The sequence below is a fragment of the Poecilia mexicana genome, unplaced genomic scaffold (assembly GCF_051168715.1).
Source record: "Poecilia mexicana isolate PSO_F unplaced genomic scaffold, ASM5116871v1 scaffold_20, whole genome shotgun sequence".
Lineage (NCBI taxonomy): Eukaryota > Metazoa > Chordata > Actinopteri > Cyprinodontiformes > Poeciliidae > Poecilia > Poecilia mexicana.
In genome coordinates, this window is record NW_028263389.1 from 16,630,461 (window position 1) to 16,766,177 (window position 135,717).

Below are 135,717 nucleotides of genomic sequence, written 5' to 3' on the forward strand. Positions count from 1 at the left end.
CTTTATCAGGTGGATAGATCCTCCTTCTTGCTTTGACTTTAAATTTTACTTCTCTAGTAAAGTCATTCTGTTCTCGTGAACTCGCCCCGTCGTTTGTTTTTGTCTTTTTGTTAGCTTCTTCTCTTGCCCTTTCTTGTCTCTTCGTAAGTGCTCTTTTCATTCTTGCTGATCCTAATATCATCCATTCCATCTCATTTCCACCATTTCCTCCTGATCTAGAAGCCATGTTGCTACAGTCAATGTAGTTTATGCAATCCGCCAAAATCAATCCTTCCTTCGTTTGTTACGTTCTCTCGCTTCTCCTTCCACCTCTCCTTCTCGTGCCGAGACCGAAACGAGCAGCTGCAAAGGCAGATCCACAGTCTTTCAGACTGTTTGCTTCTCAGAGGAAGTGATGTCACTGAACGGCTCAGAGGATTTTAAAAACTGTTGAACTGAGATTTATTTAATATTTCTGGATGAAAATGAATCAGAAAATAGATCAACTTTAAATTCATCTATTTAAAGTTTTGTCAATGAAGACAAAAAATGGACCAGAGTTTGAATTTGATCTTTATTGATACAGACAATATCAGACACTAAAAATAAAAAGGATGGAAATCTTTCAGGTCAAAGGTCATCATCATGATCCAATCAATCAATCAAATTTTATTTATATAGCACATTTCAGCAGCGAGGCATTTCAAGGTGCTTTACATAATTAAAGAAGAAATAAAAACAGTATGTGACATTAATAAATAGATGAAAAGTAAAGATAAAAACATTAAAAACATCAAAGACATCAAAACCCACACTCTAACCCTAATTTAGCCATAAGAAAAAAAAAAAAAAAAGATAAAAACATACTTTTGTTACGGAATTTAAGCGCCTATCCTGTCGTTGCCGGACTCTGCCGTCCGTTTAACACGGGTATTATCCAGGCCCCGTTGCCTAACAGGACGGAATTTAAAGATTTTTAGTCAAAACGCCATTTGACAAGGTTTCTCACACCTCAGAGTTTTAGTCAAAACACCATTAAAAGAAATTCAAGGCATTTCAAGGTGCTTTACATAATTAAAGAAGAAATAAAAACAGTATGTAACATTAATAAACAGATGAAAAGTAAAGATAAAAACATTAAAAACATCAAAACGCACACTCTAATCATAATTTAGCCATAAGCAACTCTAAACAGGTGGGTTTTAAGTTGAGATTTAAAGGCACCCAGTGTTTCAGCTGTTTTACAGTTTTCTGGAAGTTTTTTTTTTATATATATATATATATTTATTGAGTTTTCAAAATACAACATACATAAATCATACACAAGAGTATGAAGCATATACATATTTAACAAATTAATGTATAAGAAAAATATACTCTTACCAACACAACAGTACAAATAAAAACATACAATAACTAAAAGTAAAATAAGATAAAATTATCTAAATAACTGGATACAGTGCACTGGTTACCATTTACACTTTAGGATGGTACAACCTGTCCATAAAGGCACAGGTGGCATACTAAGAGACAGGACGAGCGTGGGGGTCACTCTTAGACTGAGGAAAAATGGTCCAAAAACGGCTGCCAGATACTACAGAACTTATTAGTGGAGCCCAAAACATCATACCGCAGTTTCTCCAAATGAAGAATCTCAGTGAAATCACTTAACCGCATTTTAAACTGCGGAATCTTGTCAGTTTTCCACAATCTTAATATTACTTTCTTAGTCGTTACCATTCCATACATCACAGTCGTTTGCATAGAAATGCTGCGGCTCCTAAGTGAAGGAGAATATCCAAACAATGCAATCTGGGCATCTGGAACCAACGTGCATCCATACACTTCGGAAAACAAGTTAAAAATGTCACACCAATATTGGAAGAGTTTGGGGCATGACCAGAAGAGATGCGCCAGGGAGCCATCAGCGGACTTACATTTATCACATTTTGAAGATATTGAGGGGAATATTCTGTGCAATTTCATTTTAGAATAGTGGAGTCTATGAAACACCTTGAACTGAATTAACTGATGTCTTACATTGATAGAACATGACCGGATCCTCCCAAGACCCTTTTCCCAGACTTCACTCCCAATCTGCAAACCCAGCTCCTCCTCCCACGCAGCCCTCAAGGAGTTTGTGGTGAAATTGATTTGCTCTGCAAAGATGTCAACAAAGCTTGAAATTATTTTTTTTGATTCTGGAGAGCCCAACAGCATTTTACATATCTTATTTTCTTCCGGAAGAGATACAAAATTTGGGATGTTAATTCAAACAAAATTTCTAATTTGCAGATATCTAAAAAAAATCCGCATCCGGAAGAGAGAAACAGCTCTTCAACATTGCCAATGAAGCAAACTTTATGTTAATATACAAATTTTTCAGCGTAATTAGGCCTTTTAGTCTCCAATTTCTAAATGATATATCTGATAGCGATGGGGGAAAAGCATGGTTACGGTAAATTGGGGCATGAACTGAGGTCTCTGGTAGGTTACAGTATACCTTAATTTGTTTCCATATTTTCAAACAATTTAAAACAATCAAATTATTTATTCCACTATTTGTAGGAGATATTGGTGCCAAGAAAAGAAGTGCCGGAAGAAAACTGTTTATAACACTAGTTCTTTCTATAGCCACCCAAGGGGGAGAGTTTGCAGGAAGTTCCTGAGCATCACCTTCCTGCCAGTATACCAAGGCCCTTGCATTCACTGCCCAATAATAGTGCTGGAAGCAGGGTAGTCCTAACCCCCCCATCTCTCTTGGTTTATGTAAATGAGTTTTTGATATTCTATGAGCTTTAAAGCCCCAGACAAAAGGCAAGATTATTGAGTCCAATGATTTAAAAAAGGCCGTTGATAAAAAAAAATAGGCAGACCCTGGAAAAGATATAAAAATTTAGGCAAGGACACCATCTTAATAGCATTAATGTGGCCCATCATTGAGAGTGGGAGTGTTCTCCATTTATCAACATCTTTCCTAAGATTACCCACTTTTTCTAAAAAGTTCAATTTGAAAATTTGTTTGGGGTCTTTAGGCAGAATAACTCTAAGATATTTCAGTTTGTCAGTTATCTTAAATAAAAGGTTATCTAAGAATTCATACGCAAGTCTTGCACCTAATGACATAAATTCACTCTTCTGCCAGTTAATAACATAACCTGAAATCTCGCCAAATGACTGAATAAGGTCTAGGAGAATTGGCACTGACTGCTCAGGATGTGATACAAAAACAACATCATCAGCATACAATGAAATGTGATGGTCAATGTTTCCCAATTGAATTGGTTTGATTAGGGAGTGTTTTCTAATACTAATGGCAAGGGGCTCCATAGCAACCACAAAAAGCAGAGGGCTAAAGGGACAACCCTGACGGGTTCCCCAATGCAGTAGAAAGGGTTCTGACTTGTCCTGGTTTGTGAGGACAGAGGCAGAAGGTTGAGCATACATTGTTTTAATTTTAATTTTATGTATTGCCCTGTTGGCCTGCAAGCCCCGCAGCTGACGAGCCAACAGTTTATGGGGCTTATCACTCAGCTCAAAGTGCTTCTGCTTAATTTTAAACATCTGATCAAGCACCTGCCTGGACAGAATAGTGTTATATTCATACTTTAAAACAATAATGTTTTGTAAAATCGAAGGATTGGAAGAGGGCTTGTAGTTAGATTCTAAGCATGCTAATTCAGTCTCAATTTCTGAGAGGCGTTTCCGTCTTTGGTTTTTCAGGAACTTTTCAAAAGAAATAATATGACCCCTGATCACATAAATTCACTCTTCTGCCAGTTAATAACATAACCTGAAATCTTTATGGGAAACTTTAAAAGTTTCCCATAAAGTAGAATCTGTAACATCTTTTGTATCGTTGGTGTCTAGAAATTCAGAAATGTTGTCATCTAGGAATTTACAGAATGTCTCCTCTGATAGCAGGGATTGGTGAAAAGGCCAGAAATATTGTTGTTTCTTATGGTTAAGATCGAGAGTCAGTGAAACTGGAGAGTGGTCAGAGATTAAAAGCGTATGATATTTGGAGGATATCACATTAGGTATTAATTTAGAATCCAATAGAAAATAATCTATTCTTGAATAGGACTTATGCACATTTGAAAAAAAGGAATAGTCCCTCTCCACTGGATGCTGCAGTCTCCAAACATTAACCAGATTTGTTGTGGTCATGAGGGTGTTCAAAACCACAGAAGAGGAGGAGGGTGGCTGTCTCGTTCGAGCCGACCTATCCAGGTGGGTGTCAAGCACGCAGTTAAAATCCCCTCCCAAAATTAGATGTGTATCAGCCAGGTCTGGAACCAAATTAAATATTTTTCTGAAGAAGCCTGGGTCATCAAAATTAGGACCATATACATTAAGAAGTGTGACATGAAAGGAATATAAATAGCCGTTACCAATATAAATCTGCCATTTGGGTCAGTCACAGTAGAAATGTGTCTAAATGGAACTGTTCTACGAATCAGAATTGCCACCCCACGAGCTTTACCTGAAAAGGTGGACTGAAAAACTTGGTTTGTCCAGCTGCATCTCAGTAACCCCTCCCTGCCTGGTCTTATGTGTGTTTCTTGAAGGTATTTAATGTCCGCTGATAAGCTCTTTAAATGAGAAAATACTTTTTCCCTTTTTAAGACATGCCCCAGACCCTTAACATTCCAGCTGGTAAAAGTTATGCCACCGCCTTGCAATGATGTGTTATGATACACAGAGACTTTTTAACAGAATGGCTTCAGTGCACTCATGTGTTAGCCTGACCGAGTATTGAAACACAGAGAATATTTTTTTTAAACAAAAGAGACCAACAAAAAATTACCCCCCACCCCCATCCCCCTTTCCCAAACAAAGCGAGAGTAAAAGCCCCACATAACCAGATAGAGGAAGCCGGGCCGCATGGGCCATACAAATACAGAACCAACTCCACAAAAAGGCTCCCTCACCCACTCAAATTTTACAAACTTAGATTATGGTACAAACATCAAACTGTTATAAAAGTAATTCCGGTCCCCAGAGACCCTAAGCAAGAAGCACATACCACAGTGTCTCTAACTTCCAGATGCTTAGTGACTCTGTAAAGTTTCTGCAAAGACCTCTGCATTCCGCGGAGAGGAGAACGTCTTATCCGTAGAGCCGATGGTGACACGTAAACGTGCTGGATACAGGACGCCGCACCTCGCTCCAGCATCCCGCAGCCGCTTCTTTACACCGTCGAAAGCCTGCCTCATCACCTCCGCCGGGTAGTCAGGGAAGATGTAGATCGGCTTATCCTTGTGATGGAGGGGGAATTGCTGACGGGCCAGTCGTAGAATCGTCTCCTTCACATGGAAGTAGTGAATTCGTGCTATCATTGCTCGCGGCCGCGCGTTGTCACCAGGCAGCCTGGTTCCCAGCCGATGCGCCCGGTCCACCTGTGTGTGTGAAAATGATCCGCACCAAGCAGTCACGGAATGAACTTCGTCAGAAACTCTCTTGGAGATCCACCCTCGATTTTTTCCGGCAACCCGATGATTTTAATATTCTGCCGCCTGGAACGGGCCTCAAAATCGATCATTTTCACACGTAGAGCTTCGTTCTCCGCCTGCATCCTGGCACAGGTCTCCTCCAGTTTGGAAAGGCGGCCCTCGTGATTGGATGTAGCTTCTTCCACCTCTTTAATCCGGTCGACGAGGTTTAATAAAGATGCCTGGGTTGAAGCTAGTGCTGCTTCAAGATCGTTAACTCTATCATTCATTGTCTTGCTCATATTATTTATTGCAGCAAGGATGGTAGAGGATCCCGTATCATGCTCACATGCTAGTTCAGCTTCTGTTGCGGTTGTCGCTTGCGTAGCTAGCTCCAGCACGTGCTGCCCAGTCGTCTCTTCCGAAGCCTTATCTTTGCTTCTTTCCTTTATCCGCCTTGGGTTTAGTCATCCTCAATGTCAAAGCAGTCAGTCAGAGCATGGGGAAACCGAAATATGAGTGAAATATCAATGTAAATATGAAATTATTTTTAAGTGGTGAGGAGCCAGAAAAAACACGTCTACTCCATATGGTGCTCACTAGCGCCCCCAGTTTTCTGGAAGTTTATTCCAAATCTGTGGTGCATAGAAACTGAATGCTGCTTCTCCTCGTTTGGTTCTGGTTCTGGGGATGCAGAGCAGACCAGAACCAGAAGATCTGAGGGGTCTAGACGGTTGGTACAGCAATAACAGATCTTTAATGTATTGTGGTGCTAAACCGTTCAGTGATTTATAAACTAGCAACAGTATTTTAAAGTCTATTCTTTGAGCTACAGGGAGCCAGTGTAGGGACTTTAAAACTGGTGTTATGTGCTCTATCTTCCTGGTTCTAGTGAGAACACGAGCAGCAGCTTCTGGATCAGCTGCAGCTGTTTGATTTATTAGTCAGACCTGTGAAGACGCTGTTGCAGTAATCAATGCGGCCAAAGATAAACGCATGGATGAGTTTCTCTAGATCACGCTGAGACATTAGTCCTCTAATCCTGGAGATGTTCTTCAGGTGATAAAAGGCCAACTTTGATCGTCTCAGCCACAAAGTCAGAGTCAGAGTCTCTTTAGACTCAAGCTGCTACAGGTTCTGAGGATCAGCAGGAAACGGAAACGATTCTTTACTTTGCAGAGATCATGATCATGTCAACCTGCAGAGAGAAGAAAGAGGCAGAGATCAGATCAGTGAGTGTTTCCAGCTTCTCTCCAGCAGCAGTCAGTGACGCAACACATCCAGTAAAAAGAGCAGCAGGGCCTTCAGTCCTCTTCAGAGAACTTTACTGGGAACACTGGATCTTTCCTTTGATGCTAACTGGTTTAGTTCAAGCATTTACTTACTTTACATTCTTTACAAAACGCTTCAGCTGCTGAACATCTGAATCTTTCAGGTCGTCGTTCCAGGTCAGGTCCAGTTCAGTCAGATGTGAGGGGTTAAAGGTCAGAGCTGAGGCCAGAGAAGAACAGCTGATCTCTGACAAACTGCAGTTCTCCAACCTGAATAAAGAATAAAAGATGTGAGCTGAAGCCAACAGGATGCAGGTTAACCAGTCCAACAGAACCAGTTAAAGAGTCTCATGACTATTAATGCCAACAAGCTGCTGCTTCAATAAAGACCTGCTGACTTCAGCTCTTAAACTCTGTCAGCTCCACCAGCAGCTCCATCACTACAAACTCAGCTTCTGCAGCAAATCAGTCAAGTTTCACACAAACTAACAATCAGGAGGAAAAACCAGCTGATGGAGATTAATGCAGAGAAATTCAACTATTTTAATTATTCATCAGCCATAAAGACATGAAGTCATGGAGAAGATTTAATGTCAAACTGACTGTAGGAGCTGAACCAGAACCAGAACCAGAACCTGGTACTGGGTCATGATGAGTTGGAGGATTTTAGTGTTGAAGCATCAATCATTGATTATAGATTTGTTCCTGTCAGATTCCAGAAGCTGAAATTAACTTTTCTAGACTGGGTTGAATGACCTTTGACCTGCTTCACATGAGGGGATTTATAGTCCGAACGCCGTCTGGTTCTGACCTCAGATCAGCCGGTCCAACTCAGAGACTAAATTAATCTCTGGCTCCAAGTCCAGGAACAAACTCAGCAAAATGTTTATTACAACAGAAGATATGAACTTTGACTTTCAGCTGAATTATATCAGATTATTATCAGATTATAAACTGAACTGTTACAAAGTCAATCTGTAGAAAATGTAGGAAAAACTGATTTCATAAAGGTGTTAAAGTCGAGGTGAACTGGTTGCAGTTTTCTGGTGGATCATCCATCTTTAAAAATCCTGACCTGCTGATTCTGATTGGTTTGTCTGAAATGTTGCAAAACCATAAAATCATATAGTTGCTAACAGCAGGGAAACTATTGTTAACTATAAACATGGAGGCCTGACCTGGTGGGTCTGTCAGTCAAACTCACTGCAGAGCAGAAGAGGACAGAGGAAGATTTTTAGAGCTTTGCTGAGGAGGAAAAGATCAGCTTCATGTGGAAACATCAGCCGATCACCGATCTCACAAAATGAAGGAATCAGGGCTGATTTATCATTATAAAGATTAAAAACATTAAATGACATCAGAGTTTTAATTTCTTCTGTCTTCCTGTTCATCAGCAGGTTTTTATATCATCATTAATAAAAACCAAAGAAGCTTTAATGTGACCAAAGCAGAGGAATAAAAGTCTTTACCATGAAGATCCTCAGAGTGGATCAGTAGAATATCAGCCAGACGTCTGCAGTTTAGTGGCAATAAAACTTTCACATCACAAACATCAGCAACAAACTAAAACATGGTAACTTACCATAATCGTTGTAGTTTACATTCTGGATTCTGGAGGAAACCACAGAGCTCCTTCACTCCAGAATCTTTCAGGTCTTTGTTCCAGCTCAGGTCCAGTTCAGTCAGATGTGAGGGGTTAAAGTTCAGAGCTGAGGCCAGAGAAGAACAGCTGATCTCTGACAAACTGCAGCCCCTCAACCTGAATAAAGAATAAAAGATGTGAGCTGAAGCGAACAGGATGCAGGTTAACCAGTCCAACAGAACCAGTTAAAGAGTCTCATGACTATTAATGCCAACAAGCTGCTGCTTCAATAAAGACCTGCTGACTTCAGCTCTTAAACTCTGTCAGCTCCACCAGCAGCTCCATCACTACAAACTCAGCTTCTGCAGCAAATCAGTCAAGTTTCACACAAACTAACAATCAGGAGGAAAAACCAGCTGATGGAGATTAATGCAGAGAAATTCAACTATTTTAATTATTCATCAGCCATAAAGACATGAAGTCATGGAGAAGATTTAATGTCAAAGTGACTGTAGGAGCTGTACCAGAACCAGAACCAGAACCTGGTACTGGGTCATGATGAGTTGGAGGATTTTAGTGTTGAAGCATCAATCATAGATCATAGATTTGTTCCTGTCAGATTCCAGAAGCTGAGATTCACTTTTCTAGACTGGGTTGAATGACCTTTGACCTGCTTCACATGAGGAGGATTTATAGTCCGAACGCCGTCTGGTTCTGACCTCAGATAAGCCGGTCCAACTCAGGGACTAAATTAATCTCTGGCTCCAAGTCCAGGAACAAACTCAGCAAAATATTTATTACAACAGAAGATATGAACTTTGACTTTCAGCTGAATTATATCAGATTATTAACAGATTATAAACTGAACTGTTACAAAGTCAATCTGTAGAAAATGAAGGAAAAACTGATTTCATAAAGGTGTTAAAGTCGAGGTGAACTGGTTGCAGTTTTCTGGTGGATCATCCATCTTTAAAAATCCTGACCTGCTGATTCTGATTGGTTTGTCTGAAATGTTGCAAAACCATAAAATCATAGAGTTGCTAACAGCAGGGAAGCTATTGTTAACTATAAACATGGAGGCCTGACCTGGTGGGTCTGTCAGTCAAACTCACTGCAGAGCAGAAGAGGACAGAGGAAGATTTTTAGAGCTTTGCTGAGGAGGAAAAGATCAGCTTCATGTGGAAACATCAGCCGATCACCGATCTCACAAAATGAAGGAATCAGGGCTGATTTATCATTATACAGATTAAAAACATTAAATGACATCAATGTTTTAATTTATTCTGTCTTCCTCTTTATCAGCAGGTTTTCATATCATCATTAATAAAAACCAAAGAAGCTTTAATGTGACCAGAGGAATAAAAGTCTTTACCATGAAGATCCTCAGAGTGGATCAGTAGAATATCAGCCTGACGTCTGCAGTTTAGTGGCAATAAAACGTTCACATCACAAACATCAGCAATAAACTAAAACATGGTAACTTACTGTAATCGTTGTAGTTTACATTCTGGATTCTGGAGGAAACCACAGAGCTCCTTCACTCCAGAATCTTTCAGGTCTTTGTTCCCGCTCAGGTCAAGTCCAGTAAGATGTGAGGGGTTAAAGGTCAGAGCTGAGGCCAGAGAAGAACAGCTGATCTCTGACAAACTGCAGTTCTCCAACCTGAATAAAGAATAAAAGATGTGAGCTGAAGCCAACAGGATGCAGGTTAACCAGTCCAACAGAACCAGTTAAAGAGTCTCATGACTATTAATGCCAACAAGCTGCTGCTTCAATAAAGACCTGCTGACTTCAGCTCTTAAACTCTGTCAGCTCCACCAGCAGCTCCATCACTACAAACTCAGCTTCTGCAGCAAATCAGTCAAGTTTCACACAAACTAACAATCAGGAGGAAAAACCAGCTGATGGAGATTAATGCAGAGAAATTCAACTATTTTAATTATTCATCAGCCATAAAGACATGAAGTCATGGAGAATATTTAATGTCAAAGTGACTGTAGGAGCTGCACCAGAACCAGAACCAGAACCTGGTACTGGGTCATGATGAGTTGGAGGATTTTAGTGTTGAAGCATCAATCATTGATTATAGATTTGTTCCTGTCAGATTCCAGAAGCTGAAATTAACTTTTCTAGACTGGGTTGAATGACCTTTGACCTGCTCCACATGAGGGGATTTATAGTCCGAACGCCGTCTGGTTCTGACCTCAGATCAGCCGGTCCAACTCAGAGACTAAATTAATCTCTGGCTCCAAGTCCAGGAACAAACTCAGCAAAATATTTATTACAACAGAAGATATGAACTTTGACTTTCAGCTGAATTATATCAGATTATTAACAGATTATAAACTGAACTGTTACAAAGTCAATCTGTAGAAAATGTAGGAAAAACTGATTTCATAAAGGTGTTAAAGTCGAGGTGAACTGGTTGCAGTTTTCTGGTGGATCATCCATCTTTAAAAAGCCTGACCTGCTGATTCTGATTTGTTTGTCTGAAATGTTGCAGAACCATAAAATCATAGAGTTGCTAACAGCAGGGAAGCTATTGTTAACTATAAACATGGAGGCCTGACCTGGTGGGTCTGTCAGTCAAACTCACTGCAGAGCAGAAGAGGACAGAGGAAGATTTTTAGAGCTTTGCTGAGGAGGAAAAGATCAGCTTCATGTGGAAACATCAGCTGATCACCGATCTCACAAAATGAAGGAATCAGGTAGGGCTGTTGTAAACAAATATTTTAGTAATCGAGTAATCTATCGATTATTCTTACGATTAATTGAGTAATCGGATAAAAAAACATTATAAAATGAAATATTGGTAAATCTGGCATAATACCGGTGTTACTATCAGATATCAATATCAATCCAATTTTTCATATGTGAGCATCCCTAACAGTTGCTTTTTTGTAGTTTAGAAAACTAACCAGTAACAATAATAGCTCACTTTCTAAGTTAACCAGAAGAAAAGTTATAGAAAAATCTAAAATTATATTGAATTTAATAACAAAGAGGCAGACTCACAAATATGCTTATAAAAAATGTCTACAATCCAGCTTTTAGTTTATGTATTCATCTTCAGTGAGTTTAATAGATTAATTAAACTCACCTTGCCACCTAACCTGTCACGCTTTGGGTTTGAAAATACGGGAAATGCCGCCTGGAGTGGGAGGAGAGGGCGAATGAACGAACGTAAGATGGGGTGGAGGGGAGGAAATAGACCAGCGGACTGACGAACCGTTAGACCGGGGGACGAACACGGGGGGAAGCAATACGGGATATTTACGACACCTTCACTGGTCACACTCAGAAACTCATCTATCAGCCATGTACGATGCGCTCCGCCACCCGTTTCTTCAGACCGGGATATGAAATTTATTGTGCGGTTCTTCGGTAAAGCTACATTTACACGGTAAGCATCAGCTACTCAGCCGCCCGCCCTGTTCAGTCTATCCGCTCACCTCAGCGCTCTTCCCGCCGTTCGCTTTCAACCAGCAGCCCCGGAGGAGAAATGCTGCCGTACTCCAGGCATTCCCCCAGTCATGTTAAGGATGCTTATTGGTTCCCCAAAAACGATAAAAAGTCGGGCATTATCATCAATCAATAAAATCCCCACGGGCCAATCTTGAAGATTGGACTTTATGCCGCTGAGACTTAGCTGTTGTCAACAACTCAGAGGCGGAAGTGAGAGCTCCGCGCAACGCAAATTAAGTCCCGGCCGGAACACGGTGCGCTAACTAATAAAACATAAATTAACGAAGCTTCGAGGCAGGTAAATTTTCCTCGAGGAATTTTAGTAATCGAGGTACTCGAATCATTCGAGGAATCGTTACAGCCCTAGAATCAGGGCTGATTTATCATTATAAAGATTAAAAACATTAAATGACATCAATGTTTTAATTTTTTCCGTCTTCCTCTTTATCAGCAGGTTTTCATATTATTAATAAAAACCAAAGAAGCTTTAATGTGACCAAAGCAGAGGAATAAAAGTCTTTACCATGAAGATCCTCAGAGTGGATCAGTAGAATATCAGCCAGACGTCTGCAGTTTAGTGGCAATAAAACTTTCACATCACAAACATCAGCAATAAACTAAAACATGGTAACTTACTGTAATCGTTGTAGTTTACATTCTGGATTCTGGAGGAAACCACAGAGCTCCTTCACTCCAGAATCTTTCAGGTCTTTGTTCCAGCTCAGGTCCAGTTCAGTCAGATGTGAGGGGTTAAAGTTCAGAGCTGAGGCCAGAGAAGAACAGCTGATCTCTGACAAACTGCAGCCCCTCAACCTGAATAAAGAATAAAAGATGTGAGCTGAAGCCAACAGGATGCAGGTTAACCAGTCCAACAGAACCAGTTAAAGAGTCTCATGACTATTAATGCCAACAAGCTGCTGCTTCAATAAAGACCTGCTGACTTCAGCTCTTAAACTCTGTCAGCTCCACCAGCAGCTCCATCACTACAAACTCAGCTTCTGCAGCAAATCAGTCAAGTTTCACACAAACTAACAATCAGGAGGAAAAACCAGCTGATGGAGATTAATGCAGAGAAATTCAACTATTTTAATTATTCATCAGCCATAAAGACATGAAGTCATGGAGAAGATTTAATGTCAAACTGACTGTAGGAGCTGAACCAGAACCAGAACCAGAGCCTGGTACTGGGTCATGATGAGTTGGAGGATTTTAGTGTTGAAGCATCAATCATTGATTATAGATTTGTTCCTGTCAGATTCCAGAAGCTGAAATTAACTTTTCTAGACTGGGTTGAATGACCTTTGACCTGCTTCACATGAGGAGGATTTATAGTCCGAATGCCGTCTGGTTCTGACCTCAGATCAGCCGGTCCAACTCAGAGACTAAATTAATCTCTGGCTCCAAGTCCAGGAACAAACTCAGCAAAATGTTTATTACAACAGAAGATATGAACTTTGACTTTCAGCTGAATTATATCAAATTATTAACAGATTATAAACTGAACTGTTACAAAGTCAATCTGTAGAAAATGCAGGAAAAACTGATTTCATAAAGGTGTTAAAGTCGAGGTGAACTGGTTGCAGTTTTCTGGTGGATCATCCATCTTTAAAAAGCCTGACCTGCTGATTCTGATTTGTTTGTCTGAAATGTTGCAAAACCATAAAATCATAGAGTTGCTAACAGCAGGGAAGCTATTGTTAACTATAAACATGGAGGCCTGACCTGGTGGGTCTGTCAGTCAAACTCACTGCAGAGCAGAAGAGGACAGAGGAAGATTTTTAGAGCTTTGCTGAGGAGGAAAAGATCAGCTTCATGTGGAAACATCAGCCGATCACCGATCTCACAAAATGAAGGAATCAGGGCTGATTTATCATTATAAAGATTAAAAACATTAAATGACATCAGAGTTTTAATTTCTTCTGTCTTCCTGTTCATCAGCAGGTTTTTATATCATCATTAATAAAAACCAAAGAAGCTTTAATTTGACCAAAGCAGAGAGGAATAAAAGTCTTTACCATGAAGATCCTCAGAGTGGATCAGTAGAATATCAGCCAGACGTCTGCAGTTTAGTGGCAATAAAACTTTCACATCACAAACATCAGCAACAAACTAAAACATGGTAACTTACTGTAATTGTTGTAGTTTACATTCTGGATTCTGTAGGAAACCACAGAGCTCCTTCACTCCAGAATCTTTCAGGTCGTTGTTCACACTCAGGTCCAGTAAAGTCAGATGTGAGGGGTTAAAGGTCAGAGCTGAGGCCAGAGAAGAACAGCTGATCTCTGACAAACTGCATTCCCTCAAACTGAATAAAGAATAAAAGATGTGAGCTGAAGCCAACAGGATGCAGGTTAACCAGTCCAACAGAACCAGTTAAAGAGTCTCATGACTATTAATGCCAACAAGCTGCTGCTTCAATAAAGACCTGCTGACTTCAGCTCTTAAACTCTGTCAGCTCCACCAGCAGCTCCATCACTACAAACTCAGCTTCTGCAGCAAATCAGTCAAGTTTCACACAAACTAACAATCAGGAGGAAAAACCAGCTGATGGAGATTAATGCAGAGAAATTCAACTATTTTAATTATTCATCAGCCATAAAGACATGAAGTCATGGAGAAGATTTAATGTCAAACTGACTGTAGGAGCTGTACCAGAACCAGAACCAGAACCAGAACCTGGTACTGGGTCATGATGAGTTGGAGGATTTTAGTGTTGAAGCATCAATCATTGATTATAGATTTGTTCCTGTCAGATTCCAGAAGCTGAGATTCACTTTTCTAGACTGGGTTGAATGACCTTTGACCTGCTTCACATGAGGAGGATTTATAGTCCGAATGCCGTCTGGTTCTGACCTCAGATCAGCCGGTCCAACTCAGACTAAATAAATCTCTGGCTCCAGGAACAAACTCAGCAAAATGTTTATTACAACAGAAGATATGAACTTTGACTTTCATCTGAATTATATCAGATTATTATCAGATTATAAACTGAACTGTTACAAAGTCAATCTGTAGAAAATGTAGGAAAAACTGATTTCATAAAGGTGTTAAAGTCGAGGTGAACTGGTTGCAGTTTTCTGGTGGATCATCCATCTTTAAAAATCCTGACCTGCTGATTCTGATTTGTTTGTCTGAAATGTTGCAAAACCATAAAATCATATAGTTGCTAACAGCAGGGAAGCTATTGTTAACTATAAACATGGAGGCCTGACCTGGTGGGTCTGTCAGTCAAACTCACTGCAGAGCAGAAGAGGACAGAGGAAGATTTTTAGAGCTTTGCTGAGGAGGAAAAGATCAGCTTCATGTGGAAACATCAGCCGATCACCGATCTCACAAAATGAAGGAATCAGGGCTGATTTATCATTATAAAGATTAAAAACATTAAATGACATCAGTGTTTTAATTTCTTCAATCTTCCCCTTTTTCAGCAGGTTTTCATATCATTATTAATAAAAACCAAAGAAGCTTTAATGTGACCAGAGGAATAAAAGTCTTTACCATGAAGATCCTCAGAGTGGATCAGTAGAATATCAGCCAGACGTCTGCAGTTTAGTGGCAATAAAACTTTCACATCACAAACATCAGCAATAAACTAAAACATGGTAACTTACTGTAATCGTTGTAGTTTACATTCTGGATTCTGGAGGAAACCACAGAGCTCCTTCACTCCAGAATCTTTCAGGTCTTCGTTCCTGCTCAGGTCCAGTTCAGTCAGATGTGAGGGGTTAAAGGTCAGAGCTGAGACCAGAGAAGAACAGCTGATCTCTGACAAACTGCAGCCCCTCAACCTGAATAAAGAATAAAAGATGTGAGCTGAAGCCAACAGGATGCAGGTTAACCAGTCCAACAGAACCAGTTAAAGAGTCTCATGACTATTAATGCCAACAAGCTGCTGCTTCAATAAAGACCTGCTGACTTCAGCTCTTAAACTCTGTCAGCTCCACCAGCAGCTCCATCACTACAAACTCAGCTTCTGCAGCAAATCAGTCAAGTTTCACACAAACTAACAATCAGGAGGAAATATGAATCATCAATCAGTGATTATTGATTATACTGTCAGATTCCAGGACCTGAAATTAAACATTAAAAACATTCTAGTCAGGAATTTTTATTTTTTTCTAAAAACAAAACAAAAACAATCAGTGAATTTCTAGATAGCGCTGCAGATGCAGCCTCGACTCTTATGTGTTTTCCTGTTTTCTCCCTGCAGCCTCTTCTCCATGACAGCAGCTCCGAACCATCAGGACTGATCTCTGGTCAGTTTCTCTGATCCAAACAACAAAACAACAACAAAAATGAAAACAAATTTATTTTCCAATACAAGATCAAAATGGTCCCACACTGCAGAAAGCTTTCGTTTGAGGCTGTTCCATAGTTGACTCTGTACCGTAAAAGATCAAGAATTCGTTTGGCAAATGCTTTTGACAGATTGACAGATTTGCTTCCTTATGAACACAGTTTGGCACGTTAATGTCATTTCGAAACGGTTCCTGTATCGGTCATGTGACTTGCTGAAACCAATACGCGCACCGACAAGTTTTTGTCTATGGGCTTGACACATGTGCCAAAGCATCAGTGATCTAGCATTTCCATCAGCAAGTTACAGTCCTATCTTTACTATCCAACCATCTATCTATCTATCCATCAATCTTTATCCTGTTAACATCCTTGGTGACAAACATATTGGGATATTTCAGCCTGACCTTCAGCTTCTCTGCTGGGATTAAAATCTCTAGAACTGCTGCTGATCAGCTGAGAAAAGAATCAAGAACTTTATTATCTCTGCTGCTTCATCAAAGTTACTCTCAGGACACAAACAACCACTGTAGAGGTCAGAAATCCGAGTCTTGAAAAACGGATTTTACTCTGATCTGTGTTGCTGCTTTTTAACCAATTGAGTTCATTTGAAACAATATATGATCTCTGTTGCTCTAATACTTAGTATTTCAGTGATTCTTGAGAATAGGGACAAACTAGGTTTTAATTTATTATTTCTCAACCTTATGTATGCAAATATGACAAATAATGTTTAGGAAATATAAAGATGCCAAGGTGCAGGCTCCCAGTTGCAATTATTTTTTTAATTACATTTTTAATCGACCTGACCCAGAATTTTGTCATCACCATCTGACAAAAATAAATATTAAATGATTTTTTAAAATACCCCGTTAGTGATATTTTTACTAATTTTACAGACAAATGCTTCTCAAGAAACAAAAGAAATATAAAAAAAAAAAAAAACAACAAAAAGTGCATCTGACGGAGTTGACACAGAACTGAAGGTGGTGACAAACTAGTGAGTAAAATGAAAAACTTGATACATGTGAAGTAATGCAATTTATTTAAAATGTATTAAAATGAATTAATTGCACAATTAAGTGAGATTTGATAATTTCACTGAAAGAGTCAGAAAAACTCTGATGGAGTTGACATCTGATGGAGTTGACTAAATGCCAAACTACCTCAATTTATATGATGTTATTCTGAAGGAGGCCATGTTGTAGCTCGTCAGGTCCATGAAATCTTTACATTATACCAAAATTAAGCTTTTATTTCACAAAATTTCATCAAAGTTTTGAAAATTGTCAGTTATGGAGTTGAGACATCATGGTTGTGACAAGCAACTTAGGAATAAAACAGAAGAAAAAACTAAAGAATAACATAAGCTAACCAGAGCTAACTAGCCCTCTGAGCAAAGGAAGAGAAAAGAGGACGTGATGGGGTCCTCAGAAGTTCAGGTGCCCCCCAATAATGCCTGATTATTTTTTTTTTACATTCTTTTCATGTCTGATGGTGTTGACAAAATAGGGACAAATTTCAACGGAGTTGGAAAATATCTAAAAATTATTTTTAATTCAATTTATTGATACTTTTATAATTATTTATACGACTACTTATACTTAATTGTCACAATATATTTAGTATTTCTTTAATTGTTTTAAACTGTTATAATGCATTGAGTTCTGCTCCTGGACAAGGGATTTTACAGGCATCATCCACCGACTACAATGTTTCAAATAAAATAAAAAAAATTCAGCAAACAACAAAAATATACATTGTTGTGCTCACATGACCCAGATTAGTTTAGTCAGATATTTGAAAAAAATATATTTTGTGTATATTTTATTCAAGTTTGGTGCTTTATCCATAGGACCTGTTTTGTCCCTATTCTCAAGAATCACTGATTTAACAAAGTTCCCATTGCTCAGTGTTTATTTCAGCCTAAAAGTTAATCTTTCTGTAACTAATCAATGTGTGAATGTTGTACTCATCCATACACAGGATATAATTTAGCACAAATTTATAATTAATGAGTGTAATTATTTCCAGAACTGTTTCTAAATCAACACTGATCAGTGATCAATTATGCAGCGACAACAAGTTGATATTCTTTAATTTTCCAGTATCTGCAGTTCAGTCACAAAACTCTCCTGTAAATCTATAATTTAATCTTCATCAATCGATACAGATCCAGTCTGAGACAGAGCACTCCCTCAGGTCTCATCACTCTGTGGCCAAGAGGCTCAACATGTCCTCCATCTCTACCCCTGAACATGTCAACAGGAAGTAATGAGAGGTCTGTGACCTCTGACCCCAGTAGGGAGGTGGAGTGTCTGGACAGAAACCATCAGGATTTTCTTGATCTATTCAGCAGAGAGAGAAAGATCAGGACTGAAGCAGCAGGAGCTCTCGTTAACTGACTCACAGCGTCGACTAATTTATTGCTGACATTAACTTCCTGTTCTCTCCTTTCCTGTCTTCATAGGAGGTTCACCTGACCAGGTGTTGAGCTGTAGCTCCGTCCTGGTTGAGGCCATCAGCTGAACTATTGCTGCTAGTAACTTCCTGTTCTTTCTGCAGATGATCCATTGGACCAGCCCCGGCTCCAGACGAGTTTAACAGGTGGGGCAAAATGAATCTATGTAGCTGAACATAAACAACATCAGTAGCCTACAGGCTACTTGTTAACAAGCTTAATGTGCTGTATTGTTATTAGCTAGTCATCTTTTAGCTAACATTACCTGCATCCAGCAGCTTTACTCAACTCAGTCGGTTAGTTTGAGAGAAAAACTGTGAAAAGTTCTTTGCGTTTTGCTGCCATGATTCTAACACACCTGAGTAGCTCTGCACAGCAGCAGCAGGTCTCCTTCGCTGCAGCACAGGTGTGAACCCAGCATGAGCATCTTAGCGTTCATGTTGTGTTTAAAGGCGGCTTGGAAAAACAGGTTACGACGTGTTAACGGATTAAACAGTTTTAATTGCTGAACAAAGTGACAGAGGACACAGATATGGGAAGTGCGGAAGCTCCCACTGTATCAAATTGATATAGGAATAACAGACAGTTGGCCACTCTGAGGTAAAAACAACAAACAGCTTCCAGTCCAGGGGGGGGCACAGCTGTTTCTGTGGGCGGGCAATGACCCCCACACCCACAGGGCCTGCACTGAACTCTGGCTTTCTGTGTTTAACCTGGTTTCTTCTCAGCTGCTGCTGTACTGAGAAGGTCTGCAGCTGCATCAACCTCCCAGATCTGCATCAAAGCTTTTCCATCCACTTCCCTCTCAATCCGTCCCTCAGTCAGTTTCCTCTCTGGATGTTCCTCTGACTTCCTGCTGCTTCTATTCACTGCAGGCTGAGCCGTCATCACTGCTGCTGTTTCCAGACTCTGAACGTCTGATGACAGAAAAACTACAAAGTCTGGACTCTGGTCTGTCCCAAAACCAGACTGCAGTCTGTCCAATGAGGAACCCAGAAAAACATAATTCAAGCCTCAATATTTAGAGCTGAAAGTGTGAAATGTTCCTCTGACCTGAGTCCTAAACTAACAGCAGCCATTGTAATCTAGAAATTTAATGAAAATTCATCAGAAACTGATCAGATTATTGGGATCCAACCATGTGGACAGACTGATGACTGAGTGAAACTTAACATGTTTGGCTGATGGGCCTGAGAACAATGGAACTAAATATCCTCCGTATCTCAGAAATTATTATTCATAGAAAGTTGAATGGAAGGAAAAACTCTGGTAGGAAGATGTGCAACAGGGACAACTGATAGGATTATCCAGCAGAACCCATTCCAGAACAGGGAGGAGCTTCAGGTCAGAACATCTGGATCCACTACAGACAGATCCAGAACCTGAGCTACAGGAATCAGACTGGGTCTGACCAGAACCAGAACCAGGCTGATGCTCAGTTTATCTTTAGATGACAGTAAAGTTTTTATTTAATTTGAAAATCAAAGTCCAAGTTGTTAAAGTGAAAAAAACTGAGAAACAAAGTTCAATAATCTGAAAGTCTGAAATAAAAAGTAATTCATTTACAGGGTAAAAAAGTTTTAGAAAGTACATTCTGATATCTTGATAAGTTGTTTTTGAATACCAGAATAATTTTATTAGCTAAAAAGTATTAAGATTTTAGTGAATGATTTTATTGTACAAAAAGAGAAAACAAACCTCAAAATCTTCACTTTGCAGACTGGATTCTCCAGAATCTCACAAATGTTCTTCAGTCTAGAGACTCCAAGGGTTCTGCTATTATTTATGTTTATCTCACTTATTTCCGGTTCAATCAGATGAGGGTTGGACTTCAGAGCTGAAGCCACAATTTCACATTCAGCCTCTGAGAGTTTACAGCCACCAAGTCTGTGATGACAGAAGAAATAAAGTCAGTTCTAATTAAATCAAATAAACAGATTAAAATAAAACAGTGATGTCATCATTTGATGAATTTACTGAGTTTGACGAGACACAGAATCTCTGCAGTTCAGGATTAAACTCAAGGTTAAACTCAGGTTCTGGTTCTGATCATGTCTAACAGTCAACCTGCTTGACAGACATGATAAAAATCTTCAGATTGTTCTGGTCGTCTTTGATGGAACTGATGAAACTTTTTACCATTTATTTACAGATTATATCTGCTGTGTTCTTGTATTTCTGCAAGATGTGTTTATCCAGTTAAAGTGAGAAAAACTAAAACAAAATTAAATAATTTGAAAGTTTGAAATAAAAAACAATTTACTAGGTAAAAAAAAGTTTTAGAAATTATATTCTGATATCTTGATAAGTTATTTTTGAAAACCAGAATATTTTTTTTATCTAAAATGTATTAAGATTTTAGTGAATGATTTTATTGTACAAGAAGAGAAAACAAACCTCAAAATCTTCACTTTGCAAACTGGATTCTCCAGAATCTCACAAATGTTCTTCCGTACGGAGACTCCTAAGGTTGTGAATTTATTTATGTTTATCTCACTTATTTCCAGTTCGGTCAGATGAAGGTTGGACTTCAGAGCTGAAGCCACAACTTCCCATTCAGCCTCTGAGAGTTTACAGCCACCAAGTCTGTGATTAAAGAAATAAAGTCAGTTCTAATTAAATCAAATAAACAGATTAAAATAAAACAGTGATGTCATCATTTGATGAATTTACTGAATTTGACGAGACACAGAATCTCTGCAGTTCAGGATTAAACTCAAGGTTAAACTCAGGTTCTGGTTCTGATCATGTCCAACAGTCAACCTGCTTGACAGACATGATAAAAATCTTCAGATTGTTCTGGTCGTCTTTGATGGAACTGATGACACTTTTTACCATTTATTTACAGATTATATCTGCTGTGTTCTTGTATTTCTGTGTTATCCATTAAAGAAGTTTCCAGATAATGTTTAGACGTTTCGGCAGCTGTGATATTATAAGAGACCTGAAGAAATCTTGAGTAAGATGCTTGATCTGGTAATTGTCTTAAAGGACTGTCATGTGAGCCATGTAGTTTGTTCCCTTGTTTGACCTGCAGCCATGACTAACTGACAAAGAAGAATTAGAAGTTTCTCCTGAAATCCTCATCGGCCCTTTCCTGCCATAAAATCATCCCCTCCAAGAGGTGAGGGACGGTTCATGAGGTGGGAGTAAGGATTGTGTTAAATTAAAATGAGGTTGATTACTTTCATTTATCTTGTGATTAATTGATTTATTGTTTATCGCGACAGGTCGCTCAAAGTACCCAGATGTGTTCTTGCTCTGCCCATTTTATCGAGGACGCATCGATGCATCCTTCTGCAGATTTGAGCCAGCAAGATGTCCCACAATGCAATGCGCCACCAGCAGCGGTAAATAGAGAAGGTGAGTACAGAAATGTATTGGACTTTTACCACCATTAATTGCCACAAAAACTCATTTTAATTTGTTTTTAGGCGAGACCTTATAGTAAATTGTTTTATTCAGGCAGCTCTTCAGGTGAACAGACTACAGCTCCAGGTTTACTTCCAGCTTCCTAAAAGCTCCCGGAGATTCTCTTCATCCCTCTGTCCCATCATTGTCCTCTTCACTGTCTTCACATCTTAAAAATCAATTAGATTATGGTAATATTTGCTCTCGATTAGATAGTCTTAGTATCAATTTCCTGGAGTTATTGGATTATTATCTGCTTGTTTATTGTTATTAAGACATTCCTATAAAACAGTATTTGACTCTTTCTATGCTGGTATTTAAGAAAAGTATAACTTGATTATGATAATAAAGGGAACAAATGTGTTAATCAGTGTTTAGTAGATATTGTAAAATAATCATCCAGTTGTGTGACAGGAACTCTGGCCAGATGCATCCTTGTGAACTCGGCAAGAAAAGACTTTCAACTGTTCTTGCAGATTTGTACTTGCCAAGAACACAAGAACGTGCTTGAGTATTGAGAAATGGTCCTGGACTCACCGAGCCTTTCTGCAGTTCCTCATAGCTGGAATCAGTCTCAGTCGTCCATTCTCTGATGTATTGTACTTTTCCAGGTCCAACTCATCCAGAACTTCCTCTGACATCTGCAGCATGAAGGCCAGAGATGAACACTGGATCACTGTGAGCTTCTCTGATCTGTTCTCTGATTTCAGGAACTGTTGGATCCCCTGAAAAGCTGAGAGATCGTTCATCTCCACCAGACAGTGGAAAATGTTTATGTGTTTATCAGGGGATGAAAGGTTTCTTTCTTTCTTCAGATCATCTATGACTCTCTGAATGGTTTCTGGACTGTTCTCTGTCTGACCCAGCAGGCCTCCTAGCAGTCTCTGGTTGGACTCCAGAATGAGGCCATGAAGGAAGCGGACAAACAGGTCCAGGTGGCCATTTTTACTCATGAGGGATTTCACCATAACTTTCTTCATCAACCCATCTAGAGATGTTTCATTGTATGTTTTTCCCATGAACTTCTTCATCACTTCTGAGTTCTTGGTGGTGAAACAGTGGAGCATGTAGACTGCAGCCAGAAACTCCTGGATGGTCAGATGAACAAAGCAGTAGACTGGTTTCTGGAAGATCAGACTCTCTCTTTTGAAGATCTCTGTACAAACTCCTGAGTACACCGAGGCCTCTGTGACATCCAGACCACACTGCTCCAGGTCTTCTTGGTAGAACATGATGTTTCCTTTCTTCAGATGTTCAAAAGCCAGTTTCCCCAGCATCAGAAGAACTTCCCCGTCTGCCTCCATCAGCTCCTGTGAACTTGTCTCATGTCCTCCATGGTACTTGTTGTTCTTCCTCTTTGTCTGGACCAGCAGGAAGTGTGAGTACATGTCAGTCATGGTCTTGGGCAGCTCTCCTCTCTGCTCTGAGGTCAACATGTTCTCCAGAACCGTAGCAGTGATCCAGCAGAAGACTGGGATTCCACACATGATGTGGAGAGATTTTGATTTCTTCATGTGGGAGATGATTCTGCTGGACAGCTCTTCATCACTGAACCTCCTCCTGAAGTACGCCTCCTTCTGGGCGTCGGTGAAGCCTCGTACTTCTGTTACCCTGGTAACACATGAAGGAGGGATCTGATTGGCTGCTGAAGGTCTGGAAGTTATCCAGATGAGAGCCGAGGGAAGCAGGTTCCCCTGGATGATGTTTGTCAGCAGAACGTTGACTGATGACTTCTGTGTGACGTCAGAAACCAGCTGACTGCTGTTGAAGTCCAGAGAAAGTCTGTTTTCATCCAGGCCATCAAAGATGAAGAGAAGTTTGCATTTAGCCAGCTGCTCTGCTGGGAGCTTCTGGAGTGTTGGATGGAAAACATGGAGCAGCGAGAGAAGACTGTGCTGCTGATCTCTGATCAGGTTCAGCTCCCTGAACGAAAGCAGAACCACCACACTGACATCTTGGTTCTCCAAGCCCTCGGCCCAGTCCAGAGTGAACTTCTGCACTGAGAAGGTTTTTCCAACACCAGCGATGCCGTTGGTCAGAACCACTCTGATGGCTCCATGTTGGTCAGGGAAGGATTTAAAGATGTCATGGCACCTGATTGGAGCGTCATGGAGGTTCTGGATCTGGGAAGCTCTCTCCAGCTGCTTCACCTCATGCTGGGTGTTAACCTCTTCACTCTGTCCCTCTGTGATGTAGAGATCAGTGTAGATTCTGTTGAGGAGGGTTCTACTTCCTGTTTCATCACTTCCTTCAGTCACACATTCACATCTCCTCCTCAGACTGATCTTATGTTCCTCTAGAACCTCCTGCAGAACAACATCTGCTGAAACACAGAAGAAAAGACAACCGAAGTAAACTTTTGTTAACTTTTAAAGTTTTAAATGGGTTAGCCCCCCCTTATCTTCGGAACCTTTTAAATTTCCAGTCTGTGTCCAGAACGCTACGATCAAATAATCAGTTATTACTTACAGTTCCTCGAACTCGACTTAAGAGGAAAGGAGATCGAGCTTTTTCTGTTGCTGCTCCTGTTTTATGGAATAACTTACCTTTCCAGATTAGATCTGCCCACAGCCTGGACCATTTTAAATCGCTTCTTAAAACTCATTTTTACTCTTTGGCATTTAAATGATGTGTGTTCTGTTTTGTCATTTGTGTTGTTGTTTTTGTGTTGTTGTTGTACAGCACTTTGGTGCAGTCTTATACCTGTTGTAAGGTGCTATATAAATAAATTTGACATTGACATTGACATAAAAAACATGATTTATTGTAATTGGACTGGAACAAAACCATCTGGAACATTAGGAGGTGTTATCACTATAAGGTCTCTGATTTCACAGGATGTCATGCTAAACAATCAAATCCCTACACAGAACCAGAACATTGTTCTGTCATCAGACAGCAGATTTCTGTTTTGTGGTCTTTGTCTGTTCACTGTCAGGATCTGATACACAAAGCAGATCAGATAAATAAATGCTGACAGAAACAGTCATTAATGCAGCAGCTTTAAGCAACATCAACTCTTCTGCATCATGTCTTCATTTTGATGTTTCTATCTGACTTTCATCCATGAACAGCAGCTAAACAGGCAGAGAGACAGAAAAATGTTTTCTCCCAGCATTTCCAGCCTTAATAAAGGAAATCTAGAGGAAATGGTTTAATCTGCCAGAAAAACAGATTATATCAGGTAGTATTCACATTTAAAACAGCATTTTGAGTCAAAGACTGAATTGGATGTTTGTAATGAATAACAAACAGGAAATGACATGCGACTGATTTGGCCCTTTAGAAGTAAACATTTTGTTAGAATTATTACATGATGTACGTATAATTATATAAACTGTAATCTGTAATTTATTGTCAGAATAAATCAGGGTTTCTTTCTGTAAGAGCAGCAGGTTGTTTTTTCCATTTTTTTGTTTTGATTAATCAAAATAACCTCCAGTCTAAAGGTGATGTTCAGTTTAAAAGTATTTCGCACAAACAACTGAAACAGATCCATTTTAAATCAAACCCAGCAGGTCGTTTGGTTGAACAAATTCGATCCATTTACAGCTGGAAACAGATTTATCTGAAATAATTGATCACAGAAAGACGTTGAAAACCTTGAATTTCCAAATCCTATCTAAAGACGTTGAATTGGTTCAACAGACAACAGAAGGAAGCTCTGATTGGACGTGGTCAGTCTCACCTGGAGCACAGCTGCTCTGATTGGCTGTCAGAAGTCCAGCTCCTGTTCTGGGTCGTTTCCCACACTGGGGGCAGGAGAAGGGTCCAGATGGAGCAGACAGGTCCCAGTAGAACCTGATGCACTGTCTGCAGAACCAGTGTCCACAGCTGGTAGAGACCAGATCCACCAGAACCTTCTGACACAAAGCACAGCAGGACGGCTGCTCCTCCTCACCAACTCTGCTCCTCTTCCTCCCTCTGTGAAGACATTTCTTCATCAATGAAACTGTTCACTAAACACAGGTGAAATGATGAAGATGTTCATGAAGGTCCAACACAATCAGTAAAATCATATTAATTGGAGATATGATCAGTATTTATGGTTTTGGGAATGAGACTCAGCGCTGTCAATCATCCTCATGTAAAGACCACTGCTGAGCCACCTGCATCATTGGCAATGCCAACTAGCATTAGCATTCATGACAGGTTCTACCGTCAGGAAGCATCTGCAGCATAGCAGAGGATAAGTAAAGGAGTGGAAGAGGGGGGTGAGCAGCGCCACATGAATGGTGACTGACAGCTCTACGACCCGCCTCCCGTCTGATTGGGTGTTTGTCGATAGAACTGGGAGGAGGCAGAGGAGATCTTTACACAGACTATCAGTCTCATGCCGTCACAACATAGTGACAGTTTTAACAAATATGTAAAAAAAAAATGTATAAAAGTTACATACTACAGCTTCAAAGGTCAAGGGTCAAAGTTGAGTAGATTAGTTGACACGTCGGTCGTCCTCTAGGATCCAATGAAGGGAACCTGGAGGACCGTTCCTCTATCCTGGACCCATAAGAAGCACTTGGCCTTCTTATGATTATAAAACATTTATTCATTTTGGTAATTCTAACAATGCACAATTAAAGATTTGACTGGTTAAAAAAAGAAAAAAAAAGCTCTAATCACTGCCAAAATAAAATGAACAAATGATGGTTAAAAATTGTTTCTGCCATAATTAGACCTCCTGCTGTGAGCTTACCAGTGACTACATTCAACTATTCACGATGCCACTCATTGCGATTACAAAAAACAACAAATTATAACAAAGGATTTACATTTGGTCCGGGATTTACCCAACAACCTTTTACCATTACACAGTTTTATGTACACACGGTTTATAGTGTCTCACAAATCCTTGTAACAGACGACTTACCTTTGGAAGGAAGATAATCATCTCCTGGGTTGAACATAATGTAAGTATTGCTTATGTTGCTAGTTAACGTGATGGGCGTTGCTTATGGTTGCTAGCTAACGCGATGGGCATTGCTTATGTTGCTAGTTAACGTGATGGGCATTGCTTACGGTTGCCAGCTAACGTGATGGGCATTGCTTACGGTTGCCAGCTAACGTGATGGGCATTGCTTATGGTTGCTAGCTAACGTGATGGGCATTGCTTACGGTTGCCAGCTAACGTGACGGGCATTGCTTACGGTTGCCAGCTAACGTGATGGGCATTGCTTATGGTTGCCAGCCAATGTGCCCAGCACATATGGATATTTAATCTATCAAGGTGGAAATTTTCTTTAGTCTCTAAAACGATAAATAATTCATAGTATCACATTATCAACAATTTGTGAATAGAGCAAAATGCTTAGATCGCTATAGGTCAATGTTATTTAGGTTGGTTAAGAATAATGATTGCACTGTCAATGAATGGCTTCTAATAGATGTTCTTAGTTGCCAGAGGAACACAGTAACGCCACCATGAGCTCAGACGTTCAAAGTGATGAATAAAGAGGATGGATGCTCTCTACTAAAATATTTTTGTCATCTTTCCTGTTCTGTCAACAAACAGTTGAGACAGAGTTGATTTTGTTTTCACCACTATTTACCTGCTGTTATACCAGTCATTCAAAGTATTCTTAAAGATTGTCTGTTAGTCTGTTAGAAACCCAAATGCAAGTAAATGACTGTGACAAATGTGAATTTTGCATAAAATGTCCCATTTTTAAAGAGGAATCCTCATCAGGAGCAGCCTGACATGATTAAATAAAACATGCAATAATGTTTCACTGATTAATATTTAGTTTGAGAGAATTTTCATTTTACTCGGTATTGTTCATGTTCTATGAAAATGCTCACATTTCTGGCTAACAGACGACTTACCTTTGCTCTGGGAATCCAGGAGAATTACTGAAGCCCACAGGAACATCTATGGATCGGTCACTCCTCATAGAAACGACAATGGGTAATGGAGAGACTGCTCTGTTTTCCTCTGGATTCATCCTCAGGATCCGCCGAGTCTCCTGCAGTGAAGCCCATCTGAGAGGGAAACAGAGACACTCAGTCACCATGGGATTCACTTCCAGTTCACCCAGTTAGCTGCTGTAGAAACTGACCAGTAAAGCAGGAAGATGGTCATCTCCTGGGTTGAACTGAATGCGAGCACAGCTTGTGTTGCTCTCTAACATGATGGGTATTGCTTATGGTTGCTAGCTAACGCGATGGGCATTACTTATGGTTGATAGCTAATGTGCTAGATTTTACTGAAATCTTTAGTGCTTGCCGATTTTTACGCTACATTCTGGAAGGTTTTGAAACACTTCATTTTTCAGACACCACAAAGTTTTTATTATTTCTTAAAAACCGCTGTTATGTTTTTAACTGTTGGGCTGCTCTTAATAGAAGTAGAAACCCAAATGGAAGTAAATGAATGTGATAAATGTGAATTTTGCATAAAATGTCCCATCTAAAGGGGAATGCTCATCAGAAGTAGCCTGACGAGATTAAATGAAACATGCAATGTTTCAATCATTAATATTTAGTTTGAGAGAATTTTCATTTTACTCAGTATTGTTCATGTTCTATGAAAATGCTCACATTTCTGGTTAACAGACGACTTACATTTGGTCTGGGAATCCAGGAGAATTACTGAAGCCCACAGGAACATCTATGGATCGCTCACTCATAGAAACGCCGCTGGGTGATGGAGAGACTGCCCTCTTCTCTGGATTCATCCTCCGGTTCCTCAGAGTCTCCTGCTGTGAAGCCCATCTGAGAGGGAAACAGAGACACTCAGTCACCATGGGATTCACTTCCAGTTCACCCAGTTAGCTACTGTAGAGGCTGGCCAGTAAAGCAGGAAGATGGTCATCTCCTGCGTTGAACTGAACGTGACCACTGCTTGTGTTGCTCGCTAACGTGGTGGGCATTGCTTATGGTTGCTAGCTAACGTGATGGGCATTGCTTATGATTGCTAGCTAACGTGATGGGCATTGCTTACGGTTGCCAGCTAACGTGATGGGCATTGCTTACGGTTGCCAGCTAACGTGATGGGCATTGCTTACGGTTGCCAGCTAACGTGATGGGCATTGCTTACGGTTGCCAGCTAACGTGATGGGCATTGCTTACGGTTGCTAGCTAACGTGATGGGCATTGCTTACGGTTGCTAGCTAACGTGATGGGCATTGCTTACGGTTGCTAGCTAACGTGATGGGCATTGCTTACGGTTGCCAGCTAACGTGATGGGCATTGCTTATGGTTGCCAGCCAATGTGCCCAGCACATATGGATATTTAATCTATCAAGGTGGAAATTTTCTTTAGTCTCTAAAACGATAAATAATTCATAGTATCACATTATCAACAATTTGTGAATAGAGCAAAATGCTTAGATCGCTATAGGTCAATGTTATTTAGGTTGGTTAAGAATAATGATTGCACTGTCAATGAATGGCTTCTAATAGATGTTCTTAGTTGCCAGAGGAACACAGTAACGCCACCATGAGCTCAGATGTTCAAAGTGATGAATAAAGAGGATGGATGCTCTCTACTAAAATATTTTTGTCATCTTTCCTGTTCTGTCAACAAACAGTTGAGACAGAGTTGATTTTGTTTTCACCACTATTTACCTGCTGTTATACCAGTCATTCAAAGTATTCTTAAAGATTGTCTGTTAGTCTGTTAGAAACCCAAATGGAAGTAAATGAATGTGACAAATGTGAATTTTGCATAAAATGTCCCATTTTTAAAGAGGAATCCTCATCAGGAGCAGCCTGACATGATTAAATAAAACATGCAATAATGTTTCACCGATTAATATTTAGTTTGAGAGAATTTTCATTTTACTCAGTATTGTTCATGTTCTATGAAAATGCTCACATTTCTGGCTAACAGACGACTTACCTTTGCTCTGGGAATCCAGGAGAATTACTGAAGCCCACAGGAACATCTATGGATCGCTCACTCCTCATAGAAACGACAATGGGTAATGGAGAGACTGCTCTGTTTTCCTCTGGATTCATCCTCAGGATCCGCCGAGTCTCCTGCAGTGAAGCCCATCTGAGAGGGAAACAGAGACACTCAGTCACCATGGGATTCACTTCCAGTTCACCCAGTTAGCTGCTGTAGAAACTGACCAGTAAAGCAGGAAGATGGTCATCTCCTGGGTTGAACTGAATGCGAGCACAGCTTCTGTTGCTCTCTAACATGATGGGTATTGCTTATGGTTGCTAGCTAACGCGATGGGCATTACTTATGGTTGATAGCTAATGTGCTAGATTTTACTGAAATCTTTAGTGCTTGCCGATTTTTACGCTACATTCTGGAAGGTTTTGAAACACTTCATTTTTCAGACACCACAAAGTTTTTATTATTTCTTAAAAACCGCTGTTATGTTTTTAACTGTTGGGCTGCTCTTAATAGAAGTAGAAACCCAAATGGAAGTAAATGAATGTGATAAATGTGAATTTTGCATAAAATGTCCCATTTTTAAAGAGGAATCCTCATCAGGAGCAGCCTGACATGATTAAATAAAACATGCAATAATGTTTCACCGATTAATATTTAGTTTGAGAGAATTTTCATTTTACTCAGTATTGTTCATGTTCTATGAAAATGCTCACATTTCTGGTTAACAGACGACTTACATTTGGTCTGGGAATCCAGGAGAATTACTGAAGCCCACAGGAACATCTATGGATCGCTCACTCATAGAAACGCCGCTGGGTGATGGAGAGACTGCCCTCTTCTCTGGATTCATCCTCCGGTTCCTCAGAGTCTCCTGCTGTGAAGCCCATCTGAGAGGGAAACAGAGACACTCAGTCACCATGGGATTCACTTCCAGTTCACCCAGTTAGCTACTGTAGAGGCTGGCCAGTAAAGCAGGAAGATGGTCATCTCCTGCGTTGAACTGAACGTGACCACTGCTTGTGTTGCTCGCTAACGTGATGGGCATTGCTTACGATTGCTAGCTAACGTGATGGGCATTGCTTACGGTTGCCAGCTAACGTGATGGGCATTGCTTACGGTTGCCAGCTAACGTGATGGGCATTGCTTACGGTTGCCAGCTAACGTGATGGGCATTGCTTACGGTTGCCAGCTAACGTGATGGGCATTGCTTACGGTTGCCAGCTAACGTGATGGGCATTGCTTACGGTTGCCAGCTAACGTGATGGGCATTGCTTACGGTTGCTAGCTAACGTGATGGGCATTGCTTACGGTTGCCAGCTAACGTGATGGGCATTGCTTATGGTTGCTAGCTAACGTGATGGGCATTGCTTATGGTTGCTAGCTAACGTGATGGGCATTGCTTATGGTTGCTAGCTAACGTGATGGGCATTGCTTATGGTTGCCAGCCAATGTGCCCAGCACATATTGATATTTAATCTATCAAGGTGGAAATTTTCTTTAGTCTCTAAAACGATAAATAATTCATAGTATCACATTATCAACAATTTGTGAATAGAGCAAAATGCTTAGATCGCTATAGGTCAATGTTATTTAGGTTGGTTAAGAATAATGATTGCACTGTCAATGAATGGCTTCTAATAGATGTTCTTAGTTGCCAGAGGAACACAGTAACGCCACCATGAGCTCAGACGTTCAAAGTGATGAATAAAGAGGATGGATGCTCTCTACTAAAATATTTTTGTCATCTTTCCTGTTCTGTCAACAAACAGTTGAGACAGAGTTGATTTTGTTTTCACCACTATTTACCTGCTGTTATACCAGTCATTCAAAGTATTCTTAAAGATTGTCTGTTAGTCTGTTAGAAACCCAAATGGAAGTAAATGACTGTGACAAATGTGAATTTTGCATAAAATGTCCCATTTTTAAAGAGGAATCCTCATCAGGAGCAGCCTGACATGATTAAATAAAACATGCAATAATGTTTCACCGATTAATATTTAGTTTGAGAGAATTTTCATTTTACTCAGTATTGTTCATGTTCTATGAAAATGCTCACATTTCTGGTTAACAGACGACTTACATTTGGTCTGGGAATCCAGGAGAATTACTGAAGCCCACAGGAACATCTATGGATCGCTCACTCATAGAAACGCCGCTGGGTGATGGAGAGACTGCCCTCTTCTCTGGATTCATCCTCCGGTTCCTCAGAGTCTCCTGCTGTGAAGCCCATCTGAGAGGGAAACAGAGACACTCAGTCACCATGGGATTCACTTCCAGTTCACCCAGTTAGCTACTGTAGAGGCTGGCCAGTAAAGCAGGAAGATGGTCATCTCCTGCGTTGAACTGAACGTGACCACTGCTTGTGTTGCTCGCTAACGTGGTGGGCATTGCTTATGGTTGCTAGCTAACGTGATGGGCATTGCTTATGATTGCTAGCTAACGTGATGGGCATTGCTTACGGTTGCCAGCTAACGTGATGGGCATTGCTTACGGTTGCCAGCTAACGTGATGGGCATTGCTTACGGTTGCCAGCTAACGTGATGGGCATTGCTTACGGTTGCCAGCTAACGTGATGGGCATTGCTTACGGTTGCCAGCTAACGTGATGGGCATTGCTTACGGTTGCCAGCTAACGTGATGGGCATTGCTTACGGTTGCTAGCTAACGTGATGGGCATTGCTTACGGTTGCTAGCTAACGTGATGGGCATTGCTTACGGTTGCTAGCTAACGTGATGGGCATTGCTTACGGTTGCCAGCTAACGTGATGGGCATTGCTTATGGTTGCCAGCCAATGTGCCCAGCACATATGGATATTTAATCTATCAAGGTGGAAATTTTCTTTAGTCTCTAAAACGATAAATAATTCATAGTATCACATTATCAACAATTTGTGAATAGAGCAAAATGCTTAGATCGCTATAGGTCAATGTTATTTAGGTTGGTTAAGAATAATGATTGCACTGTCAATGAATGGCTTCTAATAGATGTTCTTAGTTGCCAGAGGAACACAGTAACGCCACCATGAGCTCAGATGTTCAAAGTGATGAATAAAGAGGATGGATGCTCTCTACTAAAATATTTTTGTCATCTTTCCTGTTCTGTCAACAAACAGTTGAGACAGAGTTGATTTTGTTTTCACCACTATTTACCTGCTGTTATACCAGTCATTCAAAGTATTCTTAAAGATTGTCTGTTAGTCTGTTAGAAACCCAAATGGAAGTAAATGAATGTGACAAATGTGAATTTTGCATAAAATGTCCCATTTTTAAAGAGGAATCCTCATCAGGAGCAGCCTGACATGATTAAATAAAACATGCAATAATGTTTCACCGATTAATATTTAGTTTGAGAGAATTTTCATTTTACTCAGTATTGTTCATGTTCTATGAAAATGCTCACATTTCTGGCTAACAGACGACTTACCTTTGCTCTGGGAATCCAGGAGAATTACTGAAGCCCACAGGAACATCTATGGATCGCTCACTCCTCATAGAAACGACAATGGGTAATGGAGAGACTGCTCTGTTTTCCTCTGGATTCATCCTCAGGATCCGCCGAGTCTCCTGCAGTGAAGCCCATCTGAGAGGGAAACAGAGACACTCAGTCACCATGGGATTCACTTCCAGTTCACCCAGTTAGCTGCTGTAGAAACTGACCAGTAAAGCAGGAAGATGGTCATCTCCTGGGTTGAACTGAATGCGAGCACAGCTTGTGTTGCTCTCTAACATGATGGGTATTGCTTATGGTTGCTAGCTAACGCGATGGGCATTACTTATGGTTGATAGCTAATGTGCTAGATTTTACTGAAATCTTTAGTGCTTGCCGATTTTTACGCTACATTCTGGAAGGTTTTGAAACACTTCATTTTTCAGACACCACAAAGTTTTTATTATTTCTTAAAAACCGCTGTTATGTTTTTAACTGTTGGGCTGCTCTTAATAGAAGTAGAAACCCAAATGGAAGTAAATGAATGTGATAAATGTGAATTTTGCATAAAATGTCCCATTTTTAAAGAGGAATCCTCATCAGGAGCAGCCTGACATGATTAAATAAAACATGCAATAATGTTTCACCGATTAATATTTAGTTTGAGAGAATTTTCATTTTACTCAGTATTGTTCATGTTCTATGAAAATGCTCACATTTCTGGTTAACAGACGACTTACATTTGGTCTGGGAATCCAGGAGAATTACTGAAGCCCACAGGAACATCTATGGATCGCTCACTCATAGAAACGCCGCTGGGTGATGGAGAGACTGCCCTCTTCTCTGGATTCATCCTCCGGTTCCTCAGAGTCTCCTGCTGTGAAGCCCATCTGAGAGGGAAACAGAGACACTCAGTCACCATGGGATTCACTTCCAGTTCACCCAGTTAGCTACTGTAGAGGCTGGCCAGTAAAGCAGGAAGATGGTCATCTCCTGCGTTGAACTGAACGTGACCACTGCTTGTGTTGCTCGCTAACGTGATGGGCATTGCTTACGATTGCTAGCTAACGTGATGGGCATTGCTTACGATTGCTAGCTAACGTGATGGGCATTGCTTACGGTTGCCAGCTAACGTGATGGGCATTGCTTACGGTTGCCAGCTAACGTGATGGGCATTGCTTACGGTTGCCAGCTAACGTGATGGGCATTGCTTACGGTTGCCAGCTAACGTGATGGGCATTGCTTACGGTTGCCAGCTAACGTGATGGGCATTGCTTACGGTTGCCAGCTAACGTGATGGGCATTGCTTACGGTTGCTAGCTAACGTGATGGGCATTGCTTACGGTTGCCAGCTAACGTGATGGGCATTGCTTATGGTTGCTAGCTAACGTGATGGGCATTGCTTATGGTTGCTAGCTAACGTGATGGGCATTGCTTATGGTTGCTAGCTAACGTGATGGGCATTGCTTATGGTTGCCAGCCAATGTGCCCAGCACATATTGATATTTAATCTATCAAGGTGGAAATTTTCTTTAGTCTCTAAAACGATAAATAATTCATAGTATCACATTATCAACAATTTGTGAATAGAGCAAAATGCTTAGATCGCTATAGGTCAATGTTATTTAGGTTGGTTAAGAATAATGATTGCACTGTCAATGAATGGCTTCTAATAGATGTTCTTAGTTGCCAGAGGAACACAGTAACGCCACCATGAGCTCAGACGTTCAAAGTGATGAATAAAGAGGATGGATGCTCTCTACTAAAATATTTTTGTCATCTTTCCTGTTCTGTCAACAAACAGTTGAGACAGAGTTGATTTTGTTTTCACCACTATTTACCTGCTGTTATACCAGTCATTCAAAGTATTCTTAAAGATTGTCTGTTAGTCTGTTAGAAACCCAAATGCAAGTAAATGACTGTGACAAATGTGAATTTTGCATAAAATGTCCCATTTTTAAAGAGGAATCCTCATCAGGAGCAGCCTGACATGATTAAATAAAACATGCAATAATGTTTCACTGATTAATATTTAGTTTGAGAGAATTTTCATTTTACTCGGTATTGTTCATGTTCTATGAAAATGCTCACATTTCTGGCTAACAGACGACTTACCTTTGCTCTGGGAATCCAGGAGAATTACTGAAGCCCACAGGAACATCTATGGATCGGTCACTCCTCATAGAAACGACAATGGGTAATGGAGAGACTGCTCTGTTTTCCTCTGGATTCATCCTCAGGATCCGCCGAGTCTCCTGCAGTGAAGCCCATCTGAGAGGGAAACAGAGACACTCAGTCACCATGGGATTCACTTCCAGTTCACCCAGTTAGCTGCTGTAGAAACTGACCAGTAAAGCAGGAAGATGGTCATCTCCTGGGTTGAACTGAATGCGAGCACAGCTTGTGTTGCTCTCTAACATGATGGGTATTGCTTATGGTTGCTAGCTAACGCGATGGGCATTACTTATGGTTGATAGCTAATGTGCTAGATTTTACTGAAATCTTTAGTGCTTGCCGATTTTTACGCTACATTCTGGAAGGTTTTGAAACACTTCATTTTTCAGACACCACAAAGTTTTTATTATTTCTTAAAAACCGCTGTTATGTTTTTAACTGTTGGGCTGCTCTTAATAGAAGTAGAAACCCAAATGGAAGTAAATGAATGTGATAAATGTGAATTTTGCATAAAATGTCCCATCTAAAGGGGAATGCTCATCAGAAGTAGCCTGACGAGATTAAATGAAACATGCAATGTTTCAATCATTAATATTTAGTTTGAGAGAATTTTCATTTTACTCAGTATTGTTCATGTTCTATGAAAATGCTCACATTTCTGGTTAACAGACGACTTACATTTGGTCTGGGAATCCAGGAGAATTACTGAAGCCCACAGGAACATCTATGGATCGCTCACTCATAGAAACGCCGCTGGGTGATGGAGAGACTGCCCTCTTCTCTGGATTCATCCTCCGGTTCCTCAGAGTCTCCTGCTGTGAAGCCCATCTGAGAGGGAAACAGAGACACTCAGTCACCATGGGATTCACTTCCAGTTCACCCAGTTAGCTACTGTAGAGGCTGGCCAGTAAAGCAGGAAGATGGTCATCTCCTGCGTTGAACTGAACGTGACCACTGCTTGTGTTGCTCGCTAACGTGGTGGGCATTGCTTATGGTTGCTAGCTAACGTGATGGGCATTGCTTATGATTGCTAGCTAACGTGATGGGCATTGCTTACGGTTGCCAGCTAACGTGATGGGCATTGCTTACGGTTGCCAGCTAACGTGATGGGCATTGCTTACGGTTGCCAGCTAACGTGATGGGCATTGCTTACGGTTGCCAGCTAACGTGATGGGCATTGCTTACGGTTGCTAGCTAACGTGATGGGCATTGCTTACGGTTGCTAGCTAACGTGATGGGCATTGCTTACGGTTGCTAGCTAACGTGATGGGCATTGCTTACGGTTGCCAGCTAACGTGATGGGCATTGCTTATGGTTGCCAGCCAATGTGCCCAGCACATATGGATATTTAATCTATCAAGGTGGAAATTTTCTTTAGTCTCTAAAACGATAAATAATTCATAGTATCACATTATCAACAATTTGTGAATAGAGCAAAATGCTTAGATCGCTATAGGTCAATGTTATTTAGGTTGGTTAAGAATAATGATTGCACTGTCAATGAATGGCTTCTAATAGATGTTCTTAGTTGCCAGAGGAACACAGTAACGCCACCATGAGCTCAGATGTTCAAAGTGATGAATAAAGAGGATGGATGCTCTCTACTAAAATATTTTTGTCATCTTTCCTGTTCTGTCAACAAACAGTTGAGACAGAGTTGATTTTGTTTTCACCACTATTTACCTGCTGTTATACCAGTCATTCAAAGTATTCTTAAAGATTGTCTGTTAGTCTGTTAGAAACCCAAATGGAAGTAAATGAATGTGACAAATGTGAATTTTGCATAAAATGTCCCATTTTTAAAGAGGAATCATCATCAGGAGCAGCCTGACATGATTAAATAAAACATGCAATAATGTTTCACCGATTAATATTTAGTTTGAGAGAATTTTCATTTTACTCAGTATTGTTCATGTTCTATGAAAATGCTCACATTTCTGGCTAACAGACGACTTACCTTTGCTCTGGGAATCCAGGAGAATTACTGAAGCCCACAGGAACATCTATGGATCGCTCACTCCTCATAGAAACGACAATGGGTAATGGAGAGACTGCTCTGTTTTCCTCTGGATTCATCCTCAGGATCCGCCGAGTCTCCTGCAGTGAAGCCCATCTGAGAGGGAAACAGAGACACTCAGTCACCATGGGATTCACTTCCAGTTCACCCAGTTAGCTGCTGTAGAAACTGACCAGTAAAGCAGGAAGATGGTCATCTCCTGGGTTGAACTGAATGCGAGCACAGCTTGTGTTGCTCTCTAACATGATGGGTATTGCTTATGGTTGCTAGCTAACGCGATGGGCATTACTTATGGTTGATAGCTAATGTGCTAGATTTTACTGAAATCTTTAGTGCTTGCCGATTTTTACGCTACATTCTGGAAGGTTTTGAAACACTTCATTTTTCAGACACCACAAAGTTTTTATTATTTCTTAAAAACCGCTGTTATGTTTTTAACTGTTGGGCTGCTCTTAATAGAAGTAGAAACCCAAATGGAAGTAAATGAATGTGATAAATGTGAATTTTGCATAAAATGTCCCATTTTTAAAGAGGAATCCTCATCAGGAGCAGCCTGACATGATTAAATAAAACATGCAATAATGTTTCACCGATTAATATTTAGTTTGAGAGAATTTTCATTTTACTCAGTATTGTTCATGTTCTATGAAAATGCTCACATTTCTGGTTAACAGACGACTTACATTTGGTCTGGGAATCCAGGAGAATTACTGAAGCCCACAGGAACATCTATGGATCGCTCACTCATAGAAACGCCGCTGGGTGATGGAGAGACTGCCCTCTTCTCTGGATTCATCCTCCGGTTCCTCAGAGTCTCCTGCTGTGAAGCCCATCTGAGAGGGAAACAGAGACACTCAGTCACCATGGGATTCACTTCCAGTTCACCCAGTTAGCTACTGTAGAGGCTGGCCAGTAAAGCAGGAAGATGGTCATCTCCTGCGTTGAACTGAACGTGACCACTGCTTGTGTTGCTCGCTAACGTGATGGGCATTGCTTACGATTGCTAGCTAACGTGATGGGCATTGCTTACGGTTGCCAGCTAACGTGATGGGCATTGCTTACGGTTGCCAGCTAACGTGATGGGCATTGCTTACGGTTGCCAGCTAACGTGATGGGCATTGCTTACGGTTGCCAGCTAACGTGATGGGCATTGCTTACGGTTGCCAGCTAACGTGATGGGCATTGCTTACGGTTGCCAGCTAACGTGATGGGCATTGCTTACGGTTGCTAGCTAACGTGATGGGCATTGCTTACGGTTGCCAGCTAACGTGATGGGCATTGCTTATGGTTGCTAGCTAACGTGATGGGCATTGCTTATGGTTGCTAGCTAACGTGATGGGCATTGCTTATGGTTGCTAGCTAACGTGATGGGCATTGCTTATGGTTGCCAGCCAATGTGCCCAGCACATATTGATATTTAATCTATCAAGGTGGAAATTTTCTTTAGTCTCTAAAACGATAAATAATTCATAGTATCACATTATCAACAATTTGTGAATAGAGCAAAATGCTTAGATCGCTATAGGTCAATGTTATTTAGGTTGGTTAAGAATAATGATTGCACTGTCAATGAATGGCTTCTAATAGATGTTCTTAGTTGCCAGAGGAACACAGTAACGCCACCATGAGCTCAGACGTTCAAAGTGATGAATAAAGAGGATGGATGCTCTCTACTAAAATATTTTTGTCATCTTTCCTGTTCTGTCAACAAACAGTTGAGACAGAGTTGATTTTGTTTTCACCACTATTTACCTGCTGTTATACCAGTCATTCAAAGTATTCTTAAAGATTGTCTGTTAGTCTGTTAGAAACCCAAATGGAAGTAAATGACTGTGACAAATGTGAATTTTGCATAAAATGTCCCATTTTTAAAGAGGAATCCTCATCAGGAGCAGCCTGACATGATTAAATAAAACATGCAATAATGTTTCACCGATTAATATTTAGTTTGAGAGAATTTTCATTTTACTCAGTATTGTTCATGTTCTATGAAAATGCTCACATTTCTGGTTAACAGACGACTTACATTTGGTCTGGGAATCCAGGAGAATTACTGAAGCCCACAGGAACATCTATGGATCGCTCACTCATAGAAACGCCGCTGGGTGATGGAGAGACTGCCCTCTTCTCTGGATTCATCCTCCGGTTCCTCAGAGTCTCCTGCTGTGAAGCCCATCTGAGAGGGAAACAGAGACACTCAGTCACCATGGGATTCACTTCCAGTTCACCCAGTTAGCTACTGTAGAGGCTGGCCAGTAAAGCAGGAAGATGGTCATCTCCTGCGTTGAACTGAACGTGACCACTGCTTGTGTTGCTCGCTAACGTGGTGGGCATTGCTTATGGTTGCTAGCTAACGTGATGGGCATTGCTTATGATTGCTAGCTAACGTGATGGGCATTGCTTACGGTTGCCAGCTAACGTGATGGGCATTGCTTACGGTTGCCAGCTAACGTGATGGGCATTGCTTACGGTTGCCAGCTAACGTGATGGGCATTGCTTACGGTTGCCAGCTAACGTGATGGGCATTGCTTACGGTTGCCAGCTAACGTGATGGGCATTGCTTACGGTTGCCAGCTAACGTGATGGGCATTGCTTACGGTTGCCAGCTAACGTGATGGGCATTGCTTACGGTTGCCAGCTAACGTGATGGGCATTGCTTACGGTTGCTAGCTAACGTGATGGGCATTGCTTACGGTTGCTAGCTAACGTGATGGGCATTGCTTACGGTTGCCAGCTAACGCGATGGGCATTGCTTATGGTTGCCAGCTAACGTGATGGGCATTGCTTACGGTTGCTAGCTAACGTGATGGACATTGCTTACGGTTGCTAGCTAACGTGATGGGCATTGCTTACGGTTGCCAGCTAACGTGATGGGCATTGCTTACGGTTACTAGCTAACGTGATGGGCATTGCTTACGGTTGCCAGCTAACGTGATGGGCATTGCTTATGGTTGCCAGCCAATGTGCCCAGCACATATGGATATTTAATCTATCAAGGTGGAAATTTTCTTTAGTCTCTAAAACGATAAATAATTCATAGTATCACATTATCAACAATTTGTGAATAGAGCAAAATGCTTAGATCGCTATAGGTCAATGTTATTTAGGTTGGTTAAGAATAATGATTGCACTGTCAATGAATGGCTTCTAATAGATGTTCTTAGTTGCCAGAGGAACACAGTAACGCCACCATGAGCTCAGACGTTCAAAGTGATGAATAAAGAGGATGGATGCTCTCTACTAAAATATTTTTGTCATCTTTCCTGTTCTGTCAACAAACAGTTGAGACAGAGTTGATTTTGTTTTCACCACTATTTACCTGCTGTTATACCAGTCATTCAAAGTATTCTTAAAGATTGTCTGTTAGTCTGTTAGAAACCCAAATGCAAGTAAATGACTGTGACAAATGTGAATTTTGCATAAAATGTCCCATTTTTAAAGAGGAATCCTCATCAGGAGCAGCCTGACATGATTAAATAAAACATGCAATAATGTTTCACTGATTAATATTTAGTTTGAGAGAATTTTCATTTTACTCGGTATTGTTCATGTTCTATGAAAATGCTCACATTTCTGGCTAACAGACGACTTACCTTTGCTCTGGGAATCCAGGAGAATTACTGAAGCCCACAGGAACATCTATGGATCGGTCACTCCTCATAGAAACGACAATGGGTAATGGAGAGACTGCTCTGTTTTCCTCTGGATTCATCCTCAGGATCCGCCGAGTCTCCTGCAGTGAAGCCCATCTGAGAGGGAAACAGAGACACTCAGTCACCATGGGATTCACTTCCAGTTCACCCAGTTAGCTGCTGTAGAAACTGACCAGTAAAGCAGGAAGATGGTCATCTCCTGGGTTGAACTGAATGCGAGCACAGCTTGTGTTGCTCTCTAACATGATGGGTATTGCTTATGGTTGCTAGCTAACGCGATGGGCATTACTTATGGTTGATAGCTAATGTGCTAGATTTTACTGAAATCTTTAGTGCTTGCCGATTTTTACGCTACATTCTGGAAGGTTTTGAAACACTTCATTTTTCAGACACCACAAAGTTTTTATTATTTCTTAAAAACCGCTGTTATGTTTTTAACTGTTGGGCTGCTCTTAATAGAAGTAGAAACCCAAATGGAAGTAAATGAATGTGATAAATGTGAATTTTGCATAAAATGTCCCATCTAAAGGGGAATGCTCATCAGAAGTAGCCTGACGAGATTAAATGAAACATGCAATGTTTCAATCATTAATATTTAGTTTGAGAGAATTTTCATTTTACTCAGTATTGTTCATGTTCTATGAAAATGCTCACATTTCTGGTTAACAGACGACTTACATTTGGTCTGGGAATCCAGGAGAATTACTGAAGCCCACAGGAACATCTATGGATCGCTCACTCATAGAAACGCCGCTGGGTGATGGAGAGACTGCCCTCTTCTCTGGATTCATCCTCCGGTTCCTCAGAGTCTCCTGCTGTGAAGCCCATCTGAGAGGGAAACAGAGACACTCAGTCACCATGGGATTCACTTCCAGTTCACCCAGTTAGCTACTGTAGAGGCTGGCCAGTAAAGCAGGAAGATGGTCATCTCCTGCGTTGAACTGAACGTGACCACTGCTTGTGTTGCTCGCTAACGTGGTGGGCATTGCTTATGGTTGCTAGCTAACGTGATGGGCATTGCTTACGGTTGCCAGCTAACGTGATGGGCATTGCTTACGGTTGCCAGCTAACGTGATGGGCATTGCTTACGGTTGCCAGCTAACGTGATGGGCATTGCTTACGGTTGCCAGCTAACGTGATGGGCATTGCTTACGGTTGCCAGCTAACGTGATGGGCATTGCTTACGGTTGCCAGCTAACGTGATGGGCATTGCTTACGGTTGCCAGCTAACGTGATGGGCATTGCTTACGGTTGCCAGCTAACGTGATGGGCATTGCTTACGGTTGCCAGCTAACGTGATGGGCATTGCTTACGGTTGCCAGCTAACGTGATGGGCATTGCTTACGGTTGCTAGCTAACGTGATGGGCATTGCTTACGGTTGCCAGCTAACGTGATGGGCATTGCTTATGGTTGCTAGCTAACGTGATGGGCATTGCTTATGGTTGCTAGCTAACGTGATGGGCATTGCTTATGGTTGCTAGCTAACGTGATGGGCATTGCTTATGGTTGCCAGCCAATGTGCCCAGCACATATTGATATTTAATCTATCAAGGTGGAAATTTTCTTTAGTCTCTAAAACGATAAATAATTCATAGTATCACATTATCAACAATTTGTGAATAGAGCAAAATGCTTAGATCGCTATAGGTCAATGTTATTTAGGTTGGTTAAGAATAATGATTGCACTGTCAATGAATGGCTTCTAATAGATGTTCTTAGTTGCCAGAGGAACACAGTAACGCCACCATGAGCTCAGACGTTCAAAGTGATGAATAAAGAGGATGGATGCTCTCTACTAAAATATTTTTGTCATCTTTCCTGTTCTGTCAACAAACAGTTGAGACAGAGTTGATTTTGTTTTCACCACTATTTACCTGCTGTTATACCAGTCATTCAAAGTATTCTTAAAGATTGTCTGTTAGTCTGTTAGAAACCCAAATGGAAGTAAATGAATGTGACAAATGTGAATTTTGCATAAAATGTCCCATTTTTAAAGAGGAATCCTCATCAGGAGCAGCCTGACATGATTAAATAAAACATGCAATAATGTTTCACCGATTAATATTTAGTTTGAGAGAATTTTCATTTTACTCAGTATTGTTCATGTTCTATGAAAATGCTCACATTTCTGGTTAACAGACGACTTACATTTGGTCTGGGAATCCAGGAGAATTACTGAAGCCCACAGGAACATCTATGGATCGCTCACTCATAGAAACGCCGCTGGGTGATGGAGAGACTGCCCTCTTCTCTGGATTCATCCTCCGGTTCCTCAGAGTCTCCTGCTGTGAAGCCCATCTGAGAGGGAAACAGAGACACTCAGTCACCATGGGATTCACTTCCAGTTCACCCAGTTAGCTACTGTAGAGGCTGGCCAGTAAAGCAGGAAGATGGTCATCTCCTGCGTTGAACTGAACGTGACCACTGCTTGTGTTGCTCGCTAACGTGGTGGGCATTGCTTATGGTTGCTAGCTAACGTGATGGGCATTGCTTATGATTGCTAGCTAACGTGATGGGCATTGCTTACGGTTGCCAGCTAACGTGATGGGCATTGCTTACGGTTGCCAGCTAACGTGATGGGCATTGCTTACGGTTGCCAGCTAACGTGATGGGCATTGCTTACGGTTGCTAGCTAACGTGATGGGCATTGCTTACGGTTGCTAGCTAACGTGATGGGCATTGCTTACGGTTGCTAGCTAACGTGATGGGCATTGCTTACGGTTGCCAGCTAACGTGATGGGCATTGCTTATGGTTGCCAGCCAATGTGCCCAGCACATATGGATATTTAATCTATCAAGGTGGAAATTTTCTTTAGTCTCTAAAACGATAAATAATTCATAGTATCACATTATCAACAATTTGTGAATAGAGCAAAATGCTTAGATCGCTATAGGTCAATGTTATTTAGGTTGGTTAAGAATAATGATTGCACTGTCAATGAATGGCTTCTAATAGATGTTCTTAGTTGCCAGAGGAACACAGTAACGCCACCATGAGCTCAGACGTTCAAAGTGATGAATAAAGAGGATGGATGCTCTCTACTAAAATATTTTTGTCATCTTTCCTGTTCTGTCAACAAACAGTTGAGACAGAGTTGATTTTGTTTTCACCACTATTTACCTGCTGTTATACCAGTCATTCAAAGTATTCTTAAAGATTGTCTGTTAGTCTGTTAGAAACCCAAATGGAAGTAAATGAATGTGACAAATGTGAATTTTGCATAAAATGTCCCATTTTTAAAGAGGAATCCTCATCAGGAGCAGCCTGACATGATTAAATAAAACATGCAATAATGTTTCACTGATTAATATTTAGTTTGAGAGAATTTTCATTTTACTCAGTATTGTTCATGTTCTATGAAAATGCTCACATTTCTGGCTAACAGACGACTTACCTTTGCTCTGGGAATCCAGGAGAATTACTGAAGCCCACAGGAACATCTATGGATCGCTCACTCCTCATAGAAACGACAATGGGTAATGGAGAGACTGCTCTGTTTTCCTCTGGATTCATCCTCAGGATCCGCCGAGTCTCCTGCAGTGAAGCCCATCTGAGAGGGAAACAGAGACACTCAGTCACCATGGGATTCACTTCCAGTTCACCCAGTTAGCTGCTGTAGAAACTGACCAGTAAAGCAGGAAGATGGTCATCTCCTGGGTTGAACTGAATGCGAGCACAGCTTGTGTTGCTCTCTAACATGATGGGTATTGCTTATGGTTGCTAGCTAACGCGATGGGCATTACTTATGGTTGATAGCTAATGTGCTAGATTTTACTGAAATCTTTAGTGCTTGCCGATTTTTACGCTACATTCTGGAAGGTTTTGAAACACTTCATTTTTCAGACACCACAAAGTTTTTATTATTTCTTAAAAACCGCTGTTATGTTTTTAACTGTTGGGCTGCTCTTAATAGAAGTAGAAACCCAAATGGAAGTAAATGAATGTGATAAATGTGAATTTTGCATAAAATGTCCCATCTAAAGGGGAATGCTCATCAGAAGTAGCCTGAGGAGATTAAATGAAACATGCAATGTTTCAATCATTAATATTTAGTTTGAGAGAATTTTCATTTTACTCAGTATTGTTCATGTTCTATGAAAATGCTCACATTTCTGGTTAACAGACGACTTACATTTGGTCTGGGAATCCAGGAGAATTACTGAAGCCCACAGGAACATCTATGGATCGCTCACTCATAGAAACGCCGCTGGGTGATGGAGAGACTGCCCTCTTCTCTGGATTCATCCTCCGGTTCCTCAGAGTCTCCTGCTGTGAAGCCCATCTGAGAGGGAAACAGAGACACTCAGTCACCATGGGATTCACTTCCAGTTCACCCAGTTAGCTACTGTAGAGGCTGGCCAGTAAAGCAGGAAGATGGTCATCTCCTGCGTTGAACTGAACGTGACCACTGCTTGTGTTGCTCGCCAACGTGGTGGGCATTGCTTATGGTTGCTAGCTAACGTGATGGGCATTGCTTACGGTTGCCAGCTAACGTGATGGGCATTGCTTACGGTTGCCAGCTAACGTGATGGGCATTGCTTACGGTTGCCAGCTAACGTGATGGGCATTGCTTACGGTTGCCAGCTAACGTGATGGGCATTGCTTACGGTTGCCAGCTAACGTGATGGGCATTGCTTACGGTTGCTAGCTAACGTGATGGGCATTGCTTACGGTTACTAGCTAACGTGATGGGCATTGCTTACGGTTGCCAGCTAACGTGATGGGCATTGCTTATGGTTGCCAGCCAATGTGCCCAGCACATATGGATATTTAATCTATCAAGGTGGAAATTTTCTTTAGTCTCTAAAACGATAAATAATTCATAGTATCACATTATCAACAATTTGTGAATAGAGCAAAATGCTTAGATCGCTATAGGTCAATGTTATTTAGGTTGGTTAAGAATAATGATTGCACTGTCAATGAATGGCTTCTAATAGATGTTCTTAGTTGCCAGAGGAACACAGTAACGCCACCATGAGCTCAGATGTTCAAAGTGATGAATAAAGAGGATGGATGCTCTCTACTAAAATATTTTTGTCATCTTTCCTGTTCTGTCAACAAACAGTTGAGACAGAGTTGATTTTGTTTTCACCACTATTTACCTGCTGTTATACCAGTCATTCAAAGTATTCTTAAAGATTGTCTGTTAGTCTGTTAGAAACCCAAATGGAAGTAAATGAATGTGATAAATGTGAATTTTGCATAAAATGTCCCAATTAAAGGGGAATGCTCATCAGGAGTAGCCCGACGAGATTAAATGAAACAAGCAATGTTTCACTGATTAATATTTAGTTTGAGAGAATTTTCATTTTACTCAGTATTGTTCATGTTCTATGAAAATGCTCACATTTCTGGTTAACAGACGACTTACATTTGGTCTGGGAATCCAGGAGAATTACTGAAGCCCACAGGAACATCTATGGATCGCTCACTCATAGAAACGCCGCTGGGTGATGGAGAGACTGCCCTCTTCTCTGGATTCATCCTCAGGTTCCTCCGAGTCTCCCGCAGTGAAGCCAATCTGAGAGGGAAACAGAGACACTTAGTCACCATGGGATTCACTTCCAATTCACCCAGTTAGCTGCTTCAGAAACTGGCCAGTAAAGCAGTAAGATGATCATCTCCTGGGTTGAACTGAACGTAAGCATCGCTGACGTTGCTCACTAACATGATGGGCATAGGGTAGGGGTGGCGTTAGAACCACTGATCCTCCAGAACCACTGGTTCCCACCCATCAGACCCACCTCCCAGGACCAGAACCGACCCGAGCAGAGCAGTGGAGTAGAACCTGGTTCCCCTTTAACTAGGAGAACAACAGATCTAGTCTAGATTTTAAATTATCACTACATAGAAAAATCATTTATAGTAAAAACTGAACAATAAATAAACTCTACATTCCTGAATAAACTGCAGTGTGTTTAGTTTTCTGTCCTTAAAGTAGTGGTCCCCAAACTACGGCCCGCTGGCTGGATCCGGCCCGCCTCCACATTTGGTCCGGCCCCTGAACAATACCAGAGAGCATTCAGATTTTTTTTCCCACTGTATTTTCCGGACTATAAGCCCCTTATATGTGGATTTTTCTTCAACCACCAGGGGGCTCTTTAGCAGGAAGTGGATCAAATGGAAGTCAAAATTGGAAATAAAAGAAGAAAGCACCCATTAAAACAGAATTAGGTTTTAATAGGGAATTGAAATTTGAGAATGTTGTTGATCAGTTAAATAGCATTGAGAGAAAAAAAGAAGATTTTTCGTTCTTTTTAAATAATACTGGGATCATTATGAGAATTTGAGGTAAAGATATTAGGATCCAGTAGATGGCAGTAGTGCAACAATAATGGATGCAAGCTGCCATTGAAATCTAAAGACGACGAAGAAAAAGAAAAGGGCAGCCTTATATTATGTCTATGGGGCAGCCCATATTTTCATTTAGCACATGCTAGTAGCAGACATGAAGGATCAGGACTTGTACTGTTACAGTTATCATTTGGAAACTACCGTAATCAGTTCAGTTAAATCTAAACTTGGCAACTTTTTCTTTTTCATCCGTAATAAATGTGATATTCAATTGACCTGTTATTACTCAAATTTTGGGTGTTCGCCCCCCTCTGCTGCTGCTGCATTGTTGTGGAAAACCTGGAGCGACAGAATATTTGCGACTTATATGTGCATGTTTAAAAAAAACAACAACAAAAAAACTTTGAGGTTGTAGTTTATGGTCCGGTGCGGCTCACAGTTCGGAAATTACGGACTATAATCCTTCCTGGATTTATTCTGTAAAGAACCCAGAGAGGGTTATTTGGTTATTTATTTCATTAACAGTGTTATTATTCATTTCCTGACTTTTGTTCTGTGAAGAACCCAGAGAGAGTTATTTAATTGTGCTTTCTGGAAAACAATACATTTTTACATTTAGGCACTCCTGCAATCGTCACACTTTTTCTGTTACAAACTGACTAGGAGAACAACAGATCTCATCTAGATGTTAAATTATTACATAATAAATCATTTATAGTGAAAACTGAACAATAAATAAACTCTACATTCCTGAATAAACTGCAGTTTGTTTAGTTTTCTGTCCTTAAAGAGTCGATCTGGTTCAGACACTTTCTGATCCAGAATCTTTTTCCATTAACCAAGATAGTTTTATAGGATAATTCTCCATCCTCTGCACTAATCAGGATGATAATAAATGAGTAGAGAGTTAAAGGCTCCGCAGGGAGGAACAACTTTGTTATTCACCAGGAACCTCTGGGTGGAGTTTGGAGAGAAACAAGATAAACCAGTTTTATTTTATCACCATGACTCAGTCAGAACAGATTAAAACTGCACAAAGCCCTGATTTACTTTAACTAGACTAGTGGTCGGCAACCCGAAATGTTGAAAGAGCCATATTGGACAAAAACAAACAAAAAAATCTGTCTTTGGCTGAAAAAAATTAAAAGCCTTATATAAGGTTTATAATTAAGGCAACACAGAATTTAAGTGCTTATACTTGCTATATTAGCCTATTATCAAAATGACTAAGTGTATACATATTTAGTATTTAAGATTAAATGTGTATTTTCCCTGGACGGAATGACGCACCACTGACTCTGTTGTACGATGGAGCTTTAAGTTTAATGTATTATGTTTTGTTGCATTGATAAAATTAAAGAAGTGCAATAAAGAAATCAGATTTTTGATGTAATTTTTATTATGAAGATTCAACAGGGTAAGATTTTTCCTTGTGGAACTCAAAAAATCTGCTCCTGAATGCAGTTTGCATAACGATCGCTCTTTGTAAATAATCACCGTAAAGTCTGATTGAAAAAACAAAACGGAACATGCATAACGTGCCTCTTATCTGGGCGACAAACGGAGTGCAATAAAACGCAACCTGCAGTTATAAAAATACAGCAGTAGCCTTTTGAAAAGGTAACGTTTATAAAATTAAATTAATACAGTTTAAGTTTGATTTCTGTGCAAATGCCAAGCAAGTCAGTGAAATAGCAGCATCCTTCTCTTTTGACACGCAACCATCCTCAGACCTGAGCAACAAAACACAATATCTCTAAGTGTCATTCTAAATATATACTGACAAAAATCACTAATCACTTTCTAAAAACAACCACTTAAACAACACTTTGTTTCTAAATATATGTGCCTATGGGAGGATTGTGTTCTTACGCGTTTTGACTTCTGTTTACGGACATTAGTGGACAGCTTCTCAACATCGGGCATGTAACTAATCTTGACGCGGCAGCTAATGTAGCAACTTCCCTGGAAATGTCTTTCCACATGACCGTATTTTTACCGCCACTTTTTCCCCCTACGCTTTGAACGGTGTGGCTTATATATTTACGTTTCCAGTTTTTTTTTTAAACAATTTGTAGGTGCAGCTTGAAAGGTGCACTCCATAGTCCGGAAAGTACGGTACTCCTTTTGTTATTCGACAACTTCTCTCTACAGAGCTAACGTTCAGGTAATCCTTCCGCATTAGCAATGAATCAGTCCAAGAATTGTAGAATCTCTCCTCAGTTATTTGTGTCTTTTCCCCTTTGCTCTCTGTGACCCACCACCACACACCCGTTGGTGTGTTTACAGCCACCTGCCTCGCATCCCGCCCAGCTAGAAGAAACATGTCACAGGTGATGACGCAAATCTTCGTTGAAGGAAATGTTGAAATTTAACATTTTGTCCTACACATTTTTATAGCGTTGGAAAACGTTAAGAATGATTGTGTCATGTTTGTCCTCCTACAGAAACCATATTAAAACAAAAAATATATTTACCACCCCCATCTTTTTCCATTTTCAAACATTTTTGAAAAAGCTCCAGGGAGCCACTAAGGCGGCGGTAAAGAGCCGCATGCGGGTTGCCGACCCCCAAGCTATACCATTTAAAATCCATGATGGCTCCTTACAGCTGTCTGTGGTTAACAGAAAATAAATCTTTCATTTACTGTCATTTCAGGATTTAAAACTGTTTTTTGAAGCAAAAATAAACATTTTAAGATTAAAATAGGAAAATCAGTTCATAAAGTTTATTGTTGTAGCTAACATTTAACATCATTTTTCTCAGGGAAATTTTCACTAGGCATCATTAAAAGTAAAGGCCGAACTTCAAGGCCACACAGAACTATTATAATGGCTACAAATGGCCCCCGCACTGCATGTTGAACACCCCTGGTCTACCTAGGAAGCAGTGCTAGGGTTGGCAAGCCGTTTTAACATAAATTTGGTTTCGTCTGACTATCCATAATTACATTCCAGATATCCAAAAATGCTTTTTGACTAGACAAAACTACATTTTGACTATCCGGAATGGTAATTTAAGATATCTGTATTTACATTCTAACTAGTAAAAATAATAATTCAAGATGTCTTCAATTAGATTTTGACTAGTGAAAATTCCTTTCAAGATATCTTAAATTACGTCACTGGATATGTCAATTGACGGGACACCTATCCATAATTACAATTTAAGATATCTTCACACAGTTATGACTAGTCAAAATTACAATTTTAGGTATCTGAATTAAGAATGACGTGGAAGCCCCTTTGTGCTGTCCAAACAGTTGCCTGCAGAATTTTATGTTTCCTGTACAAAATTATCAGTAAATCCCACAAATTAGAAAAAGCTAGGCAATGTTGGATATGCGGAGAACGAAAAACTTCATAAACTATAAGATTGCTTCTGATATCTGCAAATAATTTCCTGTTTATTCATTTCCGACTAACCGAATGCTATTAGAAACAGCTTTGAAAAGCTAAAATTGCTATTGTCAAACCATTTTCAACAAGAAAGTGATGCATTTTCAAACGTCTTTTTTCACTTTCTCCATTTTTCATTATTTAACTTTCAAATTGCTATGCAAGTCAGGGACGTTTTGACAAGACAGAATACTAATTCAAGATATCAGTAATGTCATTCTGACTAGTTGGAATGTTAATTTAAGGGATCTTAAATAGGAAATCTGCAAGTAATTCAAGATATCTTGAATTCATTTAGTTATCTTAAAAGGAATTTTGACTAGTCAAAATTACAATTCAAGATACCTTTAATTTAATTTTGTCTAGTCATCATTTCCTTTTAAGATATGTATAATTTAGTTTTTACTAGTCAAAACTACATATCTCCTATCCAAAAATAAATTTAAGATATCTTGAATTATGGAATCTTTAGAGATATCTTTAATTAGAATTATGACGAGTCAAAACTAAATCGAGATATCTTGAATTTAATTTATGACTAGTCATAATTCAATTGTAGACATATGAAGTGTATTTCAGATAGTCGGTAATTAATTTTAGATATCTTGAAGTCTCCATACAAGTTAATGGTAAATCTGACGTCATGTCGAATAGTCAGAATGTAATTTCAAATAGTTATTTTGTCCAGTCAAAATATAATTAGAGATATCTTAACGCTAAAATGTCTAGTCATAAAACAATGAGATATCTGGAATGTAAGGGCGGTAAAACCGAATTTATGTTAAAGCGGCTTGCCATAGAACACCACAAAGGGGCTTCCACGTCATTCTTAATTCAGATACCTAAAATTGTAATTTTGACTAGTCACAATTAAGTTCAAGATATCTGAAATTGTAATTACACTGGAAAAAGTGTAGCACAGAGTTGTTCATTCAAGCTAATAACTACCATTGAATACAATGTAAAATAATTGACTTGGTTGTGAAAGTCTATTTTTTTGCATTCTGAGGTGTCAATTTTGATTCAGACTGAATTAATAAGACTTCTGAAGGGAAGAAAGCAAATATTTTGGTTCCTCTCAAAACATGCTGAAAGGAAATGATGTCATATTTTCAATCTGAGTCACGTGAGCAGAAGTTGGGGAGAAGTGCTTGGAGAGCTTCGTCCGTTTCGGCATGGGGAAGAAGGAATGATTAACGTCCGAGCACGTTATCAAAGAATAAACCCGCGGTAAGTACTAAACTAAGCTGATGTAAACGTGTCTTAACAAGCCTACAATTGTATTAATGCAAAAGACCGAGTTAATGTCACCTGGTTAGCAAGCTGAAAGTCCCGCCTAAATGTGGGTATCCCAGTAAACGCTTTCTTTTTCGCTGGGTTAAATGTGGTGTAATTTCTGAACTTACACGTATTTCACGAGAAATATAACTATGTGTACATTGTTCGGTTGTAGCTGGAATTAATCAAGGTAGGCATAATTCGTTACCAATCAATAGCTTCCACCACGGTTAGCTCGGCTACACGGTGAACTTGACTAGCTTAACCCATGTAAAGCCATGTTAGCAATTAGTCTAGTGTGTTTATACCACTATGATTGTAAAGTCCCAGTTTGTTAATGGTAGCGAGGCCCGTTGAAAATTAATGGTGTTTTGTGCATGCATTATACTTGTATGGTATGGGCGGTGATGTTTCCCAGTGTTCGCCATGCTGGTTTGTCCAACTGTTAAAACGGTTTCACAGGATATTCTCTCGGTAAGCGAATCTCCTTGTTAAGCCTTAAACTTTTTGTTCGGCTCTACAACTGGTTTTCATGCATTTTGTTCACGACACTGCCCCATTTACTGTAGGTTAAGAACTTCATTTTCCGAATGCATTGTGTTTTCAGAGATATGTCATGGCATGCTGGCAGGTATCTTATGAAGTGTGATTTCGCACTCGCCCAGCAGAGACAGTCCAGAAAACCTTGAGAAAGAAAGAGCATCTCTTCTGACTGAAATAAAGATAAGAAACAATGAGAGAACCATACGGGAGAAGATGGCCAGGACTTTTCAGTTCAGGAGGCAAGAGATTGTGGATCAGAAGCCAACCATCGAGAACCTCATGAAAAGATGGCCATCTTTATTTCAGATGGAAGAGGTACACTTTTTACAACTTTTTGTATACTTAAGCCCATAGATGAGAAAATGTTTTGTTTTTTTAATTTTCTTTATTTCACATTATTCTTAAATTTTAAGTGTATTTCGCAATGTTTTCTTGTGTGCAGGTTGATGCAGAGTTTCTGCGGGTTACTGCAGTTCCCCTCCTGACCAGATTTATGGCGCACCTGGAAAAGCACTCCCCGCAGCTGCTGAAGATCTTCAGAAAGAAAGGAGGGATCACTAAAGCAAAAACTGCCACGATCCTTGAGTTTCTTGACCAGGTATGATGTGCAGTATATAATTAGCCACTAACGACAGCCCTCAATCCTTCTACATGAAGAGGATGTGCAGATGATGTGCAATTGATGTACATGGCATTGTTATTGTGTGCCAAGTTTTGCACCATATTCACTATCAACCATTTAAAAACAGAAAAACATGTGCCACCTATGAGTACATTAATGTGTAGTAGCGCATAGAAAATAATTTCTGCACCTGTCACTATAGGAACCCAAACAGGAGCCATCCAGTCTGTCTTCATATTTAAAGAGGGACTACTAGTGACCTCTGGCAGATGTACTAGAATGGCTTTACATTTTCACTGCTTTCAATTTGTCTGCCATGGATTCAGTATTGACCAGGCACACACTGTAAAAGCACTGTTTATGGTAGAGCTGGGAATTAAGTTGCTAGACTAGTGTACACATCGCATAATAACCATTTTGATTGTCCCTAAAGGGTGCTGATGCAGATTTCAGAAGGGAGTGTATCCTCAAAGCTCTCATCATCTACCTGGGAGAACGTGCTGAGGACCTTATAAAGGAATACATGGTATGTCCAGATATTTTCTGTCACAATGATGATTCAACTTTATTCATCACGGGAGAACACCTATGCCATTATACAGTATATAGTGATTAATGAGGTGTGCCAGACTGCAGTTGTTCAGTTGCATATTTCGTATATTTTGCCTCAGGTCTCCCAGAAAGATCAAGCCGAGCAGGAGCTGGAGAGGACCATCATGGCAGTCTTCGTCTTCAGAGAGAATTCAAGCCTTCTACAGCAGCCCCAAGACGATGGTGTGGAAGTCCTCAGCTGGAGTGGCAATGCTCTTTGGACTTTGCTATGCTCTTAACATGGAGTATCCACAGGGTTTCAGGTTCACCTTTGAGGCCCTTCAGAAGATCCTGATGGAGCTTGGTTCCAACAAGATGACTTCCAAGATTCGCAAACTCAGTGGTGAACTCAAAACTGCACAGTAGTGTATATTTGTGTGTGCTTAATGTGTGCATGTAGTTGCCACTGGCATTTATTTAAGAGGTAGACCACCTCACAGCACTTTGTTATACAGGCTCACGGGGTCACTTTCATGGAGTGCTTTTGTTGGAATTTTAGTTCTTTGATGATGTTTAGAGATGCAACATTCCTTCAAGTTCAGATGTGTTTGAACAGTACAACAACAGTGAATGCTTTCTGTCCATTTAATTTTGCTTGATAAGCCATATTGTCTTTATTTCATTGCTCTGATGTAGAGCAACATGTTTATATTTGTTTGTCTGAACATGCAACTTTTTTGTCCTTTTTTACTTGAGGAATAAATGGCTTAGAAAAAAACTGTTGCTGGAGTGTGTTAAGTGTGATGTGAGTGATGCAAATTGTTTATGAAACAAAGTTTATGAAATATATAAAAAAAAGACTTTCATGGTGCCAATGAATTAATTAATGCAAGGTATATATATTTGATGGGTTCAAGTCAAATATATTAGTTTGGTTCAAAAACTAAAATGTAAATAATTTAACTTGGATAAAGGTGAAGAATTAATATTGGGTCAAGTAAAGTAATATGGTTTGGTTCAATATTAAATAGTCATGTTGTACCAAACCACTTTATTTAGATTCTGTGAAGTCAAATATATTAGATGCAACAAATGGACATCAATTTTTTTAATTTAAGCTGGGCCACACTTTTTCCAGTGTACGGATAGGTGTCCCGACAAATGACAGATCCAGTGACGTCATTTTAGATATCTTGAAAGGAATTTTAACTAGTCCAAATATCTTGAATTATTATTCTTTCTAGTCAGAATGTGAATGCAGATATCTTAAAATACCATTCGGGATAGTCAAAACGTAGATTTCTCTAGTCAAAATGCATTTTTAGATATCTGGCATGTAATTACGGTCTTGTGAGAAATTCTGTTCCCCTGTGAAAATCTGTTCCCCCTGTGTCGGGAGCGCGCATTGCAGCTAGAGAGGTGGATTCGGCGGATCTGACCATTTTCACGGCGCTTCTGATCGATTTCTCGGTAAAAACTGCTCGTATAATCATGTCAATGTTGTAACTTTCAGTTTAATCGGCAGCTATCAAAATAAAAATACATACATAAATAAACAAGGTCCTGTGTGGAGGTCTTTTTACGCTATTTTGTGTTATTTTAAACGCGAGGAGAATCGATCTTTTTTTTTTCTTCAGCTTTTGCCTCGTAAGCCTCACAAATAAAAGTCAGTCAACAAACACAGGTTCCCAACACGAAGTGTGCATTTATCATTTTTCATTTCTGATAAAGGAAGAGGGAAGCTGGCCGATGATAGGGCACAAAAATAAAGACTTCCTGAAAAGATCAGTGTAAACTTTTTGGTAAATCCCGTTCTAATGTATAATAAGGACAATAAGGAAATGTCAAGCATGCTATCACACGTAATTTTTGAGAATTTGGAAACAGTTACTTTTTATTTCCCAAAGTTATGGGGGGAGAAGAGGAGAGAATGGATATTTCACCAGCCTGATAAAATCTGTTCCCCCTCTATGGAATGGAAACAAATTAATTTACCTTCAGTCTTTTACTGTTTTAATTATTCTTATCAACAAGAAATCCTGTGATTTTCATAACTTTTGCTCTTTTTTTGACAAAGTTAGGATGGGGGAACAAAATATTTTAAGCGCCTGAGAAAATCTGTTCCCCCCCCCTTAAAATGGAAACAAATAAATTTGCCTTCAAAGTCTTTCACTGTGTTAACTCCATTAATCATCAACAAGAAATCCTGCAAGTTTTAAAACATTAGCTCTTTATTTGCCAAAGTTAGGATGGGGGAACAAAATATATTAGCTCTTTCAGCCACCTGAAATATATTCCCCCTACATAAAATGGACATGTACAGTGAATTATTTTCTTTGTTACCTAAAATGTGAATCATTAAATGAAGCTGTTTATTTCAGTTTGCAGAAAAACTCCTAGCAAAAGTGGTTGTGGATTTTCCTGTTTCCACTGCGGCGTCTACAGCATGAGGTTGGACGTTGCTGTGAGACTTATTCTTAGCAGTGGTGATTATAACATTAATATTCTTATTTTGAGTGTTAATGAAAATTTTTATCATGACTATAATTTGTATGTTTGGATAAAAAAAAATATGTACTTAGCCAAAACTTAATACATCAACATGTGAAAACAGTTATTTAACAAAATTGTTTGTCTACAACTTCAAATTTATTTGTTTCCATTTTAAAGGGGGGAACAGATTTTCTCAGGCGCTACAAATATTTTGTCCCCCCAGCCTAACTTTGTCAAAAAAAGAGCAAATGTTATGGAAATCACAGGATTTCTTATTGATCATAAGGGGAATCAACACAGTAAAAGACTTGCAGGTAAATTAATTTGTTTCCATTTTAAGTAGGGGGAACCGATTTTCCCAGGCGCTTAAAATATTTTGTTCCCCCATCCTAACTTTGGCAAATAAAGAGCTAATGTTTTAAAACTTGCAGGATTTCTTGTTGATCATAAGGGGAATTAACACAGTAAAATACTGTGAAGGTAAATTAATTTGTTTACATTTTATACTGGGGGAACAGATTTTCTCAGGCGCTTAAAATATTTTGTTCCCCCATCCTAACTTTGTCAAAAAAAAAGAGCATATGTTATGAAAATCACAGGATTTCTTGTTGATGATAAGAATAATTAAAACAGTAAAAGACTGAAGGTAAATTAATTTGTTTCCATTCCATAGAGGGGGAACAGATTTTATCAGGCTGGTGAAATATCCATTCTCTCCTCTTCTCCCCCCATAACTTTGGGAAATAAAAAGTAACTGTTTCCAACTTCTCAAAAATTACGTGTGATAGCATGCTTGACATTTCCTTATTATACATTAGAACGGGATTTACCAAAAAGTTTACACTGATCTTTTCAGGAAGTCTTTATTTTTGTGCCCTATCATCGGCCTCTTCCTTTATCAGAAATGAAAAATGATAAATGCACACTTCGTGTAGGGAACCTGTGTTTGTTGACCGACTTATTTGTGAGGCTTACGAGGCAAAAGCTGAAGAAAAAAAAAAAAGATCGATTCTCCTCGCGTTTAAAATAACACAAAACAGCGTAAAAAGACCTCCACACAGGACCTCGTTTATTTATGTATGTATTTTTATTTTGACAGCTGCCGATTAAACTGAAAGTTACAACATTGACATGATTATACGAGCAGTTTTTACCGAGAAATCGATCAGAAGCGCCGTGAAAATGGTCAGATCCGCCGAATCCACCTCTCTGGCTGCAATGCGCGCTCCCGACACAGGGGGAACAGATTTTCACAGGGGAACAGAAACCGAATTTATGTTAAAGTGGCTTGCCATGGTTGCTACGTGCCAGGAGGGCACAGTGCGCATGCGTCATTACGAATGTTTCCTCAGGGCGTCGAAGGATCAACGGAAACTTTTCAAAAACGTTTTCTGAGCGGAGACGAACAACTTTCTATCCAGAGCAGCAAATGGCAGCAGCGAAGTGAAATATCTGATATTAAATCACATTTCCGTCTCCTCTCGCTAATAGAGATAATATCTGAACAGCAGAAGGTTCTGGGCAGCTCGGTTCTACTGAAGGGTTCGGTCTGTTCTCTCCTCTCCGGTCTGGAAACACAGAAACTCCTAAAAACGGGTCGGAAGCAGTTTGATAGAAAGTTAGAACTCACCGGACCGACTGCTGAAGTCTGCGCCACAAAAATGGAGTCCAGAACTGAAGGACACCTCTTGGTGAAATACTTTCAGTTTAATGTGTGCGCATGCGCAGTGTCTACAGGTGAGGCGCACCTGGACGCGCCCCATTTCATAATGAAAATGCAGTTTAGTTCTGGTTTCACTTTGGGTATCCTGGGTTTTCGGTGTCAGAAACCAGAAAATGATTAAACCTTTGCAGGTGTGTCGAGTTAATTAGCCTATTAGCGTTTGACATAATGAGTTTACGTTAATTAACGTTTTCATTATCTGTGTGAGCAGGGCCATGCAGAGACCACTACAGGGGCAGGTGCTCAAAAAAAGGGCACATCTAATGGCATTCTAGGACAGAATATTAACAAAGCCACTCAGCTTTCAGAGTTTAATAAACAATGCTAAATTACAAAATTGTGAGATATACAATCAAAGCTAAGGAAAATATCTATATAGAGCATACAACTATGCATATGTAAGATATTTTATTAGTAATTTCTATTTTGTTATAGGAAAGTACTGCAATATTCAAACCCGCAATTTAGCAAGGTATGTAAATCAGAGCTAGAGCACCAGACATATTTTGTCTTTACAGAATTACACTATTAAAAATATAAACAAAGGCACAATGCAACCTTTTAGTGTAATCTATGAAACAAAGAGCTGCCTGTTTGCTACACTTGCAGTGGAGATGAAGATGGTCCATTCAGGAAAGCAGAGCTGCATCAAACTTTAACTGCAGTTTGATTGTGGAGCTGCAGAAAAAAGAAAAAACAAAAACTAAAGCAAAAACTGAATTGTTGATGCATGTCACCATGAGGAAAGCCTACTAAGTTTTACTTGTAAAAAATTTTTTTTTTAAATTAAAATCACACATTTTTGACTCATGAGGTGAAAAATTTTGCAAAACAAACTTATTTGCGCATGTCAGAAATCTTTTCTTGATTTTGTAAGTTTTTGTTTCACTCAAAGTTTTGCTTGTGATTCTCGCATGACGTCGAGAATCGACGTCATGCGAGAATCTTTTGCCCAAAATCGCAGCAAAAGATTTCGCATGTGTGAAAATAAAAGTTTGTTTGGCAAATAAATTTAAGTTCACGAGACAAAAATGAGTAATTTAATTTTTTTAAAAAAAGTTTTTTTAAAACAAAACTTGTTTTAAAAAATGAAATCATTACAATTCCAAAAGTTTTGATTACAATTTTATTTTACTCAACTGAGGTTAGTTTTTTTTAATTGAAAAATTGGGAATAAAAATTAACTTCATACTCTGCTAACCAGACACTAAACTTAAAGTCTGAGTTGAGTTTTTTCCCCTTCATTAATGACACACTTTTATTACATACATTATATGTATCATTGTAGTTCAGGGTGAGTTATTTTTAATTCTAAATTAATGGACTTTTATTTAAGTGCTATTCTCCTTCAAGATACATTTACCTAACGCTGGAATAAATGCAATGTACATTATGCAGCAAAGGAAATTAGAAGACATATATCCATTATGAAGATGATCGGTTTTGGACGGCCGATGTGCCATTATTGCATAAGCAATACTGAAGAATGACTGCTGTCATTAACGATACAGAGAAGCTTTCAGTTATCTAGTTTTGCTAGCAAAGTCGTTAGCTAGCAGCTAGCTAATAGCACAACAGCCTAATGTCTGTATGATTAAAAACATTGAATCGATAGATAAGAACAGTTTTTCCTCACCTGGCTGTCTCCTGCTCAGCAGTTCTTCAGAGAAAGGCAGACGCAGAGGCCTGTCAGTGTCTGTTGTATTTCATTACCTCTCTGCTTAAACCGCTGAAGCAGAAACAATACGTTCAACGTTTTCCGTCAACTGACAAGTAGCAAGTCTACTCCACTTTATTCACCAAAAACTTTTTTCTTAATTCACCAAAGCCTGTTCTGTAATCTCGAGTTGGCTACGTTGAGCTCCGCAGTTAGATGCCTTATCTCACTGTGCGAGAGGCAATTTTGCGTTGTGAGTCATGGGCAAAAGATCAAAGGTAACAAGGTGACTGAAGGGGTTATGCTGGTTTTGTTGAGAAATACAAAAACAAACAAACAAACAAACAAACAAAAAACTAAATAATTTTAGTACAGGTTACTATGTGTCAGAAGAGGACTTAGGAAATAATACCAAAAGAAAAACAAACAAAAAAAAAAAACCCATTTTGGACCAAAAGGGCACTTGGGGGCAAGGAGCAAAAGGGGCAGGTGTTCAACCTCCCCTGGCCTCTGCACGTGCCTGTGTGTGAGTATCAACTTTTCAAACTACTCAGGCCTTCTTGTGCTGGTCCATATTGTTTCCCAAAGAACCAGGATTACAAAGTAGTTTTTTTTTTTTTTTAATCTTATCTGTAATTAAATTCAAGATATCTTAACATGCGATTACGGATAGGTGTCCCGTCAAATGACAGATCCAGTGACGTCATTTAAGATATCTTGAAAGGAATTTTGACTCATCAAAATGTAATTGAAGACATCTTGAATTATTATTCTTACTAGTCAGAATGTAAATGCAGATATCTTAAATTCCCATTAGGGATAGTCAAAATGTAGTTTTGTCTAGTTAAAATGCATTTTTAGATATCTGGAATGTAATTACGGATAGTCAGACGAAACCAAATTTATGTTAAAATGGCTTGCCAAGCTATACCATTTAAAATCCATGATGGCTCCTTACAGCTGTCTGTGGTTAATGGATAATAAATCCTTCATTTACTGTCATTTCAGGATTTAGAACAGTTTTTCTGAGGCAAAAATGAACATTTTAATATTCAAATAGGAAAAAGTGTTTATAAAGTTTATTGTTGTAGCTCATATTTAACATTTAAAATTATTTTTAAATTCTCAGGGAAATTTTTACCAACCATTATTAAAATCAAAAGCTGAACTTGGAGGCCACACAGAACTATTATAAATGGCCCCCTCACCGCATGTTGAACACCCCTGGTCTAACTTGGAAGTGGCTCCGTCTTAGAAGGCCTCAGTGCGCATGCGTCATTAGGAATGTTTACTCAGGGCGTCGAAGGATCAACGGAAACTTTTCAAAAACGTTTTTTCTGAGCGGAGACAAAGAAATTTCTATCCAGAGCAGCAAATGGCAGCACCGCAGTCAAATATCTGACATGAAATCATATTTCCGCCTCCTCTCGCTAATAGAGATAATATCTGAACAGCAGAAGGTTCTGGGCAGCTCGGTTCTACTGAAGGGTTCGGTCTGTTCTCTCCTCTCCGGTCTGGAAACACAGAAACGTCTAAAAACGGGTCGGAAGCAGTTTGATAGAAAGTTAGAACTCACCGGACCAACTGCTGAAGTCTGCGCCACAAAGTGCGCCACAAAATGGAGTCCAGAACTGACGTGTTGGTGAAATACTTTCAGTTTCTATAAATCAGCTGATGTGTGTGCATGCGCAGTGTCTCTACATGTGAGGTGTTACGTCAATCCGCGTTTCCCCATCAGGAGGCGCTCCCAGACAGGCCCCATTTCATAATGAAACTGCAGTTTAGTTCTGGTTTAACTTTGGGCATCCTGGAAATGAAAATGATTAAACCTTTGCAGGTGTGTTGAGTTAATTAGCTGATTAGCGTTTGACACCATGAGTTTCCGTTAATTCACGTTTTCATTATCTGTGTTAGTGTCAACTTTTCAAACCACTCAGGCCTTCTTGTGCTGGTCCGTATTGTTTCCCCAAGAACCAGAACCAAACATGGAGAAGCAGCACTTAGTTTCTATGTTCCTCTAATCTGAAACAAACTTCCAAAAAAACTGCTGAAACACTGAGTTCCTTTAAATTAACATTAAAACATATCTGTTTAGGGCTGCTTTCGATTAATAACTGGAACATAATTTTTTTTTAAAGTTTTGATTAAAATGTAATTCTTTTTTATCTTATGTGTTTATAATGTAAAGCATTTTGAATCATCTTGGTGCTGAAATGTGCTGGATAAATAAACTTGTCTTACTATAATTCAGGCTGTTCATCACAAGTCTAAATACAAAAGAACAACACTTTAGGTTCCCTTTTATTCTTAAAATTTTATGTACAAGATGTGACTGATTTCATTTTTAAATGTACATTCAATATAGAAAGTTTATATACGTAATATTACATTGAACATCTCACAAATTGCACTAGTCTTTCACATAAGATTCAAAATCAGAGTCAAAGTCATTCATCACGTCTGCAGAAGCTCATTTCCTGTGGTTACTTTAAGTTTCTATCTTTACTTAAATAGTCTAGTGCTTTTTGAGTTCTGGGGAGAGATTTGCTTAAAACATGGTAGGCAGGGAAGAAGAAGAAGGATGAAGATTAGAGGAATTAAAGTCTGGCTATCAGAGCTGGACAAGCAAAATCAGAAAGGTCCACTTCAGTTTTGGGAGTTTTTTTTCCTGGGGAGATTTCACACTTTTTTCTTTTTTAAATATCCAATGTCATTTCTATTCCAAGTCATAATATTGTGAAATGTATGTAAAAAGCGAGCACAAACACGGCCAAATTTTCTAGGACAAGGAGATTTTGGGATATGATAAACAAGAAAAGACTGAAAGAAGAGGAGAGAAATTCCCCTAATAATAAGACTTGGTCTTTCTGCAGCTTTCTAACAAAAAAAAAACTAGAGTAAAAAATATATTCATACAAAAAAGTAAACCTTTTTCTGTCAGAAGAATAAGTAGCACAGGAAAAGAAAATCCAAATATGGTCATTTGTTAAAAGAAAGCAAATCTTGAAGACTTGAGTGTCATCTGAAAGCCGGGGGAAGGAGAGTGATGCTGCAGGACGAGTCGCAGAGAATTTGGTGACCGTCTCCCTCGGTCTTCCCTCTCCAGTTCCTTCTGATGTTTGGGGAGCCGAGCGGCCCCCTCTCCGAGCCGCAGAGGGCAGTCTGGGAGCCTTAGCGCGACTATGTCGCTCTTTCAGCTTTGGTCTCCGCTGTCGTTGTCTACAGGGGGTGGGACGCTGGACAATACTGTCGAGCCAGTTCCTGCCGTGAGGTAACCTGCAACTCCTGGACCTGCAGGCCACAGGGACAACGGGTTAGGCTGCAGACAAGACGGGACTTAGAAGAGGTGAAGCGCTAAGGATGAGCTATAATGGTTAAAGAGTGAATGTCCACAGAGCTCATCAATGTACTTTCCCTAAGATGGAACCAAGACGACGTGAAAGTTAAGAAACTAAAGCAGTTTTCTCCAAATGCTCCACTCTTTAGGAGTCATTGACATGCAAAAGTATTCACATGCCTTCACAGTGAATAAATGTATATATATATTTTACCACTGAGATGAAGACGTTGGAATGGAAAGTGTCACGATGGAACAAGGATGGAGGAAAGGGGAGGATAATTATGTGACAGTAGGAGCCAGGCAAGAGTCTACCTGCATCAAAGCAAGAAAGAGGAGGGCTGTGGGGGCCCAGCTCTGGGTCTAGAGCCCACCCCGCAGAGGGCTGCTGGCGGCCAGGAGAGAAGGAGTGGAAACCCCTGAGGAGGAAACGTAGAGGACAAACAGGGAAGGGAAGCGGAGAGCCGGGAAGTTACAGGGACTGGATAGAAAAAGGATTGCTTGGAGGAATCAGCCAAGTGATTTTTAGGATAAAGCAAATCATTAAGTTTCATCATCAGCTCAGAGAGAAGCAAGGAGGGCCGACATTATTAGTAACTGGCAAAGTTTTGCTGATGTTATTAATGTTAGGAGCCTGAAATGACAACAAGACTTTACCCGTCAGGTAGCCTGCAGTCTGAGACTCTGAGATGAAAAGATCATGCTTCTGGTCTTTGAAGGCACTCCACACTGAAGACCTCGCAAGGATTTCATTCACCTTTGAAACAGCAATTAGAAAGTTTTTATTTGTAAAACAATTATTGTCATGTTATTTCCCTAGTTATTAAATGTAGTACCTGCTCTCCATACTGCAGACTGCGAGTCATAGACTTGAGCGCCTTGACTATCTGCGCTTTAGTAGCTGAAGGGTTTTCTAGCGTCTCCAGGCCGATGCCTTCCAGTAGCTTCAGGAGGTATGGAACCAGCTCCACCCTTAAAGCCTGTGGATCCGTAATAAGGATGTTATTTTGAACAATAATAGGGAAAGTTCAAGAAGCAGCCACAGCTTACCTGAGCCACCAGTTCTGTCTGCTCTTTCTGAAACATCCGGTTGAGAGCTTCACACGCCAGCCCGGCCATGTCTGCTCGAGATTTCATCCCGGCCATCAGAGGGCCGATCGTTTCCAAAGACGCCATGGAGCGAACGCACAGCTGCACGTTGTGATCACAGAGTTGGAAAGTGGGGTTATTACATGGTTCCTGGACATTTTACACGTCAAGATTAAATATTTTGTCTGACTCAAATGATCAGAGTAATCTGTTCCTGGATAGATATTTCAGGTTGGACAATCTGGTCTTTAGGCAAAAAAGGTGAGAATGAAAACGTTTTTATCAGGTATGTCATGTTTAAATAAAGCTAAAAAAAAAAAGAAGAATCAAAAATCCCAATTTAGCTCAGAAGAAAACAGCATGGACAGATGAATGGACGAATAGACTGATTTTTAAAGGAAGGACTGATATATGAATGGATAAATGGAGAGATTGGATGAATGAATGAATGAATGAATGGATGGATGGATGGAAGGATCGATCAGTGGATCAGACAAACGGACACCAGATGGTTCTAACAGACATTGAGGACATGGGGATAATATCTGGAAAATATAAATATTTTTTCAAAGTTATGCTCGACTTTCTGCCGATCCCATCACTGTTGAGGTTCATCTGTGGCTAAATGACGCAGCACAGCTGCTGGCTATATGAACGATGCATGTGAGGCTCTGACCTCGTTGTCTGACAGGACGTGGATGAGGCGGATGGAGCTCTTCGGCACAGCGTTGTTTTTGTGGTTGAGCGCCGCCAGGATGCGAGGCAGGTGACCCAGAGGGGGAACCTGGTCGGCCAGATGGCTCTGGGTGCTGAAAAGGCAAACGGCCGCCGTGGTAACCGTCTCCAGGCTCTCACCCTGCAGGAGGCAGCTTGTGTCAGGCAGATGATCAGAAACTCCAGGCTTCCTTATGTCTAGTTCAACATGTTGGTGCTCACATTGGGGTTGTTCTTCTCCAGCAGCTCGCTCAGCGTTTCCAGCAGCGACACCAGGAAGTCTCGAGGTTTCCGCAGAACCCATCCGGGCTGAGCGATGAAGATGCGCAAGAAGACTCCGCCGACTTCCACCTCGCCCTGTCCAGCTCCGTAAGCCACAGTGAAGTCATCTGGCAACTGAGAACAGATGAAACAAATCCATTCAAATACAGAGAACAGAAAAACAAAAACAAATCGACTTATTTACCAGCAGCTCAAACTTATTTACCAGCAGCTCAAACTTACTTTCCAGTTCACGTCAGGATTGTCCTTTTGCTGTTTGAAGTGCCTTAAAGATAAAGGATTTACTGTTAAATTTCCAACCCACTCGTCTGTTTAACAGGCGATGATCATAAACCCAACTCAGACACATACTCCAGCATCATCTCTCGCACTGTGGTGGACACTTTCTCTCTCGAGGTGTCATTCCAGATGAGCTCAGGGTTTTCATGCGTTCCCTCAAATATCTGAACCGCTGCCTCGGCGTTGTCTCGCATGGCGTCCATAAACACACCGGGAAGGAAACGCATCAGCGTCAGACGCACCTGAAGAAGGAAAAATGTATCAGAGGTTGGCTGAGTTAAGGATACGAATATAGGGGAGATTTTTCAGAGGCTTTATTAATATCTGTCCATTCTGACCTTTGGTCCGACCAGCTTGTCTGAGGTCATCTTGGAGAAAAGCTCTGCGGTCTGGGTGCGGACCTGAGGGTGTGTGCAGTTGCAGAACAGGTCCAGCAAATAAATCAGAGCACCTGTGGGAAACACAGATCAACAAAAATACTCACCAATACGACATTTAAAAAGACATGAACAGTTTCTAAGAAACCTAGTGGACTTACTGACCTTTGGCCATGGCCTCTTTGATTATCTTTGTGTTTGAAGTGAGAGCATGGAGGGTTTCCAGCACCATCTGTCTGCCTAAAGGAAGCAGCAACAACAATGTCAGTCAATAAATCCATTATGAAAAATACTAAGAGACAGCAGTACGTTAAATATGTTTGTGTTTTCTTACTGGAGGGAAGTGAATGCAGCAGCAGCAACAGGTTGGACAACACCAGGGACTCGGCAATGTTGCTCACGCATTCCTGGTTTGATGTCACTGTATTCACAACCTGAGAAAACATGTTCAAATTAATGTCGATTTAATACTAAAGCATACTGAAGATGAAGACATATTATATGTTTATGCATAAATACTTGTGAACAGGAAGGATAATTTTCCATTGTTACCTCCAGAACCAGCTGTTGCACTCTGCCGGCTCCATGAACCCGCAACAAAGAGAAGAGCAGCTTGAAATGGCCGATACACTCCGACTCAGAACCTGAAGTTATTGGGAAGGAAGAGGTAAGAACAGAGGAGAAAAACCAACATCTGGATTCACCGGAGCAACATCTCACCTGGGTTGTTCTTAATGACGTTGCGGAGAGCCTCTAAGGCCATCTCAGCGAAGCAGAGCCTCTCGGCGTGCTGCTGGGACTCCACTTTGTTACTCTGACTCATGGCCAGCAACGTGTGGAGGTACTGAGCCTGAGAGCCCACATAGTCCAGCAGACAGGCAGCAAATGCTTTGGGGTACTAAACACAGAGCAGCAGTATGAGGTCGGTTTTATTTAGGAAATAAGACTGCAGGTTGAGGTGCTCACCTCTAGCGGGAACGTCGGTTGCTCGTTGTAAACCCGAACGAAAATCTCCCCCACTATGAGCTCCTTGTTGTGATCGCCGAACATGAAATCTGCACCGAAGCTTTTGTCGTTTTCTCCCTGTGATAAAACCACAAAGCCGTTTCATGAATAACTGTGCCTGACGACTCGCTAAGCGATGATTGATGAGTCTTTATTCTTACTCTCTTGATGTTTCCTTCCTGCTGACCCTCCAGGAACTCCAGCAGCTCGGCTCGTGTCCCATTGTTCCAGATCAGGTAGGGATTCTCTGAGTTACTATTCAGCAGCTTCAGAACCTAAACCCCGAATAAGTCACACTCGCTTTAGTTTTTGAGGAGTTTATAACAGTTAAAAATAATGATATTTGCTCTTTTACACTGACCTCAGCTGGAGACCCTGTTCCCAGCTTCCTTGAGATGTACGGTGTGAGCATTGCGGCTAAGCTCTTGCGGATGGTGGGGTTCTCCGGTGGGGTGCCGTCCACGCCGTTGGTCTCTGCAGCAGGATTGTTGGCCTCTGGCGGGCTGGGTGTCTGAGTGTAGCCCCCCAGCCGACTGAGGGCCACCAGGCTGAGCTTGGCCAAGCTGTTAGCCACCTCCTGCTGGTTGGTGTCCTGGTTGGCCTGGACGCCGCTCTCCTCCAGCGTGTAGTCGTAGTTGAACAGGTAGACGAGAAGATGCCAGAGCACGCCAGCGTGGTACAGATGGGTCTGCAGGAAGAAGTCTATGGCGAAGGAGCTGACGCACTGGACTGCCAGGGCCGCCGTCTTTGGGAGACCCTGAAAGGAGATGAGGAGGGAAAATATATCACTGGACAGCAAAACCTCCTGACTGACCATATCCGTCACTTTACAGTCACAAATCAGCACAAAATACTTCAGCCTCTCCTAAATGCAACATATAAACTGTTTAACAAGTGAAGTTGTAAAAATGCAACAAAAGAAAACGTTAAAATTGCGACGGAGTAACTTGCTGCTAAAGTTTTGGAGTCAAAGATATAAAAAACACTGATTTCAAACCAATGTAATGTGAAAGAAAAAGACGACAGAATAAAGCCGATTTGTACCAGCTGATACAGTCAGAGACGCATTCTGGTTTTCCTACTAAATGGCCCAAAACATTGACCATAAAGCAGAAATAAAAGTTTGAAAGGTGATGCATTTACTGAACAGAAAACGTCCTACTGGAATTCCTTTAAAATATTCGTTCGTCACCAAATAAGAAGATTGGACACCCTTAATATCTATGGCAATGAATGGTGCACTGAAATGCTGTGCCTGCCTCTCTTTCCAAATGTCTTCTCAAACAAAAATATATATTTTGTGTTATATCTTATGTAAGCAGCCAAATAATTATTCCTCAAAGAAAATATTCTGCTGATTTAGATGCTGTAAAACTGCAACACATTTTTTGCCTCAATTAATATGCCAAAAAGTTAAATTAAATACCATAAAATCATGTTTTCAAGATCATTTCTCCTTGAGGAAGATACTTTTTCCCGCTTTAATACGCAGTAGGACACAAGTGACTCATGAAGGATGCTCACCTTTCCGTAGAACAAAATGTGACAGAGGTCCCGGATGATGTTTGGCAGCTCGATTATCTTTTCCCTGCATTCCTCAAACTGGGCTGCCACACTGTAGCACCTGCAGATGTGCCCGCACACCTGCAAGGAGTCGTCATGGAAACCGGGTTTTAGAGGTTACAGCAAACGAAGAACATGGCTCTCAGGGTAAATCTTTACTCTTTTAAAGACTGAACATTTCAGAGTTCTCAAATCTTTTTATTGCATTTTTAAATTATTCAAACAAAAACACCTGCATGAAACGATAGAAAAGATGTTTACAGTCATCAACCTATAAGTGTGTTACCTGAACAGCCATGTCATCAGGCTTACTGGACGCAGTCAGCACAGCAACACACCGAGAAAGAGCCTCCAGTAAAATCTGCACAAACACAGTTCGTTATTTTTTCCCTCATTAACCAACAGGGTAAAGGTGGACGTTTCATCTGAACATGGCGACATTCAGAGCTGGTTAAAATACAGATACCTCAATCCCGTTCTCCCGCCGCAGCTCCTCGGCGTTAAGAGCCGAGCAGTTCACCGTGTGGAAGGCCAGCTCAGCGGCGGCCGGGAGCAGAGGCGACGTTTTGGAGAAAAGCTGCCCGTCGTCCGTCTCCATTTTGATCGTTTTGATGAGCATGGGATAACCGGCGTACTTGTACGGCTCCAGTTCTGGAGAAGTAGCCAAAGTGTCAGTATTAGCAGGATATATCAGTACCAGCTGCTTTTACATGGGTAGAGCTGATGGTTAAATCCATGCTGAAACCTTGCTGATGTCGATTGAAGAGGATGCTCTGAGTTTTGAGGATCAGAATGATGTTTTCTGGGTCGGGACCGTCTACGATCCGGGCAGACTTTGTGCAAAGGAACTCGTACGCTTTGTTAACTTTCTCAAACATGTCCTGGAAGACGAGAGGAAATACAATAAGGACTCAAAGCCTAAGCAAACAGAATGAAAATAATCATTTTACACACCCTTCCTTCTGGGTTTTTGTCAGGATGGTACTTCTGCGCCAGTCTGAAGTAAGCCTTCCTGATTTTACTCTCCTCATGCCTGAAAACACAAAGGGCTGCATTAAGTAATTGTTTACATTGTTTTCTACGATTCTTTCAAATAAAATCCACTCCAACCATTAGCCAACATTCAACACCTAAAAATAAAACCAGATGTTCTCCAAGGGCCTCAGAGGTTCATTGTTTTGTGATGGATCAAAACTTGTTGGTGTGTTAAAATGATAAACTAAAATCCAGACCTAAATTTCGTTCTAAATCTGTGGCAAGGATTGAAAATGAAAGTGCACAGAAGCTCTCTATCCAATCTGATTGAGCCTCAACTATTTTGCAAAGATAAATGGGCAGAAATTCAACCTCTACATGTTTAAGCTGACAACACCCAACTCTCTTGTAGATGCAGTTGCACCAAAAAGATAATATTGCTCAAGATATTTGAGTCAGTTTAACTTTGAAAACTACAGCAGTGAATTCCTTCCACTCACTGGCCCTGTCCTTTGGGGAGGTTGAGGACATCGTACGCGTCGTCCACAGACATGGAGGGCGGCTTCTTCTCCACCTCCCGCTTCCAGGCTTCAAGAGTGTCTTTCAGCAGCTTCACCTTCATCAGCAGTCACAGAAGTCGATTATAATACTTAAATAATAAGAGTCTCAGACCACAGAAGGTAAGGAAAACTCACAGCGTCTCTGATAGGCCAGTTGGGGAAGCGGGTGGTGTCGCACAGATGCCTGAGGTAGTAAATGTTGCAGAAGAGCTCGTTGTCTAGCTGAGGGAAGCTGATCACAGGGATGGGGCAGTACTGGTAGAGAGCCCGAGTGTTGCTCTGCAGCCTGGGGCTAAAGTCAGCAATGTGGGCGGCAATCTTCTCGATCATCATTCGCCTGAAACCAAATAAGAGGCAGGCAGAGATCAAATGACGGAAGCATTCATTGCTGCGACAATAATGTTACAAACAAACTCGTTTTACAAAGCAGAGGTTACTTCTCACCTCATCTCACTGCTCCAAATGGCCTCAGGTGTGTCAAATTCGCCAAGGAAAATCTCAGAGAAGCGCTCAGCTTCGTAGTTCTCCAGGTAACACACCATGGCTTCTGGTAAAGCTGGTCCCAGAACGCTGCGCTGCACGATGTCCTGACCTTTGGACTGCACAAGCAACATGAATTAAATAACATTCTGATCTCATTTCTGTCACAGAATATTGAATTACAATGTCAATGTCATGATAGTCACCTCCTCTGATTTGAAGGCTTGTTTTAAATGAGTGTACTTCAGGAACCTAGAGAAAAGAGGAATTTCACAGATTTTATTTCATGCATCCGACACACCAGGATTTCTGAGCAATAAGGTGAGAAAATTACAGGATCTTCCAGACTTTACCATCTAATATTCTTATTGCTTTTTAGCCAATGTTCAAGGGTGAAAACTGATATTTTACCCTTTAAAATCCATGTTTCAATCATTATGAGTCAAAAATAGAGGGAGGGAAAAAGAAAGACAGAAATAAAATTAAGAGAAAAAGAGAGCAACACAAAGGCAGACAAGGAAAAACAAAACAAAGAAAGACACAAAGTAAAAACAGCCGAATGTTGTGATTTTGTGACACGTCTGTGATATAATGTAAAGCCCTGATGGATGAAATGACGTGATTTATAGAAAATGGAAATGTTTTTCCAGACTCCATTTCCTTCTTCCATACTTTTGCAGATCTGGAAAACAACTTAAGTTATATTTCACACCGTTCTAAAACCATGACAACAAGTCCAAACGTTTAAAATGTCTTTAGCAAGATTAAAACTCAACACTGAGTTTCATCTACAAGCAGGCATGCAGGCTGAAAAGACCAACTTTCCAAGATGAGGCAAGACCCTAATAATAACCCCTGTTTTGTTACCTCGCTACAGGAAGCACGTTGGAGCCTGTGTACATCATGATGAAGAAGAAAACCCCCGTTAAATAGAGGCGCTGCAGGTTTGGGTTGTCCTGCATCACCAGGTACAACAGGTTGGCAACCTTTTCCACCAGAATGGGGTCAAATGTCAGCAGCAACTGAGAGGAACAAGAAAAACCAACAAATGAAATTCTGCCCAGGTATAATACACCTGTAGCACCCAAACTGCAGACATACCTGGACAATATGTGGGAGACAGGCATTGTCGCTAATCATCCTCTTGATTTTAGGTAAAGGTCGGATGATGGCGTTATCCTGGTCCCTGCACAAGAAACAAAAGCAATCGTCCAGATTATTCGTCTTCATGAGCTTTTTCTTGAAACTGGAGGAAAAAAAGCAGAAAAGAAGCAGCAAGCACCTGCTGGGGTAATACGAGCACATGGTGATGAGCATGTTGAGGATCATTGTAGCCAAGTCGGACTCGTTCATCACTGGCTGGCCTGTGGCCAGGAGGCACCACTTCAGCTGAGGGATGGCCTGCAGGGGGCGCCAACCGTCCATCCCTTGAGCCCAGCAGCGCGTCTTTGCTGTCAGGACACCCGTGTTCCAAAACTCCTGCATCTGGAAAAAAGAAGGAGAAGATCGCATATAAACTAGAACCTAAACAAGGAAGAAAAACAATATACCAGTACTAAAACAATAAAACTGCATAAAAAGAAAAAAAAGATAATCCCAAAGCCAATGTGATTACTGCTCACCTCCTCAAAACTAAAAGGTCCTCTTCTTTCTTTATCTGCATTCCCAAAGTACCACTCTTTCTCACCCTCCCTCTTCATGTCTGGTGATGCCTCCAGAACGTTGCTCTGTGGAAAAACACAACAATCATGTTTAAGACTAAAGAGACAGTTTTAAAATCAGGCGTTTCAAAATTGGGCCCTTTGGCTCCCAGTGGCTCCTGGTCAAGCTTAAAAACCATAATAATAACCTGGTGTGAAACCTAAAGGTGTGTTAAAATGTTATGAATAATTGGTATAGGAATAAGTGTAATCGATATGATTTATTAATTTAATAAGAGAAGGAATATTTTCTCTGTCGGTTTTAAAGGGAAAATTGAAATGTCTGTAAAACCTGCAAGACTGTAAAATTTGATTTGTATATGTATTTGTGTGATATTAATCAAAATTAAAAAGTGAAAAAACAACTGGAATCATTTATTATAGTCTTAAATGATTTCTAACCAAACTCAGTGCAGGAACTCACAACTTTACAGTTTTTACCTGAAGTGGAACGGTAGCTCTGCTGGTGTGCAGGTGGGCTAAAGTAAGCAAGTCCACCATGATACGAACTCCGTTTGAATCCATCACATCCTTCACATTTTTCTGCACAAAAAATAAAATAAAAAGGATTCATAAAAATGTGAGTAAGATAACACACTTGTGCAAATTTGTTCCCTTTTTCCAGGTTACCTTATGCAGAATGAGCTTGTTGAGGAAGAGGATCAGCCTGTCCCTCTCTAGTTTGTCTGTACACTATGAAAAGAACAAGATTTCATAATTTACTTGTGGACAGTACGCAAAAAAAATATCAGCTGTTTGGCTGCACATACCCGGTCCAGCATGCCAACAATGTATTTGGTGTCGGCGAAAGGACCGATCTCCTCAAAGCACTTGCCGTACACAATTGCAAGCGCCTGTAGGCACAGGCACTTCATCATGACTTTGGGTGTGAGTAAAAAGCGATGGTAGAGCTCATTGAAAAACTCATATCTGCAAAAAGAAAGAGGCGTGACGTGAATCATACTTTAAGGACCTGGTGTTCAACAATCACTGTGGACAGACGGGGAAACTGGAATCTTACGATCTCTTGATGGCACTCGATTCTTCATTTTCATCTTCTTCCAGCAGCAGACGCAGGTAATAATCTCCTATTTTTATCTCATCAGAAAGGCACTCGTATTTCACCTGCACAGATTCACATGCACATTTTCTGTGATCCCACAGATTTCTAAACAAGTAAAAAACCCATCCAGGGTGGAAGTGTGTCCGAACCTCAAACTCCTGGTGGTTCCAGGAGATGACGGTGGCGTTGCCGAGCTCGCGGTCCACACCGAAAGCTCGCATCTCTCCCTCCAGAGCGTCACGCAGCTCCTCCCTCGTTTTGAGGTTCCAGATGAGGTTGGAGCGCGCATGGTCCAGCTGGAATCTTTAACGACATTACGGTTTTATTCCTGCACAAGCTGGAACGCTACCAATGTATAATTTCTACCAGTTTAGGGACGTTTAAAATCAAACAAACAGAACTTCAGCTACAAACAAACGTTTGCTGTAGAAATAGGAACAAAAGTAAGTCATGTGTCGCATATTGAATCAGATTTGTGATCAAAATGAGCTACCTGTAATAAAAAAGCTCCCAGTTTGCTTCAATCTTAATTCTCTGTCTTCTCTTCCTCAGGATGACAGGCTTTTGGTTTGGATTCTGAAAACAAATAAACAAACCTTTTAAAGCCTGCTTTAGTTGCTTAGTATCAGAGCATCAGATCTCCAACATTTCAGTAAAACTGAACATGAAACGGTAACAACACGAGTAAACATTCAGAAAAATATGGAAATTAAAACACTTCTAGGGTCAATTTGCCACTTCACCAATTCACCTCATTTTGTCTAACTTTTATTTTGTCCCTGTAAATAAATTATTCGTATATTTAACCTGTACATCTCTGGAAGCTGCCTGTAATACAAGTAGAATATGATTTATTATCTACTCGACTGTATTTTCATCTGTTTTTTTTTTTCCATTTGTCATTTGGTTAGGATACTAACTGGTAACTGGGAAAATAGAGGAAAGAAAGGACCCCAGAATGTGAGATGAAAACTGGAAAATGGTGCATTTATGAACTGGGAGAGAACAAAATGAGAAGGAAGACATGAAACCCATTGGTTAGTCCTACTTACCAAGTTGTTTCTGTCCTGCTGCATTGATTGACAGCACAGAAACCAGATGTGACAGAGGGGAGGGTTGGGGATAGAGACACAGAGAGATTATTGTTCCTCAGATCAAACAGATCAATCACAACAAGGGTCATAGGTCATTACTTTGTGAATATTAAAGAGACTGACGTGCAAAGCAGTAGCTAAATCTTTAATATTCAAAGGGTGAGCAGATTTCTGTGTTTTTAATCACAGCAAAACAAATCAACAGGTTAAAAGTTAAGAAATGGATGCATGTGGCTGAGGAGCAGTGAAGACAGCGAGCATATCAAACACCGTCAGTGTTGACTGATGATTTCCAGCCATTGAAAAGTAAAGAAGATGCAAAAGATGTCAGATTGTAACAGAAAACCTGAAAGAGGAATGGATTTAAGCAACCGAGACAACGGACAAGCGAAACTGAACCAAGGTTTTATGAACCAGTTTAAATGACAACACACACCCACTCATTTCCTGCAAAATATGCATTAAGGTCAAATAGCAAAGCAATTTTTATAAACACTTAGATTGCATTTAAAGGTAACCTCATAAAACTTCCCAGCAATGCCTCTAAAAGAGAGCACAGACCTTAGATGAAAAATTTAATCTTTACTAAGACACCCTGCAAAATCCAGCACCACAGCAGACACTGCTTTCATGCAAAATAACAGCAGGAATGAGTTTGGCTCTGCGATCTGCAGCAGCAGCAGGAGCAACATCTCAGCAGCCAGCAACAGAAGCAGAGATCTATCTCAAGGCAAAAGCTACAACTGAGCTCTAATAAAAGAAAACATGTTCACCTCCTTCTGGGCAATGCCCATTTTATCCCTCCAATGCATCAGCACCAGGTCAGCTTTCTCCTTGGCAAATTTCTCCACCTCTTTGGCTGCTTTACCTGCAATTCTCTGCCACTCAGGCACCTTGTTGCGATTCAGCTGATCCTGCAAGAAGGAAGAGCAGAAGAGTAACAGGGAATTATTTTATAGTCCACTACAATTAAAATGAAATTATGTTGGGGAAAGACGTACTGAAGCGATTTTTAAGTTGTCCCGGATGTGCATTCTGTCCACGTCTTTCTCTGGCACTGGGTCAGGACTGTCCAAGTAAGCCAGCAGGCCAGTTGGCTGCAGGCATAAAACCAAATCAGTGACTTTAGTGTACAAAAATACCAAAACAAGTGACAGGCAGGCACATATATAAACATTGGAAGACATTCTTCACACCCAGCATCAATGTTAAAGTTGAGAAGCGTACCAGGATCCTCTTGAGGAGGTTCATAGCCACAGGGTTCTCCGCTGTCCACAGTCCCACCAGGTGACGACTCAGCTGCCTGAAACAGACGGATTACACATCTGGCATTCATTTTAAGTTAAATGCTTCTCACGAGTAATAACCAAAAACATCTAAGTTAGTTCAAAATAATTATTTAACTCTAAAGAATCACATAAATGTGTGCATTTATTGAGGGCTGACCTGTTGGTGAGCATCCGCTGGTCTGCGCTGACTGTGAATAAAGACGTGTGCAGGTGTCTTGGTAAGGCCCCCTCACTCAGAGCCAGCTCCTGCATCTTGGTGGCAATTTCCTTGTCTCCTTCCTAAATATAAACATTTAGAAATACAGATCAATACCTGATAAAAATGATCAAGGATTCAGAGAATAAGTTCACCTAACGAAACACTTGCCTCAATTATAGCTTTCATCACAAGACCAGCTCCTTTTACGATCGCCATGGAAGGATGCTGGAGATGGGATTAGTTTGATTTAAGTCACTTTAAGTGCAAAAACTTAATTCTAACAAAGAATGTGAATTATCTGCAGACTCAGCCTTCTTGCCTGGAATAGTTTGAATAATGTTCGTCCGTCAGAGGCAACCATCTCCAGCAGCATGTCAAACTGCTGCCCTTCAGTGGTTTCACTGTAGGGGGCGCAAAGCGCAAACGTTAAGAAGTCCAATAAGGAGCTGATGACCAGAGCTCCAGTTCCATGGTCCTGTCAAAAACAAATGAAAGAAAACCATAGCTGAACACCAAACTGCATTGAAGTTTAAGCTCCTGACAACTGGAAGGATATTTACCACATTGGTGATAAACTTTTCAAGAAGGTTTTCCAGGAACTTCTTGGAAGACAGAAGAGAGGCCTTGTTTAGCTGCTCCTGTCTCAGGTCATAGTCATCGTGCATGGGCTAAAAAAAAACAGCAGAATAATCTCAACCATGGTAAACTATGATGCAGCCCCTTTCACAGTTACTTCCACCTCCTATTTATCTTTCTTTCCAATATAGTGGACCCCTGACTAACTCAGTGGCTTTTTTTGTGGGAAATGCAGCTTAGGAAGCTCAAACACCAACGTGCAACACTACTTGACATGCTATTGGCTGGTGTTTGGAAAGCAGCCAGCCGAGAAGCGACATTTATTTTCCACAGTTAAATTGCTAAAGTGGGAGTTTTTCCCCCCCACCTCTGGAAAAGTGCTGAAATTAAAAATAAGGATATGTTTTTCCATTTTTAAAATAATTTCTATAAAGGTTAGCCTATTTTTGCACATCTTTACAGAGATTTCAGTAATCATGGAGGATACTGTAAATACAATATACAGTAGAAATAATATTTAAAATACACTTACACACATAAGAGCACAGAGCATGTCAATAGCAGCATGAGTCACACCATTGTTGTTCCTTTTTAAAGCTTTGACCGTTTTTACTCCCAACTTTTCCCTGAACCTGCAACATACAAACACATATACAAATTTAAATAAAAATAAAATTTTTATTTAAATTCATGCTCCATTTAAATTCATCACTGTTAATGAGAATAACCAACAAATTAATATAAATGCAGGTCTGGGGTTGGATACACAAATAATTCATTGCTTCATAAGTGACTTGTTGTTTCTTTTGCTTAAATAATAAAATCAACATTTCTGAAAGGTATGAGTGTTTTTATGAGTCTGTGAGAGGAAACAGCAAGCTACAACAGCAATGAATCTGTCAGGGAAGCCAATTCTGGCTCATCAGCCTCACAAACTACAAGGAAAAATGGTCAATTACAGTTCCTCTCATACATCTCAGTGACCCAAGAAGAACGCCAAAATGAATAAAAAGGAGCAGAAAACAGAATTGAAATGGAAGCGTAAAAACGAAAATGATAAAATGCTGAAGACAGGAGGCCAAGATGTATTAAGACAGACTGTCAGGCTGAAAAGGACCTAATTTCTGACTTGCTTGTCTAAAAAGCTTCAATAAAAAGTGATGGATGACGGTGAAAAAAGGGGAAAGATATAAAATACAAACAAAAAGGGCAGACTGAGATGCATGGATTCATATTTACGTTGCATCTGTGAGTCCAGACCCTTGACCAGACCTTGGAATAACAGAGCATGCCTATTACCACCAGCAGCTCAGCACAGCAAGAGTTTAATAAATCAGGAGCAAAGTGCTGCCGTCTTACTTCGGCAGCTGGGTGAAGGCCTGGAAGCCGGCCTTGGAGGCCACCAAGCGACGGATGGCCTGGAAATGGCTTTCCAGCTCCGAGTTTAGAGCCGGCAGCTCCACTTCCTGGGCCAGCAGGGCCAGGATGGCGTTGTTGATGAGCTTCTCCTTGTTCTCAGAAAAAAGACCCTGGACCGAAAAAAGACAAGGGTTTCAGTCCGAGTCCAAGCTGGACAGAGCAACAAAAACTGATCAAACTCACATCTTGGGTAACTGCATGGAGAACTCCACTGTAGAATATATTGGCATTGAATCTGAACACTGCATCTGCAAAGTTTCCACCTAAAAAAATATAAAAGCATTTAAATATAAAAACAGACTTTCTGGAAAAATTCTAACTTTTGCAGAATTACATTGTCAAGACTTTTGGGAGGTTTGCCAATATTACAAACATGTTTTTACAGTAATCTTTTCTTTATTATACAACTAACTTATTAAAAACCTCAAAGAGAGAAATAAATGCTTTTAAACTCTGGCATCTGTTCCTGAAAGATTAAGTAGTTTAAATATGACAGCATCATTCTGTAATATCTTTTCTACACCCCAAGTTACAACATGTCCACAAAAGAAATGCATAAATCTGTCTCTTTACTCATTATAGTAGTATTTATAAAATATTTTTATGTGCATTTTGGAGTATCACAGTAGAAAATTTTTAAAAAATTTTCTCAACTTCATAAAAAATGTTTTCAGTCATTTGAGGTGGTTTTTGGCTTCTTCAAAAAGAGTTTATGCCCCAAAGCGGAGATGGAAACACATTTGCCGAAAAGGTTCTGACGTAGTGAACTCTCCCAGTCCAAACTTCCAGAACAGAAGCGAAGGACTTTCTGTGTCATGTGGTCCATGCTAGTTTGCAACCTCTACATCTTGTTCATTATCGAGATGATGAACCAGACCAGTACATAAAAACACGTCTAACTGCATTTTAATTTTTGCGACATTTAAAATTTTGCTCAAAATACACATGACAATTGGATGGAAATATAGATATTGGAAAGCTCAGTGTTTCTGTCTGAAATGAAACGCCACTCAGAAGAAGAGCTTTAACTTACCAGGAGGAGGTGCTGCCAGGAATCTGAGATGCAAACTCTCCACCTCCTCATCCACTGGCATGCTGAGCAAACCCCATCTCTGCCCTCTCTGCGTGGGGGCCATTTTGACACACACGTCCCTGTTGCCCGATGCTCTGACTCCATCCAGGAGGCTGGCTAGAAGGGAGTCCCTGGGCACACAATTAAAAAACAAGTCTCTGTTATTATGTGCAAAGCAGATTAAAGGCTGAGAAGCACAGCCACATCTATGCAAAGTAAAAAAAACACTCCGGGTTGTAAATCTAAAGCAAACGCAGAAAGAGATTTGTGTTTGCAGACCTTTCAGTGGAGGAGTACTTCCTAATCTGGCCTCGGATGAATTCCACTGTAAACACCTGAGGGTTATCTGCGTCACAGATGAGAGCAAACACCTGAGGGAACAGCAACACAGAGTTGGAGAAAAAAAAACTTTACCATTCTAGATGTTTACTTGCAGTTAATCGCAATGAAACAAATATAATTCAACATTTCGATTTGTCAGAGTAAAACTGAGCAGTAACATTTTTATGACTTTATGATGTTTGTGTTGCATCTCACCTCTCCAAAGGGTTTGAGTGTGACTATGTTGTAGGAAGCAGGATCGCGCTCCACTAGACATGTTTCTGTGAGGGCAAGGATTCGCTTAACCGGCTCCTGGAAGGCACAACAACACACCGAGAATATAATACCAATAATCATAAGCTGCTGAAGCAAGCAGCTGACACTGAATTAAATATTTCATCCTGCTAAGTCTAAAGGACCCAATCAAACGAAGATGGAAGAGACATTATGATGTCAAATTTGGTGTATACATTTTTACACCAAGTAGAAGTGGTGAAATGAACAGAAATGAAGTAAAACTAAACACATTTGTCTGGAAAGATCAACTATAAATCTCTGCACAGAATTTCTTTTCTTGTGCCAGCAGAGACTTTTGCTGTTTGGAGACATGTTTTCAGATTGCCAATATCATTTTGAAAGCCCTCTCATTGGTATACTAGCACCGATGTGTTCCACCATTGAAAACAAATGGGTAAAAGGCAACATAAGATCAGACTAAAGCCTACATTTCCACAGTGGAGACGGTTTTATCATGCAAGAAAGAATGAAATATGATAACTTGTCCTTTGGTTTCTCCATTACATAATGGCTAAAACAATTATTTTTATTGTAGCAATGAAGCTGAAAAAAGAATCCATCCAAACTAACCAGTAAATCAATTTATTGTGCATTTCTAAATAGAATAAACTGACAAGTCAGATGCATCTTTAATTTAATAAATATTTCTTATACTTCCTACCGAGTGCCGTGTTGTGATCTTCTGCACCACGAACTCTGCCAGAGAGGTGATGCTCTCGTCTGAGCTGTACTTTCCCAACCTGTCTGTCACGAAACCCTCAAAGGTCAGAGCCTCCTTCCTCAGGCGTAGCATGATGCCGATGTAGTTTCCGGCATGTTCGATGGCGCTCCGGATGATGTCATCTCGATGCTCAGAGGCAAAAAGATGCTAAAAGAAACAAGTAACCGAGAATCCTGAATGTGCACAGCCAGTACATGAAGATAAAAACAGACAGCCGAGCAGATAGTTAAACTTTTCCATGTCCTTTTAAATGATACATACTAGTCTGCTGAAGCCACCGTAAAGGATGCAGAATCCTCCCTGGTAATCAGAAACCTCGACAAAGCCCTCTATGTTTCTGTAGTCGTAGGAACACACCACTCTGTTCGTGTGAGGGTCGATTTGGTCGATGCCACCAGGGGTCACCTCTAAATTAACCGGCTTCCGCATGTCGCTCCAGTGATGCTTGTAGCAGTTGTAACGCTGTGAAATGTTAATCACACGTATGTTATAAAACAACAGTCATTAATATGGCAAACATTCAGGTCAAGACTTTATCTCTTAGAAAATCTAAGATAAAGACCACCACATTATATTTCTGACCATAAGTTCTGATTCAACTGGTTCTCTCGGTTCCCAGGATTGTCAAGGAATTTCAGTAATTTAAATGTTGCTTCAGTTTATTTACATTTGTTGATGCACATTTTTCATCTCATCTTCACAATGTTAATATCTTCTAAAGACCAGATAATTTGAGATTTTTTTTAAACCTCCATTTGAAAGTGGGTGTGTTTATTTACTTAGCAAAACTCAGTAAACCAGGATCTAGTGAGTTTCATTTTCCCTTATTTTTAGTGTCTTTATTAGACATCAGTACTTACCCTACCAGTAATCTTCCCTTCTGAAAACTCAGTTCTGAATCTCTGCAAATCAAAAACAGAAAGACACAAAAACAAAATTCAGTTTTGTTGGTGTTTTCCAATGCTGAACTCACCAACCTAAATTTGAAACCACCTTATGTGCTGATTCATATTTGGGTTTCAAAACTAGAGAATCATTTGGTCATTTATAAAAATATTTGGAAAACCTGACTGAATTCTGCACAGACAAAAACATTAGACAAAATATTGATGACAGAGTATTTTTCCTGACCAGTGCTTCTGTGAGTAGCTCTGTCCGGTGCTCCGTTGAGAACTTGAGCGTTTCTGACTTTTTGCCGCTGCCTTTGCGGAATGTGAGGCTGAACTCTGTCCCTTGGCCTTTTCCAACTGGACCGATGCCACAGATGTCTCCATAAGGCCACTGGCAGCAGAGAAAGAAATTAAATCAACTGACGTATGATAAAATACGAATTAGGAGCGCACTCGTCTGAATTTTGTGACTGATTTCTCAGCTCCATTTTAATAGAGCCGGCAAATTATATCCTCAAAACAACAGCTTAAGTCTTATTTACTCAGTAACAACCACCACAGCTTTAGTTGGCACAAACTGGGAGCTTTGGTAATGTTAGTTCATCGATTTGAAAATCATTTGAATTCTGGATTTCAGACCAGTTGTTCACCATCTCATTCTCGATGAACCACTAATACAAATAAAAAAAATTACAATTTCTCACCAATCATTTTGTCACTTAAAGTCCTGTTTTACAGCACTTTCTAGAGACATTTGATGAAAATTAAAATGATGCTTCTGTTAGAATGAGAGGTTTCAATGAGGAATTGCTTAATGGTTATTGATTATGAAATATAGTTCATATCCTGGCCTGATCAGAACTGGAACATATCTTTGCCTGCAGGCTGCAGCAAACTAAAACCTTACAATATGTGAAGGCAGACCACAGCTTGAAGTAATGCACTTCAAGTGGATTTTTAATCGTTAAAAATCCATTTCAAGTGCATCCCAAAATCTCAGTCAGCAACAGCAGACAGAGTGGGGTTCCTGTAAGACCAGAGAGTTTCTGTAAAGCCTGATTTGTAGGTACTGACCTGATTCGTTACTTCTAGCGTGGTCGGGTTATAAGTGGTAATGCCATGCGTCCCCACTGAAAAGACTCGCTTGTATCTGCAACATAAAGAGGAGACAAGTCAGAATATACAGTTCCTGTGACCCAGTTTTTTGTTCTGTAATGATTTATGATGACTTTGAAGACCTAAAAACATGTATTTTTATATATTTTGTATATTTTTTGTACTTTAGACTTTAAAACAAGGTAAAATATATTCATAAACAATTAATTTCTTGGTTAAATGCCCCTTAAAAAGCAACACACTTTGCAAGAATCAATAAGCTTCTGACATTTTGTCCAATTTTTGTGGAAGAATTTGTAGCATTCATATAGGGTATACTACAAAACTGAGGTTGGGGTTTGATAAGGCCATCATTGACACCTTATCTTAGTTTGTTTAACCTGTTACAAAACAAGTTTTGAAGAATATTTTTGATTGTCTTACTGGAACACCTGATCGTATCTAAAGCTTCAACCATCGGACCCCAACTGACAGCCTTCGATGAAAGGAGATTAGTTAGGACGTTTATGAACAATCAAGGATCAAATGAACTGGAAAACAGCTATCAGTGTGCACTCTGAAGCTGGTATTACATCACCATGGACTGAGAATGTGCCGACCAGGAGAGAAGTTCCTACTCTACCACAAAAACCTTCAAATGGACTGAAATTCACAGCCGGTAGACGATCCCTTTTAGATAATTGTTCAATGGTCAGATGAGACAAAGACTGGGCTCCTGGTCCCTGTACAATAGAACAGGTTGTACAAAGACACTAGGCATATGACAGGTGTATCACTTCATCTGCCTCTTTTCTTATCCAGATGCACCCAATACTTTGAAAGAGGGTAAATCTGGACTCATCAGACCACATGACCTTCTTCCAATCCTCCAGAGTCCAATCTTTATGCTCCCTCACAAACTAAAGCCTTTTTCTCTGGTTAGCCTCACTGTGGGTTTCTTATGGCCTTGCAGCTGTTCAATCCAAATCCATCGACTTCCCTTCACATTTTACACATGGAAATGCTCTTACTGACCCTGTTAAACTTAGCTCTGAGTTCTACTGTTGTTTTTCTTCGCTTTGGGGTCATCTAATGCTTAACTGATCACCAATCACGATCATTCCAGACTTTTTCCAACCACATTTCTTCCTCTCAGACGATGGTTCACCACTTTCCATCCACTTTTTAATACGTTGGACAACGTTCTCAACCCAAACTCAGTCGTGTCTGCAGTCTCTATAGATGTTTTCTCTGCTTGGTGCCAATGATTCAACACTTCTGAAACAGACTTGCATATTTTCCATGACCACAGGATGTGTCTTTCAACATGGTTTTTTAAGAAATGAGAAGCTACACATTGCACCAGCTGTGGTTAAATAACTTGTCAGTTGAAAGATAATGGCCTATCCAGTAATTATCCAATGGGAGCCTTGTACCTGTTTGGATGCGACTCCTCTTTTGGCCAGGCAGTGTATTAGTGGGCTGTATATTAATACTTGAGTCTTTATAAATAATTTTGCATAGATCGGAAATAAATTTAGATTTGAGAACCCAGCTCCTAGTTTTACAAATTCACTAATGTGTTAAGATTTCCCTTTAAAAAAACAACAGTTCTAGTGACTTATTGACCCAAAGGAATGACATTTAAAGGTATAATGGCTCTTGGAAAGACAGAAAAAAATGACACAATCACCACTCAGCAATCAAATCCATCATTGCTTAGCTCATTTCCAGGCATGTTTGAGTCAATATGAAATATGATACAGATAAGATGACTAACATCTCACCAACTGCTTCCATCAACACATCACCAGTCACAGACTGCAGTAAAGGCAGCAGAAGCTTTAATCACTATTGAGATTTTCTGCTTTTTCCATCCTTTTAATGACTGAGAAAGGTAACGGTTTGATGTTGGAGACTTTGGATCCTATGAAATGAGTCACTGACACCGAGGCAACAAACGCTAATTCATTAACTTTTACAGTTGGTCTTTCTCACAGAGTAGGAAGGAAGTGTGAAAGATATGTGTGTGTGTGCCAAACAGTGACTGCTTGTGGGAATGTGCACGAACCAACAGCCAAATCGAAGTGTGTCTCGTTGCGGTTTGGCAATAGTTTCACTTGGCACGCTCGAGTAATTCATCACATTCTGTTGACGGATTTGAAAATTTATAATTATTTGACATTTTTCATAGTGTAAAACAGAGATTTTAAAGTTCAAATATAAGAAACATGCCAGTCAGTCCTACATTCATGCCGTTTCCCTTATATTGCTACTGTTCGCAGAAAATGCTGACTTGGCATCTTTCCTTTTTACACATCCTCATTATGGCAGGACAACAGGAGGTGCGGTGCAGAGACCGTTTCAGCAGCTGTCCAACTACTAGGGAGCAGGTTGGGGGTGGGGGGCATAATTGAGAGGCTACTTCTACATAATGCATTTGCAGCTGAGGCTGAAGTGCCTGACAAATACAAACAGACAGGACAGGCAGTGACCTGAGGCGAGGCTAAAGTAGAACATTAGGATTGGCATCATACGCCCTGCAAAATTACTCCAATGCACCATCACCACTGAAATGATGATAAAGATAAGAGGCTAAGTGATTCATCTGTTTGGTGAATTAAAATGCACTGACAGGAGGATCAAAATAAGTGGAATCTATAGAAAACGACTGTGTAGCCTCCAGGCCTGGGGGGGTTTCTCCAGCCACGTTCATCTTGGTTTGGAAATATTTGCAGTAGTGAAAAAAGAACGACAGGCATTCTGTGAAAATGAAAGCAGCTAAACAATTAGGTTGCATTGTTACACATAAAAAAGGTATTCTGCACTACAGGCACTTGAAAACTACAACAAATTAAGCAGGCGTTTATTCTCCACTGCTGATTAAGTCTATATCAAAATGAGTGTAACAAAAAAAATCTGAGGCATTATGCCAACTGCAGCAATTGATGTTTTTTCTGCTTTAAATAACAGCAAAAAGATTATATTAATGCAAGTTTGTTATAAATGTATGCGTACGTACCATGCAATGAGGTACTTATAGTGTAGGAAATCATACCATGAGAATATTGTAAGCAAGCCAGAAATAACATGCCTAATACAAATCTGCCATTTTGGCTAACCAGACAAAAACCCAGACATCTGGGTTTGACATGGTTAAGTTGAGGTAATGTGACTGCATGCATTTTGGCATATTCCCATTTAAGGGTTTAAACATCACAGCATCAAACTTGTAGATATCATATTCGCAAAACTGCTTATGGGGAAAAAAATACCAAGCAGAAAACTAAATAACATCCAATCAATCTGCTTTTTAAAAATGCACCTGCACTCATTGGGGCACTTCTGGTTTAGATATTTTGGGGCCATGCATCTCCTTTTCTGTCTTGACCTTGGTTCAGACTGGTCCGAAATGAGTATCAGCACAAAGTTAGTTAATTATTCATAGACTGTGGGCTGACTTTCTATTTTAGCACAGTGACAAAATCCAAATATCCTTGACTAATTCCTTTGAGAAGCCGAGTTCATGTCCACACTGTGCCCAGAATTTGTTGGGGGTGGTTAAATGTGATATAGCAGAAATAATAGCATTAAAAGACTCAGAACTGCTTAAGTCATCTCACCACAGCTTAGGATTTATTCAGTTAACTCAGTGATTCTGCAACCAGTCAGGCAAAAGTGACACTGGTGTTTGATTTCACAAATAAATCTCAGATTTGCATTCCCTGTAAGACATGTAAATCAACCTGGAGAAACCTGAGCTACCATGAGCCCTTTTACAAGCCTTATTGCATTGTATCTGCATAAAAATAAAGATATCCCATTCATCAGCACCATGCTGTAATTTGATTACACAGAATGAAAACTGTAAGATGATAAGAATAGGATTTGCATGGATTTGCAGACTCTTCTTTTTGGCCAGCTACACCTTTGCTCCAGCTACGGGGAATAGAGAGCTGAATCAATTCAGAACCCAATTTTCCATCCCTCAATTAAGATACCAAAGCTCAAAGAGCTCCTGTGATGGGTATCTTAGTATAGTTTTCCTATATACTTCATTTAAGTACGTCATACAACAAGCTTTGTTTGGAGTGCATTATTCTTAAGATGGTGCGACCAAACCGCATGTCTTTAAAGCTCCTTCCAAAGTTTCATAATAAATTACATTAGGCAACTTCCTGTAGAGGACTCCTCACTACCGCCTCCCATCCATAAGCAAATTGTCCCCTATTTTGCACAAACAACGCAGACCGAGAAGCACAGATAAGTACAACTCCATTTTATACTGAACAACCAAACAAACATTGTTCACAAAGAGAGAATCAAACGATAACTGAAAAAGAGCCCAGTAACCGCTCCACATATGAATATACAAACAAAACGTAATTTTACCCACAGGACAAACAGCCCATGCACCAACATGATATAGTAGGTTTTACAGTAACACTAAAGTTACGACAGCATTCAGAGAAGAGTGAAGATAGGCTGTGATTTACATATGCATGCACAAAAAGGAGAAGTTATGATGATATAAATATATACATATAAAAAAGATTAAGCTTCTAAGCATATTTCAGGTCAAAATTTAATATTTTTCAAACTAATATTCCCATAATTTGCAGTCGTTACTAGATATTGTTTAAGGTATAAAAAGACTAAACATTAACTTGGATTTTACGGCAGATATTTGAACCACTATGAGCCTTTAAATGGGGAAATCTGCAAGACCTAGACGGAGGGAGACAGGAAAGAAGACGAGCTGACGATGAATGAATGAATGAATGAATTAATTAATTAATTAATTAATGAATGAATGAATAGACAGACAGACAAATGGGAGGACACGAAAGGGTTGGTACCACATATCTGTCACTGGTGGAAAATTCTTATAACAGTAAGGCTGAATCAAGCTGCAGGCGCGCTGAGTAAACACTAGTGGCCCGATACAGGTGGAGAAACAAACAGGAACAGACAGAGGAATGGATAAATGCAAATGAGCAGAACAAAGGATTGTTGCACAAAAAGATGAATAGATAGATGCTTGATAAGCTCTTAAATGTGACCAAGAGTCCATGGAGAATCCATTTTTACAGAAAGGGAAAGCCTTCCATTCACAGGATACAAACATAAAGACCCAGTAACTTCCAAGGCAGTCACAAGACTTTTAGTAAATGAGCACAAACAGGTCATAATTAGGTCTTTCAGACATGCAGCAATGTTTACCAATTTATATCCCCAAAACAACTTTTGAAACAAAACAAAAAAAAGCTAATTAAAACCATCAAAGCAACAAAATACTGTTTAGTAATCAGCCTCACGTTGCTTTAAAAAAAAAAAAAAACGTAGAGCAGAAAACAGTTTTAAACTTCAACCTGAGCAAAATAAAAGAGAAAGCAGAAGTAAATTCATATTTTTAAATAAAAAAAATTCACAGAAAACCACTTGCATATTACATAACCCACACAGGCCTCTCTTGGGAAATCAAACATTATGAAGTCGGATGAAAAGAAAACATCCAAACTATTTCTTCTTCTATTGAGCTAATGAAAGTCAGATGGATCCAATGTATTGTGCTTGACCCAATTCATAAAATCCTGCTCCACCCCAGCTGTGCTTGATCTGCCAGCATTCATACTTTTATGTCAGTGAATGCAACCACATAGCTTTGCTAATCCCAAATATCTGCACTACACATGCACCAAGTCAGGTTTCATTTTCATTTCTTTCAGCTTTCTGACTTGTTCAGACTTGCCCACTTAAATCGCACATCTTTCAACTTTTGTGTTTCTTTAGAAAAAGCAATGCTATCCGATTTCTCTCAGTAAGAGCATTTCACCAAAACTGGGTTAGATACGTTATACTGATGACAAGTCAGGACACGTAGACCAATTTAAATAAACACAAGAGCCTTATACTGCATCACTGCATCAACATTGGCTTCTACTGGACTCACCAGAAAGCATTAGGAGGCTGAGTGAGTGATGCCCTGCAGCCCTGCTTAAATTACTCAAGTCAATGAGAGGCCTTAACAGGACAAAACATTTAGAAAGCATGTATTGGTAATGTGATCTGACCAACACACGACTTGAACTGCAGCATGCATTATATCAGCACAGAGGGCCTCCATTATCCACCATCTCTGAAACACAGTTCTTAAACATTTTATCCATTTCTAGAATTCATACACCACAGCATATAATGCTTTAAGGGTGTTTTCACACCTGGTAGACTCTGTTGTATTGGGGACCAAAACGGCAACATTTCTTACACTTTCAGCTGGTGCGGTTCGTTTTCACACTGCATTGTGTCAAACACACTAATCCTTCAAAAAATGTGTCCCCTCCCACCTATGGTGCACCAACAACCACTTAAGGACACAAAAACCTTTGAAGATGACATGACCGCAACTTCCTTCTTCACGAAATGTAAGTAAAATGGAGTCATGTCAGATTTTAGAGGTTGTAGGATTTCTCTTTTGTCTTTGGTAAAAGATTATGAGTCATTTCTCCTGCTACCACTAAACTTTCGTGTTTTTGTTTTGGTTGCATTTATGCAGAATACCCTGGCCTTTAGTTTACTTCCTGCTTTTGGAACGGTCTCTTTACATATGTACTTTAACAGCAAAACAGTTCACTTCAACAGAACCGTGAGCCAAGTTTGCTTTTATAAACCGCATCAGATAGCGCATTCACACCTCCCCAAATAAACCAGACTTTCTCGAAGAATGGACACTATTATACATTAGCCTAAGAGTGCACAGTAACCCATGCAGAGCAATACAGTACATTATAACCACAAATTTTAATGTTATGTATTAGGATTTTTAAAAAATCAAAGGAACTCTGACCATCTCACAGAGCTCAGTTCAATCCGCTGTCTGAAAATGGATGGAGTACTAAAATATCTGGCCAATAAGAGCAAGCCAAGACTTCAGATGTGTAAAGAGATCCATCCCAGAAGATCTCTCACCTAAACCAATAAAGCAAGCTGCTCATGTTTGTGGTTGTAAGATGAAAAAAGCTAAAAATATTTAAGGGTAGGAACACTTCTGCAAGGCATCACATGCGGTTCCATCACCCTGTATAGCCTCTGCCAGCAGAAAAGTGTTGCTGTCCAAAGATTAATCGGCGCAACTCATGTTTCAGAAAAGGGGATGTATATAATTTACCTTCCAGAAAACAACTGCATATCAACATACTGATATCTTGCAAAAGACTATATTTTTCCTCAGTGCACTATCGGTTTCACCCGAAAGCGAAGCAAAACAGATCAATCACATGTCTGCAGACTGAGGTCTGAGGACCCATTATCCTCAACAAAGATAACACAATAGAAGCCCTGAGTCAGGATTTCAGGATTTTCTCCCTAACCACATTAATCAGAGCTGAGATTTTGGTCAGTTTATAATACAAACTGGTTATGTTTAAAAAGAATACAAAAATGTGCGTCTTACTTTCCTCTCCAAGAGTGTTTCGTGGTGTAGAAACAGGCCAGGTCTTTGTTGTCTTTCAGGATATTCATCTTTTCCCAAGACCTAAAACATAGGCAGAAAAATATGTTTTTAGTATGACACTTTTATGCTAGCAGGGATTAAATTGTTTATTACACCACAAACTTTGGTCCAGGGGGATTCTTTGCAAGTCATTACTACTTATTTACAAGACACACTCCAACACACTGTTCTTCACAGCATCATTCAACATTTTTTAACTCAAAGGGAAAATCTCAAGTCAGCGAGGAAACACTGTAAACAGCTATTAAATAACAGAGAGAGAGAGAGTCATCCCACGATTGCTGTCTGATTCCACAGTTAAAAGCCACTGGATCTGTCTACTACCTGAAAAATTATTACAGTGAACCAGAGGAATACATGTCAATCCAGTCAGTGATATTTGTTGATTAGCTCAAGATAAAAATAGGTTTGTTTGTGTGTCCAATGAAAGAATAAAAGCACAAGTATTTGGAGGTCATTCAGAAGCTACATGATTTAGTTAAGCTTGCAAACTAGCAAACTGAATGGGAATGTCTGAAAGATTAACCTTTCAAAGAAACCATAATATAGTTGAGCAAGAGGAGGAAACGGCTGCCTTTCTTATTCTGAGTACAGTCACTTGCTTCTGTTAGCTGGACTGTGACAAGGGGAACCTGTGTCAGCACTCAGCCAGGATCCTGGAAAAGTCCAACTACAGTTTTCCTTCCTCTTCATTCCAGTGTGCAAATGAAGCTGCATTATTGACTGAATGGTGAGGGATTCCTAGAGTGCTGAGGTGAGTTTTAGAAGTGCCATTTTAGATAAGAACTGGCAAGTCATTCAGGTATCCCCTTTATCATGGAAATTACACAAAGTTTTAATCAAATGCATGTCTATGAACTGCCTACATGCACAACTGGGAAGTTTGCTCTACGTAGAGGCAGTTGGCTGCCATAAATTTAGTGTGATGAGAGTAGCTAGTAATCAGGACTGGGTCAGGTGATTGCCCTTCCCACTTCTTCTGGATCACTCTCAGGCTGTTGTTAAAAAAAAAACATGCAATAACTAGAGAACAGAGGAGCAAACTTTGTGTGGATCATAGCTCAAAACAAAGCATATCTAAGTGTTTATAACACGTGTAGATACTAAACAGTATTTCAGCAAACATTATACAAAACAGCAATAAACACGAACTTGACTTATTGGTTCAGTGTATTATGTCATAAGAAAGAAAGAGAAACTGGAATTTGTTAAAGGTTTCAATTAATTTATGCATTCCATTTCCAAGCTTAAAGTTAGAAAAAAAGCAGAGTTTCCTCAGTTGGGAACACTAATATTTACAGTTATTCCTCCTGGCTACTTTGGAAATGGAATAATGTTAAGTTGGGTTTGATCCCATTCCCATATCAGAGGTAAAAGGATCAAAGTATAAGAATCCACTGGCTGTTCATTCCTACTTCACTGTTGTCCCTTTTTTATTTTCCACAGCACAATTCAATATGAAGTTTAAAAACAAAGTGTTTTTTATGCGTTGGTCACCAACACCTTTATATCAAAATGAAGCTCGTTTGTATTCATCTTGGAAATTATAGCCACAACTCTGGGGTATAATTAACTCTACAAATAAACAATAAATGACAATAAAAAGATGGGACAGATGCCGTCACTGTATGTGATCCAATGCAACCCAGACCCATTCAGAAAGATCAACACAAGCTACGGATTTAGTTTGTCTTGAAACATTTACAATTTTTTAAAAACAGTTATTTCAAATCGCAAAGAGATGTTCCTGTTACAGTTTCAGTTTTCAGAGCTGTTTGGAAAGAGTTTTATTTCAGAGACCATCACTGGAAAACTACTTCAGCATCAGTGTGAGGTTCAAGGTTCAAATAGTCATGTGCCATGACATCAGTTCAGTCCTATCTGTTAAACTCATGACACCTGCGTTATGAAGAGTTGATTTAGACATTCAGAATGACATCAATTAAGTAAAACGTTACAGGAATATCAGTGTGTGATGCCTTTCTAGTATTTTCATCTGACCAAGCGTTGCAACACCCTCCTGTATTTGCCAATTACATGGAGCAATCACTCTTCCAACACAGGAACATAAAGGCCAGGAACTTGCCGTCACTTTATTTTTGGGGGGCTCAATGAAGATTCCGAGAGCCAAATAATTTGCACGTTGAATCTTTTAACAATAAAGCCGAAAACTAATTGCTATAAGAGCATTTGCAGGATAATGTCACTTGTTTAAGCCCCAGTGTGTGCGTGAGCTGCAGTAAATCCATGACAGACAGAATTAACGTTACCTGTCTCCCAGGAAGCTACTTCATTGCAGCAGGCCTCCACGGTCAAAAACAAACACAGCAACTCTCTTTTGGTGTGTTAACGCTAGTGCTTCATCTAACCGGGACAATAGCCACACCAGAAATACTTTCAAATGAGCGTTTGTTGCACTGAAATAGGTGGAGGCAGCGGTAGGCTAAGACTGGGTTAGCTACAGGTTAGCGGCTAACTAGCGCATCAATTAGATCCTAGCACCGGAGCTCAATCAAGAAAACACGAAGCAGACAGAAGTGGCACGTGCTAACAATAGCATTTACCTGTCAAATCACTAATGGGTGTTAAATGTAGCCGTCCCTCAGCCCCCCTCCCTCCTCTGACCGCGGCCAGTGCTCCTCAGTTTTCCCACTGTGACGCTGAAGACAGGTACCTTCTCAGTTCCGCTGTGTTTCCCCCCAACAAGACTCAGGACGCTGCCATATTCCTGAGACCAAAAGGCAATAAAGTGCGCAGGCGCGAGGCCTGCCCTGTCATGCGGCTGTCAGCTGATTGGTGAGTGCGGAAGTGTTAAGCTGATCTTGGAACAGTTTTCATTTGGTTTTCATTTGACGTTTGAATGGAGGAATACTACCAAAGCCGACCTTGAAGCAGTTTTTTTGCGGTTCTGTCAAAACGCAACGTTTTTAAAGGGGTAAACTAGAATTTTTTTATGGGCCTCTTTTAAAAGATTATGAGATGTTAAAACCACAGGCGGATTGTAATTGTTACATTTACCCAGTTACATTTACTTGAGTAACGTTTAGGAAAATGTACTTCTATGAGTAGTTTTACTACACCACACTTTACATTTACTAATTAAGTATCGTAATTCTTGAGTAAAATTTTCTGGCTACTGTACCCACTGCAAGCAACTTCACTGAATGAATAACAAACGTTTTTGAAACTAAAATATACGAGGCACAGGAACACACCTATTTTAAAGTAAGACTCCCTGTGTTGTACTCGACCTTAATGTAATTTTCAATTTCCTGAGTCTATTTGGAGGTCAATTGAAGATGCATAAAACAATAGCTTATCACTGTAATGCATTACCCTGACTATACAACAGACACAAATACCTACTATAAGTATTGGTGTCATAGGTTTTATTTGGAAAATTATTATTTGTAATTTTATTATTTTGTAAAAGTAATATTATTTACACTGATTTTAAGATACTAACCACACTTATTTGTAAAATCCATTAAAATAACTTCATATATCTACAGAGTAACATGGCGTAGTCAGATTATTCTGTTTGCCATTGTGTTGGAAAAGTATAGTCATAAAAACATGTACCATCCCACAAGGAAGCTTTAATGTACGTTATGATAACAACAGTATCTCTTAGATATTTATTCAGACATTCATTCAGTCATCATGGGGCAACACAAAAACACACAACCACGCACACACTCTTACACCAATGGATCAATCAGACAGCCCAATTAACCATTAAGAGACATGCTTTTGGACTATAAGGAGGGGGGGAGATGGAAAAAATCAACATGAGCATGAGGAGAACATGCAGACTTTATACAGACAGATCATGGACTGGGATTCAGACCAAAGACCTTGGTTAAAGGCAACAGTGCTTGCAATTGCTACACAGTACAGCAACTTATAATGTAGTTTTAATCTCTTGGAGAAACTGATATTTATGTATACAAAAGAAATACATTGAATTAAGCTATTTATTAAAAGTAGGTGGTTAATTGCTCAGAACCTTTCCACAGAATCCCAGTTCAAAAATTCTGAACTATCCCTTTGATGGTACATTTGGTTACGGTTTAAGCAAAATTAATTAAAATAGCTTAATAGTCAACAGCATGAAACCGCCTATAAATTTGGGTAAAAAGGTAAAAAAAAAAAAAAAAAAAAAAAGCTTTATTTCTGTAAGTTTTGCTAAAAAAAAAGAGCAACTATACTGCCATCTAGCGAGAGTTCCCCATCAATGCATGCATCTTACAGGCTGCTTCAGAGCACACAGGTCTACCATAGATATACATTTAAAACAACTTTAAACATCCAGGTACAATCTGTTTATTATCAATAATCAAAGACATTTAACCAAATTTCAAGTGAAGTTTACAGTCAAGTATGTTCAATGTAGCATATTTGAAAATAAGTTAAATCCCAGCTACAATAAATACCATTTACATTTTTTAAATTATCAAAGTATATATTTATTCCTATATTACTGCATTTTTAAGCAATCTAGACTTTCTAATCATTATTTCTTCTAGCTTTGAAGTTGCATCACTCATTCTACATGTGTAATTTATTGTAAGTACAGATATTTCATTGTTCTGACCTTTTCATTCTACAATACAATTACTATTTGGCACCTTCCAAATAAATGTCTTTGTGTTACTGATGCCATGTCATCAAAAAATAGGTGCAACTATCACAAGATACAGTCAGAACAGTGCAGAAGCCTTAACATGTAATATCACAGAAAAATAGTAAGCAAAAATAACCAACAGTATTTGATCCTTAACTGTCAGCAACTCACCGCGACTGAAGATATAGAGGAAACATCTTGGCCTCTCTTAATGACTGATCTGTTACACTAAAACTCAAGTGGAGCAGCACAGAGTGGTCACGTTATAAGGCATCTGCCTGGGTGACAAACCATGCGCTGCCTGTTAGACTAATTCAATTACAGCAAGAGAGGCATGAGAAAAAGAAAAGTTTCCTTCTTCTTTCCCCATTTGAGTCTCCCCTTAACAGGATGGAGAGTGAAGCTCTTTAGGCTTTCGTTAGGATGACAAGACTTTCCCACTCAATTACTGTGAAAACTTTATTTGGCTCAGGTAAAGTCGATGAGGTTTCTGCAGCACAAATACTGTTATTTTTATGTTTCATGCAATCATTTCTTATATGTAGAGAAATTATATTGCAAACGTTGTCATTTAACACAGTGGTCCCCAACCCTGGTCCTCAGGGCCCACTGCCCTGCATGTTTTAGGTGTTGCCTTGCTGCTGCACACCTGGGTTAAATGAATAGGTGATTAACCGACTTCTATAGCAATTGCAGGAATGCAAAGGAGGTAATACAAACATATGAATCAGCTGTGCTGGAGTCCGGATTAATCAAAAACATGCAAGACAGCGGTCCCTGAGGACCAGGGTTGGGGACTACTGATTTCCCTGCAATGGAAACAGATACGGCCTCAAAGTGAATAAAATTAATTATTGTGTGTCATGGGACTATTACTCCAGAGTAATAGGATTAAAAGACCCGCTTTGCTAGTCATTTTTTTCCTGCATTACACTGCCATCTACTGGTTTCTACTGTAACCTGCAACAGCCTTGCTTACCAAGCCAAATAAATAGTAATGTAAATAAGCAAAGCATGCACTGAATTTTTTTTAAAACACTTAATAATATTAACAAACCAATGTATTTATGCAACCACACAATATGGTAATAATATGAATGATCCCCAAAATACGAAAGAGTACGTGGTTATTATTATTATTGGTAATAGTAGTAGTAGTAGTAGTAGTAATACTACTACTACTAATAATAATAATAATAATTCACGAATGTATTTTGGTAAAAAAAAAAACAGTATAAAACGTGATATATAGAAGAAAATAAAAATGAACTGTTTGTGCTACATTAGCGATTAGTACAAAGGCGATTGGTCATTTACCTAAAAAGTTAAATTTATCCCTACAGTAATACGGATAGAAATAATTTTTGCGCTTCATATTGACTTTAGGCATAAAAATCCGGAATTTTACATAAAATAATTCATTTTTAGTGAGACTATTTTCTCGTGTTACAACCTGTCCGTGATGCCCATGAACGCACCTCCGGTAACCAAGGTGATGACGCTATATTCCGTTACCAAGGCATTCTCAAGGCAAACACTAGCTGGTTAGCTAGGCTAGCATATCTCCAGGATAATCTTACAGCTGTGGGATAACGGAAATTTTGCTCAATTTGTTTACTTAAACAAACATATAAAAGATTTTACTGGATTTCGAACTCATCATATCGACTCTGGCTTTTAGTCTTCCTTGCGTACGTTGTCTAAATTAGATAAATTCTGCTTCTTTTTTTAAAAGGATCAGCTCAAGCTAACTTAGTTACGTTGCAAAACAGCCATTATGGTAAGTAGCTGCTGTGAGCTTCGCTGCTAGCTTTCTCTTTCCTTGTAGTAGTGGTGAATGACCCTATTTTTAAATAAAATGCCATTAGAGTAGAACGCTATAGCTGGCATGCAGCTCTATAGAATTACTAGCTCATGTGGAAAGGCCCTGTAACGTATTGGCAAGAGGAAATCCTCTTCAAGTTAGCTGATAAGCTAATTGGTGTTGCTATTACATCAACCCTCTGTCTTCATATGGACCTTTTCTCCCCCTGATGTACAATTTATTTGCTAATCTGTTTTCTTTTTGTGTCCACGAAGGCTGACTTTGGGTTTAACGAACACCATCAGTCTGAAATCATCAACTACATGCGATTTGCTCGTTCAAAGAGGCTCTTGAGGCTCAAGGCTATTGACTCATGTTTTGAAGAACTCAAAGACAGCAGGTGATTGGTCAAAAACTTCTCTGTCATTGTGATCATGTACTTTTATTTAGATGTTTATGCACATCCATAGAGAGAGCTTGTACTGGACAGAGCAATGGTGTGAAAATATTGCCTTGTATTCATATTTAATACCAATTGTATAATCACATGCTGAAGACAAATTCCAGTACCATGCAAGTATTCACACTCCCTGATCTTTGTTTACTTTACACCAAAAAAAAAATTAATTTACTTAACTGAGCTTTTGTTCAGTTAAGTAAATTAACTTACTTAACTCACAATGCTCAGTAAACAAAGCACTGTGAAGATTATAGAACACAGCAGACAAGTCAAAAGAAATCCCAAGCTATTAAATTTTTTTAGCAGCATTCCATGACAGCTTGAATTAAAAAGAGGTCTACTTGAAGCTTTTAAGTTAACATTTCACTTTTTAAAGTCGATCAGACTATCAAGTAAATTTTACTCTTTTATTCCATATTGTCTATTAGCCATGCCTAAAAAAAATGTAATAATGGTATTTTTGCATGGTGACTCAGTCTTTCTGTTGCCTGGCAGCAAAAAGAGGTTCAAATCACAGCTTTGAGTGTTTCCTTTGGATGCTTCACTCCGACTTCCTCCCACTGTCCAAACATACCTGTTAGGTTACTCTAAATTCCCCTTCGGTGTGTATGTCCATGCTTGTTAGTCCTGTGGGTCTCTGTGTTGAACTGTGATGGACTGGTTACCTGTCTACAGAGTTTAATGACCACTGCAGGTAGGCATCAGCGACCCTACATCATACAGTACAGACGACGGATGGATGGGAAAACATGTACAGAAATGAATATTTCTGGAAAAAAACAAACAAAAAAAAAACTTTGATATTTTTACTCAATAAAGTTCCAGTTAACTGGAACTGAATGCTTTGTCAGATGAGACTGAGATTGATCTTATTGGCAACAAACACACCATGTGGGTTTGGCATGAAACTGAGAATGAATATGTGTAACATCACCTGTACAGTGGAAGATCTGTGATGCAGTGGGCCTGTTTCTCATCTAAAAATGTCATCAGAAATTCTTTAAAATACTGAGAGATTTGAAAAAAAAAATCTAAATAAGGGAAATTAACACAGGAAATATAGTGTAATTGAATCTTTTAGGATGGTAATGATCCAGAACTTATGCTCAAATCAACACATATTTATGTCCTCAGACACAAATCAACCTTCTACCATGACCATATCCAAATCCAGAATATTCTTAATTCACTCAATCAATGTACTCAAAAGAAGGTTTGACTTTAATAAAGAAGAGTTTGAGCTTATGGAAGAGCAACAACAACAAAAAAAATCTTTATCATGGGTGGCAATAAGTGAATGAGGACGACTCTGCACATTGATTTTTATGCCTGAATTTCCGTCTGAAGGCTGGTGGAGGACACCTACACAGTGGACGAGGTTAGGGACATGCTGGACGGGCTGCAGATGGTGGTCCGGGGGGAGGTGGAGATGGAGCTGATCAACACGGCCCACACTAACGTGCTGCTGCTCAGGCAGCTTTTCTCTCAGGCCGAGAAGTTTTACCTTCGACTCCAGAGCGATGTCTCTGAGCTGGAGAACAGGTGAGCTGAAAAGACCCTGACAGTGATACTCGCACTGGCATCCAGACAGTCATAGCACATGAAGCTGTTAGAATCCAAAAGTTATAACCGTACTCACTCGTTATCTCTGCTTTGGTGGACATTTTTCAACCGTTCTCTTCTTTCTCATGTGAACTTTAAGTTAACAGTAGCGCCTGAAACAGGCAGCCCTTTAAATGTTAACAGTTACGTTGAACTGTATCACATTTTACTTCCTCTTCAGTTCTTTTCAGATCCAGATCTCTTAGCATGTCATTCACCGGGTAAAAAGGTCAGCAGTCTTTACTGATCTACATGCGTGCAACCCAGGTTTCCATCGTGTCGGTTTCCCTTTAGATCTGCAGTTGGTTGGGCTAAAAACCACAAACTGTCACCTTTTTCATTGCATTTTCAAATTCATTTTTGTAGAAATAGAAATAGAAGCTTATGTTTCAGAGATTAATTCTGGATCTTATTTAAATACATTTTTTATGTTATTTTATATTTTACCAGAAAGAAAGGTCAATTTAAAAGTTATTCCCCACATTTCCACTGTATCATTGTGTCTAGACAAAGGTCACAGATTTGGTCTGAGTGGCGAAAAGTTTGGAAACCTCTGCATTCGTTCCTAGAAGAAAGTTTTTGGAGTAAAACCTGAAAACGAATGTCTAACGCAGACATTTCTGTAATAAAGAATGTTTTGAAATTGTTTTAACTTTTTTATTTTCTAACAAACATAAATCTAACAAATACAATATAGCAAATTCCCCTTTTGAATGGAATGACTGAAATAAATGTAACTTTTCGATTATTAAGAGGGACGGGCAAGACGCGATAAAGTGTTTGAACAAGTATGAGGAAACAATGTAGAGTTAAACTCCTTCAGTCAGAGGCATCTGTGGAATCACTGTAATACTGAGTGCTACAGTAGATCCTTCCTACCCACAGTTATAAGCATCTACAACAACTCTTTTAAGAAACTTAGAAAATATAACTTATGACATTTAAATTGGATTAAACCCCCATTTTTAGCGATACTCACTTAAATTAAACGTTACAAAACCGCTTTCTGTTCATCAAATTTAATACTGACAGCCTGTTTGATCTGACTGTGAGGCTCAAACTTACTGAACTTAATATAACTTTTGCCCTCGTGACCTCTCACCTTATAAAACACAGTGTTTTGATGAAGATACTTTGTTTATAGTATAGCAGGCACATGGTGGGTGGATGAGCAACTTATGAACCCTTTTTGTTTTCCTCTCCAGGCTACAGCTGTACGTGACTGAATAGGTGTCTAAAGCTAGGAAAACGCCCCTTGTGATAGGGCTACGTGTCTTCAAATGCTTTTTAAAAAACCACATACAAGCTTTGTAGAGAACAGGGCTGCTCACCACAAGCATGTGCCTTTACAACATAAGTGCTAAACTGCCGCCAGGACCGAGGGAGTTCACTTTTCCTTTGCCAAACATTCACGACCGCCAAATAGTAGATTGTGAGGGTTAGCACAGATGAACATCAACACAGAGGTTACGCAACTGTTGTGAAATTAACGTCTTATCAATGCTTCAGTGTTGCTCGCAGATTGTGGTTGTAAAATCAGTTTACACTTTTTAAGCATGTAAGCTTTTGTTTATCTGCTTAATTTTTCAGATAATGAGCATTTAATATCTTTTTTCTCTCTCTCGCCCTTTCAGGGAGCTGTTAGAGCAAGTGGCTGAATTTGAGAAGACTGACTTTAAAATAACCAATAAGGTTTGCAAAACACTTTCTTCTTCAGACATCAGGTGAAATTCACGTCTTCTTAGATTACCTGCCCCCACATTTGTTGTAAATGTCAGGCTGCCTGGCCTATATTTGTAGAAGTGTGGTTCTGAAGTCACGCGTCACTGAGGTTCACCTGTGGTTTTATGTTGCCATGTCTAAAACGAATAAATAAATGTTGCAGTGCAATGCTTTTGCATGACTGTATGAATCTTGAATTCATTTCTAGCTAAACCAGGAAACAAGTAAACTCAAGTTGGCACCACTGAATGAGGGTGGGGTGTCTGAGCTTCTTAACAAGGTAAAATTATTTTTTTGTGTACACTGCCAGCCATAGTCATCATAGCCATAATGATGGTTATGAAGTTACTGTTTGAGACTAGTGACTTTTAACATGTAATATTTGTGTTATTGTTGCCTAGAAAGTTGGACCGTAGCTAAACTTTTTTTTTAGATCCATCAGTAAGACCCAGGCAAAAAATCTGGTGGTGATGATTGACCACTTTTCTCATCAGAAATGGTTGAGCTCCTTTAAACTTGTTGATTTCCTGCAACAGAGCTGATCTTTTTTTGTATCATTAAGATTGTAGGGGTTTCTTTATTAAGGGCTTCAGCTCCTTTGGCTAATAAGTCTCTGGCTAAGTCACAAATGACAGCTCATAGTCACAGATGACTAAGGGAAGTCATTTGTGACTGGAAGACTAAAATAATTAGTAAACTTAACCTGGAGTGAGCTGACCGCTGAGCCCTGGATCCTGGAGTTTGACATAGCCCAAAAAGTACCAAAAAGTCACTCTGTAAGAGATGTGGGCCCACCAGCTGCACAAAGACGCATCAGAATCAGGTGCAATGCAGGCTGGGTGTCTTACAAGGTTCTGATCATGAAACCTTCTGACAGCATGTTTGGGGTTATTTTCTTCTCTTGGAAAACTTAACTGTGTCCAAAGTTGTCCTTCTTCTTTATTGCTCCTCTCTCAGTTGGTGCAACGCACCAGTGCCACTGGTTGCTCCTCTACCCAGTAGCTAACTTGCTTGACAGTTAGCTACTGGGCTGTTGTTGAACATCCTCGAACATTCCTTGAACATTCCCTCAGTGCAGTCTCCATCTGAGTTTTTGCCTCACAGAGCACCTGGAATTGCCTTGGGCCAGAACCCTTTGAAAATATATGGACTATTATTTAGAGTATCTGTCCAAAGGAAAACAAACCCTTTAAACTAATTACCATTTCTGATAACAAGAGTGGTCAGATTATCAAATGCATCATTAATAGTCCAACATTAATGGCTTCTATACCCTTGATGAGCGTTTGTTGTCCTCTGGTTACAAAGTTAAATAAAATGCTCAAACCAACAAATCTATTTCTATTCTGTTTTAGGAGATAGCGAAACTACAAGAGGACAATGACAAACTGAAATCCAGGCTGCGGACTTTAGAATCACAGGTAAAAAAGAGGCCTTTTAAACTTAGTCTTTTATCTTTCTTAGTTAGCTAGTTGATCATTTTTAATATGTGATTAATTTCATCAGGCCATGAGTGTACTAGATGAGAAAGCAAAATTAGAGAGAACTCTGAAGGATCTCCAGAGGACACAAGGAGAGCAAAAGGTATTGCATTTAAAATGATGTGCTACTTTTCACTACTGCTTTCCATTTCCTTTATTTTATCTTTACTATTTATGTTTGATTTTTGTCGCCTGCATGCTTACCACCATTTGCTATTATCTGCATGGTATGTATGAACCTGGATGAACTCTGTAGATGATGTTTTGCCGTGTAAAGCCAGTTATTGCCGGTTATTAACTGGTTTTCTTCTGCGTTTCAGCTTTCTGCTCAAACAAAGGAAATCAACAACTTGGAGGACACAGTAGCAGCTCTGACGGAGGACTATGAAAGATCGCTTAGTGCCAACGAGGCAACCCAAAAGGAACTGAAGGAGAGTCTAATCACTGCCAAGCACGAACTTCTGCGAGTGCAGGAGCAGCTGGCCTTGGCAGAGAAGGTACCTGCTGTAGAGCCTTTTCTCTTTCCGATAAATTAATGCAATAAGCATTAATGAAGTTGGACTCCATGGACTCACCTTGTGATCCACACAGATCATTTTGATTCAGTCTGTGAGATGAGACACAAGTAGAAATAGCCCTTAAATATCCTCACATTTTGTCTCTTTATTTGTAGAGGGCATTTCATACAGAGCTGTAACACAAAGCGCTGGAGCAATGCAATTTAACAGAGCTCTGTTCAATCTGTTAAACAGTCAGGCTTAGCAAGGAAAGCATTAATCAAAGAGGCATTCAGGAGCTCCATGGTAGCTCTGGAGGAGCTGCTCAAGTTGAAAACCTGATCACAAACCGCTACTAGTCAGGCGTCAACAAGAAAATCCTGGTTTCACATGCCTTGTGGAAGAAGCTGCTCTGATCAAATCGATTTTATTGACCTATATAAAAAACTCCCATGTGGTGGAAAACCTAATTAAGCATAGTGGTTGTAGCTTCATATATTGTGAGGGTGCAGGTTAGAACGGCCCAGTTAAAACCCAGACTTAGGTACGACATCAGCTTTCCAGTCGGTGGGCAAGACTAGAAAAATGATGTTGACAGACACTCTGCAATAAATCTACTTGAGCTGTTTTTGAATAATTTCAGCTTATTCAAACTGGTTCTACAAAGTATTTACTCGGGGTGGGTAAATACAAACACACCCCACAACTTATAAAAATATACACCCCCAGTTGGTTGTGGTAGATGATGGCTGCTAATACTGAACCAGGTTTCTTCCTGTTTAAGGAAAGCAAGGGAACTTTTCCTCTCCACTGTCGCTACATGCATGCTCAGTTTGAGGTAATGCTGAAAGGTCAATAACTGGATGCAATCTGTTGCTGGCTCCTTAGATAGAAATGTTTTAAACTGATTTGAATAATAAACTCAGTTTAATACACTGTTTGATAACTTGGATCAACTGGAATGCATTTATATGCATAGAAATAGGCTGAACTTTAAAAAACATTCTCCATTTTCCTTTTAGTTCAAAATTGTGCACTACTTTGTGTTGATGTATCACATAAAAAGAGGGAAGTTTGTGTTTTTAACACAACAAAATCTAATAAAACAAAGAGTTCATGAGATATTAATACATTTCTGAGATCCTGTATTTTGAATGTTTATTCTAATACTCTAAGCCTTCCTCTTTTTGACACTGGTATGGAGGAAGCAAGACTTTTCCATGATCACTAACATCATAAGATCAGACAGCTGACTTCATCTCAGGAGTTTTGTGTTTTTCCCTTTTACCTTCGGTGTTTTTATGCGTGCGAAAAGCGCGCAAAATGTCGTGCAAATGAGAGTTATTTTCTCCTGCACTTCCCCCTGAACTGTTTAGATCACATTTGAAGTTCAGTCTTGGTGGGAGTTCTAATTTGTGGCGCTATTGTTGTTTTTTTCTTTCCCCTCTTAATGTTTTGGCATTTGTGGATTGTGTGTAGGAGCTGGAGAAGAAATTCCAGCAAACTGCAGCGTACCGCAACATGAAGGAGATTCTGACCAAAAAGAACGAGCAGATAAAAGAAATTAGGAAACGATTGCAGAAGTGAGTTTTCGCATTTACACTGATATTCTAAAAATAACACAGTCCTCAGTTACTGTGATGCATCTTGCATGACGTTTATCAGTTATGATCAGTTTTGTTTACCATCACGTGTTTTGCTTTCTGTTCCAGATACGAGCCAGACGACTGAGATTTCGCATGTTTTCATTAGAAAGACGGGACCAAAATTTTTCTGACTGATTTGGGACAAGAAACTACCAGTTCTGGTGTTTTTTATTTTTATTTCTGCTTTTTCTGGCGTTCTCTGTCCCTGTTAGCTTCATTAAACAGCAGGTTGGTCAGCTGGGGAAACCCATGGGCGAATACGCAGAGGATCCGATGACGTATGTGTTTTTTTTATGGTAGCTGGCAGATTTCCCTCAGTGCTCTATGCAATAAGCAGCATTTACCTGTTTGAAGGGGCCTTGTCCTTTTGCTCACCTGGACAGAACTATACTGCCTGCCTGAAGCTTTGTAGTCTTAGTGTGCCTTGCAAAACTATTAAAAACTCTAGAAATGTTCACATTTTATCAACATGTTTTGTAGGGGTTTTATATGCTAAATCAACACAGCAACAGTCTCAGTCAAATTTAGGTCTGTGCTTTGACTATTCTGCTTTATTGTATCCAACTGTGGCTCTGGCTGTATGTGTGGGGTCATTCCTGACCCCAACAAACACTCTCACACCCACATCCTTTAGCCCTATGTATGTAGCAGGTTCTAAAAGGGTGTCTCCTGCTATTACTCCATGTATTATCTCCATCCATTTAAACAAAAAAAGCCTTGCAATGTTATTTTATAACCCAAATCTGCTCCAAACCTCTCTAATTGACATCTGAGGCCTTCAAAGAACAACTAGATTTATACTGAGATAAGAATACACACAAGTTATTTACTACCTGGTTGTACCAGAGTTTGCATAGGGGTCTCAAAACAAAAGCAAGCCACACCTTTCAGAGCCACGTGTTTTCCTTTTGTAGCACAACTTGTGTCGTTTTATCTTATAAAATCCCAGTGAAATACACAACGCATCAAAATGTTGAAAAAGGAGTATAAATAGATTTGCAAGGCACTGCATAAGTCCCAGTGCAGGACATTGTAAGTAAATTCTCATATTTTGCTCATCAGTTTTAACTTTAGCAGCACCTTAAAGTCCAAGGTCCAAGTTTAAGACAAAGTTACAAATAAACTCTAAACCACTTTCCATTTTAGGACACTCTTGCTAATCTAAACATTTAATAATATTAATATTCCACTCTAAAATATTTCCAATAATCTGTAACTACAATGTATCTGCTCTTACATATAGATGTAAAGGGCCTAGAATATTTTTGGTGTTGAATCCTTGCATATTTTTTGTATTGCTGTACATAAATGATTTTCATGATATAAAATGCTCTTGTAGAGTGTGCATTTAACCGGTTTGTGAAATTTTAATGGGTTAATAAAAGGTGTGACCAAATGCATGTTGTCATTTTTTTGTTTTAAATTTAGTGTTTAAAAAAAAAGAGTAGAGTAGAAAGAATACAGTGAGCTGAGTATAACAAAATAACTTGCATTCAACAAGGGGGCGCCAAATTGCAAAAATCCAAAGAGCGTGGAAACATTTTATTGCACCATGAATCCCATTTTGATTGATATAAAACATTATATGGATGTTTTTTTTATAGCTGCTGTATATCTTCATGCTGCAACCACCACTGAGTATAGTAGACCCAAACATTATCTCACAATAAAGCTCTAATTGCACAGTGATTAAACTGTTAAGAGAGCAGAAAGTATGATTTTTATTGTCACATTTTATCAGATCTAATTAGCAATCAAGCAGCTCTTACAGGATGATGCGCTTCCTCAATTCTTGAAATAACAAACTATGAGGAAACAACAATAGATGATGTCAGACGTTTCAGAAGTAAGATAAGTTTCAACTTTTAACGGCCCAAATTACACCTGCGCCTTGTTCTTTGTCACTTCTTATTTTCTGAGAAAACATTGTGACAAATGAGCCATGAGAACCGAGAAAGTGACAAAATAAGATGCAAAGTGGTCAATAGCTAGTCAACCGTCATCTCTTCGCTGTTTATACTGAAACTATAAAAAGCCACAACGTCCTGAGCTAAACTGGTGTTAGTTTTGCATCGAGTGGGGGAGTTGCATGCTTGATATACAGTGCCTGTCAAAAATACTCCTACTAACTGAGCAATGTAGAACAAAAAAACTTTTTTTTGGTGTTTCACTGGGATTTTGTGCGATTGGGGGACATGAAATAGTGCAGAATTGTTTCGTGGAAGAAAATAATAAATTTTTCATGCATTGCATTCAGATCTCTGCAGTGGAACACGATGGTGGAAGCAAAGCTTTTCTTCAGCAGGGACATTGAATGAATGGCAAAACTTAAAAAAATAAAAACGCTGCTTGCAGATGTTTTTCTTTAATTATCTAGTGACTAAATTTGGGCTTTTTTACTAAGAGGAATGTGTAAAACTCTCCACTTGGTCAAGATATGTCTTCACATTACAATTGCAATTGCACTGAAAGGCGATTTAGCCAAAATACCAGAATCAACTTTGTGTGCATAAACAAGAAATTTATGTTTAGTTTCACAAGTTCACAAACATTAAATATAAACACATAAACTTCAGATCAATATCTACACCAAGCATTTTTTTTTTGTAAAATAGTGCAAATATTGGTTGTGTTCAACAGGGAGAGAGCCTGAGGCAAGAAACTTTGTCTGTGGTGGCTGGTTTATGCAAATAGCGCTCTGCAGCGCTGACCTGAAGCTAGAAGAAGTTTGTTGTTGTAAAGCAAAACTTGAAAAAGTTTGAGGCGTGTACAAAGTTTTTGAAGAAAGAGGGAAACGAAATAATTAACAACAAAACCAGCTTTATCACACTTATTTGAGTATCTGTGGAAACAAAGGGCCTAAGAATTTGTACTAGCGCTTGCATGTGTGTATGCAGTTGAACCAAGTGGGGGAAACTGATAATTTCAGATAGGATGCCACAGTCGAGCAGTTACAATCTCCATGCACGAAATAAATCACAGCTAGCAGATACAGGAAGTGGTGGCAGCCTTCTCTCAGTACCAAACGCAATCTCTCGTACTGCCGAAAGCTGACAGTAACAGTACTTTCCCACAATACGGGGCAACAGTTAATAAATTCAAGAGTTGCGCACTCAATTCAGAGCAGCTTTCTGCTTTCTGACTTGGCATCAAAGGGGTTTTCTCAGTTTCAGTAGCAGAATAGAAGCTTCTGTTGTTTGGTGTTTCAACGGAATCACAAAGCAAATGCTTGCTAGCTAGGATTTCATCAGAATTTCACAAAGAGGGGAGCGGTACAGTGGAATTTCTTTCTTGATTTTAGGTAAGAAAAAAAACAGAAAGCAAAAATGTGCGTTTTACTTTTACTTTACGTATGAAACCAAATACACCCCCTGGTGAGTGGAGAGGTTACTCACCTCCAGTGCATGCTTGTTAGCATGGCCTGCACTTTAAGGTGCTCAGTTCAGAAATCACTCAACGCTGCAAAACAGAAATAGAAAAGATGACCAAATTGTTTCATAAGTAAAATCAATTGGAAAGCATGTCTGACTGAATTGAGATGACTATTTTGTAATGTGTCTCGAGATGACATTTGTTGTGAACCAAACAGTTCCTGCTAAGAAGCTTCAGATGGTTGTTGTTGTTTCCATACTTCGTGATTCTCCTCACTTGTCTTTTGTTTTCACCTTCATCTCTTTGACCTACTGACAGCAGTAATCTAGTTTTTAAAAGGTTTAGGAGCAGCAGGTTGCTTGGTATTTGTGCCACAAAAAAAAAAAAAAAACACACACACAAAAAAAACAGCAGATTAAAATCAGTGCTTCTGAATCCGGTTTTGACTCCTTCCGAGAACAATTGCATGTTCTGATTCATGTCTTGTTTTAACCTTTATCATGAGTAATTTTTATTCTCAGTAGCAAAGATGTCAGCAACAAAGCTATGATCTGAAAGTGCAAAGCTATGATTTGAGTTGCCATTCTCTGTACAGATCGTTTCTTTTGTTTGAGTACTTCAGGTTCACCCCCCTTTATTCTAATGCTACAAAATGAAGCACAAACAGCTGTTCTCAGGAGTCGCCTCATTAGTAAATATAGGTCACATTTTAATCTCAGTTTAAATTCAGCAGTTCTGTGAAGGCCTCAGAGGTTTGTTAGAGAACAAACAGCTTCGTGAAGACTAGGAAACACAACAGAAAGGTCAGGGTGGAGGCCTTCTAGATGTTTAATGCAAGTTTAGGTAATGTGGAATTTCATCATCTGAAACAGTTTGGAGCAACTGCACACCTACAACACATCTAAACTGAAAGCCTGAGCAGCCAGGATTAATCAGAAAAGCTACGAGGAGGATACAGTGAAGGAGTGCTCAAGTATGGGTAACCAAGCTCGATTCTGTCCGTCTCCTCACTGCTTCTCTTTAAGGCCTCGACCCTGGATAATGTCTCGAGCATCACAAAGCAGCTTGCTTGTCTACCCTCAGTTTCCTGTCGGCACACATCCATCTGGATCCTGTCAACCTCAACTACTGCAGAATCCAGGTACCCACCTCCGCTCATCTCAATCGTCAGGCTCTAAGCCGTTGCAAGAGTCATTCATCAAAGTCTACAATGCTTACTCCTCAATCTGACCACTCACCTTTCTTCTCAGTTCCTCCAGTCCCTTCCTGCCACCTCGGATCAACGCCTCTCCAGTTTCTCCATTAGACTTTGCACATTCAATAAATCAGCTAAACTGCTTTATGTGTCCATAGTTGTTGCTTGCCTTAGAGTAAAACCTCATTATGACACTTTTCCAGGAAATCCCACTGTAAGTATTGAAAATCAGAGTTTTATCTTAAATGTGCAGAGCAGGTATTTGTCCCAAGATGGGAACGTTCAGGAATTCAGTGGGACAGAGAACAATTCACAACAGGGCAACATGTAGACATGAAAAGCCACTGGAGTTATAATCCCTTTCATTCAGCAACGGACATCTTGCAACTTAGGCCTTTTGCTATGACGTACAGCAGTTTGCTTCATCAAATCCTTCCGCTTTCACTGCCCTACACTGATGACTAATACATGCATCCCTTAGAATCCTGGAAGTTTTCACTACCTCATTTATCAGAGAGGTGTCAACATTTGTTTGTTAGGTAAATTAAAACCACTCTAGAAGCTGCAACTGGTTTTCATAACCACCATGATGCAACACTGAGTCAGATACATTTCTGTTATTCCCCTATGATTCTCTAGTGTTTGTCCAAACACTAACGTGTCTGTGTTTTTTTTTTTACCAATAAGCAGTTGACAGGGACGTAGAAAAAACCCTACAAACATAACAAAAAGCAGACTGAGCAGAGGATGGAAGAAAATACTTTTCAAAATACCTTTTATCAACCTTCAGTATTTGCTGACTGATTTGTAAGCCTGCCACTCTGACCTACTGCAACAGTGGGCAGTAAAAAAACAAGTGGTATTTACATTTACCTGATCAGGACACGGGTATTTCCCCATTAGATCCTTTCTATTTCCAACCACAGAGCTAAACCAGAAAACAACAGTGAAAGTCTGGCCAGATATAAACCCGGTTGCTCTTTCTAACCAGTTGTAAGAGTTCATGTTTCATCAGAAAACTGAGTGAAATTAGTTTCATGCTATAGAACTTAATGTCAGAGCTTATTTAGATGCTTATTGTAGGCAGGAGTGTCAGACCAAATCGTTTAGCTTTTATTTGACGACCAATTGAGTCAGTTTAAAATCACAGTGGGAAACTGTGTTAACTTTTTTTTACTGTGCCCAAGGAAAATGTTTGTCATTCTTTAAGGCATTTTAAAAGTTCATTTGCAGAACACAGAGGTCACTGTTCTCATAAAGGGACAGACATGGTCAACAACAATACTTATGATGTGGCATTTAAATTGTACTCAGTTGAAGCTAAGGGGCCCCAAAATAAATTAAATAGCTCCCCACATCATTATGCCAACATTGCCAGCCAGAGCCGGTGGCAGAGGCGCAAAAAGGGGGTATGCAGCGTATGCAACGCATAGGGGCGCAGCACCAGAGGGGGCGCCAAAACCCCGCCTGGAGGGGGCGACGCGCCGATTATGTTTTCCAGTGATTCTTGAGAATAGGGACAAAATGGGTTTTAATTTTCCCATATTTTTTTTTTATTATTTCTCAACCTTATGTATGCAAATATGACAAATAATGTTTAGAAAATATTAAGATGCTAAGGTACAGGCTCCCAGTTGTGAATTTTTTTTTAAAAAATTACATTTTTAATCGACCTGACCCAGAACTTTGTCATCACCATCTGACAAAAATAAATCTAAAATGATTTTTAAAATACCCCATTAGTGATATTTTTACTCAATTTACAGACAAATGCTTCTCAAGAAATAAAATAAATATTATTTAAAACAAAAAACAAGAAAAAGTCCATCTGATGGAGTTGACAGTGCATGACGGAGTTGACACAGAACTGAAGGTGGTGACAAACTAGTGAGTAAAATGAAAAACTTGGTACATGTGAAGTAATGCAATTCATGTAAAATACATTAAAATGAATTAGTTGCACAATTAAGTGAGATTTGACAACAATTTCACTGAAAGAGTCAGAAAAACTCTGACGGAGTTGACATCTGACGGAGTTGACGAAATGCCAAACTACCTCAATTTATATGATGTTATTCTGAAGGAGGCCATATTGTAGCTCGTCAGGTCCATGAAATCTTTACCGTTTACCAAAATTAAGCTTTTATTTCGCAAAATTTCATCAAAGTTTTGTAAATTGTCAGTTATGGAGTTGACACATCATGGTTGTGACAAACAACTTAGGAATAAAACAGAAGAAAAAACTAAAGAATAACTTAAGCTAACCGGAGCTAACTAGCCCTCCTAGCAAAGGAAGAGAAAAGACAACGTCATGGGGTCCTCAGAAGTTCTGGTGCCCCCCAATAATGCCTGATTTTTTTTACATTCTTTTCATTTCTGACGGTGTTGACAAAAACTAAGGACAAATTTCAACGGAGTTGGAAAATATCTAAAAATTATTTTTAATTCAATTTATCGATACTTTTATAATTATTTATATGACTACTTATACTTAATTGTCATAATATATAATTTTAATATTTCTTTAATTGTTTTAAACTATAAGAATGTGTTGAGTTCTGCTCCTGGACAATGGCTTTTACAGGCATCATCCACCGACTACAATGTTTAAAATAAAAAAATATTCAGCAAAAAAAAAGAAAAATATACATTGTTGTGCTCACATGACCCAGGTTAGTTTAGTTAGATATTTGAAAAAAATATATTTTGTGTATATTTTATTCAAATTTCATGCTTTATCCATAGGACCTGTTTTGTCCCTATTCTCAAGAATCACTGTTTCGCATCCACCTGAATAATGTGCAGTTGCACCACTGGCCGGTGGTAAATGGATCCAGGACTCAGGTTGGTTTCTGACCCTACCATCTGAATATGGTCGTTGAAATTGACCGTCAAGGACTTGAAAGCCATAATTTTCCAATTTTGGTGAGCGGGTGTAAACAGCAGCCACAGCTTCCTGTTCTTAGCTGCCATGAGTGGCACCCAGAGTGGTCTTCACTGCTCATCTGCCAGACAGTCAGCTTCAGGGTTCAACAAGAACTTGTAGAGATGGTGCTTTGCATACCTTGATTGGTTGTTTGCCTTCCCCTGATCTTGAAACAGTCTGCCCATTTTTCCATGACCTCTGCCTGAGCCAGGCATTTCGACTTATTAAATTAATCTGAAAATCCCAATTCTGATGAACTCTCTGAACTCCAGCTTGCCCTGTTGTCCATATCTCCATACCTGTTGACTCTATCAGGAGGCAGGACATTCACTGAGTTTTATGTGGAATTTACCCTCAAACCTCTTGGGAAAGTGGTGCTTCAGGAAATTCACACCAGAATTAAATCAACTTTTCTTTAACCAACGTCAAGAGAGTTTAATATAAGGCCCAGATCGTCAATCATGAGATTGAAGAGGCTCATGAAATTTCTTGGAAACTGCTGCTGTCTGGAAGAAACACTAACTTTTTTCCAGTTAGTGTTTTTGCTTTTCTAAGCAGACAGAACCAAGAATACTCCTGCTACTCCTGTCTACTTTATGTCCACTTCACAGGTCTTACTCAGACATTGGTTCTTGTTGAAGGTGACCCTTTATGACAATCCTTATTTACAGTACATACAAATTCAAAGATTGGCAGAGCATAAAATAACAGCGACCGGATGCAAAATTAAACGGTTTATATCCACAATTTGTCTATGAGTGATATAATTTACTGGTGTCAAAAGTCAGTCCTCAAAAGGTCTTTGTCCCATTTGTTTAGATATTTCAGATGGTTCAACTCAAATGAGTAGATTATTAGAGAGATCCTACAGAACTTGATTACATGCAGGGACAAAACTGGCCATCTGTAAATTCTGGAAGAGTTCTGTGGTTTTAATTTTTGTTTTAACCTGCTAAGAAGACAGAAGAAGCAATGAGGATAGTAGCAGTGTTGCACTTATGAGAAAGAAATATACAATAAAAAAATTTTAAAGAAAAGGGTGAGACTAAGAAGGTGAAGAAAACAACATTGAGATTTAGAGGCTCAGTTCACCAACTAATGAAAATATTCAGCAGCAAAGCTAGCAACAGCACTCCGACACAAGTTTGCATATATCTTAAAAACATCCCAAGAAATCAATCAGTAAAGAGGAAGTGCAACAAGTGACTCAGACACATGTGCAGCCTCAGTGTATTGAGGCCACCAGTGATGATGAACGATTAAGGGTGATTAAGCATGAACAGAGAAAAACAATGACTTACTGGCTGATGTTATCTGTCTGTTAGTGTTGGTCAGCACAATCAAAAATGAAAGACAATAAATTAAAAGCAGAAAGAAAACAGCTGCACTTTAAACATTTTAGGTGTAAAATGCGACATACTACGAATTAGACAGTCACAACCTTTAAATCTCAACCTCTAAGTCGTGTTCAGCCTATTTTGAGCTCCTTTTAGAACTATCTGTCTTATTGCGTCTTTTCATATCTTGCATATTTGCATATCTTACTTCACATCCAAAATAAGCTGCTGCTGACCACACACCCCAACTCAACAGTTACACTCGCATGTGAAAACATCTGCAAGCAGATTATCCAATTATACATCTTTGAAAAGCAGAAGTAGAGCCTCCTGTACAACCAACAAAAATGCAGAAAGTGGTTTCTGGTTTGTAAGTCAACAGCAGCCATTGTGGTGCGCACAGAGGTGAAAACAGCTGATCAAATATGCTGGAGTCAGGGCTTGCACTGCTTTTAGAAGCAGTAGAGACCCAAATGGAAGCACAAAGATCCCTTTAAATGCAAAGATGGTTCCCACAGAAAGTGGTTCTGTACTGTACAGTATGGTTAGCTCTTACCCAAACCACTGTGAGTAATCCCTTCATAAGGGGAACACAAGACTGGAATCATATGGCCTCATCAACATCAGTGCTATCAGGGTAATTTAAATGGTGTATTATACTGAGTCATTATTAAAGTATTGTGACACCAGTGCTGTTCCAGGGGTTGATAACTTTCCACATACCAGGGTTAGTTATAGTCTGGGGCTGTTTTATAGCCCCAGTTTGTTCCTAAGGAGTAAATTCAACCATTTGAATCAGATAGGCTGGAACAAGCAGCCCTATAAGCTGTTATATGTGGGCTTACAGTGAAATATATTTGTGAAGGCTTTTACAGATCAACTAATTGGTTATGGTAGTGTTCATAATAAGCTATAAAGTGTTTAGAAATCTTTAATTTGATCAACCAGTATTTTCTAAAATTGGACTTGGTATTTCTGTGCATTTAGTAGATGTATTAATTTTCTAGAGCATAGTTTTCTGTTTGCCGTTTCTAACCACTGGCTAAAAGAAAGCAGTTGGAAATATGCGTGCAGAGTCAGTAAGATAGAAAGCAGTGAGCAAAATGTGTCAGCGTTCAAGCATTTTCCCAGGAGGTAAACACTGATCCGATCATCACTAAGCCGTTTCCCTGAGCCTTTCTCTGATCAAAACTGAGAAACGCAACCAGGTTTTTTAAATCTGAACCTTAGTCTAAAGAGGTGATGTCCCACATGCTCTTTCTCGTGCACTCAGTGTTTCACACATGCCGGAGCAAAGTCGGGAAGTGAAACTTAGTGCGTAAACCTCCTAACCCTGTTAGCTCACAAGAGATCCAAGCCAAAAAATGAATTGAAATACTTCTTACTTTGAATGTTTTTTGCTGTTTTGTTGACTAAGTGATCAAAATGTGCTCCACCCCCTTCAAACTCATCTGATGGTAAGACAGGGACTTTCTTTGTTATCATGTTTTCATTTTTCATTTTTCATTGTGGTGAGCCATATGACGTACTTTTGCCTTTAATTTCCTTTTGTTCTTGGTACTATCAAATAAATTTTTACTTCCTCTTATACAAGCAAAGTCGCATTTACAGGACTTCCCAAAGACAGCTAGAGGGAAATGTCATGCATCACATTATGACCACTTACAAGTGAAGAAAATAGCACAGACTGCATAACAGTCAGTATCTAACAACACTGATGAATCACAGGAATATGAATGCAAATTTCGAGCCTGTTTGCATGTGATTTTGGGCAGTCAAAATAAGACAATAACATTAAGCTATATACTGATATTTGAGTTTGAACCTTAATGTTGCTGTTCCAGCAGTTCTACCTGTTTAACCAAACTAGCTCCTTTTCCGGATCGTTAATGTTATCTCAACATAAACCACAAATAGGTAAAATATTTCCCGTCAGTGACAGAAGATAACACACGCACATCCTCTGTATTTAAACATCTAATTGCTTTACATGGCTACACGAATGTCTTTGGATTGCTGATCAACATTGAAATGGTCCATCCATCTTATATTCCAACTTCTAAGATAGGTTTTCCTAGAAATGGCTCCCATGAGGAAAACTTAGACATCAGCCTGTCTACTGACACTTTCCGGCTCGTTCTAGGGAAACCCAAGATGGATATATAGTTATATTTTCTGCCTTCTATATATGACAGGTGGGATATAGTTGGAAAAAGTCTCCAATTAGAAGCGTCTATTTGGTATCTTGATCGGATGTCTGATCATCTTAGCAGACTTCTTTCCATTCTTTTGCATCTTCGTGCCATAACGTGTGGATAAGTGACCAACATACTTCTTTAGAAGCTCATCCCAGGTTTAGCTGCCACCATCGTCTCTAAATACCATTAGCAATACAGCCCATAACATTTCTTTCCATGTTATGTTTCCAAACTGTAAAGAAGCACCTTGAAAAATAGATCTTGTACTGCAGTTTGACTGATTTAAAGTGCTGCTGTCCATGTGAATCCTTAATGAATAGCTAATACTAGCAAAGATCACCGCATTTTGTGCACACAGCCATTTTGGATACTGTACAAAAGGTACCTTGGCTAGTTTCAACTTTCACCATTTGGAATAGGATACTGACTTTAGGGTGGCTTTGTTGTAATTTTTCCAATTGGGAACTCGGGAAGTCCAGTGTTGAACTACAAAGACAAAACACATTAGCCATGCTAGCTTGCTAGCATATGTTTCTTCAGGTATAAAATCAACTTTCCATGCTAACATAACGCTTGAATTTAGCTCTAGATGACACAAAATAAAATTAAATATTTTAAAATCTAATCTTTAAAACAAAATATTAACAACTCGGCTTCTGTTTTCAGGCATTAATCAATCACAGCTTACAGTTTTCAGTTTCACAAGTGAATATTTTGCGGTGATAAAACCCTCACCTTTGTAAACATCATGTGTCAAAACCAAACAAAGAAGACCCGATTAAGAAACCCTGCTGTACTCCCACTCTGTTGGCTGCACTTCTGTAGGTTATGTCGAAGGTTTAGGTGTACAGTTGTGTGAAAGTTTTCACAAACACACCTAATATATATTAAACGTTCTCAGCTTGAATAGTTATTTCAGCAATAACGGTTTTGTGTTGTTTCTCTCTGCTGGGCTGAGACAGACATGTGGGGATAAACGTTAACACGTGATTTTGTGGTTGAAGAGAAACCATATAAGCAAGTGAGATGATTAAGTTGACAGCTGTTGAACGCCGACAGGGACGCACTTTGTCTACAGGTTCCTCTTTCTGACATTCCTACAAACTGGGTAAATATGTTTAAATTCTTTAAAACAGGTTTTTAAAACGTATTTCTATAATGTGAAACAGTTATTTTATTTACAGTGTTGGTTAACTAATTATCCTTTTCTTTTTCTTTTTAGGTCAAATGGAAGTAACAACTGATTTTCTGACAACAAACACATATACTGTGTCTACTGTAAGTACCACTTTATGATAAAACCCTTTGAACATTTTAACTAGAAAACACTGACAGCTTTTCTCCAGTTGATGTACCGTGTATCTGAGGGAACTTCACAGTCTGTTGCATAACAAGGCGAGCCTTATTGTGCTATTTCATTGCGTTGCTCTTTAATTAATAAAACTAACCCAATTTGTCAAAAAAAAAAAAAAAATACATGTTCCTTTTCAATAATTACTCGTGTTTGACAGCAGACATCTGCTGTGCAGTTAAATGCCACAGGCAGTGTCATAGCCATCTCTACATCAAATTTTCCATTGTTTGTGAAAACCTAAGCCCCCCCACTGTTTTATCTCTGCCCTACATCTAAACGTTGAGCTGCTGGGGTATTGAGTTCTGCAGCGGGCGCCCCTTTCTTGAGCCCCTCAGGATCATTCACCCCCTCAGGCTTGGATAGCAGCAGGAAACGGTGCAGTTGTGTGGTTTCTCCTGCACAGACACAACACCTGCACCTGACAGCGAACTCTCGGTTAGAATGTACGTCACAGACAGCGTTTGATGTACCTTCACTATATTCCCACCAGATGTGGGTTATGTTGTGAAACCCTCTGCTGTTGGGTTACTTAAAGAGAACAGAAAAATATGCGACAGAAAGCTGCAACATCAGTAGGAAAGGCTTAGAGATTGTTGTGCAAAACATCTTTACTTACTGTCTTGTATAAAATACTTGTTTGAAACTTATTAAGAAATCTGTTTGTCAACAGACTCCTGATTCTGATTATGACGGGTGGCCGACTGATGACACAGGCATGTGTGACAGACGTTGGGTCAGGGACTTTCGCAGCCAGTACGAGCCACCTCTCTTCTGGATCATCTTCATCCTTGGGTCTGTGGGTAACCTGCTGGTGGTTTGGATTTACCTCACTGTGCGCAACCGCCTTAAAACAATGACCGACGTGTACCTGCTGAACCTGGCAGTGGCAGACCTACTCTTCCTGTGCACGCTGCCCTTCTGGGCAGTCGACGCCATCAAGGGCTGGGATTTCGGGAGCAGTTCTTGCAAAATAGTGTCTGCTCTCTACAAGATCAACTTCTTCAGCAGCATGCTCCTCCTCACCTGCATTAGCGTGGACCGCTACATCGCCATCGTGCAAGTAACCAAAGCTCAGAACTTCAAGAAGAAGAGATTGTTTTACAGCAAACTTGTTTGCATCTGTGTTTGGTCTGTCTCCATTATCATGGCCCTGCCTGAGTTTATCTTTGCTGAGGTGAAATTGGACCCAGAGGAACAATCCTTTTGCACTATGGTCTACTGGAACAATGCCTTCAACCGTACGAAGATCCTGGTGCTGTCCCTGCAGATATGCATGGGCTTCTGCCTTCCTCTGCTGGTCATGTTTTTCTGCTACTCTGTCATTATCCGCACACTCTTGCAGGCGAAAAGCTTTGAAAAGCACAAGGCCCTCCGTGTCATCTTTGCCGTTGTGTTCGTGTTTGTTCTCTCCCAGCTTCCTCACAACACCCTGCTGATTGTGGAAGCCACGCAGGCAGCCAATACCACGATTACAGACTGCGCCGTTGTGAGTCAAGTTGATGTAGCCGGTCAGATCGCCAAGAGTCTCGCCTTTACTCACGCATGCCTCAACCCCTTCCTGTATGTCTTTATTGGAGTTCGGTTCAGGGAAGACCTCTTGAGGATGGCTAAAACTTGTGTTGTGGGTAAAGGAGGGCTTGTTAAAGTCCAGGCAGTCCCCAAACGTCCCTCTATCATGTCAGATACTGAAACTACCCCAGCCCTTTCCATATAGACCCCTGTTTTCCAAAATACTACACCTGAGACCTGAGCCTAGTAATCATATTTGAAATTGTATTCCTGATGCATTAATTACCACAAGCAGATGAACAATAACATTTACAACTCTGAAAAACCACAAAGCTTTATTCATATTCTGACAATTACGGACATATTTGTTCATTGGAACACCTGTATAAACTGTATTTAAATGTAAATATTGTGCTTTTTTATCTTTCCATCATGTATTTGTTGTGTGCATCTGTATATGTTGAAAAAAACATTAAACATCCAAAGAAATCAAAAAACAACTTGTTTTTTCATTTCATTGTGCTTTAGCCCTGCAGAACAGAACGGTAAACGGAAGGACTCAGTAAATGAATGCAAAGTGATGAGATCAACAATACATTTTTGAGAATGTGTTTGTCTGCTTTCACTGGAGTAACGTATTCTGTGTGGTGGGTGAAACGGGTCCTATGTGGCTGCTTCAGTCCACAATGTTTTCGATCTGACTAGACATCCGCTTCGTGTAGTGCCAGTCTGGGCCATACTATTTGCTGACACTTTTCAATTGTTGAAGCGCGTTCAGTTATGACTTGGTAGTTTCACTGTTTGCCAGTTTACACACAGATGAAAGAAGTTTCTCATATTGACCTCTTAACGGCTGCACCTCAGACGGAAGACAGACAGACACACAAGTTCAAAACTTGCCATGTTTGGTGCCAAGTTCACCCTGACGCACTGGATTTCAGTTTCGCCAGCTTCAAACTACAGAAATTGGTGCAGCCAATGCTTGTATGCAAAGGTCTAAGAAGGAAGTTCATCGCTAGACCTGGCAGTTCACTTCTCGACCCATTATGTCTACGACGTTAACCCCACAATACCACGTGAAAGTACTCACCATGTGGGACCCTGAGTCAATACTTTGCAGAAGCACCTTTTGCTGCAGTTGCAGCTGCAACTTATTGCAGGAACATCTTTGTACATCTAGAGGGAGAATTTTTTCCCCAATTTCTCTTTAAAAATAGCCAAAGGTCAGTCAGACTGGATGGAGATGATGTTCAAAAACTGTTTTATAAACTGCACAGAGGAATTCTGATGGATTTCATCCAACAGTTGAGTTTTTCTTCCACAGAGTTCAGATTTGTGACATGAATGACTAATAGCTATCCTGCCAATAGATTCTTCCACTGCCAGAGTTACCATGGGTCTCTTTTCTCATCAGTGCTCTCCTTGGCTAGCCTTTTAGCTTAAGCGGACAGCCATGACATTGTAGTTGTGCTTTTGTGCCAAACTTTTTCCATCTACAGACGATTGACTGAACAGCACTCTTTAAGATGTTGAAAGCTTGAGATATTGCTTTATATACTGCAGACCAAATACTTGGTCTGTAGTATTTTTTGTTGTCCAACTGCACAAGAATAAGCAATAGAAATAAGCATCAGAAAACATGTTTAGGATGCAAATGACAAGTTTTGCTTTTTGGTACTGGAGCTGCTCCCTCAGGCTATGCCGCCCTGGGCAGAGAGTCTTGTCCCCCATATAACTAACTCCAGACTGGTGGTTGGTTTTCTTTTCCTTTCTAGTGTCTTAGTTATAGCTCCAATTCAAAGCTACAGTGTTTTCTTTGTGTCACCGCCACAAAACAAAACCTTTCACACAAGAAAAACACACTACCATACCTGGATGGTTTTGCTTTTTTTTTCTTCTCAGGAGTTTATAATCAGTCTGATCTGACCTAAAATCTATTTTCTAATCACACATCAACAGACAACTAAAAAGGAGGCAGGTGGCAGTGGAAAAGGAGACAAAAAGTACATGTTATTTCTAAAAAACAAAATCTGAGGTGTTATTGTGGTGCCTGAGGTCGGGCCTATACTGGCACTGCCTACCTGCTGAATTCAGGTGAGACCACAAACACATTTGCTACTTTCCTGATTACAGCTTCTCCCTCTCACGACAGGAAACCATCAGCACGAGTCAATAACAACATGCTTCTGCTTTAAATGTTCTGATGACTGAGAGCAAGTTATAAAAGATCAGCTACCAGCTTTTCGTGTGAAATATAAAGCAGCTTGTTTAGCCTGTAAGTGTTGCCATGAAGCAGTCAAAACTACAGATTTCTTGCAAAATGCAGGCTATCACACAGCTGATCCCATGCATGCAAAACAGACCTTCATCTCATGGTTCTTTTTTTAAAAAAAGGGGAAACAACAAAAAGTAGTGTCACGTCTGATTGCACAAATATACAAAGTTTTATTTCCCATGAATCTCTTAACTGGATTAAGCAACAATTTTATTAAGCAAGAACTCTGTCATGGGAATAAAACATGACATGAAATTTTAGCTGAAGTGCATAAAAGAAATAGCACAGCTCATTAGTTTTCACACAAGTAATACGCAAATTAACAGAGAGAGATAGCAATGTACCAAAGGTCATGCAAAGTTACACGTTTATCACCAAGAAGACAACCGAAACTGCTAATCATTTTCATCTCTCTAAATAGAATACAACACAGACAAACAGAAATAGATGGATTAATTACTCTAACATTCTGTGCCGTTAGTCAAGGGTCCTAATATGGAAATGTAAAATTCAGCAGTAACTTAAAAATAAATCAGCTACCAGTTCTTCTTTTCAGAGTCAAACAGTCCATTAGATCTTTTTAGAGGCATCAAAACTTTTTATTAGTGTCCATAAAGATGGAGGTAAATTGAGCTACTTTAGAAAAAGTGAAGTAGAATTTTGTGATTAAGTAGAAAGGCCTTTTCAGCATTTCAGTGAGATTTCTACCTTGGAAGGTGATTATTAAAAAAAACAAACAAAAAAAAAACACTAAACTAAATGGATGAATGGACTTACAGTACTTAGATTTTATTTTAATTTGCTATTGCAACACTGAGTTACAAAAAGGAAAATTGGTACTTAAATTTAAGTTTCACATTTTGTTTTTAAAAGAACTTGCTTTTTGGGAAAGTAACTGCAACTATAGCTGGTAAACTCTTGTGTAATAGATATTACTGTATTTCCTTCCTAACAGAAAGAGGTGAAAAGAAAAGAGAAACACTGGTTTGAGAAAATGGCTGCAGTTCAATTCAGTAACTATCTGAGCTGCAGCAGTTCGTATGTTTTAATTGGTTATAACTAAGTAAATAATTTGAAGAAATATTGATTTTGAAAAGGTAAAAATACCTGAGCAATCCCTTCTTTTAGCTGAGCTTAAAAGGAGGAGGTTTTTTATTTTATTTTTTATTTTATTGTGATTCTTTTTAAGCTTTATTTTCAGTTCAGAACTTTTTTAGAGGAGTATTTTCATTTTATTTTAAAAAAGTACCAAATGTACCAAATGATAGACAAATTTACTTAGGAAAAATGTTATTTTTGCTTTGCATTTATTTCTTTAGTTTCATCTACCAAGAGTGCTAAAGAAAACTGTTAAATTTCTCTGTTGTGATTCCCAAACTACTGAGCTTCTGTTCTCCTAAAATAACAGCAATTTCTGGAGTGCAAGCATGAAAAGAAAGAATAGACAAATATATAATTTTTATTTAATTGAATTTGTTAATTTTTGTAGGACTTTTCCCCTACACTTTAGAAATGATCTTTTCTGGTTTTCAGGCACGTGCAGAGGAGAGGGGGGCTGGGGAAGCTTGAGCACCTACCCTTTTTGCTCCTTGCCCCCAAGTGCCCTTTTGGTCAATTATTTATTTATTTATTTTTGCTATTATTATTTCCTAAGCCCTCTTCTGACACATAAAAACATTATTTTTTTTGTTTCTTTTTGTACAACATAATAAGCCCTCAGGTCACCTTGCTACCTTTGACCTTTTGCTCGTGACGCATGACGCAGTTGCCTCTCGCGCAGTGAGAGAAGGCGGATAACTGGAGCTCAATGTAGGGAACGTTCCAGATTACAGATCAGTTTTTGGTGAATTATAAAAAAAACACGTTTTTGGTGAAAAAGTGGAGTAGACTTGTTACTTGTCAGATGACGGAAAACGTTGAAGTATCGTTTCTGCTTCAGCAGTTTAAGCAGAGAGGTAATGAAATACAACAGACACTGACAGGCCTCTGCGTCTGCCTTTTTCTGAAGAACTACTGAGCGGGAGGAGCCAGGTGAGGAAGAACTGTTCTTATCTATCGATTCAGTGTTTTTATCATACAGACATTAGGCTGCTGTTGTTGTGCTATTAGCTAGCTGCTAGCTAACGACTTTGCTAGAAAAGCTAGATAAAAAAAAAAACTTCTTCCCTGTGTACAAGGCACATCTCCCGTCCAAAACCGATCATCTCCATAATGGATATATGTCCGATCTTCTAATTTCCTTTGCTGCATAATGTACATTTATTCTAGCGTTAGGTAAATGTATCTTGAAAGAGAATAGCACTTAAATAATAGTCCAACAAGGATATTCATTTAGAATTAAAAATAACTCACCCTGAATTACCATGAGAGATATAATGTATGTAATAAAAGTGTCATTATTGAAGGGGAAAAAACTCAACCCAGACTTTAAGTTTAGGGTCTGGTTTGCAGAGTATGTAGTTAAATTTGTTTCCCAATTATTCAATGGAAAAAAAAAACTAACCTCAGTTAAGTAAAATAAAATTGTAATCAAAACTTTTGGAATTGTAATGATTCCTTTTTTTAAAAAAAAAAAGTTGTTTAAAAGACTTTTTTTAATTAAATAACTCATTTTTACCAAACACAAACTTTTATTTGCACACATCAAAAATCTTTTGTTGTGACTTTAGGTCCTGCCCACGATATCATCTGAGAATCACAAGCAAAACTTTGAGTCACAAACAAAAACTTAGAATAGCAAGAAAAGATTAATGACATGCGCAAATAAGTTTGTTTTGTAAAAAAGAAAGTTAACTTCATGAGTCAAAAATGTGTGATGCAAATTAAAAAAAAAAATAAGCAAAACTCAGTAGGCTTTTCTCATGGTGACATGCATTAACAATTCAATTTTTGCTTTTGTTTTTTTTCTGCAGTTCCACGTTAAAGTTTGGTGCAGCTCTGCTTTCCTGAATGGACCATCTTCATTTCCACTGCAAGTGTAGCAAACAGGCAGCTCTTTATAGATTGCACTAAAAGGTTGCATTGTGCCCTTGTTTATATTTTTAATAGTGTAATTCTGTAAAGACAAAATATGTCTGGTGGTCCAGCTCTGATTTACATATCTTGCTAAATTACAGGTTTGAATATTGCAATACTTTCCTATAACAAAGTAGACCTGCAGAAAGAAATTACTAATAAAATATCTTACATATACATAGTGTTATGCTCTATATAGAGATTTACCTTAGCTTTGATTGTATATGTCACAATTTTGTAATTTATCATTGTTTATTAAACTGAAAGCTGAGAGGCTTTGTTAATATTCTGTCCTAGAAGGTGGTAAGATGTGCCCTTTTTTTTGTTGTTGAGCACCTGCCCCTTTAGTGGCCTCTGCACGGCCCTGCTGGTTTTCATTTTAGTTTCTGAAGAGGTCCTCACACCAATTTCAAACTTTGGATTTCTGACCATAAAAGAGTAACTTCTAATAGCCTCTCAAATGAAATGAGATTTATATCTGCATTTAATCCTATTTCTCAAAAGCATATACTGTTTCCACAGTTTTTTGTATTTTTTTTTTGTATTTTATGCATATTCAGCAGCTAAAGGGGGATGAGTTATGTTTTTTGTGCTTAAATGATCAAGACCAATGTTTAAAACATAGTTTCTTGTGAAAATATTTAACCTATTCCCATCTTCTCTTTTAAGAACTACAAACTTCAGTAGGTTTTATTGGGATTTAGAAAAGAAAAAATTATTTTAAAGAAACACTGAAAAATCCGGTGTGCATTTTTGGTTGGGGCTGATGAATTAATAATTTGTTTTTTGTTCTATATCTCTACTTGAACTCTATTTACTAACTGTGTGAGTTTTCCAGGCAGTTAGTGGTGCCAGACTTTATTTAGGGGCATTGATAGGAATGGGATTAAATGCAAACCCTAGCCACACTTTTGAGAATTTCATTTGCAAGACATAAAAATAAAAAGCATGTACTATTTATTCACCTTCTGCTTCATAATTCGCCCTGTCAAATGTAGAACTACATTTGTGAAAGGATTCTCTGAATTTTGGCCACAAGATGGAGCAGTTTGCACAGAGTGGTTTGTTTATCCTCCTGACATTAGGAACGAAACGACCCCCCTCTAGTGGCGGTAGAGCAAAGTTGGCCTTGACGCTTGTAACTTTTGTCTGCTTTTGCAAAAAAAACTTAAATAAATAAATAAATTCTTCCCAAGAACGCCAAAAAATGTTTTACTTATATTTCATGCTGCTTGTTATTGCACACCTTTGAGATTTGGTAATCACCACTGGGGAAAAGATGCAAAAAAGGCAAGAGCTGCGTAGGTCTGGATTGTGTAGTTAAGAAGGCAAAAGACTCACAAGTAGAGCAGCACCTGTGGTTTGGGAACATCCCATCTATCTTTCTGCACAGCGGGAATTGTCGACGTAAATGTGTGTGTGGGTGCTGATGCATGAGCGAGATGTGTGAAAGCAAGAAAAAAAAAAAAGCAGCACTTGGTGGAGTCTATGAGTAATAGGAGAGACTCGGTAAGCATATGCGACCCGTTGACACTGAGCAGGCTGCAGTCTGGTTCAAACTGGCGTACAGCCTGGCTCTCGTGGACAACAAAAAGCCTCAGGGGCGGTGGCTTATGCATCAACAGAGACCCAGTGGCTCTGAGCAGCATTTACAACTAAAGCCAAGCGTAAACTTGGGAAAGTAAGGATTATTGTTGGGTTTCAAGTAGGCTGTGGAAAAAAATGGGGAGGGCAGCTTCCATCCATGCAAACAGACGCGTCTTCAGCAGGGGAAAAAGACATATAATAGGACTCGGACCCCACAATTTCAGCCCAAACAGGGAGCTTCTTATCAGCCGCCATCTCCCCCTGCAGCTAATATTTCACTTCGGCTTCCAGGCCCAGAGAATGAGAGACGTTTCCATTTCATGTCAGTCATTTCCAGGCCTGCGTGTTACCTGTGCGGTGATAAGTGTTTGACTGACTGGGAGCATCGTTAGTCACTGTCCGGCTACGAGTGACAGCCACAGATTCCTGGAGATGATGAGAGGAAGGGGATGAGGAGGAGGAGAAAGACACTGCTGATGAAGGAGGAAGACACTTCCACGCTGTCTGTTTGTTCAAACATTCAAAACAGCCGGATTTGTGTAAGAAGATGGCCTGGTGTTTGCATTCAGCTCCTGTATTACATCTGATTTATTTTTCAACTAAATTTTTTACTTTAAATAAGTACAAAAATGAACCCTCATACAAGAGACAATACTCACAAAATAAACACAACTGTTCATTTTATTATCCTGTATTGATAATTTACATAAATATACACATCAATCTCAAATTCTATTCAATATATATGTCTTACATTATATTTATGTCTAAGCAATGCTACTAATATATTGCAGTTTTTATTTTTTTTGTCTTAAAATTCTAATTAAATCAAGAAATCTAGAGAAAACCCAGTTGTGCACTCAACCACAAAGTATACTTATAAACCTAGAATATCACAAGTGATGCACACATTAATTTTCCCTCTGATAATTTTCAGAAATTTATTATTTGCTCTGTTATTTCATGGCTCATTCTTACAGTTTTCTATTTTATTTAACCATTTATTTAACCTTTCTAAAACAAAACAAAAAAAGGGCAATGTAGCTCCTGAAAACTCTGCTTGTTAAAAAGAGGATGATGCGACATATTCTTGGCTTGCTAAATGGTATTTAGATACTCCACCAGAGGGCAGAAGACAAGTAATGGATTCAATACAAATTTATTTCAACATAAAACTGCAGTCTTTGAATCCCTACAGGTCATGGTTCATGCATAACATTCCTTCCGGTTGGAACATCTGCATGGAACAATAAACAATAGATTTAATTTCAGACTTAAACATAGCTTCTATTTAAGGTCTCAGTTAGAGGGTTTTGGTTACAATTAGGTCTAGGGTTAGTGTGTGAAAGCACATAATTTAAAGAACTTATGAACCGGAAAAGAATAGAATGTTGTGAGGTCTGAGAATGACAACAGCAGGCCAACATTTCTCAGCAGTGCAGCAACAAGGTGCCTCAAAAATAAAGCTGGTGTAACAGTTTGAATACAGTGGGTAGTGTTTAGTTATAAAATCAGAGGAAGCCCCCGATTCTGCATCTTTACACACAACCAAACATGTACCAGACCTTCAATCTGCAAAATACTTGAATGTATCAGAAACATTAAGAAAAACATAATGCCACCTGTCAATCATTCCAGGGGTTTTGCCAGCAACTGACCAATCAGAGGTTGCAATTTGTCCGGAAGTACACGCCCCATATTTGGAGGAACTGGATAAAAGCATTGCCGAGGTTTGTCGTTGCTAATGTGCTGCGGTCATAATGAATCATGGTCGAAGATTGTCAGTAGGGAACATAAAATCCCGACATCCATAACCCAGAGCGCGTAGAAGGCAAACGGGTTTAGATTCCCAATCCCAAACGGAATCTAATGCAAGAAATGGATCAAGGCCCAGTTGAAGGAACTGTAATCAACCACATGTTCTTCTGCATGAAGGTAACTGGTAGTACACGCCCCATTTTTTGGCATAAAGACACTTATTGATCATCAAATAAGAGATCAATGAGTGAAGGTAGTTATGCTTGATTTCATGTGTGTGAATTGCAATGGCAGAATGGAAACATGCGCTTCAGGGTTTACATTTAAGCACCTTTTTTATGCTAGTGTTTATTTTTAAGCATTTTCCTGGGGGAAGATTTTCACAAGCTCCTATTATTTAACTCATTACTCACCTCTTTTGTACGTATAAAATGCGTCCAACACAGCTTTTAACTCGCATCCAATGAGACTTTTTGCCCCTCCATGATAAAGACTTGGGCTTTAACGCTGATTTCTCCCGCAAATAAATTTACAGACCTGATGTACGACTTGTTGGAGAATTTTCTTGCTCGTCGTCTGTGCCTCGGTGTTGGCTGACAAGGCAAAAATAACTGGGGTAACGCACTCCGCTACCTCTGCCATTACGGCAAAGCGTATTGTTTGTTTATCGGGGATTTGCTCTACTTCCGTATGGGGGCGGAGCCTGCGTCATGTCATGTTGACGTCATGCTCTGTGCATACCCAATTAAAAACCAAGAAGGTAGAAAATACGTTCTAAAAGCTAAAATATATTTTAAGTATATTGGGTAAATTCAGAACAGCTTTATATGTACTTCGCCAAGTAAGTTGTATAATATAATATAATATAATATAATATAATGCACAGAGAAGTAACTTTCAAAATGTTTTCTCATTTCAAAACTTTAGCTGAAGTGGTGCTTCAAATTCCGGTTTCCAGTGAGGCAGCAGAGCGTAGATTCAGCCTCCTGAACAACATTAAAATCCCCTTGTGAAGTCATCTGTTTGAGGTAAAAGTCCAAAACCTCATTACAATATAGCCTCTGCAGCAAGGCCCCGTGAGACATTTGATGACGGACGAGTGGGTGTGTAATTCAGGTCCATGCCAACCAGAAGAATGTTATGAGACTGCTTAGTACTGCTAGTTTTTATGCAAGGCAAAAATAGTTTTGCAGATACGACAAAGCAAGATAAGATGGACTTAACTTTTTGATAAGTATCTACAAAAATGCTACTCGTTTAAATTTGAACTGTATAACAATCTGAAAATGAATTCATCAGGGAGTTTATATGATCATTAGCAGACCTGTAGAGACAGTTGTTGAGAAAATTATGTTGCAGTGTTTTTATTTTGTGAACAACTGTGCTAAAAACGGCCAAGCTTTAACAGAACCAGGAGGGTTGATACCAAGACCTACCATGACTTCTTACCTTACAGTCTGCAGTTTTACCCCCTTGGAGGAAACCAGAGTGACCTTAAAGAGGTCTCAAACAGAAAGTAACACAAGTTCTCATAACTATTGTCCTCCAAACGTCTGAGTCCTCTTGTAAATATTTGCTACATATCAGTTATAATGTAGTTTTTCTTGGTCATTTGTGTTGGAATGTTTTTAGTTTGTGGTGTATTTATTTATAGAGGGAGCAAAGGAATCTTAAAAAATAAATCATAAATCATCAGTGAAATAAACTGTGTCCACGATAAAGGTTCTGATAACCGCAAGATATAAAGTTCGTAACAGTTTCAGACTTTATAAGAAAAACTACAGGCTTTGTTTACACCATTACTCTCGCTGTGGTTTAAACTGGGGAAAATAACAGGAAATAATACAGCACTGCGAGGCCAAGAAGTTCAATCTCTGGACATCTCTGGAACATGTTTTCACCCTCACAGCCTCTACCCTTCCCTTTACCTCCTCTTCCAAAAGCAAGACAGCAAGCCGGGAGATGGATGGGCTGAGCTGTTGCAAGGTTTCCAAAAGCGAACAGAGTCTGACTGCTGCTCTACCTGAGGAGCAAAAACAAAAGAGCCATCTCTACCTGTAGGACTGTGGGAGTCGAGGCTTTGATCTGGACCAGAAAGAGAGAGTAGTTTGATGAAATATTGATGCTTTTCTTTTTCTTTCGTTCTCTTTTTTTTTAACTGAGTCCTGTGGGAGCTCCATCTGCTCTCAGGATGTTTGCGCTGATCCACAACACAGCTCTGTGCTTCGGCAGATAAGAATAGATTCCAACAATGGAGCTGGAGGAGTGTTATCTGCACTAATGGGGCTAATGATTACCCCCCAGACTGGGCCTGCACTGGTCAGGGACCTTTTCTTTCCTAGTTGATCAAAAGAAACAGTGTGTTTAATCAGTCAGAATCAATTGCAAAAAACATACAGGACTGATGTGCGTCTGACATCTTAACAGAATATTGACAGCAAAGCCTGCATGACTTAAATCTTTATTCTGTGTGGAAAAGAAAGGCACAGAAGCTTTAAATGGGAATCTGGTGCACTTAATCTTTTTTATGCCCTATTGTTACATATCTTTTAAATATTATGTTGTTTCTGTTAAAGTGTTTAACCCGTTTAGAGTTTATTATGTCTTAATATTCTGAATCATGAAAATAAAAAAGCTCCCATAATTAACTTCTCACACCAAGCAGTGCCCTGCAGAAGCAGTTTTTACCCCTAAACGTTTCTACGTTTTGTTACGACTTTAAGCTTCATTAAATTTATTTTACTGTAATTTTATGTGACAAACCAACACAAAGCAGGATATAATTGTAAAGTGGAAGGAAAATTATGAATGTTCTTCAGTATTCTTCACATATAAAAATCCTGTAGTGTGAAAATCTGTGTTGAGCGTTTACTCTGAAATCACCAACTTAGTAAATAAAGTCGTTCCAAGTGTAATTTAATCTCAGTATAAATTCAGCATCAAAGACTTTAGAGATTTTGTTTAGATCCACAAAAGCAACACGACTCTTCAAAACAAAATAGTTTGTTTTTACATTACCTAAAACAGGAAATTTGCTCAGATTTTAATTATGTCACACATTTTCTTCTATGTGAAACTAGGTTTTTATAGAAAATTATTTAAAACTAAGAATAAAGCATGTAGTGAACAGTCCTGACGCTGTCAGTGTTATTACATGTTGAAAAATGATTAATATATTTCATGAAAACGTCCAAGAAAAACGTCTAAAATCAGCATTTTTAGGCAATACAGAGACAGGCAGCCCACTGGGGCATGGTAGCTCTGGAGGAGCTGTAAATATCAGGTGGGAGGATTTGTCGACAGAACAACCATTATAACCTATTAAAGATCCAAACTGAAGGCTTACATGCAAAACAACCTGTTGTTGAAAGTGATCATTTGTTCTCAACTTATGAGGTAAAATGAAAGCAAAACACTAAATGTGATGAAATGGTTTCAATGCAAATCCCCCTCTTTATGGTGAAACATGGTGGCAGCAGCATCAATCCTGGAAGAAAACCTGTTTGAGCGAAAGGACTTGACATCCTTAACATACAACCAGAGGTATAGGATGGCTTAGATCAAAGCATTTTAATGTATTACAATGGCCTAAACAAAGTCCAAGCCTAAATCCAAACCAATTGGCTGCAAGAATTGAAAACTGCAGATTAGAAAGAGTTTTCCATCCAGTTTGGCTAAGCTATTTTGCTTAGCCAAACTAGGGGGGGAAAAAATTATGTCCCTAGATGTAGAAAGCTGTTAGAGACATACCTATGGAAGTGTGTTTAAGAATGTAATTTGATGTTTTAAATCATTTTTATTCCTTATTGGTCTGTCACATTAAGATCCAAATTAAACACTTTAAAATTTTGTGGCTATAATGTGACAAAATGATGGAGAAATTTGAAGTTAATAAATGCTCTCATACGTCACTTTACCACTGACAAGCTGTGATACTGTTTTTAAATCCTACTGTCTGTTTAATCCCAGAGTTAAACCATGTAAAATGAATTAAAGCTCAAAAAGTTTGATTTGAGTTTGTATGAAAGTGACCCACATTCTCCAAGCAAAACTGATCTCCACAGACAAGAAAAAGCAAAAAAAAAAAAAAATCTGAATATTGATAAATTGCCTTGAGTGTTTTTTTTTTGTCTGCAAGTTAAGAGGCCAACACGGTCCAATCTGTCTTTTTTTTTAAAAAAACTGAGAAAAACGAGAGAGGATTTATCGCTCTCCCATGTTCATACACAGATAGACGGCGGGCATAATGACTTCAGAGGAGAAGGCAGATTATTTAAACGTAAAGGAAAAAGGGAGAAGAAGGCTGAGAAAGGGGGGAAGAGGAGGAGGGAGAGGGTATTAGGAGGAGCCAGGGGCAGGAGATAGTCTGGGAAAGGTCTCACGTTGGAGTTGAATTAACATGCGTTTCCGTTGGAGTCCATTAGATAATCATATTCATACCACACAAGGCTCAAAACCCCTCTCTGTTTCATTATTCCCTTTTAATCCAGCCCGATAAGGGGGTGCGGGCGTCGTGGTTTTATTATGTTGTCATTTGGAATCCACATGAAATCCCCTGCGGGACAATATCACAGGGAAATTGCTTAAGTAGCCCAAGTGGATATAGTTTTAGGTTTATTATTTCCAATGGATTCAAAATAACGGCAAATATCCTTTTTTTTGCCCCCCTTTTCCCCCCTCGTCATGATTGTTGGGGACTAAGAGTCTTTATCAGTCATTCACACTAATGGCCCACTCTAGCCACCCGATACCTTCGACAGAGGTGGGGGGGCGGGCTGTGTTTGAGAGCGTCCCGGATGTAGAACAGAGTACAGGTGCAGCACATGTGAGACGTAGAAGAAGGAAATCTGAAGAGAGATGATGGAGGACTTTTTGAAGCGTCAATAAAGGGTAGATAACACGCTCTTGACAGTAGATTAAAAGCTGCTGGAGGCCTCTCTGGTGCCGTGTTTGCTTGGCCCCAAATCCCACGTTGAGGGCAAACAGAGCCAAAATGTCGGGTTGTTTTAGGATGTGTGTGCTTAGCAGACTTAAAGATGTAAGATTAGGGCAAGGTAAACACTCCAGCTAGATCCTCCAGTGCCTTAAATGTACGGTGACGGGTGGCCGAGAGCAAACAAAAATGGGAGAAGTTGGAGGAAATTAAAAAAAAAAAACCCGACCACCATGTTTTATTGTAAAAGCAAAAACTCTGAAAGATTTGTAGTGGCAATCATCATTAAATCAGTTAATTTAAGTACAGTGCCTTGCTAGAGTGTAAATACCAGTTGAAAGCACAAAATGTAATGAATTTTATTTGGATTTTATCTGCAACACAGTGAAAAGTTGTAAAATGGAGGAAATGATTTCTAACATTTTTGTAAATAGAAACCTGATTGAACTAACGTAGACTTTCAGCCTCTTGCCTCAACTAGATGTCGCAGATTACACGATCCGGTTATCAGGTTAATGTCCGACCCAATCTCAGATGTCATGAGGTTCTCCCATTGGAGCCATGGCTTCTCTCTGGGTACTCCGGCTTCCTCTGACAGTCTGGAAACATGACCGGCTCCTCCAATTACTCTGTAATGATATGCAGGTATAAGCAATAGATGGTTGGATGAATATTCATGTGTGACGAAAAAAATAGCAAAAACACAAGAAAGTGCTTATGATCAGACTCAACAAATACAATCCTTGAAAAATATTCGGATATCGGACCAAAAAATCGTGAGCCACGATCCAAATCAAAACCTTGTTAAGAAAGCCTGCATAAAAACCTTTTAGGCAAAAAAAATGTTATTATGGTGAATCAGGCCTTAAGCATACTCCTTGGTAAATCCCTGAGAAATTAGTATTGCTAAGGCATAGTACATTTTATTTTGAGCATATAAAGCTGTGGAAATTCACATTTTGATAACATACTTTTTGTCAAACCATCGACTATTTTTCAAAACTTTTTCAGGCAAACTACATGAATGCTGTAGTATAACTTAGACAAAAGTTTTTATTAATCCAATATCAACATTTTCTATATGTTGTAAAAACAGCTGGAATACTCGGTGTTGTAAAAACATATTAATATGAGCTGTAAATAAAGGTTTGATGCATCTTGTGTTTGGCTGATTTTAGCTCATTCTCTTCTGTTTTCCCTCCCTGTGTTTCGAACTGGAGGCTCTTCCCTCCCTGCTCCGTTTCATGCAGCCGGTGCATTTCCAGCGGTCACATCTGTGTGGATATTATGTGCCCCGTTCTGCTGTATCCATTTCTCTGTGACATCTGTCCAAAAGAGGGGTAGGGGGTCAAAATTAAGGGCGAGAATCCAAATGCCTGCACAACATTCTGCCACGTATTGATTTACTGTTACTCGAGCAACGAACGTGGACGGGCCCGAGCGCCACATACAATTTCAGCGAGGTCATCTGAAACTGAAGGCACGCTCCGTCAACCGGCCGTAATATCAGCAAGCAGCATGATGCTTCAGATGCTGATCTCGGGGCTGATTGTGCTGGATGTTTGCCATATTCTTGGATGCGGCGAGAGGAGAAGGGGACAAAAAGAGCGACTGTCTGCCTCGTAGCCGGAGCACCTCCCTGTCTGCAGGATCTCAGGGTCTGGAACAAACAGGAGTTCCTTCTTAATTGGGGTGAGATCTGGGGCTTAAAGGAGGGCCAAGACGGGACCTGAACCCCCTTTCTTTCTCCTCCAGAATCGCTTTGGCTGCAGAGGTGCTTTTGATGTGTGCTTTGGCTCTGCGAGTCGTACTTTGTGAGTGTGTTCTTGGGAGACCAATGGTTACTTGCCTCGAGGCAGAATCTCAATCCCCAGGATCCTGGCCCTCTTTGATGAAATGCTTTCGGGAGCTGCTAACCCTACTGATGCCCATGTGCAATTCCCTCCCTCGCTCCCCCGCTCCTCCTTTGCCCTCTTGTTCTCTCCCACCTCTCCCTCCCCCACCACGTTCCTCGGCTCCTCTTTGAGAGATTCATAACAAGGACTTTATCTCTGTGTAGTCCGGGCCAGATGAGCACTGTCTGACAAACTGACAGGAGTATTAGCTGTGTCTTACAGAACACCTCGGACTGTCTCCTCTCTCAGCTCCACTTCCTGTGGTAACACACACAACTGGAGTCCACCGAGCCGTTTATGTACGTGCAGATATAAACACTTTTTGGGATTGTGCGGCCAGCTGCTAATCAGTTTGGATCTATCAATGATGATCACCTGCAACTATACACTATTTAATCCATGTAATAGTTAATTTAGACAAGTTCATAAAATGATTTTATGTGTAAGAGCAAGTCACGATATCGCAAAATTCTGAGATGGTGGTAAATAGTGCATGGTTTTAGATTTTTTCTGTTTAGAAATAAAAACCGGCCTAATTAGTACGCAGTCCTCGTTTAATCACATCATCAGTGCAGCTGCTTTGTAAAAGCTTCTGAGGTTTGTTAGAGTAGTGAATAAAAGCCATCATGAAGACCAAAAAAAATGGCAGACAGGTCAAAGATGTGAAGCTAAAAATGTGAGACATGGTGGTGGGAGCATCTTGCTGTGGGGGTGATATTAATCAGCACAGAATCAGTGGAAGTGTGGGTTAAGTCATGGTTCTACAGCTAACACATTATCTGAAACACATTAAAACAGGGTGGTGGCAGCATCATGTTGTGTGGAAAGTGTTTTTCCATCTTTTATGAACATTTTTGTTTGATTTATTCAGTTTTTTTTATTTGTTTTTTTAAAGTGGAGGAGTTGGCATCACTGTTGCCTTGCAGCACGAAGGTCATCGGTTTGAATCCTAGACGTGGCGTTTGCTTGGTCTCCCTGAGCATTTGTGGATTTTTTCCGGGGGCTCCAGCTTCCTCCCACAGTCTAAAAACATGGCTGTCAGGTAAACCGGTGTCTAATTACCCTTAGATATGAGTGGGAGCCTGCATGGTTGTTGTCCTCTGTGTTGATACTCACTTCCTGTTCATTTATCAGATAAAATTCCAATAAAATACAGCAACTGAAAAAGTTCAAGGCATGTTAAAACCACTGGAAAGACCTCTGACGATGACGGAAACAAAACAAAACGTCCTCCCAATGTGACCAGGTCAAAATCAAACACTCTTTATTGACGACAGAGATGTTGACAGAGGTGACAGAAAATCTCTTGCCGTGACTAATTAAGGCCTCAATTAGACAGCGCCGACTTTATAAACGCAGCAATCATCAGGAAATTAGTCACAAAACTTCATTTTCTTCCTTTGCCAAAGTGTCTGGTTAGTGATGTGTCAAAAATAAAGACAAATAGACTTAACTTGTCCCGATGGACTTAACCTGACAGCCACACACACACACACAAACACGCACATTCAAATCCTAGTTAAACGAATAACAGACTGATTTTCCTCCCTAAGCCCCCACCTCTTCATTGATTGAACCAGTGCCCTACAGACCTCTCTTATCACATAATTTCCCTGTATATTGATCATGTATATTGATTACTCACCTAACCACTACAGGAGCAGCTTTCCTGTGTTTAACCGCAGCACCTTAAAGGGCGACCCGGGAGACGGCTTTAGGCCTCTTAAACAAACTATTTACACAACATGGGAGTCAAATCTGCTCCGACTGTTAATGGTGCCATTTTTATTTCCTTTATTTCCATTTGTACTTTATTTGCTCTGCTGGAGCAATGTACATTAATATTCATAACAATTTAAGGTTTTTTTTTAAATTTGCGTAATTGCATCTCTGTTTGGGTTTATACAGTCTCTTATTGAGGAATAAGACCCAAGGAAATAACAAGGAAATAACAAAATAAGTCTGTCTTCATCATTTCCTGGCTTTTACTGGTATTCGTTGTTGTTCTGTGGTAGCACTAAAACAACAGTTTGTAGGAACTTCCCTAAAAATGTCAGTCCTTGAAATAAACAGAGTGTATTCTTTTACTCAGAGAGTAAAGAACAAGAGCAAAGTTATTTTCTGGCCAGGAAATGTTATATTTCACAACAGTTCACAAGAATCCCAGAGCAGAACTGCTGGAAAGTTATGATGACTCACATTAGGCGACAGCCAGTGACGCACAAGACACGAGACAATGACCAGAGAACAGGAGCAGAAACGGCGTGATACCGGAGGAAAAATGATGGAGAATAATGCAAATAAGAGAGAAGGAGAGGTGGAGGTGACAAAGGAACCAGAAGAGCTAATCAGGGAGAAGTGGATGCAGCTGAGGGACAGCACAGGCAGAGGAGAGATGAGACGATAGAAAAGAGCTGGGAAGAGGAGCAAACTTGTTTTCATTGTAAGGGAAGAATATTTGCCAGAAAAATATGTAATTCGGACGGTTTCTAAAAACGGATCCGTGTCAACACCTAAAAATGCAAAATATGACCAGCGTAAATAATTTGATTTTAATTATTCTGATTTGTTTTCTTGCTCAGTTCCTTAATTCTCCCAGTGATTATTTCTTTAAAAATGAGTTACTTCAGGTTGGCTTTTTAAAACAAAGGAACATAATAATGAGCTGGAGTTTGGAAACAACAAATCCTTTTAAAGATGCATAAATCCCAACTGTGGAGCTTGAGCTGCTGCTGTTTGAGCACTTTTGAGTTTTCAAACTCTGGACAAAGCTAAACAAATCTAACACTAGTTGATTTCTTGATGCTTCCCTAAATAAAATTTACCGAATAAACAAACTACATGATAAATAAAACAGTGATTTTGGGTAAAATTAACAAAATTAAAGTCATAAAGATAAGCAAATATTTTCAGCAAATAAGAGATTTGTTGACACTTAAATCCAACAAAGGAACTTCGTAGTAAATCTGGTGGATGAGGTTTAATTTTATTCAATAATCTTAATTGGCCAGAGAACAGCTAAACCACTGTGGATGTATTTTGAATCTTATGAA

General features: G+C 39.5%; 4 protein-coding genes and 1 pseudogene across 32 annotated transcripts; 3 read left to right on the plus strand and 2 right to left on the minus strand.

The window, feature by feature from the left end:
• Nucleotides 1-539: 539 nt before the first annotated feature.
• On the minus strand, nt 540-61,219 carry LOC106933855 (uncharacterized). Of its 24 annotated transcripts, none has more exons than XM_088001498.1 (30): nt 61,138-61,215; nt 46,394-46,543; nt 45,152-45,301; nt 44,414-44,569; nt 43,167-43,316; nt 41,696-41,845; nt 40,958-41,113; nt 39,391-39,540; nt 38,048-38,197; nt 37,305-37,460; nt 36,026-36,175; nt 35,288-35,443; nt 33,913-34,062; nt 33,170-33,325; nt 31,827-31,976; nt 30,484-30,633; nt 29,741-29,896; nt 28,462-28,611; nt 27,724-27,879; nt 25,589-25,824; nt 22,438-24,220; nt 20,887-21,075; nt 20,188-20,376; nt 15,344-15,520; nt 13,861-14,037; nt 12,369-12,545; nt 9,753-9,929; nt 8,268-8,444; nt 6,800-6,955; nt 540-6,612 (listed from the first exon to the last, which is right to left on the minus strand). In XM_088001498.1, the coding sequence occupies exons 2-30, from the start codon at nt 46,504-46,506 to the stop codon at nt 6,603-6,605; spliced, it is 6,153 nt and encodes a 2,050-aa protein (XP_087857624.1). In that variant the 5' UTR covers nt 46,507-46,543; nt 61,138-61,215; the 3' UTR covers nt 540-6,602. The 24 variants fall into 24 exon arrangements, with proteins under 24 accessions (XP_087857624.1, XP_087857622.1, XP_087857623.1 ...); XM_088001496.1 differs by having other exon boundaries at nt 22,438-24,223; XM_088001497.1 differs by having other exon boundaries at nt 22,438-24,223; nt 57,812-61,161.
• On the plus strand, nt 51,819-54,183 carry LOC148153430 (uncharacterized; annotated as a pseudogene). Its single transcript, XR_015761724.1, has 5 exons — nt 51,819-51,944; nt 52,658-52,850; nt 52,978-53,133; nt 53,591-53,683; nt 53,829-54,183. The product of XR_015761724.1 is annotated as an uncharacterized LOC148153430 (transcript).
• Nucleotides 61,220-61,849: 630 nt separating the features above from the next.
• Nucleotides 61,850-92,203, minus strand: dnajc13 (dnaJ homolog subfamily C member 13). Of its 4 annotated transcripts, none has more exons than XM_088001493.1 (56): nt 92,146-92,203; nt 89,412-89,492; nt 81,938-82,013; nt 81,105-81,254; nt 80,834-80,875; nt 80,235-80,435; nt 79,914-80,120; nt 79,172-79,267; nt 78,914-79,005; nt 78,596-78,765; nt 77,746-77,825; nt 77,503-77,672; nt 76,676-76,775; nt 76,128-76,235; nt 75,887-76,042; nt 75,736-75,792; nt 75,526-75,647; nt 75,307-75,382; nt 75,081-75,176; nt 74,853-74,993; nt 74,038-74,055; nt 73,479-73,561; nt 73,135-73,288; nt 72,944-73,047; nt 72,693-72,852; nt 72,553-72,615; nt 72,364-72,465; nt 71,845-71,949; nt 71,505-71,707; nt 71,324-71,408; nt 71,090-71,244; nt 70,429-70,474; nt 70,187-70,341; nt 69,878-70,079; nt 69,683-69,798; nt 69,162-69,240; nt 68,953-69,088; nt 68,674-68,858; nt 68,494-68,568; nt 68,169-68,288; nt 67,006-67,401; nt 66,806-66,919; nt 66,606-66,722; nt 66,360-66,537; nt 66,192-66,283; nt 65,974-66,073; nt 65,805-65,879; nt 65,601-65,713; nt 65,335-65,504; nt 65,206-65,248; nt 64,924-65,097; nt 64,664-64,843; nt 63,949-64,089; nt 63,735-63,878; nt 63,556-63,655; nt 61,850-62,852 (listed from the first exon to the last, which is right to left on the minus strand). In XM_088001493.1, exons 2-56 carry the CDS (start codon nt 89,477-89,479, stop codon nt 62,755-62,757), a joined length of 6,789 nt encoding a protein of 2,262 aa, XP_087857619.1. In that variant the 5' UTR covers nt 89,480-89,492; nt 92,146-92,203; the 3' UTR covers nt 61,850-62,754. The 4 variants fall into 4 exon arrangements, with proteins under 4 accessions (XP_087857619.1, XP_087857620.1, XP_087857618.1 ...); XM_088001494.1 differs by lacking the exon at nt 92,146-92,203 and adding an exon at nt 92,036-92,142 and having other exon boundaries at nt 74,038-74,052; XM_088001492.1 differs by lacking the exon at nt 92,146-92,203 and adding an exon at nt 92,036-92,142.
• lztfl1 (leucine zipper transcription factor-like 1) lies at nt 92,182-104,706 on the plus strand. Of its 2 annotated transcripts, none has more exons than XM_088001520.1 (10): nt 92,182-92,267; nt 96,178-96,302; nt 97,710-97,904; nt 99,599-99,656; nt 99,895-99,966; nt 101,042-101,107; nt 101,193-101,270; nt 101,488-101,664; nt 103,144-103,247; nt 103,377-104,706. In XM_088001520.1, the coding sequence occupies exons 2-10, from the start codon at nt 96,226-96,228 to the stop codon at nt 103,393-103,395; spliced, it is 846 nt and encodes a 281-aa protein (XP_087857646.1). In that variant the 5' UTR covers nt 92,182-92,267; nt 96,178-96,225; the 3' UTR covers nt 103,396-104,706. The 2 variants fall into 2 exon arrangements, with proteins under 2 accessions (XP_087857646.1, XP_014847844.2); XM_014992358.2 differs by lacking the exon at nt 92,182-92,267 and adding an exon at nt 95,629-95,878.
• A 10,587-nt stretch (nt 104,707-115,293) lies between these two features.
• LOC106920980 (C-C chemokine receptor type 9-like) lies at nt 115,294-117,701 on the plus strand. Its single transcript, XM_014992360.2, has 3 exons — nt 115,294-115,446; nt 115,561-115,616; nt 116,363-117,701. The coding sequence occupies exons 2-3, from the start codon at nt 115,566-115,568 to the stop codon at nt 117,404-117,406; spliced, it is 1,095 nt and encodes a 364-aa protein (XP_014847846.2). The 5' UTR covers nt 115,294-115,446; nt 115,561-115,565; the 3' UTR covers nt 117,407-117,701.
• The last annotated feature ends 18,016 nt before the right edge of the window (nt 117,702-135,717 follow it).

Excerpts from the sequence above, each read along its gene's own strand:
- LOC106933855 (XM_088001496.1), bottom strand. The coding sequence starts at position 46,506 with ATGAATCCAGAGAAGAGGGCAGTCTCTCCATCACCCAGCGGCGTTTCT. Across the intron at positions 30,634-31,826 it reads CCTGGATTCCCAGACCAAAT|ATGGGCTTCACAGCAGGAGA; the intron begins GTAAGTCGTCTG and ends TTTCCCTCTCAG. Across the intron at positions 25,825-27,723 it reads CCTGGATTCCCAGAGCAAAG|AGGGAGGAAGAGGAGCAGAG; the intron begins GTAAGTCGTCTG and ends ATGTCTTCACAG.
- dnajc13 (XM_088001493.1), bottom strand. The coding sequence starts at position 89,479 with ATGAATATCCTGAAAGACAACAAAGACCTGGCCTGTTTCTACACCACG. Across the intron at positions 80,436-80,833 it reads AAGGGAAGATTACTGGTAGG|CGTTACAACTGCTACAAGCA; the intron begins GTAAGTACTGAT and ends AACATTTCACAG. Across the intron at positions 69,799-69,877 it reads ACTGGCCTATCAGAGACGCT|GTGAAGCTGCTGAAAGACAC; the intron begins GTGAGTTTTCCT and ends CTGCTGATGAAG.
- lztfl1 (XM_014992358.2), top strand. Across the intron at positions 101,108-101,192 it reads TGCGGACTTTAGAATCACAG|GCCATGAGTGTACTAGATGA; the intron begins GTAAAAAAGAGG and ends TAATTTCATCAG. Across the intron at positions 101,271-101,487 it reads GGACACAAGGAGAGCAAAAG|CTTTCTGCTCAAACAAAGGA; the intron begins GTATTGCATTTA and ends TCTGCGTTTCAG.
- LOC106920980 (XM_014992360.2), top strand. The coding sequence starts at position 115,566 with ATGGAAGTAACAACTGATTTTCTGACAACAAACACATATACTGTGTCT. Across the intron at positions 115,617-116,362 it reads ACACATATACTGTGTCTACT|ACTCCTGATTCTGATTATGA; the intron begins GTAAGTACCACT and ends GTTTGTCAACAG.